General features: G+C 39.5%; 4 protein-coding genes across 7 annotated transcripts; 3 read left to right on the top strand and 1 right to left on the bottom strand.

The window, feature by feature from the left end:
- Positions 1 to 64,937: 64,937 nt before the first annotated feature.
- btg4 (B-cell translocation gene 4) lies at positions 64,938 to 66,354 on the bottom strand. Its single transcript, XM_067407426.1, has 4 exons — positions 66,017 to 66,354; positions 65,790 to 65,927; positions 65,413 to 65,674; positions 64,938 to 65,304 (listed from the first exon to the last, which is right to left on the bottom strand). Exons 1-4 carry the CDS (start codon positions 66,187 to 66,189, stop codon positions 65,101 to 65,103), a joined length of 777 nt encoding a protein of 258 aa, XP_067263527.1. The 5' UTR covers positions 66,190 to 66,354; the 3' UTR covers positions 64,938 to 65,100.
- Positions 66,355 to 69,776: 3,422 nt separating this feature from the next.
- Positions 69,777 to 83,877, top strand: hoatz (HOATZ cilia and flagella associated protein). Its single transcript, XM_067408430.1, has 6 exons — positions 69,777 to 69,993; positions 71,083 to 71,118; positions 71,209 to 71,282; positions 77,318 to 77,377; positions 82,638 to 82,693; positions 83,722 to 83,877. The coding sequence occupies exons 1-6, from the start codon at positions 69,792 to 69,794 to the stop codon at positions 83,786 to 83,788; spliced, it is 495 nt and encodes a 164-aa protein (XP_067264531.1). The 5' UTR covers positions 69,777 to 69,791; the 3' UTR covers positions 83,789 to 83,877.
- A 228-nt stretch (positions 83,878 to 84,105) lies between these two features.
- layna (layilin a) lies at positions 84,106 to 93,485 on the top strand. Its single transcript, XM_067407323.1, has 8 exons — positions 84,106 to 84,309; positions 84,677 to 84,694; positions 87,196 to 87,493; positions 87,572 to 87,729; positions 88,343 to 88,387; positions 89,113 to 89,199; positions 92,789 to 92,891; positions 92,970 to 93,485. The coding sequence occupies exons 1-8, from the start codon at positions 84,234 to 84,236 to the stop codon at positions 93,319 to 93,321; spliced, it is 1,137 nt and encodes a 378-aa protein (XP_067263424.1). The 5' UTR covers positions 84,106 to 84,233; the 3' UTR covers positions 93,322 to 93,485.
- Positions 93,486 to 97,889: 4,404 nt separating this feature from the next.
- On the top strand, positions 97,890 to 143,949 carry sik2a (salt-inducible kinase 2a). Of its 4 annotated transcripts, none has more exons than XM_067408019.1 (15): positions 97,890 to 98,231; positions 100,022 to 100,138; positions 103,607 to 103,670; positions 110,595 to 110,756; positions 122,618 to 122,742; positions 123,654 to 123,777; positions 124,058 to 124,248; positions 126,373 to 126,525; positions 126,848 to 127,006; positions 135,403 to 135,619; positions 136,926 to 137,189; positions 138,301 to 138,446; positions 139,058 to 139,177; positions 140,191 to 140,285; positions 140,374 to 143,949. In XM_067408019.1, exons 1-15 carry the CDS (start codon positions 98,094 to 98,096, stop codon positions 140,807 to 140,809), a joined length of 2,511 nt encoding a protein of 836 aa, XP_067264120.1. In that variant the 5' UTR covers positions 97,890 to 98,093; the 3' UTR covers positions 140,810 to 143,949. The 4 variants fall into 4 exon arrangements, with proteins under 4 accessions (XP_067264120.1, XP_067264119.1, XP_067264121.1 ...); XM_067408018.1 differs by having other exon boundaries at positions 124,022 to 124,248; XM_067408020.1 differs by lacking the exon at positions 103,607 to 103,670 and having other exon boundaries at positions 98,214 to 98,231; positions 124,022 to 124,248.
- Positions 143,950 to 144,179: the final 230 nt, after the last annotated feature.

Genomic DNA, 144,179 nt, shown 5'->3' with positions numbered 1-144,179 from the left:
GGAAGCAGCCCTTTTAGGTGGTAACTTGCAACAAATTACACTCTAAAAAAATATTTTAAATATTTATAAAACACATATTATTTGAGTATATTTTACAAGATAATACTAGTCTCTCTACTTCAAAATGTCAGGTTTAATCAAATGTCTTACTTGTGTTTCTTTGTAATTATTTGTGAAATTTACTAGTGATTTCTGAGTGGAAATTGTTTCAAAATTAATCCAACACCATGTTTTCTTCAGTGTATTTACATTCCTCTTGTATTTTCTGTTGCTCTCAATCATCTAAATATAGTTAAACAAAAACAAACACTGAGGCTCCTCCACCATGCTACTGGCAGTTGGCTGTGGCCAGTACAGATCAAACCTGATAGTCCAAGGGTTTGCAAGATTGACTGAAATCTAAACATGCTGCATTCATGTAAAACATGAAAACTAAAGCCTGGTATATGTTCTTATATTCATTTAGAAGTGTTCATTATAAATTAAAATGAATCCTTCTACTTTGGTGCAAGATGGAAAAATATCTGCCATTTTTCTACATTCTACTGCCTATTTTGAGGCAGACATTTTCTATGCAGTTCTGTCAATGCAAAACAAGTCTACTCTTGTCATTTCGTCATGGCTAAAGCATGTAATACAACACTGCCAGAACACCACACAATGGGGAACTGTGGAAAGTGTGATCCCCCTGCCCTCACCATAATTCATTTCCCAACAATACTATCTTTCACATGCTGAGTGATATTTAGCTTTAAGATGATAAAGATGATGATAAAGCCAGTACAACTCACTGAATTGTGAAAGCATAGAGTGAATAAGAAAGATCATTAAAAGAACTAGAATTCAATGCATTTTTTAAATGAATTCACCATTTTCAATGCAAAGGTCAAAATTATATATGTGGGTAATGTATGGTTGTTCTGGTTTCCCCACAATCCAAAAACATGTAGTATAGGTGAATTGGAAATGCTAAATTGTCTATAGGTGTGAATGCATGTGTGTGTGAGTCCCAAGCATTGTAATGGGAAGGGTTGGGGAAAGACCAGGGGCCTCATTTATAAAAAAGCACATAGAATCCCTACTAAAAGTGAACGTAAGCCAGAAAGCAGAGAATGGCTTTTGTAAATATTGAGATCTATAAAACTTTGCGTATGCACACAATTTACCCTTTATAAATCACAGTCTACCTGAGAATTTGTGCATGTAGAAAAGTCTCACATACAGCCCTTTACATGCCCACATTCAACCATAATTAGCCAATGCAAATCACATTATGAATGGCCATGCATATTAAAACACTCAATCATGGCAGCAATGGAGAGCAAGGCAAAGAAACACAATTTATCCGAAACAGAAATTGAGGTTCTTGTGGCAGAAAAAGACATGAGGGGTTTCGCACCGAATAGTTCTAGTACATGATCAACGTACACTAACGTCACTGATAGTTCCTATAGTTCCTACTCTGAAGTAAGGGCTAATTTAGTTCCCCCAAAAGGAGTTCCTAGAATTACAATCGTTCTTAGTTCTTGCGGTGGGAACACGGCAAAATCCGGGTATCTTCAGCCAATAGTTCTAGGAACTATGAAAAAGTTCTTCTGGTGCAAAAGCACCTATAGTGGAGACACGGGAACCAGATAAATCACTTTATTGCATGTGTGCAAAGTTAAAACAATAGGGCATTGTTGTGCACTCTATTACACGGAACGTGAAAATGGATTATTATTCACGTCGGCACTAATGATGTTCGACTTCGCCAGTCGGATATCACTAAAATTAACATTAAAGAGGTGTGTGAACTCCCAAGTACGATGTAAGAAAAAGTAATTTGCTCTGGTCCCATTCCTGTTTGTCGGAGTGATGAGATAGTTAGTAGATTATCATCACTCAATGGCTGGCTGTCTAAGTGGTGTCCGCAGAATAATATAGGTTTCACTGACATCTGGAAAACTTTTTGGGGCAGACCTGACCTGTTGAAAAAAGATGGTATTCATCCCTCCTGGGATGGTGCTGCTCTTCTCTCTAGTAATATGGCACATAGTCTTAGAACTGAAACATGACAAACTGGGGCCCAGGTCAGGAAGCAGATATACTGGCTAAACCGACCATCTGCTAGCAGTCTCACGTCACAGAAGTCAGATAAATCCCAACACATAGAAACTCTTTCACCTAGATATTATCACATAGAGACTGTGTCTGTACCCCGAATTAGTAAATACAAAAGACTTCCAAACCCATTTAAGGGAAAAAATTTTATTGATGTTCAACAAATAAAAAACAGAGATAATACTGATAAACAAATAATAAAGCTTGGGTTGCTGAATATTAGATCCCTTTCTTCAAAAGCACTTATTGTAAATGATTTTATCATAGGCAATAATCTAGATTTGCTGTGTTTGGCAGAAACCTGGCTAAAACCAGATGATTACATTACTTTAAATGAGTCTAGCCTTCAAGGTTACGATTATCGACACAATCCTCATCAGAAAGACAAAGGGGGAGGTGTTGCTGTAATTTATAGTAATATCTTCAGTATTACTCAAAAGTCATTAAAATATAATTCCTTCGAAGTGATGGTGCTTTATGTAACGTTATGTAAGTTTACATTTGTGCTTGCTACTGTATACAGGCAACCAGGGCACCATACAGACTTTATCAGAGAATTTGCTGATTTTCTATCAGAGTTAGTACTGGCTGCAGATAAAATCCTTGTTGTTGGTGATTTTAATATCCATGTAGATAATGATAAAGATGCATTGGGATTGGCATTTATAGACATTCTAAACTTTATTGGAGTTAGACAACACGTGTCAGGACCCACTCATTGTCGTAATCATACTTTAGATCTAATATTGTCACATGGAATCGATATTGGTGCCGTTGAAATTCTGCAGCAGAGCAATGACATCTCAGATCATCATTTATTTTCATGTATATTACATTTAGCCAAGGCTGCAAAACCACCACCCAGCCATAAATATGGTAGAACCATCACTTCTACCATTAAAGATTTCTGATCTTCCTGATCAGTTTCATTGCCTAAGCATACCAGACAGCTTAGAAGATCTCGATGTTGCAACAGAAACTATTGACTCTGTCTTTTCCAGCACATTAGATGCAGTTGCTCCTCTGCGCTTAAAGAAGCTTAAGGACACTAATCCAAGGCCATGGTACAACGAGCACACTCAGGCTCTTAAGAGAGCTGCCAGAAAAATGGAGCGCAGCTGGAAGAAAACAAAACTAGAAGTTTTTCGCATTTCGTGGAGAGAGAGAATGATTGAGTACAGAAAGGTCTACTACAGTATCCCTGTAGTGTCCCTGAGGAAAAATTTCATTCAATCGTTGCTATAGGAGAGGAAGAATTCTCTAAACTTATTACATCATCAAAATCAACAATATGTTTGTTAGACCCTATGTTGACTAAGCTATTGAAAGAGATGCTTCCAGAGGTCATAGATCCTCTTCCTAATATCATTAATTCATCTTTATCACTAGGATACGTACCGAAAACTTTTAAGCTGGCTATTATTGAACCTCTTATTAAAAAACCACAACTTGATCCTAGAGAATTAGTCAATCACAGGCCGATCACGAATCTACCTTTTCTGCCAAAAATACTAGAAAAGGCAGTTTCATCACAACTATGTTCCTTTTTAGAAAGAAATGGTATCTGTGAGGATTTCCAGTCAGGATTTAGACCGTACCATAGTACTGAGACTGCTCTCATTAGAGTTACAAATGATTTGCTCTTATCATCAGATCGTGGTTGTATCTCTCTATTAGTGATATTAGATCTCAGTGCTGCTTTTGACACTATTGACCACAATATTCTTTGAATAGACTTGAAAATTATGTTGGCATTAGTGGAATTGCATTGGCATGGTTCACACCTTACTCATCTGACCGTTATCAGTTTGTAGTAGTAAACGAAGAGATGTCATACCTGTCACGATCACAGTCTGTTCCTGTTCACTCCGGACTCCATTTCCCATAATCCTCCCTGTCAATCACATGCACTCACTCCACCAATCACCTGTTGCCACATACAGTCATGCACACTCCACACTATCACCACACCCAGCTGATATGCATTACCTGGACTATAAAGGACTCACACACACACCACCTCACCGCAAAGTCTTGATTACCATTGTGTCATTTCTGAGCGTTTCTATCCTGTCTGCCTGCTTGTTATCGGTCCTGCCTGTTTCTTGTTTTTGACCCGTTGTTGCCTGTCCTGATCTTTGCCTGTCCCTTTACTATAAATCTGCCTGCTCCTCACTGTTCCTGTTTGTTCCTGTTTTGACCCTGCCTGTACGACCACTCTCATTTGTAAATAAATGCTGCACTTGGATCCCTGCCTGTGAGTCTCCCTGTGTTACAGAAGACTTCGCCACACCAAGATCCAGCAGCTACCATGAGTGTTTCTGTCACCTCTAATATGAACCCATCGGCTCAGCTAATAGGTCTCCGTCAGGGAGACAGATCCATAGAGGAATATGTCATGGACTTTATTGAACTAGCACCGTTAACTTGTTTTAATGAGGAGTGCCTCATGATATTTTTTCGCAGTGGACTATCTGATCTGCTCAGTTCCGTCATGCCATTACATCAGCCTGACGGACATTGGAATGTTATATTGATCTGGCATTGCAGCTGAGCGGCTCTCCCTTTTCTGTGGGTGCCGCGGAGGAATGCGACACTTCGCCGAATCATGTAATGGCCGCCGCGCCAAAGGACATTCACAAGATGGCGGCTACCATCATAACACCAAGTCACATCTCTGCTGATCGCCCTGCGCAATGCCACGTCTCCGCTGATCGCCCAGATCCACGTCATGTCTCCGCTGATCACCTAGAGCCTCGTTACGTCTTCATTGATCGTGCAGAGCCAAGTCAAGTCCCCACTGAACGTCCGGAATCACGTCACGTCACTGGTTCTGTCTGAGAGCGGAGAGGATTGCGTTCCAGCATGAATGATCCTCCACTGACTTCAGCTCGACCGGCTGGTGTTCCGAAGCTTCGCGCTCAAGCCCGCCGGCCGCTACGCGCTCAAATTCGTCAGTTTCTACGCTCTCAAGTTCGTCAGTTTCTACACTCTCAAGTTCAACTCTTGCAACGCTCTCAAGATTGCCGGTTGCTATGAACTCAAGCGCCCTGGACGCGATGGACAAGATGGCTGCCTTGCAAGTGCCCACGGGCAAGATGGCCTCCCCTGCGGTGCTCAAGGATGCAGGGGTTGTTCCAGCCATTGAGTCCGCTCCAGAACCCGCTCCAGCCAGTGAGTCCGCTCCAGCACAGCCTGCTCTCCTGGTCTGTCCTGTCTTGGCCCAGAGGGCTGTGCTCACTTTTTATGTCTTGGCTGTCCTGCGTGCGTTGAGGAACTCGAGCTCTATTGACGTTGGAGCAGTCTACCAGCCCGCTGCAGTCCCGGAGCAGCCCGAGCCCGCTGCAGTCCCGGAGCAGCCCGAGCCTGCTGCAGTCCCGGAGCAGCCCGAGCCCGCTACAGTCCCGGAGCTGTCTGCTCTCCCTGATACGGCCATGGAGGCCATCACCGAACTGCCCGCTCTCCTTGATACGGCCACAGAGCAGCCTTGGTCGGCCCTGCCACCACCGCCTGGACCATTTGCTCTGCCGCTCAGGCCATCTGCCCTGCTGGCGCCACCCGAGCTCCTTGCCCATGAACCCGCCAATGCCTCCCTTGATTTCCCCAAGAACTTTTTGGGGGGGGGCTATACCTAGGGGTGGGGAGCTGGGGGGTGGGGACCCTGCCCAGCCACTGCTGTCATGGCCATTCATGGACTATAGGTCACTAGGGCCATGTATGGACTCTGACCCGCTGGGGTCACCCATGGACTCTGACCTGCCGTGGCTGCCCAAGCCGCCTGACCTGCCGTGGCTGTCCGAGCCGCCTGACCTGCTGTGGCTGCCCGAGCCGCCTGACCTGCCGTGGTTGCCTAAACCACCCGACCTGCCGTGGCCACCCGAGCCACCTGACCCACCGTGGCTGCTTGAGTCCCTGGGGCTGCATTGGAGATCCCGTTCCCGGCTGCTGTTAGATCTCCAATGCACCCACCCCCACCCCCCCTCCCTAGCTGTTCCTTTACGTCGCGAGGACGCGCCTTCTGGGAAGGGGGCATTATGTCACCATCACAGTCTGTTCCTGTTCACTCCGGACTCCATTTCCCATAATCCTCCCTGTCAATCACATGCACTCACTCCACCAATCACCTGTTGCCACATACAGTCATGCACACTCCACACTATCACCACACCCAGCTGATATGCATTACCTGGACTATAAAGGACTCACACACACACCACCTCACCGCGAAGTCTTGACTACCATTGTGTCATTTCTGAGCGTTTCTATCCTATCTGCCTGCTTGTTATCGGTCTTGCCTGTTTCTTGTTTTTGACCCGTTGCTGCCTGTCCTGTTCTTTGCCTGTCCCTTGACTATAAATCTGCCTGTTCCTCACTGTTCCTGTTTGTTCCTGTTTTGACCCTGCCTGTACGACCACTCTCATTTGTAAATAAATGCTGCACTTGGATCCCTGCCTGTGAGTCTCCCTGTGTTACAATACCGATCACAAGTTCAATATGGAGTACCACAAGGCTCAGTACTAGGACTGTTGCTTTTCACTCTGTACATGCTACCCTTGGGAGACCTCATTAGGAAGCATGGCATTAGTTTTCACTGTTAGGCTGATGATACTTAGCTCTATATTTCCTCGCACCCTGACGAAACTTACCAATTCACAAAATTAACGGAATGTATAGCTGACATAACAAATTGAATGACCAGTGATTTCTTACTACTAAATTCAGAAAAAACAGATTATAATTTTTGGACCAAAAACTTCTTCACGTAATAACCTAGAATATTGTCTAACACTTGATGGCTGCTCTGTTAAATCTTTGTCGTCAGTTAGGAACCTGGGTGTGCTCTTTGATACCAATCTTTCATTTAAAAGCCATGTTTCTAGCGGTTTTCAGTAGGAAAGGTGTCATTTAAGCGGCACCTAAAGTAATAATTAACAATTTTTACAATGGAAGTGATTCAATTAAAAACCAACTTTAGCTCGATAAGAATTTTCCTATTGTCACTGTGAAGCTGCTTTGAAACAATATGTATTGTGAAAAACATTATATAAATGAAGATGACTTGACTTGTCCCTTCACAAATGTCCCATTACTTCCTCATGGAGCCTTGTTCCCTGTTGATGGCCTTCATGTTCAGGAAGGGTTTTTGATTCAGGCTCCTCATGCTGGTGGTAGTGGAGGTCAGGGGGAGAGGGACCACCCGAAGCATCAAGGCAATGCCATCTAAACTTGAGGAGGCTGATGGATCGCTCAACTACTGAGCGTGCATGAGCTTGGGCCTCATTGTAGCACATTTCCGCTCTTAGGGTTTGGCAACTGGGTGAGGAGCCAACATCTGAGGGGGTAACCACTGTCACCTGCACAGTGTAACAGATTAATTGTACACTAGGCTTGAATTGTTAGAAAATAGACCAATATATGTAGTTTTAACTTACCTAGAAGCCAGCCATCGCACACAGTGCGTGCCTCAAGTCTATTCCCTACACTTCTGTGAGCTAGAATAAACGAGTCATGTCTTGAACTAGGCCATCGTGCCACAACAATTGTCAAATAAAATTGGGCTCACATATAACTTGCACATTTATTGAATGCAAATGTTTTTGATTAGAATAAATGAATTTGTTCTCATGTGGAGCCCTTATAGCAATATGAGTGTAGTCAATTGCTGTGAAATCTCAGACCTATGACAAATTAATAGAATGATACAATTCCAAAAGGAGCTTTGCGCAGAAACAAATTGCATCATTTTACGACTAACATGATGCAATTTGGATCCAAGTCCTTTCGGTTTAAGGGTTTCTAGCAACTGGGTGTTCGATAGTTAAAATTCCCATTGGTAACACCCAGTTGCCAGAAACCCTTAAACCGAAAGGTACTGGGATGGCGCAGTTCCGTGTAGTTGGCCTTTGTATTGTTGGGCCTAGTTCAGTACACAGATTCAAGAGCACAGATCTAGGGAATCTGAATCAGGTTATTAGCCAACCATCATTGTGGGCTAGGAAATCTTCATGGTCCCTGAATACCCTTTCCCTCCTAAGTCTGCCATTGGCATTGAAGCATCTGGACAAGAATCAGACACACACAAATTATTCATTATATTTAATGAATAATCCAGCAAACTCACTCTCCCAACAAAGGTCTGTGAACCATCCCCATCTGCAACTAACACACAGGCAGAATCAGGTGTCTGGTTACAGGTCACAATAAAACTAATAAGACTTTTTCCGACCTGAAGAAATTTGCAGAAAATCTTCACTGTCACTTAATTCTTGTTTAAAAGGACAAAGTGAACCTTTTCATCCTATATATTCTATATATATAACCACTTGAGAAATGTATAAACATATCCAATTTTCCCATCTCATTTCCTTTCATAGGGATGGCCTATGTATTAATTCTCTCTTTTGAACTCTTTTATATTAATGTTTCAGAGTTGCATACTATGGTTAACTAAAATCACATCGGCATCATGTTTGGTCTCTATGAACTCCAATCTTCATTCTCGATTTGTTAATTTACATTACATTTAGCTAACTCTGTGACACATTAGTATTATAAGAATCTAGAAGGTTCTTCTCTCAAACACCCAATCCAATGTCTTATACTACAAAGAGTCATAAAAAGCTAAGCTGAGGCCTTTTCTTTCCATTCACCAAAGATCCTATAACTCCCAACTGGTTCTCTCTCATCAAGACAACATCAGCAAAGATCAATGGTAGCCTTCACAAATTGCATCAGGACAGTTTAATTCAAATGGGCGAAACATACAAGTATCAAACAAGTCTCATTAAAGAAGGGTGTGTTGGAACTAAATTGATGGTTTGCTCAAGGCTGTTGATCTGCTGAATTTCAAACAATGCTATAACTTCTTGCTCTCCTGTATTGTGCTTTAGCTCTCTCTTTCCCTTTGTAAACTGTATGCATGTTTGTGTGTGAATGTTAGAGTAGATAAGCATTTAGTCTAGTTAATAAAGTCTTGTTCATGTCACATGTAAAGTTGCCTGTGTTTTATGCTCATATACTGGAGTCCCTAATCATGCAGGTTTTGACTACATGCTCTAAGTAGTACTGTACAGTAAGAATATTATTTCCCATAACCCAGAAATTAACATTTCTTAGAATTAAAGGATTAGTCCACTTTTAAATAAACTTTTCCTGATAATTTACTCATCCCCATGTAATCCAAGATGTCCTTGTATTTCTTTCTTTAGTCGAAAAGAAATTAAAAGTTTTTGATAAAAACATTACAGGATTATTGTCCTTATAGTAGACTTCAATGGGTACCAAACAGTTGAAGGTCAAAATTAGTTTCCCTGCAGCTTCAAATTGTTCAACACGATCCCAGAAGAGAAATAAGGGTCTTGTCCCTTATAGTGAAACCATCGCTCATTTTCTGAAAAAAAAATTGAAAATTATATAAGTTTTAGCCATAAATGCTCATCTTGAACTAGCTCTCTTCTTCTTATCTATTAGAATTCCGGCAGTGTAGACATTGCTAAGTGTATTACTGCCCTCCACAGGTCAAAGTTTGAACTAATTGTTATATACTATTGAACTAACATATTGAATATAAAAATTAGTTCAAAACTTTGACCTGTGGAGGGCAGTAATACGCTTAGCAGTGTCTATACTGCCAGAATTCTAATAGAGGAGAAGAAGAAGAGAGCTAGTTCAAGATGAGCATTTATGGCTAAAACTTATATAATTTTCAATTTTTTTTTTTTTTAAGTCATTCCCTCCCAGGAACTGTTGAACATTTAGATATGAATTTGCAAACTCATAACCTAATTTATAGTCACAAAATGGTTGGTTGTGCATTGGCAAATCTCACTGTGAATTGATGTTTTGCAAATATATAAACTTTTTTTGTGAATATGAATTAGCTTGCACATTTGTGTTTATCATATTTAGTAAAAAAATTAATTTAAGACTGTTTTAGTTCTATGTTAGCCTACTTTTTATCATTTTTGAGCTTGACAGCTTTAGTGACACAATGACTATCTTTATATCATAAGCAAGTCTGTTAAAAGTTTAAAATAAATTATGAAAATCCCTGGTTGTAGTGTTTTACTCTTATATAAATTATAAATTGTAAGTATAATATTGAGCCTAAAGCAGGGGTTCTCAACTCTGGCCTTCAAGGTTCACTTTCCTGCAGAGTTTAGCTCCAACCTTGATCTGTCACCTGCCTATAACTTTCTAGTAATCCTGAAGGCCTACAGTAGATTAGCTTATTTAGGTGAGTTTGTTTAGGGTCGGAGCTAAACTCTGCAGGAAAGTGACTGAAAAATTTCAAACAATATATGAACTATATTTTTACATTTTCTGAAAGAAATGTGGGTAGTGGTAAGATATCCTAAATGCAACTTTTTTTAAGCAAAATGCAACCTTACATAATAAATATAAACTGTTCTGATAAGCTGTGAAATTCTCTTATGGATAGAATAATTTCCTATCGGATCATTTTCTTATGGGTCTGTTCCTCACACAAAGCTATCATGTAGCTGAAGAAGACTTGGAAAAGAGCATCCAGTACAGTTATTACATTTTTCCTTAACCCCCACCCACCATCATCAAGCCCCCCACACTACCCCCTCACCCAACCCCCCATCACTCCCTCTATTACCCGCACCACACCCATGTCTAGTGCTATCCTGAAATGAAAGTCTGGAACCCTAAAAGTCAAGACTAAATCTCCTTTAAGTCTTCAGATGTTAGTTTAAATGTCTATGTATTCATATAATATTCATATATAATGCCATACTAACTAGTCTGAACAAGACATTTTCACTCTCCTCATACATACAGCAACTTATTTCTTTAAAAACAACAAAACACCCACAAGAGTCTTTTTGTAATAGTTAGCAAACGCACAATAAATATGTATTCGACAACTTCAACAGCTGCATTTCCAAAATTTCCTTTTTGCCTATGCAACGGCTTAATGAGTAACCTGGTAACTTCCATGAGAAAACAAAGATTTTTTTTTTTTTTTTTTTTGAGATGTACACCCTCCCTTCTCCTGGCTTTTTCCTTCTGTTTCTCTGACAACAGCCCACCCTATTTAAACCAGCGCCTTGACCCACCCTGCACAGACTCTGAACCTAAACCTGAAGCTTGGTCAATATGGAAACAAAATCAATGGAGCTTGGAAAAATGGATACATCCCAAAGGATTGAGCCCACTTATCTTGCCTGGTCCATCTTCAACACTTTTTTCTGCTGTTTGCCACTTGGAATTGCAGCAATCTTCTACTCATGCAGAGTAAGTCACATACAATTTGTTTAAAAAACAGCTATCAATAACTAAAAATCACACATTCATTTTCTGCATGTATTAATATTTTTGTTATTGTAGGTAGACAATGCTAATACCCTTGGAGATGCTGGAAAAGCTCAAGAGTCCTCCAGGACAGCAAAGAACCTGAATATTGCTTCACTGGTGCTGGGGCTCATTGTTTTAATTTTGGTGATTGTAATGTTAGTGATTTAAAAAATGTAAGCAAGTTTTTTTTTTTGTTGTTTTTTTTTATTCACTTCAGAGATGATGAAGCTGTGGCTTCAAAATTAAATAAGCAATGGGCACACAATGTTCCTTATATTTTGGGGTTTATGCTACAGAAATATAAATTTGATTAGTTAAAAAAATGTCTCTAAAAGTTTAAAACTAAATCTGTTTAAAAATACAAAAAAAAACTTGTATTATCCTTTTTTGTTTGTTCCTTTTCATTATATTTTGCATTGTTCATACACATGAATGATATTTTATGACAGATAATGTAATGAAATCTCATTCAAATGAATGAAATCTTCATTTTAATTAGTCTAGTCATTATACAATGAAGTACATTTATGATAATGTACCTTGCGATGTATTCAAAGTACCGTAATCACATAAATATGTTAAACATTTACATGTATAAATATAAAATATAAATGGTAAATGGCATATGTAATGGTTTTCTCCATTTATGTTCTATCTATAATTTTATACACAAGTATTTTTTACATACTTAATAAGGCATAAAAATGTACCAACTTGGTTCTCATGGTTCTCTTTATGCTTTTGTCAAGTAACTTCTCTATTATATACGTAAAATATTGCCATGCACTCAAGTATGTACTTTTTCTTACATCACTACTACATCAATGTCTATTAAAATTTATTTCATCCATCTACTTTGTCTTAAATTTTCCATCAAAGTCTGCAGAAGTCAGGTCATAGATATTTCTGTGATATGAGATCACAGGTCAGATACTTGTGTATTTTGGCAACAAATTAATTTCTTGACATCCAGAATTGCGACAGCAGTGGAAAGGCATTTCTATACGTAAACGGATATTCCATATCTGTTTTCACTCTGCTACTGACAAAGCATGATACATTTTATTCTCTGGTCTATGGTAAGTTTTACTAATAGCTTAATAATAGGCCACAGTTCTATATCAAAGCACAGCTTCACATAAAATCTTCTTGATACATCCATTTAAAAGTCAGTCTCTTAACACTCTCGTTGTTCATTTTATCAGTTATCAGAGATCAGTAAGTTAAAATTACATAACCTCAGTTTGCAAAATAACCTCCCACATATCTGTTATATAACCAAATTTTAATGAGAATGGGAAGTGTGTCCTCCTTTAGGACTGTAACTGAGTTCCTTATAATCCTAAAACTGTTCCTGATGTATACTATATGTCAATACTGCATTACTGCACTTCCCCTGCACTACTTCTGAGGACCATTCATATCCTTAGGAGCACATTTAATTGTTTTCTTAATTATTACATAAACCAGTGGAATTTGTCAAGGCCCACCCCCACCCCACCCGACCAGTACATGAGTGAAGCAGAACATGTTAACTGCTACTATTGAAAAAAAAAAAACATTTTTTTCGATAAAAAGTTTATTGAAAACGTTTTTCAAGGATTGTAGATTGTTTTTTAAAAAATATTTCATATTATTCTTTTTAATAAAGTTATCACAAATCTGGGGCCATATTCACAAAACATCTTAATGTTTTTAAAAGAAACTCTTAAAAATAATGGCCATGTCAGTCCTAAATTTAGGATGCTCTAAGAGTATTTCGCAAAGCATTTTAGTGCTAAAACGAGCTCCTAAATTCATCTGCGATGTTATAACATAAAGGTTAATTGATGTACTGGTAAAATGTATTGAATGATGGAGAATAAAACATTGTGGTCAAGTTGAAAATAATATCCTATCGTCAGTGCCGAAAGCCTTGTGGGCAGCTCGGGTGACCCGAGTTCGAATTCTGGCTCATTGACCTTTCTTGATTACCTCGTTCTACAATATTTTTATGAATAAATCACTGACAGAGAGGGCCATGTACATCACTCCTGCTATGTGAGTAACCACTCGGATGCCTACGGGTTTGTGCAAGATGTTCTTTGTCTCTTCTTGCTTGAGGTACTGAGGAAGTAAATCCTGTATACTCCATCAATCTATTTAAACAAATTTTATGTATTTAGCATGACCATCTCTTTTATTTTACCTGTGATCTACCTAACAACATTCAGGTCATTATTTTCATTTTTAGCATCATGTAGATCTCTCTTTTCTTTAGCAGGCTCATGATAAAATATATTTTCAAATCTAAACTCTGTGGCTGCATTCAAAAATACTAATGTTACTTTAAATAAAGTACATTTTTTGTTTTTACTTCTATGGGATGCAAGTGTAGCCTGACAAATTTTGTGGAATTAATGATGTATGTGAAACAAAATGCAGTGTTATGACCGGGTGTGCCTCGTATGTCCTGAAAAGTGAAGCTGCGGGCTCTTTGATCGCCCCCTGGAGGCTGGGTAATAGTACATTATTTATTTATTAAAGATTTATTTTTGGCATTTTATTGTATTCAAATTTATAAATCAAAACATGTATTGCATTTATGAAGAAAATGTTCAGCACCTAAGGCTCTATCGCTATTGCCTCAATGGTGTGCAGTATCTTTGGGTGGATTAGGATTATTTGTGATTTGGTTTTAGTGACTTAGGAGTCCTCTTGACTACTCCTTTCACAGATTTAGGAGCTAGTTTTAGTGCTAAAATGCTTTGTGAAATACTCTTAGAGCAAAAATTTAGGAGTCCTAAATTTAGGACTGACACACACACCCATTATTTTTAAGAGTTTCTCCTAAATCTGTAAGTTAGGAGTTACTTTTAGCCTTAAGGTATTTTGTGAATACAGCCCTGCACAATGGCCTTTTTTTTTTTTAGAAACAAGTTAACTTCCAATAAACCCATTCTAAGAAATATTCACAGGAGTAAAAAAGTGTGACAGCTAACTTCCCCACAGTTAAATCATCTCTACTTGGAGTACATAAGAGCTGTGTCCCAATTCAGTGGCTGCATCTTCCGGAGGTCGCATTTGAAGGCTGTATACATCATCGAGTCGGTCTCATTTAAGAAAAGTAACTGTAATAAAATTGGCTATTATTCCTTGTGAGGTGTAAAATACTGTAATTTTTTTATTACTTTGCAATCTGACGGTTACTTTTCTTAAATGAGACCGACTCAATGACGTATGCAGCCATCCGATGTGACCTCTGGAGGATGCAGCCCCTGAATTGGGACACAGCTATGGTCCCACTCTACAGAGTGTTAAAGTAACACTGAAGTAGTGTTAAAGTTAATGAGGTAATTAGGCGATTAGTTTAGTGATGATTTAGCATTACTGATGAACAAGCAAAATCACTGAAGAAAATAGAAACACAGTGGCTGCATTCTAAACCACAAACAAAAAAGCAGTAGGCAAACTAATAAGTTTGTCCTAAGTGTGTCCAAATCCTTAGTATTCATAAAAGAGTAGGCAAGAAATACCTGGGTGGTGTCCTAATTCTCGCAAGATTTGGACATGCATATACTAATGTTAAATTCAAATATGCCTACTTACAATAGTAGGAGAAAACAGTACATCAAAAAGAGTAGTATGTCCAAAACCTCAGTATTCATTAAACAGCAGGCAAGAATCCTCCAATGGCCTACTGTTTCCGCCCAGATTCTGATGTGTTCATAGATTGATACTTTTCTATCTCAGCCTTCCCAGGAGGCCACAGGAGAGGATACATCATAATCAAACATGGAGGAGAAAAGCAAAGCAGGTGTTTTGAAATGTAAGTGTAACAAACCAAAAACAAGCATCCTTGTGTTAAAACTGCATTTGTTGATCTAATGTAGAGTAAACTATTGAATTGTTGAAGGTGTAAAGATGCTAAACAGTATAGTATATTTGTGATTTTGCTGTAAAAATATGTTTTATTATGTATATGTATATTTATTATGTGCAGCCTGCAAAAAGGCACTGTTACTGCATTGTTTGGGAGCCGAGGGTCAGCGTGTGCTGGAAACACTCGAGTCGGGCACCACAAGCAATTATGACACAGCCATAGAACTACTGTCCGCACACTTTGCGGCCCCACGGTGTGCGCTTTTGCGCCGTTTTCTGTTCTGCCAAAGATGCCAGCTGCCCGGTGAGTCTGTGCAACAACACGTAGCAAACTTGCGGGGATTGGCCAGCACACGCAAGTTCGGTGTGTTGCAGGAAGAAATTATTCGTGACCAGTTAATTGAACATACAAACAACGCTAAAGTGCGTGAAACTGTGCTATTAGAACCGGATGATTTATCACTGTCTCGAGCAATCACGATTGCATTACAAATAGACAGCGCAGCTGCTTGTGCGTCGGCTCTGACTAAACAGCAAACATTTACGGACTGCCCAGCCCCCTCTCCGATGCCCCCGTCAATTCTACATCCCAGCCAGAACGACACATCGGCGGCAGCAGACTCCTCTGCAGTTATGCTACTGAGGCGCCAGCAGCGGTCTCGGCCACGCCCACAAACACAAGCATCACATCCCTGTGATTACTGTGGATCTTCAGCTCATCCGTCTATAGCACAGAACTGCCCAGCACGTGGACAAACATGCCACAACTGTGGTAAACGCAATCATTTTGCTTCAGTCTGCCGCTCTGCTCCAGCTGAGTCAGCCCAAGCACCCACTATCATTCACAATGTCTCCTCTGGACCAGTCTCATTTAAAACGTGTTCAGTGCGCCTAAATGATGTTTGTATCCCTCTGCTTTTGGACACTGGTGGCAGTGTGTCTCTTCTGAACATGCACACATACAGTATTTTTTTCAAAGCGCTGCCACTCTCTGCACCCTCTGCTTCACTCTGTAGCTATGGCGACTCAAAGATTGACTTAGTGGGTTCCCTACAAGTGACTGTTGGGTATGGCAACAAGATGGTACCCAGCTTCACCTTCCATGTTGCCCGTCGTGGGGCCAACCTGATGGGTCTGGATTTGTTCTCAGCTCTGGGATTCTCCCTAGTGGAAACGAAGGGAGCTGCAATACTAACAATCTCCACACCTTTGCAGCAAAAGTGGCCATCCCTGTTTGAAGGCTTGGGTTGCCTTACTGCTTTTGCCCACCAACCTCTCCTGGACCCCGCCGTTAAGCCAGTCATCCAACCACTTTGCCGCATCCCCCTGGCTTTCTGTGATGGTGTCTCAGCTGAACTTAAGCAGCTGCTGGACACTGGCATTATCGAACCAGTGGATGCATCACCCTGGGTCTCGAACCTGGTGGTGGCTCAGAAAGAAATCAGGGGGCTTACGGGTGTGTGTCGAGCTGTGAGCAGTGAATAAGGCAGTGATCCTGGACAGGTTCTCATTGCCTACCTCAGAGGAGCTTATTGCTCAGTTCCATGGCTCGACCGTGTTCTCTAAACTGGATCTCAAACAGGGCTACCTACAAGTGCCTCTGCACCCCAGCAGCAGAAACCTCACGGCCTTCGTGACCCATGCAAGTGTGTTTCGTTACACACGTATGCCATTTGGACTTAGCTTCGCCCCCAGCTGTTTCCAAAAAATCATGGTGTCGGTGTTGGTGTTACAGTAGACGGACAGCAGACACAGGTATTACTTTTCACAGTCTTTATTTTGACCACAGGAGAGCAGGGAGAATCAAACAGGTGAGATAACTTGCAATGGAATAACTTTGAACTGATGATCCTGGGAATAGTTACTGTCCTAATCCTTGCAGGGAGTGAACACTGGAGATCGCTGGAGCACTTGGAAGCAAAAGGGAAACACACTCACGAGGAAGACGAGGAACACACTGGGAATCGACACAATGGAGACAGGTAGGTATTCGAAGAGGAGTCCTTGAGGTAAGCATAGACTTGAAAGGGTATGCAAACGAGATCGGACGTGGAGTGCTGTGAGTGTGAGTGTTTTGTAGTGCTGCTGATGAGGGGAGTGATGAGGTGCAGGTGGCGGTGATCAGTATTCTGGAGATGGTGCGCGCTGTGATTGTGTGACGTTGGAACCTGACGTGTCTGTGACATTACAACCCCCCCCCCCCCCCCCCACCCTCCACGGCCCGCTCCAGAGGGCCGAGAACCCCGACGCCGTGGTGGTCGTCCTCTTCCCCGCGGTGCCGGTTTCTCAGGGTGACTGTCATGGAAGGTTTGGAGTAAACTGGGGTCTAAGATGTCGTCCCTTGGGACCCAGGAGCGTTCTTCGGGACCATATCCTTCCCAATCCACCAGGTATTCAAGCTGACCACCACGACGCCGGGAGTTCAAGATGCTCGTTGGGGGGCTCGTTGCAACTGGTGGTGTGCTGAGTCCCAGACCCTCTCGCTCTCTCGGAACCAGTAATCCACTGCAGGAACGTTGGAGGGTTCCCCATCCCAGGGGAACAGTGGGGGTTGGTAACCGAGTACGCATTGAAACGGTGTAAGCCCAGTAGTTGACTGTCGGAGAGAGTTTTGAGCGTACTCGGCCCAACCCAGGAACTGGTTCCAAGAGTCCTGGTGGTCATGACAGAAGGTACAGAGGAAGCGGCCAATCTCCTGAACCTTCCTTTCCGTCTGCCCATTCGACTGGGGATGATATCCAGATGGGAGGCTGACGGCCACACCTAGGAGTGAGTAGAAGGACTTCCATACACGGGATATGAATTGAGGCCCACGGTCGGAGACGATATCTTCTGGAATTCCGAAGTATCTGAAGACTTGGTTGAAGAGTATTTCGGCGGTTTCCATTGCAGTAGGTAATCCAGGAAGTGGAATCAAACGACATGACTTTGAGAACCGGTCCACAACAACTAGGATGGTGGTGTATCCGTCTGAGACAGGGAGATCAGATATGAAGTCCACTCCTAGGTGTGACCAGGGGCGATCTGGAACGGGCAGCGGAAGGAGTTTCCCAGCTGGCAGATGACGAGGAGACTTGGAGATGGCACACTCCCTACAGCCCTGCACGTACCTTCTGACATGTTATGGGACTCACGATGAGGGAGCTAGGAATGATGGGTTCTGGTTCCCTGTCTCCGATGGAATAGTTTACTTCCGCGGGGCTGAGCTTGCAGGAGAAGAAGGCGCATGGATGGAGTCTACTTGGGGTCCCCTGCTGCTGCGATAATACCGCTCCCACTCCGGTGGTAGATGCGTCCACTTCAACAATGAATTGCTTCTCTGGATCAGGGTGTACGAGTAAGGGAGCAGTAGTAAAGGCTTCTTTGAGCTGGTTGAAGGCGTTGGTGGCTGCCGGGGTCCAGGACAGAGACTTGGGCTGGTTGCGGAGTAAGCTGGTGAGTGGATGGGCGATAGAGCTGTAACCTTTGATGAATCTTCTGTAGAAATTGGAGAAGCCGAGGAATCGCTGGAGTTCTTTAATGGTGGTGGGTTCTGGCCAGTTGGTAATGGATTCCACCTTCCTCTCGTCCATCCGGATGCCACTGTGGTCGATGTTATATCCTAGGAATGAGACGGAGGGTTGATGGAATGTGCATTTCTCAGCCTTGAGGAACAGATGGTATTGGCGAAGGCGGGTGAGGACCTCCGCAACGTGTTGGCGATGTTCGGCCTGGCTCCGGGAGTAGATGAGAATGTCGTCTATGTAGACCAGGACAAACCGATGGAGAAACTCCCGGAGCACCTCATGAATGAAGTCCTGGAATACGGAGGGGGCGTTGACCAGTCCATACGGCATGACCAAGTACTTGTAGTGGCCAGTAGGGGTGATGAAGGCGGTCTTCCACTCGTCCCCCTCACATATCCGGATGAGGTTATATGCGCTGCGGAGGTACAGCTTCGTGAACACAGTGGCACCACGGAGATGTTCTAGGGCAGCTGGGACGAGAGGAAGGGGATAACGGAACTTTACTGTTATCTTGTTGAGTGCACGGTAGTCAATACAAGGCCGCAAGCCTCCGTCCTTTTTAGCCACAAAGAAGAAGCTGGAAGCAGCAGGGGAAGTAGACGGCCTGATGTAACTTTGGGCGAGGGCTTCCTTGATGTAATCCTCCATGGCCTTCTCGTCCGGGATGGAAAGCGGGAGGATCTTTCCTTTGGGCACTGGTTCACCCGGAAGCAGGTCAATGGCACAGTCCCATGGCCGGTGTGGAGGCAGCTTGGAAGCCCGCTGAGGGCAGAATACGTCGCTGAAGGGGGCGTAACACTCTGGGATTTCCACAGAACGCTGTTCAACAGGACTTTCGATAGACATAGCGCAGAGAGAGAGATCAGGTGAGGTGTTCGTTGGAACTGGCAGATCCGTCAAACAGTGCTTGAAGCAAGTGTCGCCCCACTTCAAGACTTTGCCCGTTTTCCACGAGATGGTCGGATTGTGCTGCTCCAACCAGTGCCATGGAGCGGACGCACTTACGGCTCAGGGGTCGGCCGGTTATGGAGCGGATCTTGTAGATAGTCGTAGTCGGGGAGGTCTTGATGCGGAGTTGACGACAGAGGGCACCAGAGATGAAGTTGCCGGCGGACCCCGAGTCGATGAGCGCGACCACTGTAAGTGAAACATTGGCGGCAGTAAGATTGACGGCAGTAGTGAGTGGTTTCATCTTATGATTAGCAGGAATAATGGCACTCACCAGGGGTCGCGGCGGTCGTGTGGGGCATGCAGCAATCACATGCCCCGGTTCACCACAATAGAGGCAGAGACGAAGGGTGAGGCGACGGCGGCGTTCTTCATAGGATAGACGAGAGTTTTCAACCTCCATGGATTCGTGAGCTTGTTCTGGGGTGCTGACGGATTGGCAGAGCGGCACAGTGAAGAAGAACTGGTCCTGGTGCTCTTGGAGAAACGCCTGCATGCGAGTGGCGCAGCGGATGGAGAGCTGGATGAACTTTTCTAGGCCGATGTTGTCCTCGCATGCAGCGAGTTGCAGCCGCACCCGAGGTTCCAATCCTTGCCGGTAGTTCGTTATCAGGGCTTGTTCGTTCCATCCGCTGAGGGCTGCAAGCGTTCTGAACTGCAAAGCATACTCATAAACTGACAGGGAGCCTTGTCTCAAATTATAGAGTTTCTCACCAGCTGAAGAGTCTGTGATGGGTTTTCCGAACACCTCCCAGAAGTGGGAAACAAACGACGAGTCGGACTGGGTTACAGCGCCCTGCTGGGACCAGATGGAATCGGCCCATTTTAATGCTTTGCCGCTGAGCTGAGAGATAATGAACGCTATTTTGGCGGTGTCACTCGGGTACAGGTGCGGCTGCATCTCCAGGACCAGTGTGCATTGCAGCAGGAATCCGCTGCAATCCTCCGCCGATCCTGAGTAGGGTGCCGGCTTGGCCATGGGACTGGCGTACGGCGGCAGTGAAGGAAGTATGTTGACGTGCTCAGTGGGGCTAGCTGGTGCTGGTGCAGGTGATGATGGAGGAACTGGAGATGGTGGCGATGGATGAATGGTGAGTGTGCGCCGAAGCGCGTCCACCAAATCCTGAAAGGGGTCGGGTTGGCTCATCCTGGGTCAGCGGTGTTGGTCCGGTCTTCTGTTACAGTAGACGGACAGCAGACACAGGTATTACTTTTCAAAGTGTTTATTTTGACCACAGGAGAGCAGGGAGAATCAAACAGGTGAGATAACTTGCAATGGAATAACTTTGAACGGATGATACTGGGAATAGTTACTGTCCTTATCCTTGCAGGGAGTGAACACTGGAGAACTGGAGATCGCTGGAGCACTTGGAAGCAGATGGGAAACACACTCACGAGGAAGACGAGGAACACACTGGGAATCGACACAATGGAGACAGGTAGGTATTCGAAGAGGAGTCTTTGAGGTAAGCATAGACTTGTAAGGGTCTGCAAACGAGACCGGACGTGGAGTGCTGTGAGTGTGAGTGTTTTGTAGTGCTGCTGATGAGGGGAGTGATGAGGTGCAGGTGGCGGTGATCAGTATTCTGGAGATGGTGCGCGCTGTGATTGGGTGACGTTGGAACCTGACGTGTCTGTGACAGTTGGCTGGTATACCTGGGGTGGCCATTTACCTGGATGATGTGGTTATCCATGGGCCCACCACAGAGAGCCACAATGGACGCCTCAGCAGAGTCTTTGCAGCCCTGGCTGAACACAAACTAACCGTCAATGCTAGAAAATGTGTTTTTTCTGCATCGACCATTGAGTACATGGGTTTCCGGCTGTCGGCGGATGGCGTCACACCACTTCACTCAAATGTAGATGCCATACTGGCAATTCCTGAACCTGGCTCAGCTGCACAAGTGGCATCATTCTTGGGCATGACAGCCTACTATCTGAAGTTCCTCCCACATTATTCTTCTACCACTGCTCCACTACGGCGTCTTCTACATAAGGACGAGCCATGGGTGTGGTCACAGGCGTGCTCTGATGCCGTGCATGCACTCAAGCTGCAGCTCACCACAGCTCCATAGTTGGCTCACTTTGATATCTCCAGCCCCTGGTGACCTGCGATGCGTCAGCTACAGCCATAGGAGCAGTGTTGTCACAGACTCAGCGGGGCGTGGAGAAGCCTGTTGCCTTTGCGTCACGGGCCCTCAATCAGACGGAGCAGCGGTACTCGGTGGGGGAACGTGAAGCACTAGCCCGCATCTGGGCCTGCGAGAGGTGGCACTTGTACAGGTATCTCTATGGCCGTGCCTTCACCCTAAGGATGGATCACCAGGCCCTGACTGCACTGCTTTCCACATCGGGGACAGGCCACAGACCACTGAGGCTACATTGCTGGTCTGACCGTCTTCGCCAATATAACTTTGACCTAAAGTTCACCCTGGCAGAGACAATGTTGTGGCAGATTTACTGTCCAGGTCTGCTCCATCCCACCTTGTCACACATACCCACACCGACACGGACCGTGTGGAACAGGACATTGTCCAGATGTTACACACACCCCTCCAGGCCGCCGTATCACTACAAGAACTGAGGGAGGCGTCGGAACAGGACCCAGTCCTTTCTCATCTGAATGGCTGGCCTTGGGAGGTACCGGAAGGGCTGGCAGCATTTTCAAGAATAAGGCAGGAGCTGTCCTGCTGGAACGACACCTGTGTGGCACGTGGCCTCTGCACAGTCATCCCCAGCAACTTACGTGCACATGTCTTGGCAATGGCTCACAAGGGCCACCTGGGAAATGTGAAATTGAAGCAGCGCTGCAGAGACTGAGTGTGGTGGCCAGGGAAAGATAAAGACATCGAGGCCCTGGTGAAAGACTGTGCCGCCTGTCTCTTAAGCGGTAAGACTGGTCACCAGGCCCCCCCACCCTTACAACCTCTTGCTTGGCCATGGCAGCCCTGGGACCACCTGCAGCTGGACATATGTGGTGAGATACAGGGAGTTCCTCATCACCAACGCTTCCTAGTGGTTGTCTATGACCTACACTCAAAATGGCCTGAGCTCATTGCCACCGGTTCTGTGACCTCTAAGGTCATAATTGACTTTCTGGACTCTCTGTTTTCCCGCTGGGGTCTTCCAAACACTATCACTACTGACAATGGCCCGCAGTTGATCTCGGCTGAGTTCACCACATACCTCAAAAACAAGGGTATTCACCACATTCGCACGGCATACTATCACCCCCAAGCTAACAGTGGCGTAGAACGCTTCCACCAGTCACTGAAAAACAGTCTCAGGGCGCACTTGTTTGAGGATGGACCTTCTCACAGGCCATTCGTCACACACTGCTGCACTACAGGGCCACCCAACACTCTACGACAGGGGTCTCTCCAGCTTTCCTCATGCTTGGTTGTGAGCTCCACCTTCCCCTCGACAGGCTCAGCCCCACACTGCCTCAGGGACCACTACCGGGGGTCAGGGCCTCTGTTGCTCACCAGCAGAGGCGGATGAAGCAGAACTTTGATCTCTCAGCACGCGCTAAGGTCCCTGACATACAGGCTGCAGATTGGGTCAGGGTTTGCAGGCCCCACAGGGACCACAAACTTGCTTCATATTGGTCCTCCCCTCTCCAAGTTACTCACCAGCTGAGACCAGTTACCTTCTTGCTCAGTGACGGCACACAGTGGCATGCAAGTTGTCTTCGCAAAGTGCCGCCTCCGGCACATACAACAGGTGTGACGCCTCCAGACACACCCCCTGCTTGGTAGGACACTCCAGCTCTTCAGCTGACACCTCAGATAGTAGGGATGTCCCGATCACGTTTTTTTGCCCTCAAGTCCGAGTCCGAGTCATTTGATTTTGAGTATCTGCCGATACCGAGTCCCGATCCGATACTTAATAGCCTACGTAAAAAAGAATAAAGAAGAGCGAAAAACAGATCCAGGAACAGTGCTTTTCAGGTTTTTCAGGTATCTAACAGTTTTCAAATAGTAATCAAATATAAAATATCACTGCATATTATCTTTACTGTATAAAATAAATAAAGATTCATCATTATTGAAGTTACAAAAACTATTCAGTCAAGAGCAGTGAGTAATTTCTTTGTTATTTGTTGTTTGATTTAACATTAAATACAGGCAGCAGGAATAGTTGTTTTCCCTTTAAGACATGCACGATCCAGTACATATACTGTTCCACATGCGCTGTCTTTCTCGACTAATATACGTTCACTTAAGACATAACCGACTATGTTTGCTAGGATACTCGCTAGGACGGGCATGTTGACATAATTTTTATGAATGTTGCCGCCGAAGCGCAAGACTTGAAAGAGAATGAGCTAGTTTAAAAACAGACAGCAACGTGTGCTGTTCAGGTCTCACCTGCGCTTGCGCGCTATCAACACCCGGGTGATGACGGCGTAAATGACTGGACATTAGAGCAGACGGCACTCGCAGTTAACAGTTTACAAAGGGTGACTGTTTTGTCCACGCTTTCTGATTATCGTTGTTGTAACGTTTTGTGCATCCATCGACTGAAACATACATTATCTGAACTCTGTCTGTTTTCCACGTTGCTATTTTAAACAAACCATATTCACCAACAGATGCGTCGTCATTCGAGATGGACTGCATTGCAAGTGCGGTCCGTAAGTGGAGAACCGTGTGGTTCGATTTTTTTACCGAGAACCGTTGCACCCCTAATACATATATATCCGAGCCCTGATCGGGAGGTAATGTCCGATTCCGATCGAGTCTGAAACCACATGATCGGGCCCGATTTCCGATCACGTGATCGGATCTGGACATCCCTATCAGATAGCTCCCGCATGGGCTCCAGACATGCCTATCAATCTGCCGGCTGAAATTTGTGCCTGTCCATCACAGGCTGCCCTGCCCCATTCCCATGTTTCTCCGCGGCCTGTTCATACTCGTTCATGCCCGGGGCACTTACAGGACTTTGTGTCAACATTTCATGTTTGAAAACCCGTAGGGGGGGGTGGGGGGGGTTATGTTCTCTCACAAGTGTTGTTTTGGTAATGCATGGAGTTAGTGTTCAGTGACGCATATAGTTTGATTGTAAAAAGATATGATAAGTTGACGCAACTGCTTGTGTTGGTGTGATCCTTACCAAATTAACATTAACATCAGCAACTACCTCAACAATTTAAATGTAGTATTGATGACCTTAATCTCAAAGGTAACTTGAATCTTGTCTGAATGTTACAGGGATGTGTATGTTTATGCATATTTATGCATGTTTATCCAGTGGAGAGAGGCTAATGAAGGAATGCTGCCATCAAAGGCTTTGAGTGGGTATACTACAGAAATTAATAATAATAAAAAAATATATATTTAAATCTTAAATTGTAGTTTATTTCACTTTTCAGAGTCATTACAGCAATTTTCTTATTCTTGATTTCTGTGCATTTGCTGCAGAACGTTTGTGTTGAAGCAGTGCCTGCAAGGCAAGGAAACAGTGGCATTTGTGGAAAAAAAGGGAAAACCTGAAACAAAATAAAATAAAGGCAATTTTGTTAGTTTCTAATACAGAAATTAAATGATATTGTGCTGTTAAAATGACTGCTTTTGTATTATGTTTGTAATTTTGGTCAAGTTTGTGATTTTGGTCAAGCTTGATCTGCTGGTTTCTATTCATACAATGAAGCACGACTTTCAGTAATCATCAAATAATGTCATGAAGCTTCTGGAAGTCAGGTTCCATTGACTGATATTGCATGAACAGAAACCAGCAAGACAAATTTGACCAAAATTATCTTTTAGGTTCTGAAAAAAAAAAAAAAAAACAGGGATTGAAGCATGAAGGCGAGTAAATAATGACTGAATTTATATGTTTAGGTGAACTAACCCTTTAAGACTCCCAAATAGAAATTGTATGAAATGTACTGTATGTATGCAATTATATTATAGTAGTAGCTAGAAGAAATAAACTTTAAGAAATATACAGCTTTTCAAAAAAAGGATTTACAAAAATCTCATTCAAATTTATTTATATTTACATTTATGCATTTGGCAGATGCTTTTATCCAAAGTGACTTACAGTGCCCTTACAACAGGAACAATCCCCCTGGAGCAACCTGGAGTAAAGTGCTTCAAAAGCATCATCAAATAATGTCATGAAGCTTCTGGAAGTCAGGATCCATTGACTGATATTGCATGAACAGAAACCAGCAAGACAAACTTGACCAAAATTATCTTTTATGTTCTGAAAAAAAAACAAAAAAAACAGGGATTGAAGCGTGAAGGCGAGTAAATAATGACTGAATTTATATGTTTAGGTGAACTAACCCTTTAAGACCCCCAAATAGAAATTGTATGAAATGTATGTATGCATTTATATTATAGTAGTAGCTAGAAGAAATAAACTTTAAGAAATAAACAGATTTTGAAAAAAAGGATTTACAAAAATCTCATTTAAATTTATTTATATTTAAATTTGTGCCTGCCCACCACAGGCTGCCCTGCCCCATTCCCATGTTTCTCCACGGCCTGTTCATACTCGTTCATGCCCGGGTCACTTACAGGACTTTGTGTCAACATTTCATGTTTGAAAACCCGTAGGGGGGGGGGGGGGGTTATGTTCTCTCACAAGTGTTGTTTTTCGTAATGCATGGAGTTAGTGTTCAGTGACGCATATAGTTTGATTGTAAAAAGATATAAGTTGACGCAACTGCTTGTGTTGGTGTGATCCTTACCAAATTAACATTAACATCAGCAACTACCTCAACAATTTAAATGTAGTATTGATGACCTTAATCTCAAAGGTAACTTGAATCTTGTCTGAATGTTACAGGGATGTGTATGTTTATGCATATTTATGCGTGTTTATCCAGTGGAGAGAAGCTAATGAAGGAATGCTGCCATCAAAGGCTTTGAGTGGGTATACTACAGAAATTAATAATAATAAAAAAATATATATTTAAATCTTAAATTGTAGTTTATTTTACTTTTCAGAGTCATTACAGCAATTTTCTTATTCTTGATTTCTGTGCATTTGCTGCAGAACGTTTGTGGTGGAGCAGTGCCTGCAAGGCAAGGAAACAGTGGCATTTGTGGAAAAAAAAGGGAAAACCTGAAACAAAATAAAATAAAGGTAATTTTGTTAGTTCTAATACAGAAATTAAATGACATTGTGCTGTTAAAATGACTGCTTTTGTATTATGTTTGTAATTTTGGTCAAGTTTGTGATTTTGGTCAAGCTTGATCTGCTGGTTTCTATTCATACAATGAAGCACGACTTTCAGTAATAATCAAATAATGTTATGAAGCTTCTGGAAGTCAGGTTCCATTGACTGATATTGCATGAACAGAAACCACCAAGACAAATTTGACCAAAATTATCTTTTGTGTTCTGAAAAAAAAAATAAAAAAAAAAAAAACAGGGATTGAAGCATGAAGGCGAGTAAATAATGACTGAATTTATATGTTTAGGTGAACTAACCCTTTAAGACTCCCAAATAGAAATTGTATGAAATGTACTGTATGTATGCAATTATATTATAGTAGTAGCTAGAAGAAATAAACTTTAAGAAATAAACAGCTTTTCAAAAAAAGGATTTACAAAAATCTCATTTAAATTTATTTATATTTACATTTATGCATTTGGCAGATGCTTTTATCCAAAGTGACTTACAGTGCACTTATTACAGGAACAATCCCCCTGGAGCAACCTGGAGTAAAGTGCTTCAAAAGCATCATCAAATAATGTCATGAAGCTTCTGGAAGTCAGGTTCCATTGACTGATATTGCATGAACAGAAACCAGCAAGACAAATTTGACCAAAATTATCTTTTGTGTTCTGAAAAAAAACAAAAACAAAAAAAAAACAGGGATTGAAGCATGAAGGCGAGTAAATAATGACTGAATTTATATGTTTAGGTGAACTAACCCTTTAAGACTCCCAAATAGAAATTGTATGAAATGTACTGTATGTATGCAATTATATTATAGTAGTAGCTAGTAGAAATAAACTTTAAGAAATAAACAGCTTTTCAAAAAAAAGTATTTACAAAAATCTCATTTAAATTTATTTATATTTACATTTATGCATTTGGCAGATGCTTTTATCCAAAGTGACTTACAGTGCACTTATTACAGGAACAATCCCCCTGGAGCAACCTGGAGTAAAGTGCTTCAAAAGCATCATCAAATAATGTCATGAAGCTTCTGGAAGTCAGGTTCCATTGACTGATATTGCATGAACAGAAACCAGCAAGACAAATTTGACCAAAATTATCTTTTATGTTCTGAAAAGAAAAAAAAAACAAAAACAGAGATTGAAGCGTGAAGGCGAGTAAATAATGACTGAATTTATATGTTTAGGTGAACTAACCCTTTAAGACCCCCAAATAGAAATTGTATGAAATGTATGTATGCATTTATATTATAGTAGTAGCTAGAAGAAATAAACTTTAAGAAATAAACAGCTTTTCAAAAAGGATTTACAAAAATCTAATTTAAATTTATTTATATTTACATTTATGCATTTGGCAGATGCTTTTATCCAAATTGACTTACAGGGCCCTTATTACAGGAACAATCCCCCTGGAGCAACCTGGAGTAAAGTGCCTTGCTCAAGGACACACTGGTGGTGACCGCTGCAGAGATCGAACTAGCAACTTTACTAATACTCTTGCTTCAAAGTTGAGTTCAAGGGGATCGTTCATCATGGTCTTCCTCATCTTCTGGATCAACTTCATGTCCCCATTGAGAAGTGCAGCAGAGAGGGACATGATAAATGGCAAAGACAGGCGAACGTCGGCACGGTGGTCAGATGCAAAATTGGCACAGCTGTGTTGAGATGGCAGTAGGATGTGGTGTTCACCACCTGTAAATACATGATTGTTAGAACTGTAAATTTGAATAAAGCTTTGTTTTATATGTTGTTGACTTGTACAGTATATGTATTTATTTATTGTGATGGTTACTTGTATTCATTCTTTTACTCATTTAATCATGTTTCCTATTGTTGTCAGTAAATAAAATATAATTATTTCATTAATTTATTAATTAATTCATTGTTTGACTGAAAATGTATATGTATTCTCCTTGGCTGCATTTGTCTAGTGTGTGTTCATGCATAGTTCTGTCATATGACAAAACAAATTGCATTTTGCTTGTTTTACTAAAACATACCATTTTCAGCATAAAAAAGTAATGTAATTAAGTATTGGTCAGCATTTATCATTATTATTGTGCTTAAGTGTTGGGCTGGACTGCAATGCAGTTCATTCTGGAGTAATCTTAATTTTTAAGTAGTAACACTTACATTTTTTTAATATAAAATCAGTCTTCTCTCTTCTCCAAAGGCGAGACATTTCCTTTGTGCAGACATTGCAAACATTGCAAAGCTGAGGAAAACCATACTAGGTAGGGTTGACGAGTTACTGGTGCTATGAAGTGTTAGTGCACCTGTTGCTCATATCTTTTTTTGTTGTTGTTTGTTTGTTTGTTTCGTTTTTTTGTTTGTTTTTTTATTGCAGAAAGATCAGGGAAAGATACCATGATTGTATCTTTAACAATGAACAATCATAATGACGATGGGCTGGAACAATCACACTTGGAGATGGGCTGGATTGGATGTCCACCGCAGGCTGCAACTATTTGCTTCTCGCAGAATCAGTACATCCATAAAAACAACAAATAGCATTCACTCAGCCAGTACTGTAAGTACATAACTCACTCATCTATACTCATTAATCAACCTACTATTCAGTTCCCATTCAGTCGGTCACGTTCGACGTACGTCGGACAGACCGACGAATAGGAATCTCGCTAGAGAGGCCAATCTACTTCGAGTGTAACTAAAACGAGCCAATGCACATTGGCATGCAATCATATGCATCAGCTGCTCGCCTCGCAGCGCGGGTATATAATGAGCAGCAGGTGCGTTGCATCTTCAGCTTTTCGCTTCGGAGCCGAACGGTGTTTGTTCCTGTTCTCTGCAAGCGAGTGTCTGCTAGAAGACGAGTCAAGCTTTTTGGTTGAACTTCTCTTTTTTTCCGAGTGCGGGCGAACAGCACAGCAGCGGGGTCGAAGTCCTCTCTTTTTCTGTTTTTGTTTCGTTTGCCGTTTTTGAGCAAATAGCTGTTTGACAGCGTCAGAAGGCTGTTCTCACGGCCGGTACGGTGCGCTTTTGAGCGCTGAAAAGCCATTTTTACGGCTGGTAAGAGTGAGCGCCTTCAAAGAGAGAGAAAGCACATGACAGGCTGCACACAATCCCTGTCTGTGTTGCGGTGGCCGTTCCCCTGCGTGCTTCAGCACTTCTAAAAGAGTAAAGTCCCTGAAAGAGCTTACACAAGTAGATTCGCGTCTTTTTAAAGACGACATCCTACTTGTGTTTCTGGATGCGATCGTTCCTGTCCTCACTGACGGCCACGATCACCGTTTCGCATGTCTGGGCGCGTGCTGAAATGATGTTCGTGGGTGTTCATGTTTTCATATGAGAACATGATCACGTCGACACGCCGGTCGTGACTCTTCTTTCTCCGGGAAGCTTGAGTCCCCTCTGTTGTTGGCCAGCTGTCGCTTGTGTGTAAAAGCACAGCCGCGGGTCTGCCCGACACTCTGGGAGACCGTGGAGATCAACGAGAGCAAACCTCTCGCTCCTCTGCGTGTCGTGTGCCGTCGAGCTGCAGGGCTGCAGCGCGGGTTGTCACGGCAACCCAGCGCTCGCTCTGCGCTCTAGATGCGCGGTTCCCTTGCGTAATCTCCATTGTAGCGCCCTCTCTGGTGCACCAGAAGAGGTCTACTTTGCTGATATGGCTTGGGTGACATGAGGTTGAGGGGTTCCTTCGGGGAACCAACCCCCTAGGGCCCCTCCCTCTCTAGTGCATTGCAAGCTGTGCAGTTTCTGGATTGGATTGCTGGTCCTTTTCATAGGGGAACCTAGCATTTCATTCAGAGCTCCAGCTGAGGGACAGACATCGATTGCAGCATCGGAGAGAGTGCTGTTATGCTCTGGAAATGAGGGTGACGCTGCCCACTGTAATGGTGTGTGCTTATACTGACTCAGATTCTGAGTTTACAGCCATGCTTTCCTGGGTCTTCCAGATGTGCATGGAAAACTTGGCAGTATGGGGGTATATTGGTGCCATAAATATGGAATGCCAAAGGTGCCAATCTGCATAAGTTTTTCCTCTCTCACTACCCTCTTGGATGGGGTGGCTGTACACAGACCACACCCACCCTGCATGTGAGGCCAAGGCACTCTTTTTGCATGAGGGTAGTTCTGTGCTGGGGTTGAGCTGCGCTTGTTGACTAACCGTGATCAAAGTCACGGCGCAGGCCCTCAGCCAGACGATGTCCACCTCCGTGGTCCAGAAGTGCCCCCTGGCTTACCTTGTGAGGTGTGAGAGGTTGTCAAGCTAAATGCTTTCTCAATGCTCCCATCTTACGAGGTGGCCTTTCGGTGACACTGTCGAGGACTGAGCCCAGCGGTTCTCCTCAGTTAGTAGCGGATCGGGAAGCTTCCCATGACAAACCATTGAGTTCGTCTTGGGCCGCCCCTCAGTCTGCTCGTCGCCAAGGGTGTCGTCCCCTGCAAGAAACTCCGGCCCAGCAGGCTCTGCTGTATCCATTGCGGGGAGATGACGCCTCCCGTCTCTGCAGCTGTTTAACTGGTTGGTGAGAATCACCCCTGAGACGGGCGACCCAGAGATGGGTGGGGCTGCTCTTCCACCCCTGGAGGAGGGCCAGATGGTAAATCCTTTATTTTATCCTTTATTATTATATGTTTCTGTTCCGCCACTGACCCAAGAGGCAGCGGTACCCAAATTTTAAAGAGCAGTTCCTCCATTTCCAGGTCTGAAGAGGGTTTGGAGAGCAGTGGGAGGAGAAAAACCTCACCACTCTCATCCCCCCTTCTGTTGCCAGCGGACAGCAGCGGGCAGCCAAAGACTCGACTGCTCCCTCTGTCCATCCGTGGAGCCAGGTAAGTGTTGCCTAGCACACTGTGACGCCGCTTCGGGCCGCCTCACAAAGAGAGCCCCCCGAGCCGCGTCCCTGTGTTCCACCTCGCTGCCCTGCTGCGGGTACACCGGTGGTCCCTTTGGTCCTGCTTGTACGGTCTCTGCGAGCCGGGTTAGCGCTCCCCAGTCCGTCTCGCTGGCTCCTTCGGACCATCAGGGTCGGCTTTGCGATTCAGTTCGCCCGGCTCCCCCCCCCCAAGTTCAGGGACGTCCTCTTCACTACAGTGAAAGATGCCGATGCCCCTGTCCTGCGTGCGGAGATCGCAGTCCTACTGGCGAAGGACGCGATAGAGCCGGTCCCTCCAGCCGATTTGAGGTCGGGGTTCTACAGCCCCTACTTCATTGTACCCAAGAAAAGCGGCGGGTTACGACCGATCTTGGACCTGCAAGTTTTGAATCGGAGCCTCCACAAGCTACCATTCAAAATGCTCACGCAGAAACGCATTTTCGAGTGCATCCGTCCCCGAGATTGGTTTGCAGCGATTGACCTGAAGGACGCGTACTTCCATGTTTCAATTCTTCCGCGACACAGGCCATTCCTGAGATTCGCGTTCGAAGGTCGAGCATATCAGTACAGAGTCCTACCCTTCGGGCTGGCCCTGTCTCCCCGCGTCTTCACGAAAGTTGTGGAGGGAGCCCTTGATCCCATGAGAGAACAGGGTGTTCGCATTCTCAACTATCTCGACGACTGGCTCATTCTAGCACAGTCCCAGGATCAGTTGTGCAAACACAGGGATTTGGTGCTCAGACACCTCAGCCAGTTGGGGCTTCAGGTCAACTGGGAAAAGAGCAAACTCGCCCCGGTGCAGAGGATCTCTTTTCTCGGTATGGAGTTGGATTCGGTCGAGCAGATAGCACGCCTCACAGAGGAACGTCCTCGGTCAGTGTTGAACTGCCTGAATACATTAAATGGCAGGACAGCGGTCCCACTGAAGTTCTTTCAGAGGCTCCTGGGGCATATGGCGGCTGCTGCGGCTGTAACACCGCTCGGTCTGCTTCATATGAGACCGCTTCAGCACTGGCTTCACGGCCGAGTCCCGAGATGGGCGTGGCAGCGCGGCACATTCCGGGTGCCAATAACTCAGGAGTGCCGCCGAACCTTCAGTCCGTGGTCGGACCCCTTGTTTCTTCGGGCAGGAGTGCCCCTAGAACAGGTGTCCCGGCATGCTGTGGAGTTCACAGATGCTTCTGCCACCGGCTGGGGTGCCACGTAATACGGGCATGCAGTCTCAGGGGTTTGGACGGGACCCCATCTGCATTGGCACATCAATTGCCTCAAGTTGCTGGCAGTACGCCTTGCTCTGAGCCGCCTCAAAGGCCTGCTTCAGGGCAAGCATGTACTGGTCCATATGGACAACACTGCGACCGTTGCATACATCAACCGTCAAGGTGGTCTACGCTCCCGTCGCATGTCGCAACTCGCCCGCCATCTCCTCCTGTGGAGTCGGAAGCATCTGAGGTCACTTCGCACCATTCATGTCTCCGGTGTGCTCAACCGTGTGGCCGACGAGCTATCATGAGCTGCGCTGCCAGGAGAGTGGCGACTCCACCCCCAGGTGGTTCAGCTGATCTGGAGAGAATTCGGAGAGGCTCAGGTAGACCTGTTTGCCTCACCAGAAACCTCCCACTGCCAGTTGTTTTACTCTCTGACCGAGGGAACACTCGGGACAGATGCACTGGCTCACAGCTGGCCCCGGGGCCTGCGCAAATATGCGTTTCCCCCAGTGAGCCTACTTGCACAGACCCTGTGCAAAGTTAGGGAGGACGAGGAGCAGGTCTTGTTAGTTGCGCCTTACTGGCCCAACCGGACCTGGTTCCCAGAACTCTCACTCCTCGCGACAGCCCCTCCCTGGCCCATCCCTCTGAGGAAAGACCTTCTTTCTCAGAGACGGGGCACTCTTTGGCACCCGCGTCCAGACCTCTGGAAACTCCATGTCTGGTCCCTTGGACGGGATGCGGAGGTTCTAGGTGACTTATCCCCTGAGGTACTTAACACCATCACTTCGGCACGTGCACTGTCTATGAGACGTGCTTACGCCTCAAAGTGGAACCTGTTCGTCGAGTGGTGCTCTTCTCGCCGGGAAGACCCCCGAAGATGCCATTGGCCTCCATCAAGAGGGTAGGGGACCTGCAGTCATTTTCGGTCGACGAATCGTGCCTGGAGTTCGGGCCGGGTGATAGCCACGTGGTACTAAGACCCCGGCCTGGCTATGTACGCAAGGTTCCTACCATTCCCTTCAGGGACCAGGTGGTGAGCCTGCAAGCGCTGCCCTCGGAGGAGGCAGACCCAGCCCTGGCTTTACTCTGTCCAGTCCGCGCTTTGCGACTGTACATAGACAGAACCTAAAGCCTCAGGACCTCAGACCAGCTCTTGTCTGTTATGGAGGCCAGCAGAAGGGAAAGGCTGTCTCCAAGCAGAGGATGGCCCACTGGATAGTGGATGCCATCGCCCTGGCTTACCAAGCTCAGGGCGTGCCCTGCCCGCTCAGGTTGCATGCTCACTCCACGAGAGGTGTCGCATCCTCCTGGGCGCTGGCTCGTGGCGCCTCGCTGACAGACATTTGTAGAGCTGCGGGCTGGGCGACACCTAACACGTTCGCTAGATACTATAGCCTTCGTGTCGAGCCGGTCTCCTCCCATGTTCTCGCCACAGGTCAGAGGCACGGAGAGGCCCCGGCTTAGTGTCGGCTTGCTCCGCTACATGCGCTTCTTTTCTCCAGAGAGTCCCTACAAGGCAGACCCTGTCGAGTCCTCCGATATCCCTTCGGCAGCCGACGTGGCGGAGCGTTTGGCGCCAGGCCTATACTCCGTTGTATCCTTGAGAACCGGGTTTAGGCGGGGTTCCATATGTGTGACCCTACGGGGATCCCATATGGTTGGTTCCACGGTTGCTCCTAAACGAAGCCTGTGTCTTTCCCTCTGGGAGAACCTACCCTTCATCGGGTTGGAGTCACCCCAGCTCTTCCAGATGTAGCACAGCCCTACAGGGTTAGTCCATATGTACTTCTCCACATAACTCCTTCGGGGAAGGATGTGGCTTCCGCAGCGTTCCTTTCCCAGCGAAGGGTACGCTTTCCCAGCGTTATCCAATAGTCTCACTTTATGGGTTTTGGGGAACAGCAGTGATCGACTCTCTCTGTGTTAGCCCTGTCCCACCATCCTCAGGCAAGGGGGTTCAGGTGGCTTACAACAGAGCGCTGGAAGGGGGCAGCTCCTGTGGCGCTTTGGTAGGGATTCCTATTCGTCGGTCTGTCCGACGTACGTCGAACGTGACCGACTGAATGGGAACGTCTCGGTTACAAAGGTAACCCTCGTTCTCTGAAGGAGGGAACGGAGACGTACGTCCCGTCGCCACAGTCGCTGTACCCCGCTGATGCTGCCGCCTATCCGGTTCGGCTCCTCAGCGAAAACCTGAAGATGCAACGCACCTGCTGCTCATTATATACCCGCGCTGCGAGGCGAGCAGCTGATGCATATGATTGCATGCCAATGTGCATTGGCTCGTTTTAGTTACACTCGAAGTAGATTGGCCTCTCTAGCGAGATTCCTATTCGTCGGTCTGTCCGACGTACGTCTCCGTTCCCTCCTTCAGGGAACGAGGGTTACCTTTGTAACCGAGATGTTACTAAATGTGGTGTCAGATGCAGTTGTGGCCTCCATCAATGCATTCCACATCTGTGGGACTTGATAGCATCTGACACAATTCTACAGTGGGTACAGTGGGTACAGTTGATACAGTGCGTTTCTAAACACACAATTGCACAATAACCTTGAAGGGCACCGTGTGAATCAATTCAGCACAGATTAAAGATGAAACATCAAAGTTCATTTTACGTTCATTGAAAGACGAGAAGCTGTTTAACGTTAAAGAAAGTGGGTGAAGTGAAATTTTTACCAATAAAAATAGAGTTTTTGATATCTTTGTGTAACACTTTTTTCAATAATCCACATTCTACTAACTACAACTGCATGTCAACTACCAGTCAGTCATTAGAATATTAGTAGACTGTCTGTGTTATCTGCTTACACTTTATTTTGATGGTCCCCCAACAGACATTCTACTGACTGTAAAATGTAAAAATCTACTCAATAAAATTGTGGCAACAGATGACAAGCAATATTATTAATTAAATTCAACATGTAAGAATTGAGTTAGAATCAAAATTAGAATGTAAAATTGGCAAACACCATTACAAAAACCACAAACTGACATAAAAGGGAAAGAGTCAAACTGCCCAACTAAATGAAACAATAATCACCATAATAATGACCAAACATTTTCAATAAAATAAACATCAACATCTAGACCTCTTTTAATTCTTGTGTTTCTCCTTCCTTTAGTGATTTTGCTTGTTATCATTGTTGGCAATAAAAAATAAAGAGTTCTTAATTCATCTTTGACGTCTGTCTGTTATTCAGATGTTTTTGTTTAAATTTTACAAATTTTAAATGGTTGTCATTTAAGGAATTAATTTGATTAATTCTAACTCAATTCTGTTTGTTGAATTTAATTAATAATATTGCTTGTAATCTGTTGCCAAAATTTTGTGGAGTAGATATAGTGTATTACTTTTTACAGTGTATAAGTAACTTTGCAAGTACACGTCAATGTATACTATTAAACATAACCTAAAAGCCTACTAATACTCTAGTGAAAGTGTCACGTGCAAAGATGAGATGAGTAGGATCTAATTGCTGATAGTAATGATTTATTAAACTTTAAACTAACATACAAAACCAAACCATGAACAGAACAACTGGCAAAATATGACGAGAACAGGCAACGAACTAGCTTTGGTATTTGGTTTAAATACCAAAGCAAACTAATCAAAGAAATGTACAACAGGTGCAAATCATAATCAAATCAATGAGAAACCATGGAAATGAACACAAACATATGAAACAGAACTAAAACACATGCAAACCCACCCACAACAAACACAAGAACAGAATCCATCGTAACAAAGAGTTGACATTCAGTTGCAAATTAATGCCGGGTACACACTGTGCGATTTATAGTAGTACTTTAGGATTGTTGCTTGTCAGACTGTACGTTCATGATTCTCATGTCACACTGTGAGATCTCAGTCGTAATTTATGTCAGACTTTACGACAGTCAAGACGCATTAAAAACGGACGCACGCATGAAAACTCGTCCAGAGTTTTACATCATCAACTCACACACGTTCCGTGACTGTGAGCTGCATTATACCAAAGTCCCTTTAAGACAAGTCATTTCACTCGGCGGCCATCTTTGAAACACCTCTCGGGCATCCTGGGCATCATGCAATCTCTTTGAATGGGGAAACATCAAATTCTCCAAAACTGTTCACCAACCTTATGATTAAATTTCATATTTGAAATCACCTATGAAATCTAACAACAACCGGCTCATAAATGTAGTTTCTAAATGCTCGAATCATGACCAAAAAAAAAAAAGTATTTTTCAAGCTGGATCAAGCTACTGCGCATGCGCAGACCTAAATACGCATGGAGGCGCGAGTCTGACTGTTTCTATAGAAACCGGTGATTCTAACGGCCGCTGAAATGCACGCGATGACTTTATACCAATCGGCGATTGGCTCTTATTTAGAAGGCGGGACTTCCGCCATATTGCGCGTTACACTTTCGGGTATGCACGTTACGTCACCGTCGACCGTTAGGACTGCGGTCACTCACGCTGAGTGGCAAAAGACTGAACAGCATCATTGGTTTTCAGCGTGAATGTCGCGAACACCACACAAAACACATTCAAAACAGGAAAGAGCTTTGCGGCTGACTGTACAAATAGATTTGACACAACCCCTGAGGTATATATTTAAAAACTAGAGAAAGCAACAGAAAAAGAAGCAAATGGATCACTGCAATTCACAGAAACAACTGGACTCCAGCAGAGAAACATGGATTTGCAGTTATCATTTTGTGTCGAATTGTTGGATTTTGAGGTAAAATCATACCTTATATATTGTATTGTTATATATTATGTTGACAACTCATGAATTAAATATTTTCCATCTTATATTATGCACAATTGGGTGTTTTTAAATAAACAACACTGTCAAAAACTATACTATAAAACTATATATGTTTTAGGGGTGGGACAATATGACATTATAACATTGATATAAGTGATTAAGCAGATTTAAACCTACCGATATTGTAGTTATATAAAATATTCACAGCCAGATTTGCTTTATGTATTTCCCCAGCGGCAAATCAGGCACATATAAATGTCAGGAAACACGACTCCTGGCTGCATGTCAATATCCATGGATTAGGTTTATTTGACAAGTTTAAGAAACACTTTCGAGTCCAACCTTTAGGGTAATTCGTTAGTTTTACTCGCGTTTTCGCCGTTTCTCCTATTAATCCAGTTACGCAGCAGGTTCTTTTGCCACTCAGTCCAGCTGACGGAGCGCGTTTTCGGCGGGAAAGTGACGTCGATGCATACCCTCTATACGAGTGACGCGTCTTGCGTTATTCGTCTTTGATTATACACGGGAATGAAATGGTGGCTAACAAAGACATCTCTAGCATTAATTTTGATCTTGAAAAACGAAAACAATTTGACGTTCGTCGTAGGAGAAGTCACACTGCAGGACTGTGTGCCAAATCTACTGACACTGCCAGAATTTTGTCAGAGGTAAAATTTGATTGCAACAGTCAATCGGCTGTCTGTGAACATGTTAAACTAGCAATCAAAGACTAACGTTACAGATTTTAGCCTAGGATTATAGGAATGTTTTAGGATTCTCAAAATTTGTCGCAGACGACCAAATCGTGGCCAAAATCGCACATTGTTAATCCGGCTTTAGTTAACATGTAGTTGCAAAGTTACTTATAGTTATTAGGATGTCTAAAGTGGACCATCGAAATAAAGTGTAAAACCAAACGTTAAGGTTTGAGTTCCAAGAAAAGAAAAAGATAGAAAGAAAATCCAGCATCAGGTAACTTTTCTCACTCCCTGATTATCCACTAAACAGGAGAAAACTCTACATTACCCATAAACTTTCAACTAAACAGATTTCTTCAACAGAAAAATGCACATTGTGCCACATACATTGTAACCCAACACACTAACAAGGATCGCTAAATTGTCTGAGACTGGAGGGTGGAAAACCTCAAATGCTGTGTGGTCTTGCCTTCTCCAGTGCTCTCTGCATCATTATCTTGAGGTCCCTGGGGCATGCACCAATCAGTGCGCGGACAGGGCCCGCATAGATGATTGGAAACAGGTGATCACTGTTATTGTATCAGGGAAGCAAGCACAGGGAGTGGTACACAGATTCCAGTAACACTTCTCACATGAATAACAACAAAAACAAATTATTACTATGTCCTTGGACATAACACTGAATAAAATTTCTAAAAACAAAAATAAAGTGACACCAAACTTTTGAACAGAAGTGTATGTAGGGAAGAGCGGGGCACAACCTCATGCTTTTTGACTTTCTCAGTTTGTGTAAATGTACTTAGGGTTCAGAGAATTTTTTTTTTTTTCCACATTAATTTCACATGTGTCTGGTACAAATATGTGGCTTTGTTTCATTAATACAGTGTATACTTTTTTCTTTATTTACCCCGAAAGAAGGGAAAGGAAATGTGACAACATGCCCCATAGGTGGGGCACATTGTAACATGACCATATGACAACTAAAAATTTTATTTGATTTATTAAAAAATATATATACATGACAATCTAAAATATTTTGTCAATAATTACATTTTTTTTTCATATAAAATAATGGCATTTTTTTTAGAAATTCAAATTTAAATAATTTTGTGTTTTGACAGTGAACACTCTCACAGAACACGAGATAAATAGATGAGACAGTACAAATGCTGTACATTTCTTGAAATAATATTTTCTGAATGTTCAAGTTCTTCCTCTCAGTATTTATTCACCTTTTTCCCATGGTTTCTTAACAGTCATTCATAAAAGTTGATTATGCTAGTTGTATCGTAACTGTATAGAATAGTATAGTTCTAATAGTGGGGCACATTGTGGGGCACAGAACCCTATCTGTGCAACTGGACTTTAAACCTGGTTAGTGTCTTCTGCTAGTTAGAGAAGCATTAAAGAACTACCCAAACTGCTAAACAACAGATTGGAGTTTAAAATAATATCAGATTTGTCTAATTTTAAATAAACACACAAAATATAGATGAAAAATTAGCTTAAGTTAGTGATATATTCCAAATATTTCAGAATTTTGGCACAAGTTTTTTCTCCATATATTGTCGATATGGCAACTAGTAAATATGTTAAAGGGGTGGTTCAATGGTTTTTTTCTAGGCTTGATTGTGTTTTTGGGGCGCAATTATCATGTTTTAATGCTTCGGGGTTTTTTTTATTTTTCATATATTTTAGCTTTATTCTACACCTCTGTTTCCACTGTCATATGAACGGCTCATTTGACTTCCTGCTTGAAGCCACTCTCTCCGAAATACGCAATGTGCTCAGATTGGTTAGCGGGCCCAGTGTAATCCAGAGCCATCGCAATTCGCTGAAGCGCCCGGAAACGCCATGCCCCTTACCATTTGATACCAGTTACGTGGGCTTCGGTTATATTATGCTCAATTTGATCATATTGCTGTATCAAATTGAGCCCGAATCAGATCCAGATGAACAGCAATCGCGGCTTTTAAAGGAAGTTTAAGAATGGTATTTCATTTAGTATTTGTGTCAAAGTGTTTAGATTACTGTAGCCGAATACATGACTGAGTATTCACATTTTTGTAAAGATAGCGTTTAATTTTTAACATGAACAACTCTTTGTCTATGAACATAGAAGTTTGTTGGTGTTTGTTGGAGAAGTATGCACTAGAATTTAGCTAACTGGCTAGCGAAGCAAAAACTAGTTGCTCTTTGTATATGTCCTTGATGCAACCAAAAAATAGCAACTATACATTTAAAAGACATGTACAAACAATAAAAAGTACTTTCAGTTTAAAGCCAATAAACAACAGCTTCTGCTTTTAAATTGGGAACTGCTCCATCTTTCAGTAAAAGCCTTTGTGCAAATCCAGCATTGAACTTGTGTAGATTCTGGAAGCTGTCTTCAGCATTGCATCCAGTGTAGAAAATATCAAAGATTAGGTGTACACAACTCTTCCGCTTTCTTTATGCTGCATGACATGGCCTCGCCCACTTTGTTGCGTGTTCCTAGGGGCGTGTTTTGCAGGGTTTATGATGTCACCAACCCGGGAAGAAGCTCGTTGTAGTCCAAACCTGTTGTTTTTGTAGGCAATAAACTGCCATAACTTTAAAAGACAATATCTCCGTTTGCATTGAACTTTCAGCGCTGTAACTTTGCAGATACTGTTTATGCTCAAGCAATATTACACACTAACTGAAGTTAAAAAAGTGAAATTGCATTGAACCACCCCTTTTAAGTTTCTTCATGCTAGCATGTGTGGAAGTATTTAAACTATGCGTTTTACAACTAACCCTGCATTAGTTTGTGCCCCGCGCTCCCCTATTATATCCCCATCAGGTTTTGAAAGAATGACTAGCTGTGTTACAAGTGTGATCAGTTTATATTTTTGTACTATTTGTACTATTTTTGTGGCTTTGAAAATGTACACCTTGTAAAAATAGTACCAAAGTGAATTAAAAAAAAAAAAAAACTGTAAACAAAGTGTAGCGTATGCACACGTATCAGGATAATCAATAAACTTTGGAATGTTCAGAACGCTTTTAGCATGCTGGACTGGGTTGTAAAACCCCCCCAGAGACTGACCAGATCCACATTCCAACACCCCACACACACAGGGACACACAAAAACACACACACAGACAGACACAGAAACACACAATCATACATTTTCAACTGTATTTGTAAACTACCACTATGCTGAAATATATATTTCATATATTTTTAGGGCCTATGCATGTTTCCTAGTGTTTAAATGAGTGTATTTGTGCTAGTGTGCATTTTAACGATATAATTTTGTCTGTAAACCATAACTTCTCTCCTATGCCTTTCTGACCTATCGAGTTTGGTCTCTCCGTAAAGCTCCGGACACGAGCTATTCACTGAGATATGTCACACCGCTGATAAATGCATTTTTCTATGTGTTTAATGATACTGTGAAGAACGCACTCCATTTGGAGATCTGATCTGAGAGTCATAAATCATGCAGATTAAGTCGTGAGGCCAAACAAAGGAAAAGCTTTCCCGCCAACTTTGCACCCATGTTATTGGCTACCCCACCTCAAGGAGGTGTGTCGGCTTATCTGTCATAAAAGCAAAGACGCACAATTTCGTGTGTGTTCTCTCCCGATTGTCTCACGAGCATCTCGTGCACGTTTTTCCCGGACCCCTCCGGTGACCACGCGCTGTCATCGCGCTCAGCTTCGGGATCGCCATCTTCCAGCGAAACTCACTCTCGTCCTCAGTTCAAACCTTCCCGCTGAACGGAGGAAGCCAACGAACTGCACCAGCGCTAACCTGAAATTCGACACACGCAACCAATGCAAGTATACTGCCGTTTCTCAATCTTAGATGATGAAACTGATTTCCGTGCTGGCTTAGGACTGGTTGTGAGTTTGCTACTTGCCTTCTCTCTCTTTCCTTCTCTACTTCTATTCTTGTACATAGGTGTGTATTTTCTTGTATATATATTTAGATGTATAACCTCTGTATTCGTAGTTTGCATATATTAAAACGTTATTCATGCTCGATTGTTCTGTTTGTTCTTTCAGCGGAAAACCCAAGTCACTTTAACGTTTTTTCGATCGCTTTATGCTTTAGTTATTTTCATGGCCAGAGAATAACTCCGTTTATAATATTCTGTGAGGGACTTAGTTTGCTGGACAAACGAGCAGTTTCTCTAAATAATTATTAAACCAGAACTAATCATATATGTAATTGATTATAATTCGTTGTAATTGATTCACAATATATGTTTAATTCCCCATTGGGTCGATATATGAATCATAATTTATTCATAACCTTATGAATTATTATATTCATATTTCATCCATAAATTGATTAATAACCGCTACATTTCGTTACATATATTATTTGGTGGAGGATTCGCGAGCAACGTTTTAAACTTGGTTTTCGGTAAAAGAGCAATGTAGAATAATTTGTGTATGATTTAACTTACATGCGCGCTTTATTCAGTGAGAAGACGCACGAGTCCTCTCTACGCACCGTTAACAAGCTGCTGTTTGTGTCTAAAAACACTGCAGGCCTAGCCTTGGTTGACCGTGAAATACACTGCAGTCTATTGATATTTCAAGCTCGTATCTGTGAAGGACGACAATCTTTGCAGTAAGTTACAGTTTTGAATATTAATTTCCGCTTGAATTAACGAATTGAATCGTATTCAACGCGTTTTGAAACGAGTATAGTGGCGAATATTCCCACTAAATCTCTTTTAAAGGCCTTTATATTTACCCGCTATTAAATCTGAATTTCTTGTGTCGTCCAAAAATTCACAATAGCCGGTTTGCTCCTGGGTTACGTCGTTTGGACTAGCTACCCAAAACCACGTGATCCCCGTTACAGATCTAATCGGAAAAGCAGTCCGTCTGGTTTATCGATTGATGTGTAATAATTTGGAGCTCGTATCAGCATTCTGATCCAATGTTGATTAGTAACAGCGGCGAAGCAATCCCGCAAAAGTTACATATTCGCGTGCATTAAAGTTTGCACCAAAGGGACTGATTCCCAGAGTTGTGTACCCGTGAGTAAAACGTTACACATATATTTATGAAAGAATCCGCTGAGGTTCTATAGTTGTAATCGTGACCGTGCAGTTAAAACAGCGTAAGGGTCAGAAACCCACAAGCGCGCTCGTTTTTGTATCACGAATTAAGGAAGGGGGATGCAGTAACTCTGACCAGACGCCAGAGGGCAGTCTACTCAGGTGTGGCACCCCTCCCTACTTATTGGTTGTGTGGACTCATTGACGCCACCGCGTGGACGTTATGAGTCAAAGCCGCTCCATACTTTGAACTGAAATTATCTCCAAGTTATCTTTTGCTTCTCTATACTGCGGGGAGTTGTAAAAGTAATTTGCTTTTGGTGGTTAGCTTTCCAATCATTGTTGGAATGTGGTTTACTGATTTAAATTTAATTTAAACACGTTTAAATTTTTAATTTAAATTGTTTCCCTTCCAACAAGGGAATTCACTTTCTGAGAGTGCGCCCTGGTGGACACTGTCAGATAAGTCAATTCTCTTTTCCCTTGTATTCTTTTTCCTGTATTCACAGATCTACTTTATTTTATTTTATTTCAGTTTATTTATTTTATTTTTATTCCACTTTGTGTTATTTCATCCATTCCCTTTTTGTCTTTTCTCTCTCTCAAGTTATTTCTTTAGTTTACTTTGGAAATTCATTCCCTTTATTACTTAATGTTTTATTTTATTCACTCTTAGTTCTGGGTCCTGTGTGTTATTGGCTGGCAATAATATTCACGCACACCCAAGCCTCCCTTATTTCATACACTTATTTTTGAATTTAATTAAATAACATTTAATTCAATTTTAAAATTAAGTAGTGTCAATCAGTTGGCATTTTGCTATCAACAAGCAATTCTCTTTAGGAAAAATCTGCAAATAGGGAAGGCTTTCTCTTTTCTTTCTCCCATTCTGTTATTCTATGCACTCATTTAAATTTAATTGAACAAGTTTAATTCAAATTTGAATCAAGTGCCTCTGAATTATCCTCTTTTCGCTTTTTCCCATCCTGTTATTCTATGCACTCATTTAAATTGAATTGAACAGAGTTTAATTCAAATTTGAATCAAGTGCATCTGATTTGTGTTTGTTTTCTGTTATTTTTACTTTTGTTCTGCTTCTAGCTAGTTCATTTTAGACCCCTACTCTTTTATCCTACACACTTAATTAGTTAAATTCTATTTAAACAAGATTTAAATTGAGTTTTAAATTTACAATTAAGTCGTGTTTACCTGATTGTTTGTGCACTTGCAGATAAGGCCCTTTAGCGCCCTGGGGTGAGCTGACGGTTGCTCCAGTGAGTTCCAGTGAGTGGAGCTACCTGGCCTGGCGCTTCTTACACTAACCGTGTGTGAATCGTGGACATTCTGACCCCGTATCACGGGCAACACGCAAGGACATCAGCGAGTTGTGTATCAGGTACAGGGAGGCAACGAGACCCGGGGTGACAACAAGCGGCAATTTTGTTTAATTTCCCTGCTCAGGCTTCTGCACGACAGAACCGCCCGTTTGGAGTAACTGCCCGTAAAGGGGACAGACTCTGAGTTCAGGGAAAACTCAATCTTGACTGGTCACTCGGGCCGTTGGCGCAAATACCTTACCGAAGTGCGCAATTGTACTGGTGTTCCCTGTTTGAGAGGTTGCACCGTGGTACAAAGGGGACAGGTGGCCACGGACACCGCAGTAGAGTGTTTGAACGTCGAGGAAAGGTTGCCTGCCATTGAGTTCTTATCTGAGCACCCACAATTCACCCAGGCCTAAATTAGTGACATACAGTCATTTCACCTAATTGAAAGCCACAGAATATTACATATTCTTCAATTACTCAGGTGCGGGCCAACCCTTATGCTCTCGATCCATACCATCCCTCTAGGTTTTATGACGCAACAGTGCACTCGCCGGACACCGTCATAAACCCAGCTGGAATAGGAAGTTTAAGTTTCACTTCTCCCCTCTAGCCCTTCTGTTTTAGTTTATTGCGATTCTATTTTTATTCCTTTCTATTTGTTTACTGCTATATTTCTCATTTAATTGCATCCACCCTGTTCTGTTTTGCTTCTCTACTGTGTTTGTTTCTTTCAGTTCATGTAAAAGCAGAGCCTGTGAGAGCCATCACGGAAAACTGAGTAATAGATAGACGACCGAGCAGCGAGAGTCATCAAAGGACTCTTAGGGCTACCGCCTGTCAAAATCTTTATTCAAATCCGGCACTCACCCACACAAATTGACCCGCGTGGTCCTTTTGGCTATCGACAATTAAGTGTCTAGCCTACATTCCACTAACTGTCTGCACCAGTTAACTGGAACCAAACCAAAGAATTATATAATCATGCATTATTATAAGTCGTTAGCCCTGCGCGTGCTTGCATTGGTTCTGTTTGTGCTGTCTTTCTCTCGCCAACAGCAAGCTAACGTGTTCAGAGCAGCCAGCCCCAGCACCCATGGGGACGGACTCAAGACCGGGTTGGGCTCCCTGACCAGCACGATCCTGCCCAACGACGCTGTGGATCCCCAGCACCTAAGCAACGAGCAGCTGGACGACAACCTGAATCGACTAATGGCCCACGATCCAATGCGACTTGTCGAGACCCAGAACCAGCGTTGGACAGCGGACGAATCCAAACCCGAGCTGCAGGAGGAGCTGCAAAGACTTCAAAAAGCCCTTGCAGAGCTCCACCTGGAGGTGGAGCGTAGAAAACTGACTGGAAAACTCCAACACAGCGAAGCTCCCCTAGCCAAAGCAGAGACTACGCTGAAAGACAGACACACTAAAGCCCTGACCTGTGAAAATCATCTCAAACAGGCCCAGAAAGGAGTTATGGCTCCGAAACAACAAAGAGACTATGTGAATGAACTTGACACTGGTTACAGAGTACTGAAAAGTGGCATGGGAGGGGAAACACACATCACCGAGTTTCCCCTAACCAGTCAAGAAGCCCTAATTCCAAATGGGGTTAAAAGTCCACTGCCCAAAACGTCCAACGGCCAAGAACCTTCGCCAGCAGCTGTCACATCCAACTGCCAGCACCTGCGACAGGTTCTGATCCAAAAGCTTTCTGACCCTGCATCAGATCAAGGGCTCCCTGCTGCCATGGACCTAAAACGGGGCAGACTGAATAACCCATACACTTTCTACAGCCGAATGCAAAGAGGGTACTACGGAGCACGTAACCAGCCAGCAACGGAGGAAGATTTCATCTTCAACCCTCTGCTTCTCCGAGAGCTGCACCCTGCGGTGAGTGATCATCTGGCAGCCTTGGCCTGCTCAAGCAGCATGTCTATTCAGCAGCCGCGAGACTTGGTCGACGAAGCTCAAGCCAAGCAGAGAACTGCGTCTAAAAAGACTGTAGAAATTCCAACCAGTTACCCAGACTCCGATCACTGTCCAGAAACCTGTCCTTACCTTTTTGAAAGACTGAGAAATGAAGCTGAAAGACAAACTCAGACTCTCAAGTCACAAAGATGTGAGCTGAATGTGCAGTCGCACAGTCCAAATGAGGTCCACCTTGAACACACAGCTCCCACACACCACACCATTGGTCGAGTGAGCCTGGTACCTCCTGTGTGCGTAGCGCAAATGGACACATTTCTCTGTTCCACTCACAAAGACCTGCTAGACTGTTTTGAGCCCTTATTGAACGCCAGACCACTGAAAATCTGGGCTCAAGTGTGTGAACTTCTGCCTTCCCAGTCACCCAGGCCACCTGAGCCAGACGGTCAGGTCACAGAGGTCGCGGGAAATCTCCCAGCTAACCGCGGGAACCCGGTCTTAGAGCACAGTTCAAGTTCGCTACCCGGCACACTTCAACCCACCATAGACTGTAGCTCCCTCTGCTCCAAGGTCATGACAGACTCACAGCTGAATGATGTAACTACAACAGACATTATTCTCACACTGTGGGCAGACAACTCAGCCTTCAGCCACACGCTGTTAAGTGCCCTCATTGAAGGAACACCGGACCTCCCATTTGTCAACATGCAAATACGCTTCCCATTGGACTTTCGTCTGTCAACCATGATGACCGTCAAGGACATCTGCGTTGTGAACTTCAAATGGAACAACCGGCATTTAACCCATCACTTCCTGGTCCTTCCAGACATCCTGATGCACTCTAGTGCTCATACGGACAGTGCAAATGAGTTGTTGTGGGCCCCAATGACTGTACAGCTTCCTGTTGTTCCTGTCAACACTGCCAACTTCCTGTCAGGCCAGACTATCCAACAGGTCTGCATCCTGATCAACATACAGGAACCCGTAGTACCACCTTACACCAAAGGGGGTGCTGTTTGGATCAACATACAGGAAATTGTAGTACCACCTTACACCAAAGGGGGTGCTGTTTGGCTCAACAGGCCATGTGGTCAAACCCTAAGCCACATGCTGGGCTCCTTCACACTGTCACCTGAAGGCGTGGAACTTGGACTTGCTCTAAAAGCCACACCGCTAACTGAAGTGTCACCCTACGTAGTTCACAGCTGGCTCAACGAATGCATGGTCACAGACATCAGCATTCCCAAAGCCCACCATCTAGAATGGATAATGGACCACGGCCCCTATGACTTTGAACGCAAGTTAACAGTCATTAACTTAATACCAGCTGCCATGGTCCCAGAAGGAAGCTTAAGCAACACAAGTTTCACAGCATCCTTCAAGAGCATCTCCATCACTTCCATCAAACTGGTACCCACAGAACAGGTGCACAGAACGGAGCTGATGGAGGACAAACACCTTGCAGTACCCACAGTCGCTAACCAGCCTGCCTGTGAAACTCAGGAAAGCGCTGCACCTCGGACAGCCAACCTGACAGCTTACACTACAACAGAGGAGCCCTTCCCAAGGTTTGAGCCTAAAGGCCAACAGATCCAGAAAGATGCAAGTGCGCTAAAGAATGATGCAGACTGTCGAAGACTCAGAAACGTCTTGCACAAATTCAAAGTGACATTTGACAAAGACCTTTTATGCTGTGGTCTCACTAAACTTCACACAGTGCATAGTGCAACACACCCAAATGCTCCTCCCACCTTAATCAGGCAGTACGAAGGTCACATCGCCCCACATGAACCAGCACAGGAGGTTGTTCATTCAACAGAAGGAAAAGGTGTTATCTGCCCATGCAACAGCACCTATTCAGTCCCTACCTGGTCCATTGTCAAACCAGACAGCAAGTGGCGACCCACCAGCGACTTCAGGAGGCTGAACCAGCAGGTGCCACTGCCACAACGTGCCAGAAAGCACAAGTCTGCACGGAGCGGAGATTCAGCTGCCTATCAAAACTGCTATAACAGCACACCAGCGTTGACACTTGAGATACTGGTACCCCAACAACAGCGACCAGCCTGTCACAGATACCTCAAAGAGAATGCGTGCCAAGGAATGCCCACGGCCTATGTCGATGGACGTTCCTACAACCATGAGGGCATCCCACAGGCAAATGCAGGGGTACGATGGTTAAGAAACCAACCCTGCCAACCACAGAACAGCAGGTGGGGTCCCCAGTCATGTCAATATGGTGAAGCAGCAGCTACCCTCAAAACCCTTCACGTCTCCTCAGCTCATAACATCAGGGAACTCATGTGCACAGACTCACACTTTGCCAGACCTTGTTTCACATGCCATCTTCTGGGCTGGAAACAAACTGGTTTCAAGACTGAATGCAACAAGCAGGTGAAACATCAACACATGTTCCAGACACATGATCACCTCACCCAAGCACACGACATGATCGTTTACTGGGAAAAGGTGAAAAGATGCTTAAAGCAACCAGGGCGTGACAAAGGCGTGAACGACCAAATTAATGCCCTTGCCAAGACTGGCACCCTGCATGACAAGCTATGGTCACACCCACCCCATTCACCCACCCTTAGTGTGGCAACAAAAACCCGCAGCCAGCGGACTGTTCCTGCAACATTTCCCGCCTCACTGCCACTGCCACTAACAACCAAACTTTCCAACATTTCCATTCGAAATGTTTTGTACCACCACTCAGACCCCTCCAACCTCCCGTTCCCGGCATCTGGTCCCACGGCGGCCCCTAGCAACAAACGACTGCACGAGACCGACCACATGCTGCGTGTGGGAATAAACTTTCTAAAGTATGTCCCTGATGTCTTCACAGCGCCAAAGCTTGTACTGCCACAGGGCCAAAAGGGGGGTGAACTGATATACACCCACGACACACCATGTGCCAAACACCATGGCACCAGAACTACGGACGAGACATTAAAACAAGTGGCGCACTGGCCCAGCATGCAGCAAGATGTGGCAGAGCACGCCAGAGGATGTCAAGTTTACCGTCATGTCCAGACTGCAAACGCAAAGCACCGAGCTTCACTGCAAAACCGAGGAATCACATTTCCACGGTCAGTCGACCAGAAAGACTGGACGGTAAAACCTCCTCTGATGCTCATGGCCATCACAGACACCGTACAGGAGTCAACTCAGGTGTTCCCCACAGAACTACTGATGGCACGGCAGGTGCCACTGCCGTTGCATCTGTACCAACCAGGAGACTTGAGTCTCATCACAGCCTGCTCCCCTCATCAGCAGCACAACAAGCTCCGCCTACAACTGAGAAAGCAACTCGCAACACAGAGCCAAACCCTGCAAACCACCTGCAAATCCTGGAAAGGTATTGCGGTGGTTCTCCGCACTCACAGTTTCCTGCTGATCCAAACTGCGAACTCAAGGAAGCAACTGTTTACAGTCCTCCAGAATGACTTTGCCCAAAATCAGCTGGTTATAGCTCTGTTGACAGACCTGCTGCGAGAAATTAGCTTCTCTATGGACAGAGTGGCTATGAATAGGAGTCCTCAGTATCCTACACAAACTGTGCTGGACTTTGCTACTGGCAGACCCAAAGACATGGTCAATGTCAGGTGGCGGCAACGTAACACCCATGCCAAGAAACACACCTCAGTTGCGGTAGCCTACCACAACAGCAACCCACGGCTGTGCCCGGCTCCCCACTTTCGCAGGTGTAGTTTCACCAAAGACTTTCAGTACTTCTGCCCAAACCAGCTCTTCCTCAGAAACCACACTGAAGGAATGGGCCGGTTGCAGCCCATGACCAGCGACACACGCTGCCCGGCCAAGCCTCGCACCCCAGTTATCGGAACACAAGCCGAGACTGTGGGTGATCGACTGCTCATCCACACCCCCACTCATGCTGCCATCGTAATCTACAATCAGCACAACACCGCCACTCATGTCAGCCTGCCCAATCCAAGTAAGAGGATCCAGGTACCCCTGAGTTCCATCCTTTATCACAGCCATCTGGCAGTGCACTGTCTCTCAAGCAAAGAGGACCAGTCAGAACTGGAAATCCCATCTTCCCCCAGGGATCACCATCACACCTTAGATCCAGGAATGGAACCGAGGATTGACAAAGGGGGTCCCAGCTAAGTGACAGTACTCCCACTGATGCAGCCCTCCAAGCACTCTCACGACTGCCTGTCCTGACCAGCTCACCTAGAGCCCGAGCTTGGACTGCTGCCAACACAATCCGTTGCCTCTCCATGGCAATCAAGTACGCACTCGCCCTGGGCCTGGCCTTCATCCTATCCCAAGGGATAAAAGGGATGCAAGAATCCACGGACAGGTGCTTATCTGCTCTCCCTCAAGGACCAGTAGGAACCACCTGCTGCGTGACCATCCGGATCCATGTGCCATCGAACTTGGTTACCGTCCAACGAAGTCCGCACAGGAAATTCGTTGGCCGAAAGGGGGAATCTGTAGCGTATGCACACGTATCAGGATAATCAATAAACTTTGGAATGTTCAGAACGCTTTTAGCATGCTGGACTGGGTTGTAAAACCCCCCCAGAGACTGACCAGATCCACATTCCAACACCCCACACACACAGGGACACACAAAAACACACACACAGACAGACACAGAAACACACAATCATACATTTTCAACTGTATTTGTAAACTACCACTATGCTGAAATATATATTTCATATATTTTTAGGGCCTATGCATGTTTCCTAGTGTTTAAATGAGTGTATTTGTGCTAGTGTGCATTTTAACGATATAATTTTGTCTGTAAACCATAACTTCTCTCCTATGCCTTTCTGACCTATCGAGTTTGGTCTCTCCGTAAAGCTCCGGACACGAGCTATTCACTGAGATATGTCACACCGCTGATAAATGCATTTTTCTATGTGTTTAATGATACTGTGAAGAACGCACTCCATTTGGAGATCTGATCTGAGAGTCATAAATCATGCAGATTAAGTCGTGAGGCCAAACAAAGGAAAAGCTTTCCCGCCAACTTTGCACCCATGTTATTGGCTACCCCACCTCAAGGAGGTGTGTCGGCTTATCTGTCATAAAAGCAAAGACGCACAATTTCGTGTGTGTTCTCTCCCGATTGTCTCACGGGCATTTCGTGCACGTTTTTCCCGGACCCCTCCGGTGACCACGCGCTGTCATCGCGCTCAGCTTCGGGATCGCCATCTTCCAGCGAAACTCACTCTCGTCCTCAGTACAAACCTTCCCGCTGAACGGAGGAAGCCAACGAACTGCACCAGCGCTAACCTGAAATTCGACACACGCAACCAATGCAAGTATACTGCCGTTTCTCAATCTTAGATGATGAAACTGATTTCCGTGCTGGCTTAGGACTGGTTGTGAGTTTGCTACTTGCCTTCTCTCTCTTTCCTTCTCTACTTCTATTCTTGTACATAGGTGTGTATTTTCTTGTATATATATTTAGATGTATAACCTCTGTATTCGTAGTTTGCATATATTAAAACGTTATTCATGCTCGATTGTTCTGTTTGTTCTTTCAGCGGAAAACCCAAGTCACTTTAACGTTTTTTCGATCGCTTTATGCTTTAGTTATTTTCATGGCCAGAGAATAACTCCGTTTATAGTATTCTGTGAGGGACTTAGTTTGCTGGACAAACGAGCAGTTTCTCTAAATAATTATTAAACCAGAACTAATCATATATGTAATTGATTATAATTCGTTGTAATTGATTCACAATATATGTTTAATTCCCCATTGGGTCGATATATGAATCATAATTTATTCATAACCTTATGAATTATTATATTCATATTTCATCCATAAATTGATTAATAACCGCTACATTTCGTTACAAAAGCAAGTTACTTTCTTTCTTTGAAATCTGGACTGGAATGTTCTGTATATTAATTACAAGCAGAGAACCCTCGCAGCTGTCTGTTTTGGGGCCCCCTTGGTTGATATTCCTGCCTGTGTCCCTCCCTCTTTCTGAGTCAATGGAACAGTGTTACAGCGGCTCTGATTTTGAACACTCCTTTCTTCTGAATGATACGCCACTTAACAATCCACCATCACCAGGCTCAGAAATATCAGCCCCCAAAAGACTGTCTGATTACTAAACTGAAGACAATGCAATGTTAATTTCCACTTGTGCAGGAGGATAATATTTTCACTGTTGCTCAATGATGTCTGCACTGTTCTACAATGTTCATTTTCACATCTCTGCAATTCAAACTTTTTTCATACTTTTTTTCCCCCAATCTATTGCTTTAGTTATAATTGTTTTATTACTATGTATTTGTCTAATATTTAACATGGGAGAAAACAAATCCTGGTTACCAAATTTAGGCTTAGGATCCCACACATAAGCATATGCATGTCTGAAACGGAGCTTGTTTTGCAAAATGTATTACAGGAAAAATGATAAATAAGTACATTTAGTATTATTATCTGCTCAGTAAACCAAGGCCAATTGATTTAAAATTTAAAATTAAAAAGTACAAAGTACAAGTACAGCTGAATGTGTCAGAGAATGTGTGATAAACTGTCATGTTCCAGCTCTCATTTCAGCTCAATGTGACTATTGTTTTAAATAAATCATGTACTAAGTGCATCAATGTATTGGATGGATTTTGAATGCTGTTTTTGGGTGAATCTGAATAAATTTGTTTTTAAATGCATTTACTTTTGCTTTATACGCTTGTTATTTGGATAGATGTATGGGTTTTTGTTCTTATAGTTTTTCAACAATGAGGCCCATTTCAGAAAATGCGAGTCATATTTCCGAGCAGGATTTGGCACAGCGCCAGTGTGTGTGAAGTGATTTTTTTTTTTTTTTTTTTTTTTCTGTTACAAGCAATGTGAATTATAATGGAGAAAGCATGATTTTGAGTATTTTATTTTTTTGTTTAATTTAAATGTATGATGACAGCAATGAAGATTGGGTCACTTGAAAATTCTAAACAAAAAACTCTGCGAGAAAGTTAATTACACAGTAAATAACTCGTTAGACACTAGCACTAGTCTATTTTTAAATAAAAAAATAGATATAGGACAGAAAAAAAATTATTTGTTTAGTTTGTTTTTACAAGTCTTGAAAACATATTTCTTATATTCTACTCTAGTAAACATATGTAAGACAAGTTAAAATAGTCTCAAAACAGAAGTTAACATGTTAAATTAAAAAATTATGTCTTTAAGGTTAAACCATCACTGAACTTAATAATGATTGTCACTGGAAAGCTCTTGTTATACCATGACAATGATACAGAAAGTTAATCTAAAACCATGTTGGATGTGTTACATAATCTTTAGATTTAGGACCTTACACTACTTGATTTTTTAGCCTCTTTCTTATTGCCAAAGATAGCGAGAGAGTAGACTGGAAGGGATGGGGGGAGGTGGATGATGAGGGAGATGTAGGATTGGGAAATGACTCCAGTAGATTTGACCTCAGGTCACCACATAAACATGCAATGCAGCACATACTTTTTACCAGGCTAAATCTGCAGCCTCCACCTATATGTATGTGCAGAAAGCAAGACCACATATTGCAAGCATGCCTGATAAATGTGAAGCAGAGAAATGAAAAAAACAATGACCGTTTGTCCTGCTTTGGATAGACTGAAAGCTCTTTCTGGCAAGTTCCGCCCCAAGTCACGCCATTGGTTGAGTCGATGTTACAATGTTTGGCCACAACAAGGGGTCAAAATTTGTTTTTTTGGTTTAGTGTATAGTTAATTCCCAGCAAGTAGATGCCAAAAGGCCATCCAAAAATCTTTCTTCACTTACAGCAATTCAAATACATCCATGTATTTTATATTCCGGTGAAATATAATTTTTGCAAGCAACATATAAATTGAAAGTATTTCATTATATTTTCATTATATTCCCTATCAATATCCAGTGACTACTGAATTGTCTCTAGTAGTAATTTTAATCAAACTTTTAAATATATTTATATGTAACCACTAATGTTGTCATTTTGGCCACATCTGAAATGGGTCATACCATGTTTCCATCCACTTATTGTTATACAAATTTTGGGATATCACATAAGAAATGCTGGATGAAAATATGTGCATAAATTTAAAAAATGTGCATAGAATCATATGTGCTAAACTGAGACAGAAGAAGACATGCACATAATCTACAATGGAAACACATTTACCAAATAATGGTTTATAATTAAACTCAGAAGTCAGATGTCGGAGCTGGGAGTTGCGTTCCAGTATGATGGACTCATTCAGGTTTGTTCAAACTTGATTTGTTTTTTTGTTTTTTCATTTATAAATTGATTACTTTTAACAAGTTTAAGTAAACAAAACATTTTTAGCAATTTTTTTTTTACTTTGATCCAACAACAATTTTTTCAGCGTAAAACCCGGAACACACCATGCCGATAGTCAGCTGTTGAGCAGTTTTCTTTTCAGTTTGTTCTGCACCGTCGGCTAAAGTTGGTCCTCATCTGCTTTTTTTTGGCCGATTCAACGTTTGAGATGTGTTGTCTATGTGAACAAACAGATTATGGCCTCTTAGGTCTCTTAGGAAGTGCTTCACTGCCATGAAGACAGCCATCATCTCCAAGCAATTTAGGCGCTACGAAATATGATGACTCCTCCACAGACCCTTACCTAAGTGGCCAACCATTACCGCTCCCCATCCCGTAAGGGAACCCTCTGTCGTGAGAAAGACATGATTACAAATAAGCTCCTAACACAGGACCCTGGGACAAGAACCAAGGTTTCCACCACATAATCAAGGCGCATGATCTTGATCATACCAAGTGGATTGTCCCTCAAGGAAAACCCCTTGGTCTTGAGCCACCACTGAAAGTGTCTCATGTACAGCAGGCCAAAAAGTATCACATTGGACGCAGCTGCCATCCGACCCAACAGTCTCTGAAACTGTTTCACAGTGAGTGACTGGCCTAGCTTTGTCTCTTATGACTGTGATGATTGCAGCTACACGAGCAGGCAAAAGGACAGCCTGAATAGTCAATGAATTCCACACCACACCGAGAAAAGTGGTCCTCTGAATTGGAGAAAGTACACTCTTCTTGGCTTTCAGTCTCAACCCCAGCTTTTTTACATTAGCGAGAACGACATCTCAATGCCAAAATGCCATCTGCTTCAACTCTGCTAGATTAAGCCAGTCATCTCTGTAGTTCAGAATATGAATTCCTTGCAGTCTGAGCGGCATCTCTGTCAGGTGGAGGAACCCATTCTATAGCTACTTTTGCTAACAGGTACTTTACTTCTTGTTCCATAACCAGAGCTTATTCGGGATATACTACCATGTGTAGCACCCCATTGAATCGTGGTGGATGAGAACCAAACGGGATTCTGTAACCTTTTTCTATAATATGCAGGACCCATCGAGATACATTTGGAACTCATTATGGAGAACTGGGAAGAAAGGAAGGCCCCGTGGTGGGTGTAGTGCTTGATGACAAAAAGCGCTTGTCCAATTTGCTTTTCAGACGAGCGCCTTGTTTCTCGGTTGGCCAATCAATGTTTAACTTTGACACAGCATGAGAAATAACCTCCACCAGGTCCTCACACGCTGAGGGAGGAGGTGGCATTTCCTCCTTGATGCTCAGCACATCCATCTCCTCAGAGCCGGATAAATGAAGCACCTGGCTTTCCCCCTGGGCAAAAGAAACCTCAGAGCGGGCTTCCGATCCCAGCCAGATAGCGCTGGATTCCCCTGGCTAAAGCAGAGAAAGAGTGGTGCCTGTGTCTAACCCCTCTGAGAGATCCATCTGCCAACCCCATGATCTCAGTTTCCATGTTGCCTCAGCAGCAGTGGAGCCGGAACCATGAGGAACATAGTGAAGTTCCGCCTGTGAAGTTCCGTCTCGCCATTGGACTAGTTGACATGTGCTTCAGACTCAATCAAGCAAAGGCATCCTCAAAGTGTCATTGACATGGCTTAGATCATATCACCTCTCATCTGTCTGGTCCTTGCATATAATCAATAGCCGCTTTTCCACTGTCTGGCCAGTACGAGCCAGGGCTAACAGCATGCTGGGCTGGGCCTATGGCCACAGACCTTAGGCACCGAGGCCAAAATCAAGTTGCGTTTCCACTGTCGGTCCGCTAGCTCCGCAGCGCTGATCTAAAAACTACCCTTAAACACACCTCCCTTGATCAAACGTCACACAACCCAACCCATTTCAGCGTGTAGACCATTACCTGACTACGATTAGCTCCGCCTTTCACCTCAACCACGGCTCAAGCCCCAGCTGGCCCGCTTTGGAACAAGGTTTTCGGCAGGCCGAAGAACCCATGCCTTTGGCACAGAGGAAGCACCAAAGAGGCACAATCAAGCCCCGGAAGTGACAGTGGAAACGCGACCGGCCCTGGCACACACTACCATGCCTGCCTTTGGCCCGGCAGTGGAAACGCGGCTATTGAGTATATTATTCGACCCTAGAAGGGGAGCCTATAGCCAGATTAACCACGCTTTAAGATCCAAAAACTGAGGAAGATGACTGGTGAGAGAATGGGTGCAACCCCCTACATCTCCATCTGTCAGGCTCTATACTCATAGTCATGTGTGCCAGGGAGGAAATCACTGATTTAACCCCCCACTTAATGAACTGGGGAGATTGACAGACCTTATCTGTCAATCTCAACCTTGCAGACATTCATAAGGAGCATAGCTCTGCTTCAGTACCCAATTCAATGGACTGGGGAGAACAACAGATGAGAGAGAGGGCTGCTTCTTGCGACTTAGTACACTTCAGTTCTCATGCGCCAAGTTCTACTCAAAAAAGGAATATATCTAATCTACCCTGAAAAGGGGAGCTTACCCCCTTGTTTTAAGGTGCAGTCTAATTATCGGGGAAACAACCAGTGAGAGTGAGAGCCGGGATAAACCAGCTCTCACCCCCTTAAGGTCTTATATACTCATAACGATATCTGTACAGGTACTGCTTTAAACCCCCCTGCAGCTAATAACTGGGGGGAACTTAAAATTAACCATATTGATATGCATGTTTAAAGCTACAATAAACCCAGAGAGGGCAACAACTGAGAGCAGGTCCTAGTCCAGCTCAATCTTTATTGATGCTCCCATAGGAGAGAGTTAGGGAAGTCTGCCTAGACTGTATGTTCAACTATCGCAATCAAATAACAATTATAAGCGATAAACTTACAAGCATAGCTTCTCAGGGGACTTTACACAACAAACTGGAAACAGATGCAATTGGATCATGCAATCTCTCTGCTGTGCAGAATGGGAACATGGCTGTTGTGCTTTGCGTGCTTGATGCTATGAAGCATAACAAATAAAGTTTTTTTGAAGGTAGTTTAACTCAACCTATGGCGAACAGCGCCATCTAGTGGGAGGGAAGGAGTCACGTTAGACATGGCATTACAGGTATGCTAGGCATGCATTTATCCACTTCTCCAAAAAGTCTTGTAAGTAAGTGGCTGAAGAACTACACTGTAAAAAAAAATCCTGTAAAAAAACGGTAAAAAGTCTGGCAGCAGAGTTTCCAGACGGATTCCGTTAAATTACAGCAAATAACCATTTCACAAAATTACATACAAAAACTGTAAAAATACAGAACAGACTTTACAGTCAAAATTCATTAAATTACAGTATATTACTGTTGATAATTTAAATCTAGATTAAAGACGCATCTCTTTAGCCAAGCATTCACATAACGCATCTCATACCAGATCAACTGCACATGACTATCTTTGCTTAAAGTTATGAACAGCAGCTACGCTAATTGTTCTCCTTTTGCTTTTCTGTTTTACCTCGGGACACCCGCCCTGAGGTGACTAGAGAGTACATCAGCTTCAGTTTGGATCCAGCCTCTTAAGAAGACCTCAGATGACCATCACCTGTGAAGAGACGGCGCCAGCTCCTGCGAGGACTTCAGGAGACGCAATCATCTAGATCAACATTCACATTGCACAATCTCTATATCCTAATTTATTGTTAATGTAATTCATTTTCCTGGAGCTCATTACTTCTACCTTCAGTTAAACTGCTAATAGTGATTGTAATTACCTAAAGTATATTATTTGCTAACTACATTCTTTAAATTGTAATGTTGACATCCATTTTCTGTAAAGCTGCTTTGAAATGATATGTATCGTGAAAAGCGCTATACAAATAAATTTGAATTGAATTGAATAATAATTTATTAAACCGTGAAAAAAATGATAAATTATGTCAGATTACATAGAAAATTACTAACTTTCAGGTTAATCTCTGCAAATTTAAGGTTTTTATGGGTTATTTTATCAAGCTGCTCTGTCCATCTACAGTTATTTACTTTTAAAATATAGATTTTCCATGTACAATAACTAAGAAATTATTTATAAAAATGGCACTTAGCACATAAATTCAAAAACAAATGTTTGCATTTTACAGTATTAATCTTTATTTTTACAGAACCACTCACAACTACAATCAATATATAAATTAATTACTTAGAAATGCATAAAATTAAAAACCAATTTGTTAAATTAACAAAATATAGTACCAAATACATTTAATCAAAGGAACATGCACATGTACGGTATTAGTCATTGTACATAAGACATTGTATGTCAAGTTACTTAAATTATAGGAAATTCAAGCTTAGTATATAGAACATATACATTAAAAGACAATTTCTGTATACTTTTATACTGTAATATTGCTGTTACATTTTATCCAAAGTGACTACAAGGAGTACAACCCAGGTGGAAAAAAAAAGTACATTTCTATAATATACTTAAAGTGCTCTATTTTAGTGCACTAAATTTGTACTTAATATACTAAAAATTTATCTTTAGTACTTCTTAAGATCATCTTAAGAACATCTAAGTGTACTCAATTGTGCTATTTTGAGACACCATACATTTGAACTAAAATGTGCTTTTAATATACTATCTCTGTATTTAAAAAAAAATTTATTTAGATACCACTTATAGTACATTTGAATCCATAGTGTACTACAAGTGGTAATTAAATATATTTTTTAAAAACAGAGATAGTATATTAAAAGCACATTTTAGTTCATATTTCATGCTGTCTCAAAATAGCACAGTTGAGTACACCTAGATGTTCTCAAGATGATCTTAAGAAGTACTAAAGAAGAAGAATTTTTAGTATATTAAGTACAAAATTAGTGCACGAAAATAGAGCACTTTAAGTAGATTATAGAAATGTACTTTTTTTTCACCTGGGAATGGATGCAACAATAAGTACAATGACAATTTCCAGTTAGTCTAGCACAGTATGCATAGAAATTATTTTTTTCAGTTAATCAGATAGTATCATCAGGACAATTGTTCACACACAAAAAAATGCATCTTTAGCAGTCTCTTGAAAATGGTTTGAGTTAGTCAGGTTATTCCACCAGCATGGGACAGTCCAGGTAAAGGTCAGTTAAAGTGAGTTTGTGCCCCTTTGGGATGGCACCACAAGATGCTGTTCACTTTCAGAGCGCAAGCTTCTGGAGGGCGTATAGGTACAGGCATGCAGAGCCAGTTGTTGTTCTGTTGTGTAGCATTTTCCGATAGGAATGGCCTGGTCTTCCCTATGTTGTACTGGGCAAATCTTCAAGATAAGGCAGTTCCAGCACTGTAGTCTGTGAAGTTTAACTGATTGATTATAACACAAAGGATGGGTGGCTGAAACCACGAGAACTTCTGTCTTGGCAAGGTGGAGTTGAAGGTAAATGTCATCCAGGTGAAAGTCGGAAATTTCCATCAAGCAGGCTGAGATGCGAGCAGCTACTGGTTGATCATCTGGCTGGAATGAAAAGTAGAGATGTGTGTGAGGATAGCAGTGATAGGAAAAGCCATGTTTCTGAATGATTCTAGTTACAATTACAACAAAAAATACTGTAGAGAACAGCAGCATGAAAAGATGTAAACAAAGAATTTGATGTATAAGAATAGTACTTTCCACACCTGGACTGCAATGCTGCTGTAGATCTTTCCACATGACCTGAAATCATAAAGAAATAAAAATTAGTTGGCTATTACATTAATTCAAACATTCCTAAGACAATGCAAATCCTCAACCTTCTTTGATCTGGAATTTTTATATCCAACTATCCAATGTATCTAATGATTCAGTATTGACAATTTACTCAGGTCATGTAATTTTTTTTTCTATTATTAGTATTTATTATAACACTAATATATGCATACTACTCGTGTTTGCAAGCAGACTCGCTCAGAATATTTAATGTATAATGTTGTTCATATTGTACTCTCATCTGCTTTCATGTAACGTATAACTTAGACCTAACGTAACGTTATAGTATGAGCTGTACAGGCTGCAGAGTGGCAGTTAGCCACATTAATCGTTCAGTGTATCAAACGAGATTGAAAAAATGGCGGTACTATCACATCTAAACGAAGATATTTAACACTTGAATGGACTTTATAAATAACTAATCTTTCTTGGTTTAAAACAGATGGAAAATTGAAAGATACCTGCTGCAGTTTTGCTTTCAACGGCATTTACCACGTTATGTGTCTGAACACCGTTTAGAAATACTAACATTAGCTTTTTCAAAACTATAAACAATATAAATGTGTAGCCACACGATATAAAATATCACACATGTAGAATTTAACTCTTACCTCAGCCAGTGATCGGTTGGTATGATGTCCGCTGTGGTCTTCTCGCTGAAAGGACGTGTTAGTTTTTCGTTTTTCCTCACACTGTTCCGAAGAATGGACAGACGGATGTGTTCAAATAAATTCTCCTGCCCACGACAACTGCTCTTTACGATTGCTTTGCACTACTGTTAGTCTCACGACCCACAAGCATAGCCTGCCCTGAAATAAATTCAAATTACCCGCGGCGCTCGCCCTTCCATCACTGTACACCTCTGACCGGGAACTGTTGTGGGCGGGACTAACGGAAAAGTAATCGGCGGCAAATTTGAATCTGCGTCGCGCGCGCACACACACACACACACACACACACACACACACACACACACACACACAAAGCTACGCATTTAGAGCTCGATTTGGAAAAACATAAAATGTACATATCAATTATAGATGTGTTCTGGAAATTTAGAGTAGAATAAGTCGAGGCCAATCAGCAGTTTCAAAATAAGCATGTGCAAGTTGAGGTAAAAATATTAGTAAAACAAACAATGCATAATATATAGAAGGCCTACACACCGTATGTACCAATACTATAATTGAACCTTAAAAAACTAACTTTCACCAACGCATTATCTTAAATGGAAGAGGAAAAAACATGTTGAATGGCTGTGGATTTCTGTAGTTCTACATTTCTATTTTTACAGAAAAAATCTGTAAAATATTAATCAACATTTTATGTAAATTTACAAATTTTTCTGTAAAAATACAGAACATTTCTTTTAAAAAACAGAAATTTAATGTAATACTAAAATACGTGCAATTGCCTGTAAATAGTGGAAAATTAAATTAAAGCAAATATCATAATCTGTAAAACAACATGCATTTCAGTGTATAATGACAAAACGGGAAAAATCTGTAAAAAAATACAGACCATTACCTGTAAATTTACATTTATTTTTAACAGTGTAGGAAAAGAATTGAGTAAACTTTATAATTACATGCACAGTGTGTAGCTAATATAAAACACATTGCAAAATTATAGCTATTTGAAAAGATTAACATTGCCACTTAGACATCATGTGTGTATTTTACAAAATTATTATTTTTTTTTTGCTAGTACTATGTGTATTTAAATATCAGAAAAATAAAATAATTATATGGTTGAAAACTGAACAGATGTGGATCTTTGGTTGTGATTCATGACAGGTGAGCACGTCCACCCCTGGCTCAGTGCCAGCCAAAGAGCGAACGCATATTTGAATTTAGCATTTGATGACATGCTGCACTGAATGTTCTTGTCACACCTGTGTTATCATATCAAATGTACAAAAAAATGATTAATTTTTGTCTTTTGGAAACTCCATTTGGCTCAAAAGTCTGAGTGGGCTCTTCAGGGGACAATCCCTTACCTTGATCCAGGTTATTAAAGAGGTTGGTCATGCTGTGCAGGGCACCGCCAGCCTTATCTGCCACATATGCTTTGCCCACCAGCCTCTATGTTGTTTGGCATTGTTTTGATGGCAAAAAGGGAGCCTTCAATGAGGAAGACGACCCCAAGGAGTGATATCTTGCCAGATTATCCTTTACCGGGGACATCTTCCCATATCCCTGCTCACATAGCCCCTCCACATTCACGTAACTCGAATTAGAGAGAATTATGTGGGATGAATACAGATTCCTCCACAAGCCTGACACCTCAGTGTGCAGTTTCAGGAGAAAAGAAAGGCTCACTGGAGTTGGGTGCTTATGATCCAGCAGGAATCCCTCATCTAGAGTGACTTCCCGTCTTGGGCTAGACCTGTCTGGCCATAGCACAAGTCCTTGACTGCATCCGAAAACTGAAAAATGCTGCCTTCCGAGGACACATTTCAAGGTAAGAAGGCATCAAGGCACGTCCGAATCCAATGTTAGCTTCACTTCCTCTCTCATGAGATACCTTCCTCAGATCGATTTTTGAAGGAAGCATAGATGTATCCTTAGCTGCCTTAGAATGGAAAGCACAGGATTGTGGGATATCTGTGATAGTTGAGCTAGAAAAATAAAGATGGCATCCGAAGGTTGCGTTTGCTGCTCAGTTTGTGTATAAATGTACAATTTTGATCAACATATTTCAATTTTGATATCATTTCTATCGAGAAATTACTACTGTAGTAATTAAATATTTGTTTAGTTCTCACCAAAGCTTGCGCTATATTGCTGTAGATCATTAAACTGTTACACTGCCTCAGAAGTCTGTCCGAAATCAGTTTCGTGAGGTACCTTCATGCACAAACGCTGCCATACAAGTAATTCTCTTATAAGATCGCGAGGCAGCAAGACAGCTACCTAGGTTTTCGGATGCAGCCATAAGCTACACAAGCTCATCATATGTGGGGCAATGATTGGAGGAGGAACTAGAGGTGAGCAAAATGGACTCAGTCAATCCTGAAGAAGCTGCCGTGCAGGCTTCTGGATCAGCCATAAGAGCTAGCGAGAGAAGCGAGGGAAACCCCTAGCTCCTCCAATTAATACATCTGCAAACGCAGCCAATCACAATGAATCAACAGATGTGGGGCCGGAACTGCAAGGCACAGAGGCTTGATTCCCATCTCTCACGAAGAGAGCCAAGCACCACTCACAAACACACAAAGATTGTGTACATCACCAGGCGTTATAAAACACGAGCATGGTGGAGCACACTTTCTACATTATTTTGTTTGCTCGCCAATGTCTTTCATTTCTTTTGTGGATTTTATATAGCCTGCTGTTGAACAGCTGTTACAACAAATTGTCAATGATTAAAGAGATGAGATCAAATTTAAGTGCAACAACTTATGTCTAACTTCTATAGTTAAGTACAGTGTTTACAGTGTAGTAAATGTGACAACTAAAAAATAGCTATGACAGCAACCTTTGATTACATTTAATCGGTCACCCCTGATGTGCAGTTAAAAGAGTCTAACAAACCATGTTTACATGCAGATGCAATAAATCAAGTAATGCCCACACGTACTACTTTTAGTAAGTTTTCCGCTTGGTGGCAGTTAATAGAGATTGAAGACAAAAGCCCAAAATCTAAAGGCAAATCAGTGCTTGTTCATATGAGCAATGAAGGCACAGTCTGAGAGACAGAGTTTCTACACAATACTTTGAATCCGTTCTAGTGAAAACATTTCATGCTACAGGATTTGGATTGTAGACAAGTCTAAATATTTAATCTCTCAGGCATCAGGAATTCATTAGGGCTTTTAGAGAAGTCTTGAAAACAGGCTAAAGGGGGACTGAAACTAGTAGGCTACCACACCCAATTTTCCTTTTCAAAAAGGACTACTGCGAATGCAAGTGAAGTTTGGACTAAACATACACCCAGGAGAAAGATATTAGCAAAATATTTCCCACCTTACATTGTACCGATTTGACATACAATACAAAATTCACTTAGATATTGGAGAGACTCAGTACACAATGTAGTCAAATCTGAAGAGAAAAGAACTTTAGGTTTTTAAACCAGAGTAACAAGCCATCTCATTTAGCATTAGTCAACACCAATGATCATGAACAAAAGAGTTGAATTGAACAAGAAATTCTGCTTTGCCAAAAGGTATGGTGTATATTTGCCACCATCTAGTGGCATCAGCATAAACTTCAAGCACTTCCACAAGCAAGTTTTATTAAAAGAGATTTTTATTTAGAAAGTCTTTTCCACTCCACAAAAACCATTTAATAAAATTACTTTAAAGTGCATTCATGGCATTGCCACATGACTCCATAAATTATTTATTAAATCATTACATTTAAGTTATTCAATAACACTCACATATGCCTGCATAGCTGAACAAAACAAAGAGATACACTTTGGTTTTAAAATGAAAGTCTATGAGCGGTTCTTGCTGACCCAGTGATATCGATCAACCCTTGGGCCAGAGAAAGCATAGGAGGGCCTGTAGCCCTTAAAACTCTTATGAGGTGGGTATGGTCCTCCTGAAGAATGCTGCTGGTAGCCCTCAGCAACATATGGTTTTCTTTTAGGGTATGTCCCCCAGTTTTGCATGGGAGGGAGCTGCCCAAACTCACTGAACTATAGATGGAAAACAGCAGCAATTAAAGCAGTGCAAGTTTAAGAGCACAACTAGTAGTGTTAAAGACATTCTAAGGGACTGACAAGTGGTTATTAGGACTTTGTTACCTGGTATACACTGTTTGGATTGGAGACAGTCGGAATGCATTTGGGCTCTGGAACGGAAAGACTGCTGCTATTGCTGCTACTCACGGTGCTGCTCATGGTGCTGCTCATGCTGGTGTTTCCTCCCTCCTCATCAGAGGAGGTTCCAGAGTGGTAATCCGATGAAGCCCTTTCCACAGCATTATTTATCCTACGGGAGAACTCCCCATCTCTCTTTTGACCCTCGAACTGAGTAACACAAAATGGGGTTGACTTTTCACCATACCTTTAAGAGAATGAACAACATTTTCACTTTTGGAAGTACTGCGGTGGTACAATCAAGTCATCAAAACGACTCTAGATTATGCACTTCAGTGACAGGCCAGCAAATTTAGCACTACCGGCATGACACCTCTCCTGGATCAACCCAAATGGTCATTTCCTTTGGTAATCCAAGATCTTCATAAACAATGTCACTCTGGCAACAAGCACGTTCAATAACTGGGTCTCTCATTTGAGCTTTGTTCATCCTTAAACACCTAAGAAAACAACAAATCCTTTAATTACTCCAAACACTTAATGTCCACTACTTAATTTTCATAAGTTAAGTTAAAATTAGGTTACTCACCTAAAAGCTTGTCCTTTGGTTGGTTTTTCTGGGTACCAATGACTTTTGTAGCTCTCAAAGAGCACTGAAGTTAGTTCCACAGCAAATTTCTCCCTCCGAACACGATCCAGTTTACCATGTTTCTTTGCTAGTCTTGCAATAAAAAACACTGTTGCTGCAATCTCTTCCTTCATGTTCAAATCTTGAGATGGTGAATCAATAAGACAAACTTGGTTTCGATTATTTTTAAAAGTCTTAAAAGTATACTATTATAAAAAAAATTCAAGCAAACAAACTTGCTTTATATTATACACAATTCATAAGTGGGTCACACTGGTGTTTTGCTTCAGCTATGCAAAGTCATATTAGACTCCACAATTTAGAATTTCAAACGCTTTCAACATCAGTCAGCTTTTTAATGTCTCAGGATGTGCTGATCTGTAATTAGATTGAACAGGTGTATCAAATTGTGGGAGGAACTAATAATGTTCAAAATGAATTCTTTACTAATCACTAGTCTTAATTTCAACAAAGAGGAACTTTTCCTAATCATTGTGTGAACTACCAACAAAATTAAACTTATATGTCACCTAAATTTAATGCCATGTTGAACCAGTATACAAATAGGTAGCCTATTGTAAATGTGTGTGAATCTATTTTTGCCTGTGCTCCCATTTATTACCATGATAATGGGTTGTTTTTAGACAGACCCATTCTTAATTTAGTAGGATGTTGATCATATAAAGAACATACACAGTAGAGATTTGATTAGCTTCACAGAACAGTTGAGCAAACTTGTTCCTTAGAAACAGGTTGGGCCTGCAAGGACGTGGTGATATATTTATTTTTTATTTTTTTTAACTTAGTCCCTGTGGGCAAGCCTAGACCTGTTTTCACATGGACTAAATGGTCTCTCTGGTAACCTAGTCCAGAGAGCCATTGTCCACTAAACACTGTGTATAGCATTGCCTCACAACCGCTAACAACATAGCTAGTTTTCAGTGTTTACATAGATATGAGCCTCAGAGGCAGTTTGTTGTCTCCAAGCCTCGTTACGCTTGCCTTTTGTTCTTTCAACCTAAGGAATGATAACAGGTAACGACTGAGCAATGTATACTTATATTACTGTGGATAATAAACTGATCATTCAGACTCTACAATATGATTGCATGAGCTTTGAAGCCGTTAAAAAATACAGATGAACGCACATGTTGCTATTACTTGGAAACAATCAAACAGCCTAAGGCTATCGACCTAGGCAATATTAGGCTAGTTGGTGGGAGAATTTATTATTATTATTATTATTGTTATTGTTTTTATTATTATTATTATTACTAAATTATAAGAATGATATGCTGTGACGAGATATCCTAGTCGGCCAGTCTGGCTGTCGATCACTACATCTTAAAAAAAAAAAAAAAAAAAAAAGACTAATATTGGACCTTAATATTTTACAGCCTACAGTGAACGGTATGTTTATCTGTGAAACATTGTTTTAATTCACTGAAAATTACAAAGACTAGGCCTATGCTGTCGATCTGAATAGCTAAGTTAGATTAATACAAATTACAGTTCACGTCAGGGTTTGGGGAGTGCGCAATCAATCAACTGAAAACATGTTTTATTATATTGTTTATATTTAGTGAAAATTATTTAAGAGCTCATTAGTTTAAGTTAATTAAGTACATTCCACTGGTTTTGTTCGGCGCGCATCTCTGTATTTGACTGGGAGAACGGGCGCCAGTATCCGCAGCGGTGAGCGCCGTAGTTCGCGCTCAAGCGGCTCCCGCCTCGGAGGGCGCTGAATTTGAACACACAATATCAGCTCTGGCTATAAATACAGACGGCGTGTGCTGGAATCCAAAGCAGGGGCACTTTGAAAGATGATAACACAGAGAGAGAGAGAGAGAGAGAGAGAGAGAGAGAGAGAGAGAGAGAGAGAGAGAGAGAGAGAGAGAGTTCCTGGTGAGATTCCTCAGGTAAGACTGACTCACTTTAAATGTTCGTTTTGTGTAGCTAGTTATAAATCAATTTATTTGCCAGGTAAAGTTACCTATAATTTAAAATGAGATATTCACTTTGAACCCCACCTGGAGATGTGACGTCAGCAGGGTCGTAACAACAGCAGATGAACACAAACTTGAGTGCAGAAGCATTCCGTCAGGTGACTTCTCACTGAAAGACTAATATTTGTTATATCTTACTAATCAGTGGATATTATTTGTTTCTTCGCTTTTGGGTATGTAGCATATATTATAGTTTTAGCCTACAGGCCTATTCAATTCATTATTTGTTTTATTGACTTTGCTGTTTTTTTTCCCTTTAGGTTTACATGCAGTAGCCTACAAACAGATTAATGTGCTGATATATTAACCTGTTGGGGTTGGTTTGTAGGCAGTGTTGTTAGCTGATTGTTTTATATAATCTACAATCACTAACCATACTGCCAACACAACAACCTACAAGGAAACCCAGAGCTGATAGAATTATTTGACAGTGTTTATGTATCATATTGGTCTATTTGTAATTTAAAGTACAGCTTTTGTGAGATGCAGGTCTGCATGACTCTGGTGGATTCGTGTAGGTTCTGAAGGAGACATTAGGATAAAACAGTGATGGAAATGGACCCTGCCAGAGATACTGTGTGGTCATCAGGCAGTGTAGTTAGTTGATTACAATCCTTATAGCTAGTAATCACTAACCTCACTACCAGGTGAAGACCAGTTGTAAAACAACATTTTTTTTTTTTGCTGTGTTTTTATATGTGTTCTTTGCAGTGACATTCATCTGAAAATAAAGTGAAACATATCACACTTTGTTCTAATTTGTCTATTGATTAGATTAGAGTTAGCGGTAGGCTATTGCTTTGTTTTTCTATAAATATTTTTTTCAGTAACATTTGAATTTGTCAGCTGACAACTTTTGAGTTCAGAAAAATCTCCTTCTGCAATAATAATAATAATAATAATTTTAAAATTACAGATAATTTTAAATTTACATTTAAGAAATTCCAGTGATGGGCAGATATTTACTGTAAAAAAAATGTTTTTTTTTTTGGTGCCTGCATTTACATTTAACTGTATATATCATATTGATTTAATATAGCCTACCAATCTTTATACTGCTTACATATTGTTTGTACCTTAAAATTTAATATAACCTTGGCTTGTACAGGATAATAAAAGTACAGGTGGTACAGGCCTATATGATATTTCAAAATTGCTTTCTATGAACTGTGGGTTATAAACATGTAGGCTAGACTGTGCACACTTACATAAAGAAAAAACACTATCAAGATAACAAACATAGATTACAATAATAAGAAGATTACTGTTTTTCATCTTATATTATAATTCAATTCTTACAAAAACATTCTTACAACAACTATTGTCTTGTTGGGTATAATACAGATTTGCAAATTTATTCTTATTAATTTTCTTATTATTCTTAAAATTATTTTTTGCAAAATCATTGCAAATTATTTGATCATTCATACGTTTTACTCAAAACAAATTGTACATCAAGTTCTAGCTACATTCTGCAATTAATAACTTGAAAACAGTATTGTCTGTTAAATTGTCTCGCCTAACTTACTGTTAAAAGAGAACGTTTTCTTTAATAGGCTATATATATTTTTTATTTTATTACTTTTAAAACTGAATATTTTGCAGCGTTGCCTGTCTTCTTTCCTTACTATAATTCACGCACTTCCGTTTAGTGAGCGTTTAGTCACCACGGCAACCGTAACACATCCTCACTTGGCTGGTTACCTATGGCTAGAACAGAAAGCTCGCTAATGCCTGAAGAACTTGACAAAGAGGTTTTAGACAGTCTTGCAGAAATCGAAAAACTTTATACAGTGTTTGATGGAGCGTCGCAAGAAGATGTGTCATATGCGAAGGTTTTCTGGAGCTCCCTTTCCTTACAGCCTCCAATAGAGTCTCGTCTCGTTTCTGCTGACATCAGGCAGCGGTTAAAAGTTGCGAAGACGCCGCACTGTAAGTGTAACGTTCATTAAATGTATTTTATACGTGCCAATTGTCTTTAAGTGCATTGCAAACGTGTATGAATGAGATGTGAAACGCATAAAAACCTTTAATGTTGTGCTTACAGTGCTTTTTCTAATTGGACCATTAGAGGCAATGTGCTTAAAAGTAGCCTATATTTTGTCGTAAATTGTATTCAATTCCTGGAGGGCCACAGCTCTAAAGAGTTTAGCTCCAACCAGCTCCAACTCACACCTGCTTGGAAGTTTCTAGTTATCCTGAAGACCTTGATTAGATGGATCAGGTGTTTGATTAGGGTTGGAGCAAAACTGTGCAGAGCTGGGTTAAAGGAGTAGTTTCGAGTTGACAACACCAAACTACTCCAATCCGGCTTTGTTGGTACCATGATGCTGATCATCAACTTTCTCTGTGAACTCAGGCTTTGATCCTCAGTCCATAGAGCGTGTACACATGAATGAGTAACATCAGTGGCAAACAGCCAATCACGTGCCTTGCAACAAAGAGAAACTCTTATTCACTTCTCGCCAGAGAGTGATTCAAAACTCTATTGCTGAAGGTTAAGAGATTGAAGAAAATGAAGAATTTAAACTCATTTACACTGATGAAAATAAAATAAATTATCTTGCTCTATCAGTGCAAGTGAAACTTGTGTAGTTAGTTTATTTAGTTGATAATATATAGTGATAGAGACATGTAAGTTCACATGTAGTCATATTTAAAGTTTATTTACATCTTATTTATATTACATATGATCAGTATATATTAATATTCATTTAAACTAAATAATTAATAATAACTGTTAAACTAAAATCGCTTGTGTAATGTATTAATAATACTATATAATAATATATACATGAACACAGCTAAAAGTCAAGTTACTTTCATGGTACCTAAAACCCAGGATTGGCACGAACTAATCTGAAACTTACCTGGCTAGCCAGCGAATCCGGCTTCATGGTACAGGCCCCAGGAATTGAGTTTGAGACCACTGCTCTAAATATTGTTCCAAATTTGTGTTGGAGCATGAAAGGAATTTAAAATAAGATAAAGATGAATAATCTTCTGTTATTTTAATTGTAGCCACATATGCTGCCTCAAAGCAAGAGTCATGGTCAAGTAAGTATAGTAGCCTATATTAATCATAAGTGTATTGTATTGTGTTATTATTAAATGTAATCTGTTTTGGCCTGTTTGTTTTCTTGGTAGAGAGGGATGATGAAATCCAGCAGGATGTTTATATGAAGCAAAAGCAAGAGGAGAGACAGAAATACATGGAGATGGTGAGGCCTCAGTGGCACTGCTCATGAGTTTCATGTTAACAAACCAGCTTCATTAAACTGTTTTGAATAAAAATGCTGTGTTTTATTCTGCTGAATTCTACCATACAACCCTTTTTACCCTCAGCAGAAATATACACGCATAGATAGTGATTCTATGTAAATGTATTCTATGTAAACAATATATATTGAACCCCACAAGAACAAAATCTTTTATATGAGACTAAATGTTCACTCAATTTACTATCGTCATTCCCTACACTATACCTAAACCTACCTGTCACAGGAACCTAATTTTAACTTTCTTATATATAACATTATATATATATATATATATATATATATATATATATATATATACAGTCATGTACAAAATTGTTGGCACCCTTGATAAATATGATCATAGATGAGTGAGAAAAATAAATCTGCATTGTTTATCCTTTTGATCTTTAATTTATAAAATTAGCAAAAATCGAACCTTTCATTGAAGGAAAATAATTGAAAGTGGGGGGGAAATAACATTATGAAATAAATGTTCTTCTTCTATAATGCTTGATGAGTTTGAAGAACACCTGACAAGAGATCAGAGATCATTCCTTCATGCAGAATCTCTCCAGATCCTTCAGATTCCCAGCTCCATGTTGGTGCTTCTTCTCTTCAGTTCACTCCACTCATTTTCTTTAGGGATCAGGTCAGAGGACTGGGATGGCCATTGCAGAAGCTTCATTTTGTGCTCAGTGACACATTTTTGTGTTGGTTTTGATGTTTGTTTTGGATCATTGTCCCGATGGATGATTCAACCACAGCCCATTATAATATTTCTAGCAGAAGCAGTCAGGTTTTGTTTTTTATCTGTTGGTATTTGATAGAATCCATGATTCCATGTATCTGAACAAGATGTCCAGGACCTCCAGCACAAAAATAGGCCCACAACATTAAAGATCCAGCAGAATATTTAACTGTGGGCATGGGGTACTTTTTATCCATGTGTGCACCAAACCCATCTGGTGGGTTTGCTGCCAAAAAGCTCTTTTTTTTAGTTTCATCTGACCATAGAAGCTGGTCCCGTTTGAAGTTCCAGTCTTGTCTGACAACTGAATATGCTGGAGATTGTTTCTGGATGAGAGCTGATTTTTCTTGAAACCCTCCCGAACAACTTTGTGGGGATGTAGGTCCTTTTCTTTTAGGCTTTCTGAGAGTCAAGACTCAACTAATCTCTGCAATTCTCAAGCTGTGATCCTTGGAGAGTCTTTGGCCACTCAAACTCTCCACTTCACATTAGGACGATTTAGACCCTTCCAGGCAGATTTGTGACATTTTTAGTTGATTGGAACTTCTTAATTATTGCCCTGATAGTGGAAATGGGGATTTTCAATGCTTTAGGTATTTTCTTACAGCCACTTTCTATTTTATGAAGCGCAACAATCTTTTTCTGCACATCAGAACTATATTCTTTGTTTTTTCTCATTGTGATGAATGATTAAGAGAATTTGGCCTTTGTGTTTCCTCATGTTTATACTCCTGTGGAACAGGAAGTCATGGCTGGACAATTTCATGTTCATGATCACCCTGGTGAGCTAAAAAAAAATGTAAATATGAATGGAAATATACTTCAGAGATATTTTACTCATAACAAATTCTAGGGGTGCCAATAATTGTGGCCAACGTGTTTTGTAAAAAAAAAAACATTTATTTCATGTGATTGTTTTCCATTTTTCACTTTCAATTCTTTTCCTTCAATGAAAGGTTAGATTTTTGCTTATTTAATGAATTAAAGATCAAAAGGATAAACAATGCAGTTTTATGTTTAGAGTCATCTTTAATCATATTTATCAAGGGTGCCAACAATTTTGTCCATGACTGTATATATATATATATATATATAATGTTAAAATTACATTAGGTTACTGTAGGTTTAGGGATAGTGGAGGGAAAGGCCATACTATAGTGACTTTTAAGATTTTGTCAAACATTCTTATATATGATTTATAAACAAGGGTGTGTGTGTGTGTGTGTGTGTGTGTGTGTGTGTGTGTGTGTGTGTGTGTGTGTGTGTGTGTGTGTGTGTGTGTGTGTGTGTGTATTTGCCCAACACTAGAATAGATTGTAAAATGTAAAAATATACAGGGTAACTTGATTTCAATCAGTAAAATTAGGAATTTTTTTCTTTCTTTTTTTTCATGAAGACAGTGGCACTTGCTGTACATGTTGATAACACATGTGCTGACCATTGCACCACAGCTCCAATATGACATTTCCTTAAGGTAGTTGCAACACAGATGTGAGGGGCAGGTCCACAAGCTCAGTACACTACACATATCCACCTTATTTTTCAATGCGGAAGAAGGGTGTTTTCTGTGAATGTGTGAGACTTCCAATTTATTAGCTGCTATAGGGAAATAACAAGAAGAATATCAAAGTGTAAAACTGTTTGCACTACAAACCAGCGTGTCAAAATGACACAGTAAGCAAGACACATTAAATTTACAAATGGCCGTGCCCACTCTTACATGAAAAATAAGGTGAATATACTGTAAAAAGTCTACAGACCCCTGTTAAAAATTACAACCTTTGCAATACCACTGAAAACCAAAGTGACACATTTCGGAGAGAAAAAAAAGATAAAAATAAGAATCTTGGAATAGCTCTCTGCATAAGTGTGCACACCCCTGAACTAATAGAGTTGAAGCACCCTTTGGTTTTATTTCAGCACTCAGACTTTTTTCAATTTTTACATCACAAAAAAACAGCTGTTTTAACAGGGGTCTGCATGTAGTATTATTCAGTTTGTTGAAAATACACATGTGATCAGGTGTGTGGACTAGTTTCCCCCAGCTTGTCTTGATTCTCCCTTTGCTGTGATCTTTAATTCTAGACAGTGCATTGCTGCATAAAAAGCTAATGAGCCAGCCTGTGGAGGGCAGTTATAGATCTCTGATGAAAGATGATTTGAGATCAGCAGGGTTTCTAAGTGTGGATCTGGCAGGTTTTGCAGTTTTAAAGTAGTGCTCAGCACTCCGCATTAGCAGAACGAGTAGTCTATCTGAGGAGCATCACAGATAATTTAAGATAAAAACATAAAATAGAACTTTAAAAGTAGAGATTTTAATGGTGCTACAGCAAGCTTCACTATTACCAGGGCTGATACTTTAATGCTAGGAATTTGAACACACCCATAACCTTACATTTTGATGTGTACAGTAATGCATCCTTGCACCATTTATGCTGTTGAAGCACCTGATATGTTGTGCTTCGTATTACCAGGCGGTTATTATGCTGATTGATTGTACTCTTTTCTGTGCTTTCAAACAGAGGTATCCAATAAGTTTGCAGATTTAATTTAAAGGTTCCATCGCTGTCTGACTCGTGTAAATTTTCTTGCAGAGGAGTCAGTTGTAATGCTATCCAGCAGGCAGAATCCTTAAGAGCCTGCTTAGACGCTCTTAAGCCCTACATTTGTGCAGTGATGAATCTCTCCACATAGCTGCTTTCTCTCCCAACACTGCACTAACCACATCTACTAATCGGATTAGCAGGAAATCATTGGTCTTGCAGATCAATTCAACTGCGTACAAGAATAAGGAAGCATTGATTTGTCCCTTTTGGGGGGCAATGCTGGGACAAGAAACTTGTTTTGCTTTACAGACTAAGGAAACCGCACTTGCCACAGAACCTGATGAGCATTGAGTTTTTTTTTTAAACTTTGGTCATATTATGTGTAAATACAAAAACGTGAATTTGTGCAAACTGAGACATCATGCGCATGTGTATTGTGTGTTCAGTCTATAGGTGTGTAGTTTTTCTTTACAAAGTGACATCGCCAACTACTGGCCTGGCAGCATAATACAGCATTTTTAATCATTTTTGCGGATCCGTGTGAACAGGGATCATTTTGACAATGTTGTCGTCTGTCCGCGAAAAAATCAAAGTAAAAACTTTATTTGTTTTTAGTACATCATTGTTGTGTAAACGTACCCTTATTTTTTATGTCCTCCCTAATGAAAGCAGCACTCAAGCTGCCAACACAATCTCATGGCAATTCATAATTTTTTTTTTTTTTTTTTTTTTTTTTATGTTTTGGTGAATTGGTGGCTAATTCATATGAATTCATCTCTTTCATACATTTTCATATGATCTGCTTATGTGGTAGTGTAGATGTTCATGCTTACTTTCTGTCTAAAAATCAAACGTTTTACTACAATTCACATTGTACAATTTTATACAAAACTGACAACTCGCAAAATAGTTATGTTCAACAAGAATCGGTGTGCATTAACTCCAAAATTTTGCTTAAAACTTGATGATCATGTTTTCCAGCATGATCTTAAGCTTCAGTGTAACGTCTGAGTAAGTAATTACGTGTGACTGTCTGTATAAAGGAATCATTTGTAACAACTCTACCATGTGCTGTATACTCTAGCCTTCCATATTCTATAGAAACTGGTGTTTAATGTGTTCTTCACAATTTGGTCTGTCATTCATCTCCTTGCATCTAAAGATAGCATGTGGAGCAGTTCAGTGGGCAGTGCCCTTTCTGTAATGTCTGCATTCACTCTGTGAGTAATCAACCTGGGAACCCCAAGATGGATGGCCCTCTGGAGGACAGATCCATTTTATGAGACTGCTCTTAGCTAATCAACCTTATTCCCATCACTCATCAAAGGGTTATACATTGGAGGTTTTCGTAAAATCTGGCTTTGCACTGTCATAGAAGCATTTGAGGCTGAATTAAAAAATTCTGTAACTCCTTAACTGTCACACTGTCCCGCTAGCAGAACGTTTGCAATTATATACTTAAAACAATAATATCTTAGTCTAAACCTAAAATAATATTGACAAACTATACACTATTGTCTGATTTCCAAGACAAATGACAGAGGAACAATAATTTATTGATTTGCAACAATATTTTCAGACACATAAGTCATGTTCAGACATTTATTTTCAAATAGCAATGACAATGAAAAATCTTGTTCTTTTTGCATGTCTTTTATGTTTGTTAAAGGTTAAATTCAAACCAAATACTGCCATTCTGCCCATACTACATCTGAATAGGATGTTAGTTTCATCAATTGTATGAACATTATGGAAATAAATGGTTCAGGTCGCTCAAACCATAGGCTATATCGAAATGGAAGAGTCCTTATGTTATGTTCACTTCTAAAATAATCTACCAAGTGTCCCCTTTAAAAGGAGACCAAACGTAAGTCTGTGCTCAAGTATTCAAGATTTAAAACAATTTAAGTTGGGGTCCATTCCCCAAAAATGGGAGTGACAGTTAAGGGGTTACAGAAATATTATATATAATATATATATATATATATATATATATATATATATATATATATATATATATATATACACACACACACACACACACACTACTGTGCAAATGTCTTAGGCATGTCAGTATTTCCACCCACCACCCTAATAGACCTGCTACCAAATTATGAGATAATATTAAAAATTTCTTTATGGCAGTTTTTCCCCATGTATTGGTCAAAATTGTGGCAAGTGAAAATACTGAGTGGCTAGTAACTTTGGAAAACCACTAGCCACAGTGGCTGGTGAGCAATTGGAAAATTATGTTTTAGCAGATTGCAATATGACAGATGTTTACATTGGCTGATAATAATCAACAAAGACATTACATTACATTACTATAACTGACTAACCTGCCATAAAGTGACACTGGCTTGAAAAATAGTTACAGAGTACAAGCATGTAATGGATTTAATGACATTAAAGTGCAGCCAGAAACTATGGGCATTAAATCAAAATTATGAGGCTTGTTTAGTAAGTGCAGCTGTCGGCTGGAATATATTCAGACAGCTGCTGCATATTCAGCAGTGCTGTTATACTTGACACAATTACATGTATCATGATGGGCATCAATGTAGGTGTTGATAAATAACTGCAGTAACTGTTATGCAGTGTACAATGGAAGCTTCTTCTGCCACCAAGACATTGTGTGTGCATGTTTGTGTGTGTAAACATGCTTGGCAATAAATCTCATTTGTATTTCATATTTGTGTTAGGCCAAGAAACGAGACCAGATTATTGCCCTTCTGAAAAAGCAGAGGAATGAGCGAATTAAGGTAAGAATAATAAAGTGCTTGGCCCCATTAAATTAAAGCATCCCCTCAGGTCTCTGAGTTCAGTTTGTATCAGCCTTAACCTCATCTCGGGTTCCCTGCTAACACAGCCATTGCATATTTGGATGCTGCAGGACAGGGTTCCTCAGACAGCCAAGTGTTTTATTTCTCTCCCATTCATTAGAGTGCTCTCTCTCCCTTCCTCAGCACTTTTTCCCTAGAGCCTCAGCATTTCTTAGGGCATCCTCCCCTATAGAGGAGGAGAGTAAAGGAGGGGGTGGGCTTCCTCAAGACTTTGATGTCTCTCTGGGGAGCAGCCTGATGATTATGGGGTAGTGGTGCTTTATCCAGCCCCTGCTGAGTACTTTACAAACCTAGTTTGCTAATACAGTGTAAGTTGAACTAAAGTCAGTTGTTTTTAGAATGGCCATAGTCTATGTATGTACAATGGGTTGGAAAAATGAAACTGAAACACTAGCCAATAGTGTTGAAGGTTTCATGCCTATACAGTATCTCACAGAAGTGAGTACACCCCTCACATTTTTGTAAATTTTATATTTTATTATATCTTTTCATGTGACAACACTGAAGAAATGACACTTTGCTACAGTGAAAAGTAGTGAGTGTACAGCTTGTATAACAGTGTAAATTTGCTGTCCCCTCAAAATAACTCAACACACAGCCATTTATGTCTAAACCGCTGGCCACAAAAGTGAGTACACCCTTAAGTGAAAATGTCCAAATTGTTCCCAAAGTGTCAATATTTTGTGTGGCCACCATTATTTTCCAGCATTGCCTTAACCCTCTTGGGCATTGAGTTCACCAGAGCTTCACAGGTTGCCACTGGAGTCCTCTTCCACTCCTCCATGACGACATCATGGAGCTGGTGGATGTTAGAGACCTTGCGCTCCTCCACCTTCCGTTTGAGGATGCCCCACAGATGCTCAATAGGGTTTTGATACCCCCAGCTTCTTTAGCAAGGCAGTGGTCTTCTTGGAGGTGTGTTTGGGGTTGTTATCATGTTGGAATACTGCCCTGCGGCCCAGTCTCCGAAGGGAGGGGATCATGCTCTGCTTCAGTATGCCACAGTACATGTTGTCATTCATGGTTCCCTCAATGAACTGTAGCTCCCCAGTGCAGGCAGCACTCATGCAGCCCCAGACCATGACCTGGTTGCCGCCACACACGCTTCACACAATCTGAACCAAATAAGTTTATCTTGGTCTCATCAGACCACAGGACATGGTTCCAGTAATCCATGTCCTTAGTCTGCTTGTCTTCAGTAAACTCTTTGTTCTTGTGCATCATCTTTAGAAGAGGACCTTCTTCTGGGATGACAGCCATGCAGACCAATTTGATGCAGTGTGCGGCATATGGTCTGAGCACTAATAGGCTGACCCCCCACTCCTTCAACCTCTGCAGCAATGCTGGCAGCACTCATACGTCTATTTCCCAAACACAACCTCTGGATATGACGCTGAACATGTGCACTGAACTTCTTTGATCGACCATGGCGAGGCCTGTTCTGAGTGGAACCTGTCCTGTTAAACCGCTGTATGGTCTTGGCCACCATGCTGCAGCTCAGTTTCAGGGTCTTGGTAATCTTCTTATAGCCTACGCCATCTTTATGTAGAGCAACAGTTCTTTTTTTCAGATCCTCAGAGAGTTCTTTGCCATGAGGGGCCATGTTGTACTTCCAGTGACAAGTATGAGAGAGTGATAACACCTAATTTAACACACCTGCCCATTCACACCTGAGACCTTGTAACACTAACGAGTCACATGACACCGGGGAGAGAAAATGGCTAATTGGGCCCAATTTGGACATTTTCACTTTGGGGTGTACTCACTTCTGTAAGATACTGTATATGCATAGCCTAGTGGCCAATTAGTCAGAGTGTGAAGCAGCAGAGCGATGGTATAGTACATAAAATATTGCAATCCACACAAAATAATGGGCAACATATCAGAGTTCAAAAGAGGACAAATTGTTGCTGCATGTCTTGCTGGCTCATCTGTGACCAGGACAGCAAGTGTTTGTGGTGTATGAAGAGTGATGGTATCCAGGGCAATGTTTGCATACCACCACGTTGGACAAACCACATTCAACCGGAGTAACTGTCGACACAAGGGGAAGCTGTCTGAAAGGGATGTCTACTGTAGGTTCTAACCCAAATTGTATCCAAAAAATAAATAAAACCACAGCTGCCCAAATCACTGCAGAATTAAATGTGCAGCTCGACAGCTTCTGTTTCCACCAAAACTGTTCGTCGAGAGCTCCACAGAATAAATATTCATGGTTGGGCTGCTATAGCCAAACCTTCGGCCACTCATGCCAATGCAAAATGTTGGTTTCATTAGTGCCAACAGGGCAAATCTTAGGCTGTGGACAATGTGAAGCATATATTGTTCTCCCATGAGTCCACCGTCACTGTCTTTCCCACATCCATGGGAGTTACGGTGTGGAGAAGCCCCAAAGAGGCTTAACACCCAGAATGTTGTGTGCCCAGAGTGAAGCACAGGGGTGGATTAGTGATGGTTGGGCTGCATATCATGGCATTCTCTACTGTGCTCGATGGGTGTGTCACTGCTAAGGACTACCGAATCATTCTGGAGGACCATTTGCACCTAATGATTCAAACATTGTACTCTAAAGGCGATGCCGTTTATCAGCATGATAAAGCACCAATACAAACAGCAAGACTTGTGACAGAACAGTTTGATTAACTTGAAAGTGAAGTTGAACATCTCCCATGACCTGCACAATCACCAGATCTAAATACTTTGGAGACACTTTGGGGTATTTTGAGCAAGTAAGAAAACGTTCTCCTCCACCAGCATCACATAGCATATACTGCTTGCCGACCAGATTCTATTCACCAGACCACATCACCATCTACCTGTGTTAATGAGCTAAAGGCCTAGCTAAATTCCAATTTTTTGAGCAAAACAGAAACTTTAATTACTGGCCCCCCATCACAAACAAAAAATATAGTTAATGTTCCCAGTTTCAACCTTGATGCTACAACTCTGCTATTGTCAGAAATGTAGGCATTACTCTGGATCCTTCACTGACTCTGGATGTTTAAATTAGTAAACTTTCCAAAGATGCATTTTTCCAGCTTCGCCATTTAGCTCAACTTCGTTCTTATTGTTCCCCAAAAGATGCTGAATCATTTGTGCATACTTTTTTTACATCACGCCTCGACTACTGTAATGCTCTTTTTGCCTGATTATCATTGCACTCTATCTCTTGTTTACAATGTAACATGATTAAAATAAAATGAAGGAATAAGACAGGGTCAGCTTTGACTGAGACTGGTTTTTATTTCCAATAAACAATAATCCAAAACAGAACATAAATCTGCGCTATTTGCGCTGTCAAACTCAGTCCTTTGAAATCAAATGTCCCGCTGACACAGGTGTTTGTCATTTGTACTTGACCCTCTTATACTCACCACTTGTCTACTGACTGTCCAGTCACAGACCTCACTGAACCACGCCCCCCTTGCCACACAATACATCCAAAACTCTGCTGCACCCTAATGCTGCGTTCCAGGCAACCCGTAACATTTGTTTTTCCAACCTTCTACCCGTGAAAGTGCACTGGAACAGCACTCAAACCCGTGACTTCCCACCCGTGAACTCGTACTAGATCGATGTACTCCCAGTTACGGGTTCTGACGTCACATAGCCCGCAAAACAACAATGGCAGCCCCTACGGATGCGGTGTTTAAGCAAGTGCATGGTAAAATAACGTAGAATAAAAGGAATAACAGCTTCTCTTGCCTTATGTGCCATTTTCCTCCTCTGTTTCCCTCAAATAAGCAAGGAGTAAGCACCTTTGGCGATATAAATAATTGTTAATGAGCATAAGCCCCGTACAGTCCGCCATGCTGGTTTGTTTACATTTATGCAGTTTGGCATGACTTTCTTGGAATGCTACAAAGTCGTGAGTCATGATTTGAAGTTGTGACTTACGGGTTCAAAAACCTGCCTGGAACGCAGCATAACCCACACTAAATGATCTGCTCATATTTCCCTCATCTTATTTAACCTCCATTGGCTACCTGTGTCATCTCGCTTTACTTTTGAAATTCTTCTGCTTACCTTTAAATCACTCAATGGCCTTGCTCCTCCTTATCTCTCTGATCTACTGTCTCCTTACATTCCACCTTGACCACTTAGATTTTCACGGAGTGAACTTCTTACTCTTCCTAGATTTCATCCATCTTAAATGGGCGGCAGGTCCTTTTCCATCATTGCACCCAAAATTATGGAACTCTCTACCACTGGCACTATAAGGACAATAACCTCACTCTCTGTATTTAAATCGCAACTCAAAACCTTCTTGTTTACCCAATACTATCAGTCATAACATGTTCTTAGACACTATCCTAATCCTATACAACCAGCTGTAATTCTCTGAGTATTTTTGTTCTGTATATTTGTTGCATCTACTATTCTTTGTTTGTTACTTATTGACACTATCCTTTTTCTGTTGTTACTTAATACTATGTTATGTATCTCTGTTTTCTATATGTAATTGTACCATGATATGCAACTGCAATCATTTCTATCTCTGGACTGGGCAAATGTCTACTGTACACTTAACTGATTAATTGATTATATGAAATGACTGTTTATGATTATGTGAATCAACTGTCTATTATGTTACTGCTTTTGTAACGTGTCTTTGAGCTTGGGAAAGGCGCTATATAAATTAAACATTATTATTATTATTATTATCATTATTAATAATAATAATATTCCCTGGCCACTGTTCTGGAAGAGGAATGGCTCTTAACTTTCTAACTTGAAAACTATACATTATACATCTAAAACTGAGATTGGTAACATCACATCCCAGTCCCCCAAAATGAATGAACATTACTACTAGTACTGTTCATTAAGACTTTTATTCAGCAATGATGAATTAAATAGATCAAAACCGATAATTTTTTTATTGTATTTTTTTGATCAAACAAACGTTGACATCAGGGGGACAACATTTTGGTCTCTGTGAGGAAAAAAGTTTATAAATCATATTAAATTATTATAATATATATATATATATATATATATATATATATATATATATATATATATATATATATATATATAATTTTTTTTTTTTTTTTTTAAATATAAAAACGTGTTCAATGTTTTCTGGAGACTCATCAAGTGTGTGTGAGTATCATTTCGAAGTGCCTTGTTTTTAATGTCATCCAGAATTAATACAGGTTTGCTGTATATTCAACAGAAGGAGATGATTTCCTACCAACACAAACAAAGAAAAGGCAACCCAGTAGAAAAAAGGTATACCTCTAAAAAATGTTATCTTTTCTCTGTCAGAGATTAACATACTGAACCTGATTATAATTTCATCTAGCAAATTATTTTTCACTGTATCTATCACTGTAACATCGGGATACCAGCACAATAAACATTTTATAATTAAAGGTGATTGTGCAGTGCAATGTATTACTGCATTCAATAGAGTAATCGTGTGCTTAATAGTAATTTACTGCTGCGGACAGCATACGAGGAGCTGTTTCACTGCTGCTGATGCTGCTGCTGTAGATCACATCCAATTATAAAAGAGAAACCACATAGGGCCTCACCCCCAAGAATTATTTAAACATGTAAACTGGTAAGGGGGAAAATGGTATTGTCAGCTTGAGAGACAGAGGGGAATTACTGACAGTTTCGAACATTTTCATTATTATATGGATTCTTAGCCTACTAAAATTGATTTCCAGACCCAGTGATGAAGGGTTATTGGAAAACCAACTTAAGCTTATATTGAGGCTTAGATATTGATCTGAAATCTGTCTGATCTTTTCTACTCTGCTCTGTAGACAGCACAAACCGACATTGATTACCTGTCCTATTATCCAAAACAATTCCTTTTCTGATAAATACATCATTGCAAAATCCTTTACTTAATGTCATGTAGGAAGACTTTCATTAGCCTGTGTGGCAGATTGGAAGTTAAATGTGCAGCATGACAATAATAATGCTGAGATGAACTTGTTTGCTGCATCAATGCATTAGATATTTTGTATAAAATAATATCAAATAATGTTTTAATATAATAAACTAAGGTTACATTTTATTTTAAAGCATGCTACAGTGTAATTATACATTTAATTACTGAGTAATATTAATTAACAACATGTACTTTAGGGTGAGGAATAGGGTTTGTTTTAGGGTCAGTTTGTAATTATGCATAATGTTTTACTATAGTAAGTGCATTTAACATGCAAGGGCACTGTAAAATAAAGTGTTGCCTAAACCAATTTCAGTTTTGAAAAACTTGAAATCATTTGTGTGTTTTTTTTAAGATTGGCTCCAAAGACACTTTCATCACCAGCGGATGAGGACCAGAAAGAAGTTCAGAAGCTCCAATAAACATATTGATGAAAATAAACACTAGTCCATGGACAACATAATGTGTCTTTTTACCATAGTAGACAAAATGTTCAACAAGTTTATTTAAAATGCACCTGGAGCATATGTGTAGGCTATATCATATAAAATGTTTTGTTTAGGCTACTTGTAAACTGTTATGTAATTTGTTCATATCTATACAAATAAAAGCCCACGGAGTGTTGGTTACTGTCAGTTGATGACGTGTTATGATCGTCTGTGTGTGTGTTCGTTCAGTCACGCGCCCTCGTCTCACTGTGAACCGCCTCTCTGGATGTTCACAAAGATTTCAGCGGATAACGGAACAGGTGATTAGTTTTCTACTGTATGAAGCCGTGTTGGATGCTTATTTTTTATTTTATTGGAATTCCATCGCTTTTGTGAAATTACTTTTAATACCCATGGAAGTTCGATCAAAGGTGATAAAATGGATCTGATGAGAAAATGTGGCTGCGTGTTGCTTTTATTCAGCGTCTCCGCGTGCGCGTCAAAGCTTTTGGGCGGTGAGTTACACATTAAAGAACGAAAATGTTGCCTATTTTTAAATATTAAAGTCAATATGTAATATTTGGAGGAAACGCTTGATAAATTGAATAAGTAACAATTTGAGATATTACTTAGTATGTGCCATTTTACAACCTTTAGAAAAATAGAAACTGTTTTATATTTTAAAAGGCTTGTCATGAACTTTGTTTTTGTTGTTTTCGCTCACTTAACTATCAGACTCGTTCGTTTCCTGTTTAATTCATTTTAATTAGATGCTTGAATATAGGGAGTGAGTGACTTCTTTAGATGATGCTTTAACAGTGGCTGTTTTCTCTGTTCACCACTTGTAAACCCGATGTGTTGTCCATTCTCCCTGCGGCGCAGACATTTACGAGCCCAGAGGTATGTTCTGCCGCAGACACTAATGGCTTTCTCTAAATTAAATGATAGCTCCATCTCAGCTCATTTCTGTATATTTATATGCCATCCATAGAGCGAGATGTAATCATAACAGAAACATAATTATATTTCATTTTTATTTTTAGCCATGGAAAAGGTACTTGTACTTTATCTGGAAAAAAAAAAAATCTTAGTTTCAATCGAGCAATTCGATCTGCTACAGGATGTTAAGGTTTTAATGAAAGGGATTTATTTATTTTTATTCTTTCTTTTCCTTTTTTACATTGGGAATCTAATGAAACTAATGAAAATGCTTTTTAGAAAAATAACCAAACACGTAGCCTAACTGAAAATGTGTGTTCTGGTGAAAAAAAAGCCATTTTGACATCTGCCTGACATTTTGTACAGACAGTGCACTCGGAGTACAGTCTCACTTTTCAGTGCTTCAAAATGTGGCTTGTTTTTCTTTATTGTTATTATAAATTAAATCAAGTGACACAAACAGTTTTTATATAGCCTACTTTTCTATAATTATGTAAATAAAACAGGAAGCCAATGTAACATGTAAAGATATTAATCAAAATATCATAATTCTATTCTTTTTAAAAAATGATTTACACCTAGCCGAAGGTTTTGCTGTTGTAACTTTAAAAAAAAGCATTACACCATGGGTTTGCCCCTGTGGCTTCATGTACAGTAGCCTAAATCTTTACATGAGTACAGTAATGTACATCTCTTAAGGTTTAGATTAACATAAAAGTATTGCATGTACTTTCTGAGATATGGTGTGCATCTCAATCAGCTCCCTAAACTTCCTAGGTTGTGAATCATATATGGTGTACATGAATTCAGGCACTGATATCTTTCCGACATTATTTTTTAATGCTATTTAAAGTACATTATGATACTTTGCTTGTTACATATACATGCAACATTTCAGCCATAAATAAATTATAAATGTTATGTTTAATTACTGCTTAGCAATGTATGTTTGTGCTGAAATATAATTAAATAAAGGTTTGTATTTTAAAAAACATCTATCACAGACATTATGTGTGCACTGTAAACCCTAATGCTCAAAATACTTAATTCGTTTCAGTAGGACAAACTTAAATTAAACAAATTAGTTCAGTTAAATTAACAGTTATGAGTATTTAAAACTTTCTTTTACTTTTGAGTTCACAGCACTGACATATTTCAAGTAAACTAAATTGTTTTAGTTGCAGCAGATTTCTAATTCCCAGCATGCTTTGCATCAGACTGTCTAAATGTTGAAATAAAGTGTTATTTTGTGTGTTTTTGCATAAGATTAACATAGGGAGACATAAGTTAGTGTTTAATGTTGTGTTATGTTGGGATTGACAGGGGGTTCTGTTATGTTAGTTTTGTAGGGTTACCATTCTAGTGAAGAGTAGACCGTGTGGTTAGGTTGAGGATGAGCTGCAAAACTTTTAAGACCACATATACTGTATGTTGTTTGATTATATACATGCAAGTATATATTGATAGTCTCTTTGATAATTATAATAGCATGTGTTTTTTGCTAACTAACATTTAACCAAGAATTGAATGTGATGTTTATGTAAATTAACTATATGTACTTGAGTAGGGCGAGGCTGAGAACTGTGGGAGTGAAAGAATGCCAGTGATGTGATTGTTAATGAGAGACACCTGTGCACCACATTAGCATTGCTCCACTTCCATGGCTCTCGGCCCCGCCCCACTTGTCACAAAAAAATTAAGTTCAACTAACTTAAAAAAAATAAGTTAGTTAACTTAAATGTTTTGAGGTAATAAGTTTCCTCAAATGTTTTGAGTATTCTGAACTTATTGAGTTTTACAGTGTGGTAAGTTGTCTCACGTGATTTGTTTTGCACTTTAAGAACTATAAGAGCATCAATGCTCCCTGGTTTTCACAGTGAATTGTGGGACTTTTTAGGGAGCAAACGTTTGAGTGCACTGGTTGGATTTTGCAAATGAGACAGCCTTCAAAATGGCCAACTCCCTGATCAGGGCCTTGACTACTGAACTAGGGAGCTGACTGTTTTTGTTTAATTTTCTAAATAAAAAATTGTTTATCTTAAAGGGATGGTTCACCCAATAATGAAAATTGTCATAATTTACTCACCCTCAACCTGTATGGATTTCTTTCTTCTGCTAAACACAACAGAAGATATTTTGAAGAATGTTACATAACAGTTGATGGACCCCAATGATTTCCATAGGTTTTTTTGTTTGTTTGTTTGTTTGTTTTTTCATACAATGGAAGTCAATGGGGCCCATCAACTGTTTGGTTATTAACATTCTTCAAAATATCTTCTGTTGTGTTCAGCAGAAGAAAGAAATTCATGCAGGAACAACTTGAGGGTGAGTAAATGATGATAGAATTAGCATTTTTGGGTCAACTATCCCTTTAAGTGTTCTAAATAAAAGTACACAGGATGAATCAATATATTTAAATATATTTACATTCCTTTTCTAAAATCTATAATGTGTCTCTCAAGGCCAACAGATATGCAAGCGTGGCACTGAGAAGCCTTGCTATAAAATCGCCTACTTTCAGGACAGCCGACGTAAACTCAACTTTGAAGATGCGAGTCGAGCCTGCAGGAGTGATGGTGGAGACCTTCTCAGCATTGAGTCAAAGACTGAGCAAAAACTGATTGAAAATTTCATTGATGAACTGAAAGCATCGGATGGAGACTTTTGGATCGGGCTTCGTAGGGATCAAGAATATGAGGAGTTAAATGGAGACTGCCCATCTCAATACTACTGGCTGGATGGAAGCCAAGCAACCTTCAGGTGTGACGAGAGCTGCATTTGATGGTTTTCTTACACGTTCCCTATAGGTCCTTTTGCTCATTGTTTTGTGTGTGACAGGAATTGGCACTGGGATGAGCCTTCTTGTGGGTTTGAGGTGTGTGTAGTGATGTATCATCAGCCCTCTGCTCCTCCGGGTCAGGGTGGTCCTTACATGTTTCAGTGGAATGACGACAATTGCGAAACCAAAAACAACTTTATCTGCAAGTACACCAAAGGTTGGGGAGTATTTTATTCAATTTTTTCAATTGGGCGTATTTTATTCAATTGATTTCTCAGTCAATTAATTTTACTAATGATATTGCTCATAGAGTACTTCGGTTTGGTGATTTGAACAGACACCTAACACTAAGCATTAAACTTGCACGTAACTCATCCAGAACTGTTTATGCTACAGACATGAATGACACACTGAATACAGTGCAGCTTTGTAAAGAGAGACATGCTATTGTCCAAAACAAACAGGCTTATGATTTCCATCTGGTGAACAATAAGAAAACGTAAAAATCCCATTCGCTTACACTGAAGAGGAGTCCACATATCTGGAGAACAGAATATCCTAGATGTCCTTTGTCCTATTTACCATTCTTCAGAAAATGTAGAAATGTATTTTAAAGTTAATATTCGTAGCATTATTTTCAGATCTAGTAGCAATTTTTGATTAGAGCTAGAACAAGAAGAACTGTGCGTTTCCCAAAAGCATCATTAGCCAACTATGGTCGCAAGTTTCGTTAAACTCTGTTGGTAGCAACAGAACTTGTGACAATAGTTGCTTTGGGAAACTTACCCCTGTTCAGTATGTGATAACATGGTCATCATGTGATGTTTCAGATAAACCTCCAGCACCAGTCCCTGCAGAAAATGAAACATTTAAAGGTAAGCTTGAGATATTTATTAAAAATGTATTAATTTGTATATTAATATAGAGCTTCTGCATAATTAGTACAATTTATTTATTTATTTATTTATTTATTTTTCTAAAATAAAGATGGCTGATGTAGTGGTTATCAACCAGTAGGGGGCCTCAATAAGTCTTAACATTATTTAAATTTAGTTATGTTAACATACCCTTGTGAAAAAGAACTCCTCTTAATTGTATCAAATATCACTTGTTGTGTACTTCAAATTTTAAGAGTATATTTTAAAACAAAACTAATTGTAGATTTACATTACATTCGGTATGCAGTTAAAGGAATAGTTCACCCAAAAATGAAAATTCTGCCATCAATTATTCACCCTCAAGTTGTTCCAAACCTTTATACATTTCTTTGTTCTGCTGAACACAAAGGAATATATTTTGAAAAATGTTTGTAACCAAACAGTTGTGGGGCACCATTGACTTGCATAGTATGGGGAAAAAAATACATATCAGCTTAGATAGGAATTATGTTGTCAATACAAAGAGGGACCTTGGAGTCAAAAAGTTTAAGAACCACTGGCCTAAATGTTGGATGGATTGATTTTAATACACCATTTGTGAAATATGAGAAAGTCTGCAATTATTGGTTTATTTGTATGTTTGTTCTTTGTTTTTAACTTTTTTCTGCTTAATGTGTCTTACACCAGATAATACACAAAAACCTAATTCTCGTATATTACAGATGCTCTTCCGACACCCAGAATACCCAGAGACCCTTCTGTCACAGAGAAGGATGATGGCATGAGGGTGGTCGTATCTCAACCTCCAGGTGAATCTTTTTCTCACAGACATGGTTGAAGATGTAGATACCTAAATACAGTGGGTCCAAAAGACTGGGATTTTTTCAGTTAAACATGGTATAAACATAGTTGTATGGTTTCGAAAGTCAAATATGGTCAATGAAAGTTCAGATATACTTGCATGAGGCACAAGAACTTTGGTTTGTTTTTGCTCATCAAGACTCCGTGTTTATGAGTGTGATATTGCGCTTATACAACAGTTCGACGGCACGAGTGTGTAAATAAATAAGAAGAACAACGGAGTGTCTTTAAAACCTTCTTTTGTGCAGCACTACTTCCTTGCCACGGATTCAAATCTCAAGTTGACAGTTGGACCAAGCCTCCGTTACTAATTCTAAAACGTCACTTTAGAACTAGTAACGAAGGAACGTTGAGTTGCTTCATTGAAACTCATTGCATTTTGTACAGTATTAGAGAGAGAGAGAGAGAGAGAGATCGCCTAAGAGTAGGCTATTACCTGTCTGATATATTGCATAACATTCATTCTTCAAGTCGACGTCCATACTATTATATCCATTATAAAAATCCGAATGTCCTGAGGAAAGCGATCTTGTATTTGTCATTTGTCCATTTGACCACAGCGCTAAAACAACTTGCTTTGCAAAAGTTCCTTTCAATTTAAAAGTCTCTTGTGCCTCACTGACTCATTCACCTGTAAAGTTTTGCCGCCGTGTAATGGCGTATTAATGTAACTTTCATTCAATCCATATCATGCACTAATTGACATATTTATATAAAATAATATTTATTGAACAACAAATAAACACAATTGTTCAGTCAAACATAAAGCACTACTGTGCCCGTGACGGTTGTCAAGTGTGCCGTGGATAATTACTAAAATGGCAAAAAAATAAATAAATAAATAAATAAATGCTACACCTTGTAGCCTATCTATTTCCTAATTTTTGTTTTAATATTTAAAAAAAACAAAAAACAATGATAGGCTATAGGTCACCCTTTACGCTTGTATGTGGGTTTTTACAAATATTTAACAAATGGAAAGGATGCAATGCAAAGGTAAATAAAGATCTGATGTTTGAAAAAAAATTGTAAAGCGTTTTCTTTACTCAAAACAACACTATGTCTATAAAGGGTATGTATTTAAATGGAGCAAGAAGAGGAAGTGAAGAGTCTTCGTCTGATATGTCCCGTCTAGTTGTAGTCAATATGCTATATGCTATATAAATGACAAGGTAATTATTATCAAATTAAACATAGCACAATTTGACTTGCTCTGGAACAAATAATAGATTAATAAGACCAAAGATTGCCCATTCTATGTACTCAAATTGAATTATGTCTCGTGTTTAACCACTATAAGAGCCAGCGGTAAGTCCCTGAAGCACTGGCCGAGATTAAGCTGTTCTCGGCGCGTGCACAAGCACTGAACGGCCACTGACGCTCTGGAGCTCGCATCTCCGAAACCGTCAAAACAAATTGTAAAATAGGCTCTATTATTAAATATAAGTCACATAATTCAGGTCTAAACAACTACATTCTCACCTAAAAAACTATTAAAACTACAGTTCGTGGTACGACAAGTAGTATTTGTAAAAATTACGGTTGATTTAATCGGCCGCCATGATGGTCATTTCAAGCGGAGTGATACAAACGGACGGTGAAAAGGCAGTAGGAGTGCTGTTATCACTGAAATATCGCACGGCTATCAGCCAATCAGATTCGAGAACCAGACAGAACTGTTGTATAAATATATATATACACAAACCCGATTCCAAAAAACACTGTACAAATTAAATAAAAACAGAATGCAATGATGTGGAAGTTTCAAATTTCAATATTTTATTCAGAATACAACATAAATGACATATCAAATGTTTAAACTGAGAAAATGTATCATTTTAAGGGAAAAAATAAGTCAATTTTAAATTTCATGGCATCAACACATCTCAAAAAAGTTGGGACAAGGCCATGTTTACCACTGTGTGGCATCCCCTCTTCTTTTTATTACAGTCTGCAAACGTCTGGGGACTGAGGAGACAAGTTGCTCAAGTTTAGGAATAGGAATGTTGTCCCATTCTTTTCTAATACAGGCTTCTAGTTGCTCAACTGTCTTAGGTCTTCTTTGTCGCATCTTCCTCTTTATGATACGCCAAATGTTTTCTATGGGTGAAAGATCTGGACTGCAGGCTGGCCTCTTCAGTACCCGGATCCTTCTTCTACGCAGCCATGATGTTGTAATTGATGCAGTATGTGGTCTGACATTGTCATGTTGGAAAATGCAAGATCTTCCCTGAAAGAGATGACGTCTGGATGGGAGCATATGTTGTTCTAGAACTTGGATATACCTTTCAGCATTGACGATGCCTTTCCAGATGTGTAAGCTGCCCATGCCACACGCACCCATGCAACCCCATACAATCAGAGATGCAGGCTTCTGAACTGAGCGCTGATAACAACTTGGGTTGTCCTTGTCCTCTTTAGTCCGGATTACATGGCGTCCCAGTTTTCTAAAAAGAACTTCACATTTTCATTCGTCTGACCACAGAACAGTTTTCCAATTTGCAACAATCCATTTTAAATGAGCCTTGGCCCAAAGAAAATGCCTGTGTTTCTGGATCATGTTTAGATATGGCTTCTTTTTTGACCTATAGAGATTTAGCCGGCAACTGCGAATGGCACGTTGGATTGTGTTCACCAACAATGTATTCCTGAGCCCATGTTGTGATTTCCATTACAGTAACATTCCTGTATGTCATGCAGTGCCGTCTAAGGGCCCGAAGATCATGGGCATCCAGTATGGTTTTCCGACCTTGACCCTTACGCACAGAGATTGTTCCAGATTCTCTGAATCTTTGGATGATATTATGCACTGTAGATGATGATAACTTCAAACTCTTTGCAATTTTTCTTTGAGAAACTCCTTTCTGATATTGCTCCACTATTTTTCAGCGCAGCATTGGGGGAATTGGTGATCTTGACTTCTGAGAGACACTGCCACTCTGAGAGGCTCTTTTTATACCCAATCATGTTGCCAGTTGACCTAATAAGTTGCAAATTGGTCCTCCAGCTGTTCCTTATATGCACATTTGACTTTTCCGTCCTCTTATTGCTACCTGTTCCAACTTTTTTGGAATGTGTAGCTCTCATGAAATCCAAAATGAGCCAATATTTGGCATGACATTTCAAAATGTCTCACTTTCAACATTTGATATGTTATCTATGTTCTATTGTGAATAAAATAAGTTTATGAGATTTGTAAATTATTGCATTCCTTTTTTATTCACAATTTGTACCGTGTCCCAACTTTTTTGGAATTGGGTTTGTATATATACACACACACACACACACACTGTAACTCTAAATCATTTCCTTTAACCCTAAAACACAGCGCAATGAAATGCAAAATTCTAAATACAGGTAAAACACCTATAAAAAATAAATACTGAAAATTATGTTAAATGAATACAGTACATTGTACCTTATTTTTACAGATTTTTTGAGTGATAGCATAAGAGGAGACTTCTCTCTTGAATAGTAGTGTATATAGGCTGTATACTTTTCATATTAACCAATATCCTGTTGTTGCATGTCTTTCAGACAATGCTCTCAATATCGCTTACATTGTGCTGCCAACCATACCACTTCTACTGCTGCTGATTGTGACAACGGGAGTTTTCTGCTTTAAGCTGTTCACAAAGAGGTGCGTTGTTTCACCACTCACTACACTGATGAAAGCCATTTTAAATTTGATAGCAAATAACATAATCTATACATGCAGGAAGAAAGAACAGACTGAAACCCCTCCAAAGGATCCAGGATACTGGGCCGCTGGAGAAAGATGCAACAGCCCGAGCCCTGACGTCTATAACGTCATCCGAAGGCAGCATGAATCAGACCTGGCCGGCACACGGCCTGACATCAAGAACACTTCCTTCCTGGGTTCTTCTCCAGACACTCCACCTGGAGATTATGACAACCTGGCAGGCAGGGACACTGAAAGTGGTTTTGTGACACTGGCCAGCACTGAGAGCGGCTTTGTGACCAACGATATGTATGACACGCTTCAAGGCCGTGGAAGCGGGAGATACTACAGAGACCAGGGTTGGATGGATGAGTTATATGGCTACTGATATAAAAAAAAGATGAACATTAGCATTTAACTCTGTATTCTCTTGTTAAGAATGATAATAGCTGCTGATGTCTTTCCCAAGTATTTCCTTTGTGCCAGATATCCAATATTATCGACATTCAAGTATTTTAACGTAAGAATGAGTGTGGTCATTTGTAACTTGAATGTGCAGGGCTTCCGGTGTCATTCGCTTCCAGTAATTTCACCTCTACAAAAACTTCAAGTTTGCTTTTCACAATACACTTTTTTTTCAAAACAGCTTTATAGAAAGTGCTTGTTTCAGTGTTGCTATTTAGAAAGTTTTCTGTTATCAGCCAGAGATGAGTGTATCAGTATGGCAATATATACAGCTATAAAATAGACTACATGTGGTTTGTTAAAGGGTTAGTTCATCCAAAAATGAAAATAATGTCATTAATTTCTCACCCTCATGTCGTTCCACACCCGTAAGACCTTCGTTCATCTTTGGAACACAAATTAAGATATTTTGATTAAATCCGATGGCTCAGTGAGAACTCTATAGACAATGCCATTGTAAATCTCAAGGTCCATAAAGGTACTAAAAACATATTTAAAACAGTTCATTTGAGTTCAGTGGTTCTACTTCAATATTATAAAGCGAAGAAAATACTTTTCGTGCGCCAAAAAAAACTTTTCAACAATATAGTGATGGGCCGATTTCAAAACACTGCTTCGGAGCTTTACGAATCGAATCACGGGATTCGCTTTTTTTGGCACACACAGTAACGTTATTCTCGTCGAGTTACAATGGCATTGCTGTCTATAGAGGCCTCACTGAGCCATCGGATTTAATCAAAATATCTTAATTTGTGTTCCAAAGGTGAAAGAAGGTCTTACGGGTGGAGATCGACATGAGGGTGAGTAATAAATGACATTATTTTCATTTTTGGGTGAACTAACCCTTTAACATCATGTATCCAGTTAAATGTGTTAGTCTAAAACTTGTGCTCGTAATGATTACAATATAAGGATAATAATACGATATACGGATAATGTTTTATAGTTATCATATAATCATAAACACATGGTTTGTAGCTCAAACAGTTTTACCGTTTACTGCACTTTGTTATTTATCCAGTTAACCGGAAGTCTCGTACATTTAAAAAAATATCCTACTTCCACGTTGCAAAAAAATGGATAGGTAATCAAATCAGGTTTTGCGCTAGAGCTCAAAAGGAGCTTGGATATGTGTGGACTCACTGGACTGTGTCAGTATCATGTTTTAAATTTCCAAAATGTATTGAATGAATGAGATAAACGAATTCACAGAAATCTGCAGATTTAGGCTAGGCTAAAAGTTTCAGTGCAAGAACATCTGAAGTTTACGGGTCATGATTATCAGACGTACAGTACTGTGCAAAAGTCTTAGGCACGTCAGTATTTTCACCCCCCAAAAAAGGTTTTAAGCCAGTTATTTATAACTTTTGCTGTAGCGTGTCAATGGGAAATATCTGTTCACATTTCCAAACATTCATTTTGCCATTAATTGTAATAATCCAGTGAGATTTTTGAATACACAATAAGACTGATAACAGCTGGTGCTCCACATGGAGATCAGAGGTCACCATCATCAAATCCGTCTGTGATTACATGAAGAAACATATGAAACTGAGACAAACCAAATCCAGAAGAACTGTGGCCATGTCTCCAAGATATTTTAAGAAACCTCACTGGATTATTACAATTAATGAATGTTCGGAAATGTGAACGGATATTTTTCTATTGACACACTACAGCAAAAGATATAAATAACTGGCTTAAAACCTTTTATGGGGGGTGAAAATACTGACGTGCCTAAAGACTTTTGCACAGTACTGTAGTTTACCTTTTTCTCTTGTTTATTCATATTATTCTAGTTTTCATAAGCTCCTATGACACATGCGAAAATAACACTTTTTGTGTACTTTTAATGCATCTTTAAAGCCAAACTCTGACGGATGAACACTAAGGTGGTACAAACAAGCTGCTCAACAAATCAGACAGAGATGGCTTGGATATGCAATAGCTTGTTTGCTCCCACTGATTGATTCGCATGACCATGTTATGCTGCTTTTCCTGGATGTGCTGTATCGGGCTCAGTAATTAATTACACTGTGACAATCTTTTGCAGACTGTCTTTTCCTGTGAAATAATGAATGATCAAACAGCCTTCAAGTTTCTTATATGCAAATATTGGAATGTGTATATGCAGTGATGTTAATGAAGCCTTAATAAACAAAAACAAATGAATGAAATTGAAATTAAATATATTTACTTTCACATTTCGGCAAATTTATCACCAGTCATAGTTACATGTGTAGTAATAAGAGAACATACAGGTGTATCTCAATAAATTAGAATGTCGTGGAAAAGTTCATTTATTTCAGTAATTCAACTCAAATTGTGGAACTTGTGTATTAAATAAATTCAGTGCACACAGACTGAAGTACTTTAAGTCTTTGGTTCTTTTAATTGTGATGATTTTGGCTCACATTTAACAAAAACTCACCAATTCACTATTTTTAAAAATTAGAATCCTTCATAAGATCAATTAAAAAAAGGATACTTTAAACAGAAATGTCAGGCATCTGAAAAGTATGTTCATTTCTATGCACTCAATACTTGGTTGGGTCTCCTTTTGCCTGAATTACTGCATCAATGCGGTGTGGCATGGAGGCGATCAGCCTGTGGCACTTCTCAGGTGTAATGGAAGCCCAGGTTGCTTTGATAGCCGCCTTCAGGTCATCTGCATTGTTGGGTCTGGTGTCTCTCATCTTCCTCTTGACAATACCCCATAGATTCTTCATAGGTCAGCACAGTCAATCAAGCACAGTAACACCACGGTCATTGAACCAGCTTTTGGTACCTTTGGCAGTGTGGGCAGGTGCCAAATCCCGCTGGAAAATGAAATCAGCATCTCCATAAAGCTTGTCAGCAGAAGGAAGCATGAAGTGCTCTAAAATTTCCTGGTAGATCGCTGCGTTGACTGTGGACTTCAGAAAACACAGTGGACCAACACCAGCAGATGACATGGCAGCCCAAATCATCACTGACTGTGGAAACTTCACACTTCAAGCAACATGGTTTCTGTGCCTCTCCACTCTTCCTCCAGACTCTGGGACCCTGATTTCCAAATGAAATGCAAATTTTACTTTCATATGAAAAGAGGACTTTGGACCACTGAGCAACAGTCTAGTTCTTTTTCTCCTTAGCCCAGGTAAGACGCTTCTGATGTTTTCTTTGGTTCAGAAGTGGAATGTGACAGTCGGAAGACGTCTGTGTGTGGTGGCTCTTGATGCACTGACTCCAGCTTCAGTCCACTCCTTTTGAAGCTCTCCTTAGTTCTTAAATCGGCTTCTCCTGACAATCTTCTCAAGCCTGTGGTCATTCCTTTCACTTGTACACCTTTTCCTATCACACTTTTTTCTTCCAGTCAACTTTCCTGCTTTGGCAAAGCACCCTGTGAACAGCCAGCTCTTTCAGCAGTGACCCTCTGTGACTTACCCTCATTGTAGAGGGTCTTTGGGATCTTCTTCTGGACAACTGTCAAGTCAGCAGACTTCCCCATGACTGCTGTTAGATTACTGACCTAAACCCAGTATTTATACCCTGAGAATGGTAATTTAATACAACTTGAAATTAAATATTCTAATAATTTGAGATACTGTTTTTTTTTTTTTTTTTTTTTTTGATGAGCAGCAAGCTGTAATCATCAAAATGAAAACAAAGAAGTCTAATAAATCTAGAATACACTTAAGTTTCACTTTTTGAATTAAATTACAGAAAGAAAGAAAAAAAAAAACTTTTTCATGATATTCCAATTTATTGAGATGCACCTGTAATAGCAGAAACCGTTTTTTGACAGCAGGGGTCGCTCTCTGACAACATGCTCAGAGTCCTAGCAGCACATATCTACAGATGTTTTAAAAAATGTACAAACATATTTATTTAAATTAAATACTAATACTATATATATATATATATATATATATATATATATATATATATATATATATATATATATATATATATATATATACGACATCTTTGTGTTGAACAACACAAACTCTAAATATGAAGCAATATATAATGATGTCAGCTGCATTTCAAGCACACATATAGAGAGAGAGAGCTCTCTATCCCTGTGAAATTTATTTATTTATTTATTTATTTATATTTATGACAGTTATTTTTGCACGTATTGAGCAAAATCAGTCCTCTATGAAAAACGTATGCAGCACAAATGAATTAAAATGCGTAGCCTACTCTTCGGCGCAACTGTTTGAAGAAGTGTGCAGGATCATTTTAATAAATATATGCTAAACAATAAAATGCATTTAAATAATTTTTGAAGGTCAAATGTACGAGACTGAGTTGAAGTGTTTGTAGAGATTGCAATAGCCGCTGATTGACGTATACACAGTGGATAAGGTTGTCTTGGTGACATGCTGGTCGCGGACATTGAAGCCGCTTTGTGAGATCCGCCCCTTTATAAAATCCCTTCAGCACTGACGTCAATGCATGTCGAGCGCCAGAACATCATTCCTCATGCCGAGCATCAGAGTGGAATGCGCTCTCATTTCAGTCATGTAGAGCCCTTATCTGGCAACGAAGAAATGTGCAGGAGCCTTTGGCACCCATATGCCCCATTTGCATTTTAGCTTTGGCATTAGAAGCATAATCATACCCGCACACTTCAATTGATTTGTAAGAGCAGGTGAAGGTGGCCAAATCATCCACACACCTCTTTATCCAGTAGTTCACTAGAAAACTATGGTCATGGCCGCCCAGGACCAAAAGCCGTCGCAGCGGGCTCCGGTTCGCGTGGGATTTTATGATATTGAGCGCACGCTGGGAAAAGGCAATTTTGCAGTTGTGAAGCTGGCGAGACATCGCATCACAAAATCTGAGGTGAGTAGCCTAATATACGCACACACACTAGGGTTTCAGTGTACTTGCGCTTTCTGCGCAATCGAAACAACTTGCATGTTCACTTTTATCATTCATGAAAGAAAGGGAAAGAGTAGTCTGTAATTGTTGAACCTAAATATTTGGTGAGCTGTGTTTGGGTCTGTGACATGGGATCTGCGAGATGAAAAATAAAGACATTTTTTTTTAAATGCTGTTTTTGTCAAACATGTGCCAAGTGCTAATATGTTGATACTCGTGTTGGTTTCATACAGTTTTGAACTACGTTTATACCATGTTGTACAAAATAAAAATGTAATGACTTCTACCATGTCAAGTGGTGTAACCAAAAACTAAAATAATTGGGTAACACTTTATTTTACTGTCTTTGTTACATACCTTACCATATACAGCAATTTATGCATACTTACATGCAACTAACCCTCAACTAAATGTAATCCTACCCTAACCCTATAGTAAGTACATGTTGTTAATTATATAATATATATATATATATATATATATATATATATATATATATATATATATATATATAATATAATATATAATTGCACTGTAACAATGACACCTTAAAATAAAGTGTAACCAACATTTGACGAGGTGTGTGTGTGTGTTTGTGTGAATAATACATATCCAGAACTTTTCTTTGGGTAAAAAAAAAAAAAAAAATATATATATATATATATATATATATATATATATATATATATATATATATATATATATATATATATATATATATATATAAAGGCTCTAAAAGAGTCCTCCGATTTTTGTCACATAACAGTATGGCTTCCTGCATATTGGTTACACCACACTGACTGATTATTACAAATATTAATATTTCAAAACTACATTTCTTCACTACCAAACTACTTTTAATAATATTTCAAGAATTGAAACCTTTTAATGACTATTAAATTAAACAGTTACTGTACATCACCTAGACCTTTTGACTTTAAAATAAATCAATTAAAAAATCATATAAAAAGCATGTTCATCACAGAAAACGTGTATTTAAGTGATGTTTTATTTTAATTACATTTTAAAATATATTTTTGAATAACTTAATAGATTAAAAACAACAACAACAACAACTGTGACCTTTGATATCTAGGGCATAGTAGCAAATCATAAGTATCAAAACATATTTTGCATGTTCAGGTTGTTGTTTACCTGGATAAAGTACTTTAAATAAATGAAATTGTGCATTGCTTAATGTGTATTTTCTGTAAATAACTGGATCTGCCCTTATGTGTCTGTTATCAGTTTACGTTAGTATTACATTGTTGCTGTGCCAGGGTCAGTTTACTCTGAACTTGAGTTTAGGAGTGACAGTCAAGATCAGTTCAGATAAAACCAAACAAGTCATGCAGCTTCCCACCATTTCTCCCATAGAAGCAAAAGAGGAAACAGCTGTATATCCAGTTGCAGTTGCATAATTTTTTTAAAGGTGCTGTAAAGACACGAGACAGAAAGCAATCTGTGAGCGAAATTATTTTATGTTAGATTGAAATCTGCCAAAAGAAAAAACTTTATTACAGTTATAAAGTCATATACATGAATGGCATACTGTATGCCTTAGGGGTCTTTTGATTTTTTAGAAATCTATAGGTCTAAAATTGGTACTGTTTCATTGTATTGTTGTTTATTATTGCAGTGCAGCTCAGTGAATAATCCTTTATTTTTCTAGAAACCATAAATAATTCATGCGTCAGTGGCGTCAAAATAAAAGCCCACTATACATAACATTTACATTTGCTGAATTGCAGGTGGCCATTAAGATTATAGACAAGACCCAGCTAGATGCAGTGAACCTAGAGAAGATCTACAGGGAAGTGGAAATCATGAAGCTGCTGGACCATCCTCACATCATCAAGCTGTACCAGGTACTGCATGATCATTCGTCTGCATATTTGTGATAACCCATCAGCTGCCCAGCGATTTTTGTTTCTTACTTGTATTAGCATTTGTTCCATGAGACTGCTGTTTTTCTAGAGAATAAGGCCTGTTGAATCCAGTGGTTTCGGCTGGGAGCTTTATAGGGTTAGTCTTCTTGTTATGTTATGTAAGATTTTTAGGTCACTCTGAGCCTGGATGCTGATGCAGTATCAACAGCTGCCTGTGCTGTTACACAACACAAATACAGCAGCCCAATCTAGGAGCAGTGGTCATATTGTGATTTGTCTGTCTGGTATTGTACATAGAGCTTTCTAAAAAAATTCACTGTTCACTGCTCACTGTTCCTTTGGCAGACGCAATTGGGAATATCAGTAACCTATAGAAATCTACCAAATACCCACATGGTCATTAGTCCAACACTAGACCTCACAACCAGGCAAAAAAGTGCTAAGAAACATTCCCTTTATATATATATATATATATATATATACATACAGTCAAACCAAAATGTATTCATCTTGAACTTTTCATTCATTATTACAGTTTATTCACTATAGTTTAAAAAAAATGGTAATAAAATATAACAATATCTCAGAGTTAAACTGTGTCAGAAAAATTAATCTTAATTATGTCAGATAACACTTAAGCAAAACATGGTCAGGTCAAAGTGTCTGAATAATTTTTGGTTCCAAATTTTTATCAGTTTTCCAGGTAGTCCACTGTATGAAGAAATTTTGGGTATAATATGTCACAGCTTACTTTAATTCACTATCTTCACTTACATAAATGAACTATAGTGTCCTGCACCCACTAGAAAATATATCAAAAATATCAAAAATGTTTGAATACTTTTTGGTTTGACTATATATATAATTAATATCATTATTATTATTACAAACCCAATTCCAAAAAAGTTGGGACACTGTAAAAATTGTGAATAAAAACAGAATGCAATGACATGGAAGTTTCAAATTTCAATATTTTATTCAGAATACAACCTAGATGGCATATCAAATGTTTAAACTGAGAAAATGTATCATTTTAAGGGAAAAATAAGTTGATTTTAATTTCATGGCATCAACACATCTCAAAAAATTGGGACAAGGCCATGTTTACCACTGTGTGGCATCCCCTCTTCTTTTTATAACAGTCTGCAAACGTCTGGGGACTGAGGAGACAAGTTGCTCAAGTTTAGGAATAGGAATGTTGTCCCATTCTTTTCTAATACAGGCTTCTAGTTGCTCAACTGTCTTAGGTCTTCTTTGTCGCATCTTCCTCTTTATGATGCGCCAAATGTTTTCTATGGGTGAAAGATCTGGACTGCAGGCTGGCCATTTCAGTACCCGGATCTTTCTTCTACGCAGCCATGATGTTGTAATTGATGCAGTATGTGGTCTGGCATTGTCATGAAAATGGAAGGTCTTCCCTGAAAGAGACGACGTCTGGATGGGAGCATATGTTGTTCTAGAACTTGGATATACCTTTCAGCATTGATGGTGCCTTTCCAGATGTGTAAGCTGCCCATGCCACACGCACTCATGCAACCCCATACCATCAGAGATGCAGGCTTCTGAACTGAGCGCTGATAACAACTTGGGTTGTTCTTGTCCTCTTTAGTCCGGATGACATGGCGTCCCAGTTTTCCAAAAAGAACTTCAAATTTTGATTCGTCTGACCACAGAACAGTGTTCCACTTTGCCACAGTTTTGACCTATCGAGTTTTAGCCGGCAACGGCGAATGGCACGGTGGATTGTGTTCACCGACAATGTTTTCTGGGCCCATGTTGTGATTTCCATTACAGTAGCATTCCTGTATGTGATGCAGTGCCGTCTAAGGGCCCGAAAATCACGGGCATCCAGTATGGTTTTCCGGCCTTGACCCTTACGCACAGAGATTGTTCCAGATTCTCTGAATCTTTGGATGATATTATGCACTATATATGATGATAACTCTTTGCAATTTTTCACAACAGCATCGGGGGAATTGGTGATCCTCTGCCCATCTTGACTTCTGAGAGACACTGCCACTCTGAGAGGCTCTTTTTATACCCAATCATGTTGCCAGTTGACCTAATAAGTTGCAAATTGGTCCTCCAGCTGTTCCTTATGTGAACATTTAACTTTTCCGGCCTCTTATTGCTACCTGTCCCAACTTTTTTGGAATGTGTAGCTCTCATGAAATCCAAAATGAGCCAATATTTGGCATGACATTTCAAAATGTCTCACTTTCAACATTTGATATGTTATCTATATTCTATTGTGAATAAAATATAAGTTTATGAGATTTGTAAATTATTGCATTCCTTTTTTATTCACAATTTGTACAGTGTCCCAACTTTTTTGGAATCGGGTTTGTATTATTATTATTATTATTATTTACTGGTTTTATTTTTATAGTGTTGACATTATTATTTTATTAAGTATTATTATGTGTTATTATTTTTTATTTAATAATAATTATTATTGTAATATATTTTTGAAATACATTACTATTCAATGTTTTGGACACAATTACTTATTCTTAGTATTTCTAGTACCAATAATAATAATAATATAATTATTATATATATTATTATTATTTACTGGTGTTATTTTTACGTGTTGTTGACATTATTATTTATTTAATTATTTAATTGTTTAATTAATTGTGTTTATTAAAATATTATAGAGTATTTTTTTTACATTTTTTATTAATGATAATATTAAATAAAAATAATTTAAAAATAGTAATAATCTATAAAATAAATAACATCAACAAAACTATAAAACACCCCAGTGGATAATAATAATAATCATCATCATTATTAATATTATTATTATTATTATTATTATTATTAATAAATACAAATATATCAATAATAATAATAATCTATCAGATTATTTAATTTACACAACTTTTACATTTTAAGATTTTACAAAAATATAAAAATTTTACATTATATTATTTATAGTATTATTTGTTATTGTATATATTGTATTTGTCTTGAACATTTAATTATTTTTATTTATTTTTAACCTCATCATGAACATAATTGTTTAAAACTTCTTGACAATATTTACATGGTACTCCAATTATCATGGCACTGCCATGGTTTATGTCCAAAAGCAATGTTAATGCTGTGATACTAGTGCTCTCAGTAATGTAGAGAAAGATGGCTTACTTGAATATTACACCTATGTATCCAAAATAATAGCCATAACATATTATTGACTAAGTGTGAATCACTTGTCACCATCATGACGTTTGTTTCTTCTCCTTTGCATCACACACAAAAAAAGGATGTAGAATTGTTTTCTCACTTGAAGCCAAGTGTGAACACTAGTGACAGGTGAAAATGCTGTCCGTCTCCTGTTCTCTTGTGATTTCAGGGTTTTTTTGTGATATTAATATTGCATTGCCTTAACATTCCACATTCATGCAATGGATAAGAATCACGTCTCTTCTCTTTCATTAGGTCATGGAGACCAAAAACATGCTCTATCTAGTCACAGAATATGCCAGAAATGGAGAGATATTTGGTGAGTGCGTCCGTTTCATTGTATGTGCAGACAAACGTTATTTCATTGTGATCCATATATTCACCCCACACTGTTAAGTATTGCATGTGCAGTGAATGCTTGCCTGCAGTGGATTGAGATGGTCAAACCACATTTCTGCATATTTCATGCATCTATACACTGATTCACTCACTTAAAGCTAATGGATGAGCTGAGCTGAAGCTATTTTTTGTCCTGTGATGATTAGCAGTGTCACCTGTAATGGAAAAAGGTCCTGGTGTTTTAGATGAGAGCTACGTGACCAAAGAAACAATCATCTCACCCATAACAGCCCCATGCAGTAACGCTACAGTCATACTTGAAAGACAGTGAATGAGATTTATAGCCTCATTAAGGGTAAAAGGTTGCGTTTGACAAAGCAAAAGAGAGAATATGATATGACAGCTGCTGCCAAAAAAGAGGAATAAGATAATAATTTACAGACACATCCTTGTGACTTTGTCAGCACGTCTTCAGTTTTTGTGTTAATATAGCCTGCTTCTTGTATTTGACGGCATGCGTACTTTGTTCTTAGCGCAGATACCGTGAGAGTCAGCAGTAAAACTGTGCAGTGACTATGTTTACAATAGCATACTCTTTCTGCAGTGTACAGTATGTACATTTTCTATGTGGATTACAATAGAATATTACATTTGCCAAAATGTGCAGTATGCTAATGTGACAGATCACGCATTTGAATTCATAAGCGCACCATTGCATTGAAAAAGACAGTAATCTTGAAAAACACCAAGTGTAATTGATTGTATGGAGCGTGGGCACCCACCGGGAGAAACATAATTTGGTGCCTGTGGTGTGGAATACTGTTTCCCAGTGGTTAATCACCGTGAATCGTCAGGATAGCAAAATAAGTAGCTCCCCACCCTATATATTTTGATCCAAGAACATGTCTTACTTGGTAATATCGTGACCATTTACAGATATAGGTAGAAACTCACTCATAACTTATATTTTTATATGCAACCAAAAGCATTACACTCTAAAAAATAAAACATTGGTTAAAAAAAATAAATAAATAAATAAAAAAATATATATATATGTTAACGTTTTCCACTAGAATTTTTAACTTAAGCCAATTGGGATAATTACATTAATTCAAAGCAATATGTTGAGTTTTTGAGTTTTTTTGCCACAATAAAAACACATTTCTAAGTAACATGAACTTAATAATTGTCAACATGAATGCAACTATTTAAGTTGATCCAACATAATGTTTTAAGTAAGGTGAAGACGTTTTTTTGCCACAATAAAATGCATTTCTAAGTAACATGAACTTACCAAGCACCGCTTGTCACCATGATGGTAAATCTCCAAAAACCCACATAAACAGAAACTCTTCTAAATTAGCATAACAAAACACTAATTACTGCTAAATCTCCCTTACCATTAATCTTGTGCAAAAAATATTATATAACACTTAATTTTAGCATTTACTCTCCCTTTCAAGTGCCATGGGCAAAGCATGATGGGAAATATAAATCCCAGCCCCAGTTTTACTTAACTTAAGTTCGTCTATATTAAAAGAATTAAACTTATTGTTGACCCAAAAATGAAAATTCTGTCGTCATTTACTCACCCTCAAGTTGTTCCAAACCTGTATGAATTTCTTTCTTCAGCTGAACACAAAAGAAGAATATGGGTAATCAAACAGTTGATGGGACCCCATTGACTTCCATTGTATTTTTTTTTCCATACTATGGAAATCCATGTGGTCCCATCAGCTTTAGTAATCAGAGTACATACATAATGTATTACAGGCAGTGTGTGAATCACATTCACAAAATGAATTGAACCAATGATGAGTCTGGAAGAAAACGAGAACAGGAATCTACTGTTGCTAAAGTAACGAACACAAATTTCACACGGATTTGTTTGACTGATAAACCTTGCACTCTTTTTTCAGTGTTGTTTTTAATATTGTGGATATTTCAGTTAACAGTTTGCTTCATACATTCAGTTTAACAACATTAAGTTAAAGTTGCAGTAAGCTTAACCTATAAAAATATATCAATATTTAACAAGTAAAATATCTAGCTTCCGCCAGACCGCCCTCCGTATTCAACTTACGAAGAAAGTGTAAGTGAAAGCGCAATGTCCTATGCCTTCCGTATTCACCTTATGAAAAAAAACGCAATGTCAGTTACGTTTTTTTTGTAAGTTGAATATGGAAGGCAGTCTAACGGAAACTAGATATTTTACTTCATAATTTGTTAAAGCTGCTGTCCGCAACTTTTTTTGTGTTCAAAATTTACAAAAAATTATATAATGAGAATGTACAACATGAATACATTTTCCAAACTGTGTTTTTGTCTTACCCTGAATCATTATGGTACACTTATAATAAGTGTTTATATTCAGACTATTTCAGACCGGACTGGTAGGACCCGCCGCAGAGTATCACAGTAACTGCGTGACTCCCCATAGACATACACGGAGAAAAGTAGCTCCGGCTACAATGTTCTTCTGCAAGACGCGTGCAGTTCTGTTAATTAACCACTAGAGGGCCAAAAATCGTGGACTGCAGCTTTAAATATATTATATATATAGACAGGGACGTGCACAGGGGGGTTGCTCAGGTTGCCCGGGCAACTGCCCATATGCCCTTCTCGACTTACGTTGCCCTTCCGAGGTGGAAAAAAATAAAAAAAATCGTACAATGGATGCAGAATTTCACGTAGGCCTAGATAAAAAATAAAAAATCGCAAAGCCTCATTCACTTCCATATTCGGGCACCCGTCCGAAAGTGAAAGTCAGTAGGGGAAGGGCAAACTCTGTTTACTTGGCTGCAGCGCTGCACGCGACCGGCACCTGAGCTGAGCCTGCATGAGCGGCACTAGAAGGAGATTGTCGCGGTTGTCGGGTGAGACGACTTAACGTTGTCGGAAAGGTGAGTAAGGTTATAATCGTTAACGAAAACGAACGAAAACTAGGTGGGAAAAAACATCGTCGTTAACTGAAATAAAAATAAAAACGAGGCATTACAAAAAAACGATAACTAACCAAAACTGTAATGTGTGTTTGGCAAAACTAACTAAAATAAAATAAAATTATAGATTAAATGTCCTTAGTTTTCATCTTTGTCAATGTCTTTCATAGAGCAAACGTTCAGCTGCATTTCATTTCCCTGCGTCTCTCACTCACGCGTCTCTCTCACATACTCGCGCGCGCACAGCCCCACCCCTCCGTGCACACCGCGCCTCCATGAGAACGAGTGTTGGAAGCAAGTTCGCGAAAGGTTGGTATCTCGTGAAAACCTTTACACAATCACACATTGCCCTTTTTTTTAGGTCAGAGCAACTGCCCCTCAAAATTCCTGTGCACGTCCCTGTATATAGATATTTTTCTTACACAAACACATTGCTTCGAAGGCCTTTATTATCACCCTGGAGCTGTGTGGAGTATGTTTATGACAAATGAATGCACTTTCTTGAGCTTCAATCTCATTGGCCCCATTCACAGCCATTATAAAGCTTGGATGCGTCAGGATATTTATTAATATAACTCAGATTGTGTTCATCAGAAAGAAGAAATACATATACACCTAGGCTTGAGAATGAGTAAATCTTGGGGTAATTTGTAATAAAGTGAACTAATCCTTAAAATCTCTTTCTTGACTTGTTATTTCAGACTGCCACAAGATAATTTTATGTAACATTAGATTAAAAATACAAAAAGACTAGAAAAATAACAAGCTAAATTAAACGTGCACAGAGCGACAATGCAACTTTGCACTTTATATAAGCGTTTGCCCATATGAATTAGCATGAATGCTGTGGTCAAACATTGTGTTGTCCATTAAAGGTGTAATGCAAGTTGATATGAATGCTAAATATTTAGTCACTTATTTATGATTTAGATCAAAGGTCACTAGGACTGCTCTCCAGTTCTTAACACAAGATTATCTCCACCCCGACCATGAATAGTTTATCATAAATTAATACAATTACAAACATGTTCTTTTTCTCCACATGGAGAAATGGGGGATTTGAAGCAACATACATTATATACTATACAAAGAAAATGTGCATTTTACAATATAAATTTGGAATCTTTAAGAGACTGTCTAGGATTTATTGTTTGTTTTTTGTTCTTATTGCTGCCAACCTGAACATTTACAGTGACTGCACAAGTCTTAATTAATTTCATAATTTGGACATTTGATTGTTTGGGCTTTTGCTTGAATGTATATTTAGAGCCTGGACCTCATGAAACTTGAATACCCCTGTATTTTTTGACTTTCTCAGGATGTCACCCTGCATGTTATTTGGTATTGAAGGGTATTAGTCTTGATTAGGCTGTAATTTTCATTGTAATTGTAGAGATATTTTTATATCTGCTGTTTTTGAGGGTTTTGTACCTGAGAGGAGGTTAATGACCATCAAGTTGCTCTTTATCACTATTCTCTTTACATAAAATTCTGCAGAAATGTAGTGATTACCATAACTGATTCATGCAATGAAGTGAATTTTCTAAGTGAACTTTTGCCAGCTGTTTGCTCGCCTCCTTTTCACTTGAATCATATCTATATATTTCACTTTATCTTAGCTTTTTAATGTTTGATCTGCTCACCAGTCATTTTCTTTCATATTTCCCTCCATTCTGGATGTTGGAAGGGAGTTCCATTTTTGTTGCAAGAAGGGTTTAAATATCATGTGTGGGCATGATATAGATTAGATGTTCAATTTCCTTATCCTACCTGTTGAGTGCAAATTACACGTTGTCATATAGTCAATCCATAGGGATGTGAAGCCATCTGTCAACTCAGTATCGTACCATCCCACTCATACTGCACACTGCCTCGCATTCACATGCACAGCGCACCCTTTGAAGTCTCCTACATGTCCCTAACACATGAGCCGTATGACGCACGCATGCATACGCATGCAACTGGCATCTCCATGCCCTTGTCGACTGATTAACTCAGAGGACTGCTGTTTTATCAGCGCTCGGCTCGCATCTGAAGCAGGCATTGCTGACAGTCAGGTCCTGTTTTGAAAGTGTGGTCGGCTGTGGATGACAGGCTGGCCTTTCATTTTAGAAGGGAATGAATATATGCTGCTTGCTTCAGGTTGTTTTCGTTGGATTTGAAATTCATGAAAAGCTGGTTGCATATTCACGTCACTCTGACATGGCAAAAGGTATTATTACACAAACACCTGTGATGCATGAAAGAGGACATGAGATAATAACATGTTATTAAAGGGTTTTTTTTTTGCATGAGGAATTCAATTTCCCTTAATCTTTCGAGAAAAAATACTCAATATACTATGAAAACATAATGTAACTTTCAGAAACATATCTGAACCTGTTTTTATTAACTGTTCAAAATGGTTTGCATTAATTGAAATTAAAGGTAAATAGAAAAAAAAATAATAAAAAAAAGCACATAGTTATTAAAATTACTAACAATTAATCTAAAATTATATTCTGTATTATTATTATTTTCAAAAATATGTGACTCGTGTTGGCAAAATGAGCCACAATGAGCCAGTTGTCACAAATGAGTTATTGTTATTTTCACATTCTCCATTAAAACACTTTCAAAATGATATATGATTTGTTGGAATCTGACAAAACATGTCTGTGTATATCGGCATCACGCGCTGTCTGAGACGTCTTTGTTTGCGCGCTTCGGATCTGCCAGTCAGCGCGAGTAAGATCTCATGCCATCTAGAATTCCCCAGCTAACATAGGATATAGCCTACAGCGAAACATAAAATAAAAGCATTCATGACGTTTTGCACTCAGTATCATTAAAAACATATACTATGCTAGCGTAACATTTTGCTAGCATACATTTCAGACGATTAAAGATACCATAAGATACCATATAATCACAGAGGTATAAATATTAACAAAAGTACTTAGACTGTAAGTAATGTTACTTAACCAATCTGACGCAGTTGTTGAACTTTGTTGCTATAACTGATGAGAAACACAGAGAAATGTCGACGCTGTCCTTCCCGATGTTTTAGTTACGTTGTCAGTTAGTAAGTCATGAAATTACCAAAAAGTACGAATACAGTTACTAACTAACTTTTCTGGTTGCCACAACGTAACTAGTTACGTCGCCGCGGCAAAAGTTTGGTCACCAAATTACGTTGAAGTTACGTAACAGTCATTTATTTTGGTTAGCTGGGTCGCTATGATGAATATTCACAAAGTTGGAATGGTGCGCTTTACAACGATACCAAACTTCTACAGTAGTCGAGAAGCGAGCAGAGAAAAACTGCATTTTTCATAGTCAAAGGAAAGGTACTCCTCTCAGAAAACGTACAAATAAAGATACTTTTAGATGTTTAATTGCTATTTGGAGCATTGGGATCACTAGATGAGGGCTTGATTAACTTATTTTTGTGGAAACCTCAATTTTGACCAATATTGAGATTTTTCACTTGTTTTGCCTGTAGCTCGAAATTAGCCTGTGCGTGTTTCGACTCATTTTGCCAGCGTGGGTCACATATATTAAAAATGCAATTCAGATATACACTGACTTAAATACACTTATGTATTGAGCATGTTTTTAATTTTCTGATTTTTTTTTAAACAAACTTTACTAAGATTATAAGCAGATCTCAAGGTGAAATACTAATAATTTAATTTTGAAGTAAACTACTTTTACATTTCAATTGATTTCAAATGAGTGTGATGAGCCCCAGCTGTTCAGCTTCAAACAGAGTTTGTTTGCTGCTGTCTTTTTGTCAAGTTCAATACAGCATTTAATCAGGACTACTATGACCAGTACAGTTAAACAGATGTTTCCCTGCCCTTTCCCTGCTCATTGTCACAATCTGCATACCATTTTCATGAAAAATTCATGACTGTGACATGTTGCCTGGATGTGCAGATGACGACCCAATAACACCTGATCCCTGTCTGGCAACACAGACTACCTGGCCAGCCGCGGGCGGCTCAGCGAGATGGATGCGAGGAGGAAGTTCTGGCAGATCCTTTCAGCGGTGGAGTACTGCCACGAACGCAATATTGTTCACAGAGACCTGAAGGCTGAGAACTTGTTACTGGATGCTCACATGAATATGAAGATAGCAGGTAAGAGATCTACCTTTCCTTGTGTTGCGATAGGTGTCAGTGATACTAACAGACTTTAAAGGTGCAGTAAGGGATTTCTGAGAAATACTGTTGATGTCTGAAATCAACCCAAACAAACACACCCCTCCCATCAATGATCTGCCCTCAAAATGCACAAACACGCAATGCAAGAGTGGATGTCTCTTTATCATAGCTAAGACAAGGAAGAACAATACATGACAAACAGTACACAAGAGTATATACAAGCAAGCATTTGTTGTTATTCGCCAGCAGCACACCAGCTCCAGACGAACAATGTCACTCAAAACTGTCCTGTTACTATAGCTAACATTACAACAACAGCACATCTTTGTTCTGTGAAACATAGCAAAATGTTAGTCATGTATGGAGCAGAAACAACACAGCCTCTGTGTCTGTTTTCAGGCCTTCCCGCTTGGGTCTCTCCAGCGCTGGAAAGCTTTTCTAATGTTAACGCCGATCCTAAAGCTCTTGTCTGATCATAACCCTCTTTTTCTAGTGATATTCCTCTGACCATTTCTCTTTTGTAATGTCTCTCATCATCACTCTTTCTACAGTCTTTCTTCAAATCTTCCTCTCCTCCCCTAGATTGAGTGTATACGCCCCCTACTGCTGATTGGCAACAAGTGTGTGGAGGTTCTCGGTCCGATACACTTTCAACAACATTTCTCAGAAGTCTCTTACTGCACTTTTAAACGTTTCTTGATGTTGAAATTTGTTCCTCTATCCCTGTTTAATATGCTGAAGCAAGTAATTTGTTGACTTCTGTGAAGAGTGTAAGCTCTGTCTCTGTCAAAACATTGCTCTGTTTGTTTGAGCAGTCCGAAATGTCAACTTCTGGCTCAACCAATAGCGTTAGTTTGGGGCAGGACTATCTGTAATAAGCTGTTTAGTGGCTGTGGGGGCGGTTGGAGTGTTTTGGATAGGAAATCCGTTCGGTGTAGGTAGTGGCGCAGAAATGGCACTTTTCAAGTTTTACCTTGAATTTCAAGAGAAAACATTAGCAATGATTAAGCACATGTTGTGCAAGATGAGAAAGTTAGATTGGGCAAAAAGAATGATGTGTGAATGAACGTTAAATAATATGCTATTCATGTCAAGTAATTCATATATACTATACCCTGTCATATATGTGATACTATTATTGTTTTTATTTTAGCATTATTTTTGTGTGTTTTGTCATTTATATTACAATAAGGTTCAATTTGTTAGTTAACATAATCTTAACATTAATCTTAGTTAATCATAGTTTTTATTAATTTTTATTTCAGTTTTAGTTGTAGTTATTTTAGTACATCAAGTTAAACTAAATGAGCATGAGAAATGTTTCCTTGGCAACTAGCTAAAATAAAATAATTTAAAGGTTTTTCAATATTTTATTTCATTTCTGTTAATGTTTATTTTAAGTAACGGTTTTAGTTCATTAAGTACTTAGAAGTAAGTAATGAGACATTACATTTTTTATGCTTTTACATTTATTTCATTTGTGCTTAAAACTGAATACAGCTACTTCAATTTCCTGAAGATTTTCTGCTTTATCTAAGAATAAAAAGGTGTAATTGCCTGTTCCTCACTGGCTTTTGTGCATTCCACAAGTCAAATCAGATCTTTTTCTCAAAGTACACAAACACACACACACACACACACACACACACACACACACACACACACACACACACACACACACACACACACACACACACATAATGCCAGCCAAAGTCTATCAGAGGATCACATATTTACTCAGTGACATCAGTTCAAACTGAATTTAGTTCATTCCTCAAACACAGACGTACACCGTTAGAATGACCACAACTCTTGCAGTTCATCCAGTACACTGTTCACATAACCCTGTTTGTACACTGCAAAGCTATGGTGAACTTGCCCTTATATTACATAATATAACAGTTTTTGTGAATACTATTAGATGTTTGGAGTATCTGAGGAAGTGTGATGCATACTAGTGGGAGATATATCGACCAGAATATTAAATGGCCAATAGTTAGTCATTTTGATTCATTAAAGATTTTTGCAGTAAAATATCCAAAAACCACTAGGCCAGTGTTATATATTTTGTTCACTTGAGTACTTACAATATCCCAAATGTTTCCAACTATTTGTAAATTGTGAGAAAATTGCAGTTTTAACCAAGGCTCCGGGACGTGTGAGGAGTCGCCTGTCAATTGAGTCATACCCGCGTTACCCTCAGTTTCCGGTTTTATTTTGTAGAAACCATGGAAACACCAAAGACGCTTTAATATATTACACATTTTAATAGACAAGGGAACATCTGTTTTTATTTATAGACAGACAACTAATTGTTGTTATATAGCTCAGCACATTTAGTCTTATTGTTTAAATCTAATTTTCTTGATTTTTTGCAATACTATGCCTCAGAGAAAAACACCATTTTGTCAAATAGTACATAGCATAATCAGAAGCAGCATTATTTTTAGTAACATTAATACAAAATTTTCTCTATCATACAATATGTTTTAAAATGAATTGCATGCCATTTATCAACACAAGCCATCCAGCATTTAATATGATATTCTAAAATCGATCTAGCTTACTGCAGTGTGTCTCAAACAAGTGTCTCACAGCAGCCACCGAGCGAACGCACAGAGTAATGTTATAACATAATTTTCAACACTTTCAAATGTATCTAATATGATAAACAGAGCTGTGTTACGTCATACTCATCACTGGAAAAGCGGAAGCGGCGCCAGCGACTGTGTCATAATAAAAGTTCTGACGCTTATGAGGTGTGTGTTGCGCAATCGCTCCACCGGCCTCGTTCAGCTCCCACAACACTCGGTCCTGCTCTGCTTCATACTACAGTAACATTAATAATCGCATCCATGAACATGATTTCTTCCCGAGTCCTATCCCTATTCTTTTGCACCGTACGATGAGATGGAGACCACATGTCCCAAGATTCCGCTCTCAAACTTGGCGTCATCAAGCTACGCCTTTGTTTTGAATAGGCTTCTAGTGACCTCTAGCAGACAGAATTCTTACATACTGCATCTTTAACTGTGAATTATTGACTTGTTGACAAAAGTGTCATTTTTTTAGTCAATTTTGTGCAAAATATGAATTAAGTTTCAACAATGTTGTATATATTGCATGTGCATTCATATATGCACTGATGACCCAAAAACATTATGACCAACTGCCTATTGTGCTGTTGGTCCTCCATGTGCTGCCAAAACAGCGTCGAACCGCCAAGGCATGGATTCTACAAGACCCCTGAGGCATCAATACATTAGCCGCAGATCCTTCAAGTCCTCTAGGTGTGCCACATTTACGACCTAGCAGAACATTGCCCAGAGCATCACACTACCTCCACCGGCTCGTCGTCATCCCACAGTGCATGACGCCACCACTTCAACAGGTAAACGGTGCACACGTACATGGCCATCCACGTAATGTAAAAGAAAATAGGACTCATCGGACCAGGTGACCTTCTTCCACCACCTCAAGGTCCAGTTATGATGCTTCTGTGCCCATTGTAGGCGCTTTTAATGACTGACAAGGGTCATGATAGGCACTGATTGGTCTGCGGCTACGCGATGCATTGTCTGTTGTGACATTCCTCCCATAACCATCATTAAAATTTTGTTTGACTTGTGCCACAGTAGACCATTGTTGTCCTTGTGCATCAATGATCCTTGGGCTTCCAACACCCCATTGCCCGTTTGTGGTTTGTCCCTCCTCGGACCACAGTTGGTAAATTCTCACAACTGTTGACCGGGATAAACCCACAAGCCTTGCCGTTTCAGAGTTAAACCCTTGGTATACTGCACGGTCGAACACACAGCCTTGGAAAGTATACTTCATTTGACTACACAGGCAGTCAACACATGCGCAGTTTTGAGCAATCTCTCACCATGAGTTGCAACCCATGTAAACATCTTTGTATTCTTTCATGCTAGTGTTGTACAAATGAGGGTACTTTCTAACCTCTTTCCACAATCTCAATGTCTATGTAGGCCTCCATTGTCGCTGTAGATTGCATGTGTTCCTGTCTGTTGTTTATGCAGTTTTTCTTTGACTACCTTGTGAATCGACGCCCCCAGGGCACAGTTGCCACCTTGTGGATAAACTAATTACTGCAAAAAAAAGAAATGCGTATGTGTACTTGTACAATGTACAAATACACGCAGTTACAAAAATCCAGCGGTGCGCGTACAGTACGTGCATACGCTTCTGATGAGGAAATTCACATCACACGCACTGTAAGTGAACTATACTTTGGTCTGACATCATGCATTTGCAATGGAAACAGTCAACTTTTGTTTTGTCCTTTTCAAGCATGCAGTCGTAGTGTTGAGATGTAAAGTAATGACTGCGGTACAAAGATGCTGGTGGGGTGGAGGATGACAGAGAGGCTTCCAACATGCTGTGCTCCATAAGTACCAGTCACTGCAGAGAATGGATCTTTGTGCCAGATCGTTTGTCTGTATTTATGTCATACCAAGCTAAGAGAGAGACAGAAAATGCATTATAGGGCGTTGCCATTGTGTCACTCATGCACTTAGATAACAGAAGTGAAGTGCTTCTCATAACAACTGAGGCTTTTTAAAACACACCTCCATTCTTCAAAATAATTTTTAAAAGGATTGTTTTTATTTGCTGGAGTTCACAGTTATGTTTCAATGGCATATAAACTTTTTCTCTGATGTCCCTCCAAAATTTTCTTCGAAACTGAGACAATCATTAACACAGTAAGAGCAGAGAAATAAAATGAATTTGAACAGCATAGCTCAGATAATTTGGTCTGGGAAGAAGTTATAGGAAATATTTGAGTTCATAATATTAAAACCCAACTTTTCATTGAAGACTGATATCTTGGCATAGCTGAGCACAGTTTTAGATACCGTTGATATCTCTTCTAAAACCTTACTTGTAGAAACATTGTGTGTAGGTCAGTGGAGACAGCTTGAAAATACAGTTTTTAGATCACTTTGAGCTAAAATGGAAACAAAAATGCTGCAATGATTTATTAGATTTTATTGCTAATGTTATTGATATGTAATCTCAACAAATAGTTTTGAAGATTTCACAATATGCGATAGCCGCTTTCAAAACTTGTGAAGCTTTTAAACCTTTGTGAATATATTTTAAATCAGTGGTTCAAAACATGTATCAAGCATACAAAGTCACATGATTTTAGTAAAAAAGGCTTCATTGCATTATATCTGTGCTAAAGCATTTTCAAAATTTCAGTAGTTTGCAGACAGTGTGAACTCAATTAAACCATTAACCAGTCTCTATATGGTTTTTACTTCATCTTGGATCAGCTATATAATTTAAAACATTTTAATTGCAAATTTGTATAATAATTTGCCGAGCCCGCGAGCTCAGTGGCAGAGTTCTACCCGGCAGTCAAAGGCCCGGTCCCAAATGGCACCCTAAACCCTCACGGTCTTCCTCTGAGTCCGCACTTTCATGACATAAGGTCGCTTTGACTGCTGGGTAAAGTACTCTGCGTAGCTCACATGAAGTGCGTAAAGGGCCGTAAAGGGGGCGCTCGCGAGCACCCTTCTGAAACATAAAATGATGAATAGGACACCCTACGGTCTTGTGGACTTAACAGACACAGGTACGCAGCAGCCATTGTAAGTCCACAAGACCAAAAGTGCAAAGTGTGGACTCAGAGGAAGATTGCGAGGGCGTAGGTTTCCTTCTGAGACAATGGCCTTTACCTACAAAGAAAATGGCTGCCTGGGGGCATTACCAAGATGGCCGGTGAGTGAACTGATTTGCCTTATAGGAACTGTAACATTTTGCTGGAGATGACGAGCGGAATTTAGGCAAGGCGAAATCTTGCCTAAATTACAATCTACAGTGTTATGCAAAAGTTTGGAAACACCTTGTAGAATCCACCTTGAAAATGTGAAAAATTTTAACAGAATAAGAGAGATCATACAAAATGCATGTTATTTTTTATTTAGTACTGTCCTGAGTGAGATATTTTACATAAAAGATGTTTACATATAGTCCACAAGAAAAAAGAAATAGCTGAATTTATTAAAATGACCCCGTTCAAATGTATGTGAACCATTGGTTCTTAATACTGTGTGTGGTTATCTATGACTTTTTTTTTGTTGTTTTGTGGTGGTTGTTCATGAGTCCCTTATTTGTTCTGAGCAGTTAAACTGAACTCTGTTCTTCAGAAAAATCCTCCAGATCCTGCAGATTCTTCAGTTTTCAAGCATTTTTTGCATATTTGAATCCTTTCTAGGATTTTGAGATCCATCTTTTCACACTGTGGACAATAGAGCGACTCAAACACAACTATTAAAAAAGGGTCAAACATTCACTGATGCATTAAGATCTGGGGGGTGAAAACTTTTGAACAGGATGAAGATGTCCACGTTTTTCTTTTTTGTTGAAATATCTTTTTTTTTTCATTTAGTACTGCCCTTCAGAAGCAACATAAGACACTTAAATGTTTGCCGGAAGACAAATTAAGTACAATATTCCTTGATCTTCAAATTCAAAAAGTTTTCAACCCCTGGATCTTAATGCATCAGTTGAGCAACAAGATCACAGCACATCTCAGTTCTGTATCCTCGCGTCCGTAAGAGTTTGCTCTTTTAAGGTTGCCTGGCAAGACTGGTCTCCACAAGAACGCAAGCCTGTTCTTTGTGTTCTTTGAATTAAGAAACAGCCAGGGTCTATTTAGGGCAGGGATGGGCAAACTCAGTCCTGAAGGGCCACAGTTTAGCTCCAACCCTTAAAAAAACTCACCTGACTGTAGCCTTCTTGTAATCCTAAAGACATTGATCAGCTGGTTCAGGTGTGCTTGATTAGGGTTGAAGCAAAACTCTGCGGGACAGTGGCCCTCCAGGACCGAGTTTGCCCATCCCTGACTTAGGGCAAACAGGAACTAGACAAAACTACAAACTAAAAGTCCACATTACATTATTTTCTGAAACAGTCTCAAACTAATCAACGGTTTTTGTCTTCTTTACTTTTAGAATTTGATTTCTATATTGTGTGTTAAATATCCTGTTTTATGTCCGCCCTCAGAGTTCATTCTTCCCGCCCACATGCAATCATTACTCTACGTCAATCAGCGGTGACGTACATCAATTAATCTTTAAATTATATAGATTACATTACACAATTGAACCTGTCCATTATCTGCTGGGAGTAAAGATCAGGGGAAATGCGTCACGCTGGTAGTCTGTGAGTAGACACAGACCCTAACCGAGCTGACACACAGCCAGGAATCTCTTCAGCCATCTGGACAGTTTATATGTACAATTACTTGTGTCATATATTAGTTTGCACCAGTGACCAGATCTGTCAGATTAAATGTAGTTTCCATATTGGCTGCATAACACCATTGGTTGCTTAGCGCTAGGGATTTGAAGAAAACTTAAACCCCAAGTATCAAACTTTGTTGAATAGCTCATCCCAAACCAACCAGGCTCTTAACTTCCTTAATTTCTAGCTAAAAATGAGTATCGTGATCAGTGGTGTAATGTAACGAAGTAATAATAAGAAGAATCTGTACTTTACTTGAGTTTTTATATTTCTGTCAAGTTTTACTTTTACTCCACTACATTTCCTAAATAAATTATATACTTTTACTCCGATACATTTTCCCAAAGCATTTTCGTTACTTACAGACTGCAAGCAAGCATGTGCAAACAAGTGCGGTTGATTTCATTTTCCGGGTTGCGTCCATTGCTGGAGCGGCTGAGAAGAGTGCGCTGTCATTACGAGCATAGATTATGAGACATTACGAGAGCGGCCTCTAGAGGCGAAATAAAAACTATCACTGATGCCTCGTATGGTTTCTTTTGACACGTGATGTGAGGCTGCGCGCTGCACAGAGCGGGACACTTCAAAAACGGATTTAAAACGGACAACAAAACGGTATGTTATACAATGTACACTACAGTACATGTTTTCATATCACTATAAAGTAATTAGTTTGTTGACTAGATGCTGCATTAGTGGAGAACAGTATGTTTGTCGTCGAGGCTGACATTAGTAGTAACCTCAAGCGGTTAAAACAATGTGACAAAAAAAAAAAAACACCAACTGTTTAATGTCAAGATTGTTACCATTCATTTGCATTAGTTTATAACTATTTGTTCGCTGTTATGCATTCATTATCCGGCGAAGTTGCATATTTAAACTGTATTCTCATACAGCGACAGAAGCTTAACAAATCAGAAATGTAACGTTAGCCTATTCAATTTCAGTTTTTATCGGCACTGTAACACATATTTTGATAAGATAATCATCAATTTTTCTAAAAAAGAGCCAAATAATGTGTGAAAGTACACATATAATAGACCCATGCTATGCCTTTGTGTGTAAAGATGGAAATTTTTAAGCATGACTGTTTGGATTTATATGAAATAGTAACATTTTACAATAAGAGTACATTTGTAACATTAAATAAGGTTAATAAAAGTATTGTTCATTTTTAATTTCATCATTTACATTTTAACATTTTAAGGTTGTCTCTTGCATTAGTTATAATGCACTATAAATTAACATGAACGAATCATCAATGTATAATTAATATATTAGTATTTTTTATGTATAAAAATTACAATAAACCTTTAGCCAATTTAAAGAAACAAAATGTAAGAGAGTTAAAACTGAACACAATCTTGCTGCTCAAACTGTATAGAATTTTTTTAAATATTTTTTTGCTCCTTTTGTATTTTACATTTACTTGTACTTTTACTTTCAATACTTAAGTACATTTAATATAAAAAAAAAATACTTTTCATACCTAAGTACAAAAAATATCACATACTTTAAAACTTTTACTCAAGTAACATTTTAAAACTTTTACTCAAGTAACATTCTAAACAGCAACTTTAACTTCTACCAAAGTCATTTTCTGGCAAGATATCTATACTTTTACTCAAGTATGTTTTTCGAGTACTTTATACACCACTGATCGTGATGATTAAATATTTGCTTGGTTATCAAAAAGGCTCTCTCTATTTTGTTGTAGATCATTAGACCGATATTCTGCCTCAGAAACCTGAACTAAATCAGTTTTGTGAGGTACCTTCAAACGCAAATGTGCCTAAGAAGCCACTGGCTTATAAGGCAGTGTGGCAATGAGTCAGCTGCCTATAATCTTTGGTGTAAAGTGTAAAAAATATTTGGGGAAGCTTGACAAAGACGTGTAGTTTCATTGTGGCTTAGATAGAGTCTTAAACTATTTGTGCAGTTCAACAAGTCGAGTGACAGTTCTATGATTAAAAAAAAAAAAATGTATGCATTAATTTGACTATACATATTAAGGTGTGATCACATTTACTACTGTTCTGCGAACTTTCCTTGGTGAAATCCAGTCATTTCAATAGAAATCCATGCAACTGGGAATTTCACGTGAGGACAAAAGATTTCCCCAAATACAGTGCATGCATAATTATTATGCAAGTCGATATTCTGATCATATTTTTCTTCCAAGCACATTTTACCAATTCCAAACCAAAACAAACTAAATAACTACTATTAATTTTGTATATAATCAATTATAAGTGATATATAATTATTAACGAGGGCTGGAAGTGAAAAATGCTTTATATTAAGGTTTGTTTAAAGGGGTGGTTAATTGCGATTTCACTTTTTTAACTTAAGTTAGAGTGTAATGTTGCTGCTTGAGCATAAACAGTATCTGCAAAGTTACAGCCCTGAAAATTCAATGCAAACAGAGATATTTTCTTTTAAAGAATTGTTTAAAGGTGCCCTAGAATTAAATATTTGTATTATATTGGCATAGTTGAATAACAAGAGTTCAGTACATGGAAAACACATACACTGAGTTTCGAACTCCATTGTTTCCTCATTCTAATATAAATATCATTTGTTTAAAAGACCTCCAAGGAACAGGCGAATCTCAACATAACACAGACTGTTACGTAACAGTCGGGGTGTACGCCCCCAATATTTGCATATGCCAGCCCATGATCAAGCCATTAGACAAGGGCAGGAGGTCTGGATGTGCACAGCTGAATCATCAGACTAGGTAAGCAAGCAAGGACAATAGCGAAAAATGGCAGATGGAGCATGTTAACTGACATGATCCATGATAACATGATATTTTTAGTGATATTTGTGAATTGTCTTTCTAAATGTTTTGTTAACATGTTGCTAATGTACTGTTAAATGTGGTTAAATTTACCATAGTTTCTTACTATATTCACGGAGACAAGAGCCGTCGCTATTTTCATTATTAAACACTTGCAGTCTGTATAATTCATAAACACAACTTCATTCTTTATAAATCTCTCCAACAGTGTGTAATGTTAGCTTTAGCCACGCAGCATAGCCTCAAACTCATTCAGAATCAAATGTAATACATCCAAATAAATAATATACTTACATGATCCGATGTATGCAAGCAGCATGCATGACGAACATCTTGTAAAGATCCATTTTGAGGGTTATATTAGCTGTGTAAACTGTGTTTATGCTGTTCAAGGCAAGGGCGGGGGAGCGGGAGATTTAAAGGGGCCGCAACCTATATATCGGTGCATAGTTAATGATGCCCCAAAATAGGCAGTTAAAAAAATGAATTAAAATAAAATCTATGGGGTATTTTGAGCTGAAACTTCACAGACACATTCAGGGGACACCTTAGACTTATATTACATTTTTTTAAAAGAAGTTCTAGGGCACCTTTAAGGACTACAACAAGCCTCTTCCCGGGTTGGTGACATCACTAACCCTAGAATTTACATAAACCCTTTTCAGTGAGTCTGCATGAGGTAATGTGAGGTGCTGCTAAGTGCTAACACGAGCTCCTGAAACTCCACCCCCTTTTGAGAGCAGCAACTCATATGCATTTAAAGGGACACATTAAAAAAAGTGTTTTTGCTCAATGGGCCAAAAAATGAAATTTTACTCACACTGAAAAGTAATTATGAAACACCCAAAATTATTAAATGGCCATGATGAGGATGCAGTGTTACAGAAATAGCAAAATAAAGGTATTGTGACCATTGGATGAGACATCAATGAGACAGCAGGGTCACAAAATGCAGGTTGAGAAGAAAAGATATTAACTGCATTAAGCAGATTTTGTTTCAGAGGTAAAAAAAAAAAAAAACAACGAAACATGTTGAGAATAAAAGATGCATAGTCATGTTTCATGATTCTTTACCTTAGCGTAGTCTATGAGAACATCTTGTTCTTATGGAGACTCCAAGTAGGTTGCAGTTCAAAATGGTGGCACTGGAGACTAAAGGCTTCCTGATGGTTTCACACCTAATTCTTCACCTTTAAGTATTTAATAATTATGCACATCTGAATATATATATATATATATATATATATATATATATATATATATATATATATATATATACAGCTATGGAAAAAATTAAGAGACCACTCCAAGTTCAGAAATCAATGTTAAGTGGTCTCTTAATTTTTTCCATAGCTGTATATATATATATTTTTTTTATTATTATTATTTTTACAACGATCCCCTTAATATATCACTTATAAATGATTATATACAAAATTTATAGTAGTTATATAGATTGATGTGGTTTGGAATTGGTCAAATGTGCTTGGAAAAAAAATTATCAGAATATTGACTTGCATAATAATTGCAACAGTTTCAAGTTGGTCATGCAGATTTGCAGTGCTGACCTATAGAAAACTGCTTGGTTTGGAATTGACTTCTGAGTTGTGCTCCGTACATCGCTACATTATTGACAATAGTCAACACACTTTTTTTTGCCTGTAAAATTTTGCTTATGTACCTTAAGTCTTCCAAGTAGAATGAATATACTAATCTGAGGGCTAGCATTGACCTTTTTTTTTCTCCAAATCTGCTACAGATTTTGGCTTTGGAAACTTCTTCCGTCCTGGGGAACCTCTGACCACTTGGTGTGGAAGCCCTCCATATGCGGCTCCAGAGGTGTTTGAGGGGCAACAGTATGAGGGTCCACAACTGGACATCTGGGTAAGAGCTTGGCAGTAGATTGACTGTATCAGATGGAAATACTATAGTAATTTGATATATCCCATAGTAATGGTATAGGATTGAGTACCATATTCATGTACCATGTTATTTACTTGGTTACAGTATAAACATGTAAAGCCCCTGCTGGGAAAAAAAACCTAAAACCAGGCTAAGCTGGTTGTCTGGTCTTAGCTGGTTTAAGATGGATGTAGCTGGTGTAAATCTGGTTTTAGCTGGTTGGTCAGCTACCAGCCTGACCATCTAAAGTGGTCAAAACCCCTCAAAACCAGCCTGCTAAACCAGTTATGACCAGGCTGGAAAAACAGCCAACAAGCTTAGGCTGTTTTGTTCGTCTGTTTGTTTTCAGCAGCAATGTATACTATATAGCAAATCTAAAAAACTGTTTTATTGCTTGTATTGCCGAAAAATGTAAATTATATTATCGCCCAGGTCTAATCTGCTGAATTTGACTTATAGGGCATGAAAATATTAAGATATTATAAACATTAACATCATGACTTTCTCTAAAGCTGCTTTGTGGTGTGTATTAATAAAAACACTATAAAAATCTTTGATTTAACTTGACATGGTTCTACAAAAAAATAGCATGGAATTATTATGATACATATGCACAAAACCATGGTATTACCTAATAGCATATTCAAAAAAGCTTGGTAATACCATAAAAGGGGGCAACTAATATGTAGACAGATGACAAAATTCTTGCCATTTGTTGATTTGTGTCCTCTCAGTCACTACAGAGAACTGCGTCAACAACTAATGGCAATTTAATTGATTGAAAACATAATTATTATTTCCTGTATTGTGTGTGGGTGGTCCTTTGTGCTAGATCCTAGACCTAGAGATTTATGTTTATTTATCGATTTTCTGTGTATGTGTGTGTCATGCAGAGTATGGGGGTGGTATTGTACGTGTTAGTGTGTGGCACTCTTCCATTTGACGGCCCTAGCCTTCCTGTCCTCAGACAGAGGGTCCTGGAGGGTCGTTTCCGCATCCCCTACTTCATGAGTGAGGGTGAGGAAGAAACAGTAACACAATCATATGACTGTTCTTGCATGCATAAGTTGGCATGGATACAGTAGGTATTTATTAACCATTTATCAAACAATGTCTATATTATCTGGAATCAATACTGAAAAACAGTGTTGGGGGTTACATGCTACGTAATCAGTTCATTGTTGCTTACACCAGAAGATAAAGTTTCAGAAGGCTGCAACATCTCTTTTGAGCTTATTGTATTTAATATATACTGTTTCAGACTGTGAGCACCTGATCAGGAAGATGTTGGTTCTAGATCCAGCCAGGCGTTTGTCCCTGAGTCAGATCAAAGAACATCGCTGGATGGTGCAGGAGGTCCCGTCCCAGCGGCCTGTGCTGTACAGACAGGGTTTGCTCTGCGAGAGCAAATCAGGCTTGGGTGAGCACAGTGAGCAGGTGCTCCGACTCATGCACAGCCTAGGCATCGACCAGCAGAAGACTATTGAGGTCAGTTGATCAGCTTTTACTTGGTCAGGGTTTGGAATGTGTTTAAATTCCTGTGCAATTCCTGAATTTAAACTGCTTTTGAATTAATGTGGCAAATGGGATGTAGAACCGTGATAAAAACATAAAAGTTTGCAAATACATATATTTTAAATTATATATATATATATATATATAGAGAGAGAGAGAGAGAGAGAGAGAGAGAGAGAGAGAGAGTTTGTGTATGTATATACACTATATTGCCAAAAGTATTGGGACACCCCTCCAAATCATTGAACTTAGGTATTCCAGTCACTTCCATGGCCACAGGTGTATAATCAAGCACCTAGGCATGCAGACTGCTTCTACAAACATTTGTGAGAGAATGGGTCGCTCTCAGGAGCTCAGTGAATTCAAGTGTGGTACTGTGATAGGTTGCCACCTGTGCAATAAGTCCATTCATGAAATTTCCTCATTACTAAATATTCCAGTGGTATCATAACAAAGTGGAAGCAATTGGGAACAACAGCAACTCAGCCATGAAGTAGTAGGCCATGTAAAATCACAGAGCGGGGTCAGTGCATGCTGAGGCACACAGTGTGCAGAAGTCGCCAACTTTCTGCAGAGTCAATATCTACAGACCTCCAAACTTCGTGTGGCCTTCAGTTTAGCTCAAGAACAGTGTGTAGAGAGCTTCATGGAATGGGTTTCCATGCGTTCTGAGCGTTGGACTCTAGAGTTCTAGAGTGTTCTCTGGAGTGACGAATCATGCTTCTCTGTCTGGCAATCCGATGGACGAGTCTGGGTTTGGTGGTGGCAAGGAGAACGGTACTTGCCTGACTGCATTGTGCCAAGTGTAAAGATTGGTGGAGGGGGATTATGGTGTGGGGTTGTTTTTCAGGGGTTGGGCTTGGCCCCTTATTTCCAGGAACTCTTAATGCTTCAGCATACCAAGACATTTTGGACATTTTCATGCTTGTGGGAGCAGTTTGGGGATGGTCCCTTCCTGTTCCAACATGACTGTGCACCAGTGAACAAAGCAAGGTCCATAAAGACATGGATGAGTGAGTTTGATGTGGAGGAACTTGACTGGCCTGCACAGAGTCCTGACCTCACCCCGAAAGAACACCTTTGGGATGAATTAGAGCGGAGACTGCAAGCCAGGCCTTCTCACCAACATCACTGCCATCACTACCTCACAAATGCACTTCTAGAAGAATGGTAAAAAATTCCGATAAACACACTCCTAAACTTTGTGGAAAGACTTCCCAGAAGAGTTGAAGCTGTTATAGCTGCAAAGGGTGGGCCAACTCCATATCAAACCCTACGGATTAAGAATGAGATGTCATTAAAGTTCATGTGCACATAAAGGCAGGCGTCCCGCTTTTGGCAATATAGTGTGTTTTATGTTAGATGTGAGTAATTGGTTTTACAACACTATTAAATAAAAAAAATCTAATTGAATTAGAATGAAATTCAAAGAATTTTCATGTGCAAATCATGTGGGCTATTTTCAGAAACATTAAATGATGTTTGAAATAGCCAGCTACAGAAATGTATTTATTTAATAAAATAAATTTCTCATTTTATGAGCCATTATAGAATATCACTATTTTCCCTAAATTCTCTGATTTGCTCAGTATATTCTATGATCATTAGATTAAAATTTCAATTTCAGTATTTATTTTTATTACATTTATGAAGACATGTAGTTGTTGCTGCATGTCAAAATTAAAATCTTAATTTTTAATTGTTATTTTTTACTGTATTACACATTTTGAAAAAAATTATTGTACTTAAAACATCCTTAATTAATCAAAAACAATGATATTATTCTTTATGTTTTGCCACAAAACTTGTGCTTAATTTTTTTTTATTCCAATTCAAATTCCTATGGGTGAGGCCAATTTAATTCAATCCACAATCCTGAGCCTATTCTTCAATTCTGAACTCTAGTAGTGTTTTTTTTTTATAATTTATTGTTTTCCTTTCTAAAAATAAATTCTCCTCTGAATTGCAAATTTGATTTCTCCAAAGAAGAGCATTTCAGAATATTTTCAAACCATACTGATAGAAATGTGACATTTCCAGTGTTCTTATTCCTTGTCTGTATTGCTCTTCAAAAAACTCTTGCCTTTCCTGTCACAGTCTCTCCAGAACAAAAGCTATAACCACTTTGCTGCTATCTACTACCTGCTTGTGGAGCGGTTGAAAGCGCATCGCAGCAGTTTCCCTGTGGAACAGCGTTTGCACGCCAGCCAGCGCCGCCCTAGCACCGTCGCAGAGCAGACTGTTGTCAAGGTAACCCCATCTGTGAAGTCTTCCCAGACATATTGAAATGGCGTTGGTATAAAAATGTAAATATTGGAATCACAAGAAACAAAATCTGTAATCCAGCCATCCCTTTTTCAGTTTAACCTCTGTGACCGTAAACCACAGAAACAAGCTTTTAAGGTTTAATGCGTTGCTTGTAAATGCTGAGACCTTTTAGCAGTGTTAGATGGTAATACCATGGTACTTAGACATATACAAAGTCTAAGACTACTTTGAAAAGTACATGTCCATGTAACAAAGGCAGAACCATCATAGTAACAATACCGTGATATTTATTGGTATTTTACAGACCATGGCGGTTCCCTCCCAAGCGTGCGTCCCTCCACAGGCAGCACGTCACCTGCGTTCACCTGTTCTGCTGCAGTCCACCACAGACACATTTACCTTCCCACAAACCCCTGCTTCCCCAGATCAGACGCTCATGGAGGAAGACGTGGCCACTCCCAAGGTCAGTTATGTTTCAACTGAAGTGAGCACCAAAACAAAGAGTGAAAAAGGGTTATTAAATGGATTCTTCTTGCACAGAGAGAAATCTCTCATCCTCCTTTCGAGCTTGAGGCTATATTTCGTAAGCTCTGCCTGCTTGTTTTAAATAGCAGCGTTACTCATTGACGCTGCTGTATGACGGCAATAAGAGCTTTTGTCTGCAGCGTGTGAAGTTCCTCTGCCTGCGTGTCAGCCTGATCTCTTCCTCATTACTCACCCGCAGTATCTGAGCAGCATTTCAGCCTTAAAATAACACCTGCGTATATATATTAAATAATAAAAAACGCTCTTTATGATTTCAGCAGCTGGTGTCACCACTGGGGCTTTGCGTCAGTGTAGGAATCTCAAGCACTCGTTGCTACTCGTTCATAAATTAATGACTCAGACAGAGGCAAGGGAATTTATATGATATCTGGGACTAGGCAATATGACAGTATGCACTTCGTGACACCTGGAATATGTCAATCGGCAGAGATTTTGCTGGACCATTTATACAGTGGTAGCAGGGCTGGGCGATATGACAATATACATTGTGGCAGCAATTTTGCTATATCGTTTATATTGCGGTATGTTAATATATTTGTGTAGCACAGTACAACTTAAAGTTATTGACACTTTAGGGCATATTCACACTTGGTTTGGTTTGGTTTGAATACAACGAACTCTGGTGTCATTGCTCTGTTACTGCAGTTCATGTTAATAAGTGTGAACGCCACCATCCCAACCCTAGGGCACACCAAATAAGCAGACCGAGACTGCTGAAAAGGTGAGTCTCAGTCTGCTTACAAACTAACTCTGGTGCAGTTCGACTGAAATATGAATGCAACACTGACCAAAGACATCTAAACCAGTGATGGGAATAACGGCATTATAAATAAACGGCGTTTTTAACTGCGTTACTTTTTCGGTAACGAGAAATCAAACAAATTACTTTTCCCCCCGTTACAACTGCGTTACCGCTACTGACAAAAAATGCCTCATTACTATAATTGAGCTCACTGAAGCGGTTTTCATCTGAGTAGCTGTGACCTACAAAGTTTTTTCTCTGGTGTGTGTGTTGGGGCGGGACACATGCTTACTGATGATGATTGGTGTGTGACTAGAGATGATAGACCTGAAAAGCGTTTTGTTGTAAAGAAATAGTACAGGTTAGTCATACACAAATATAATTTTAAACTGATAGCCTAATAATGTATGATGTTCTGTATGTGTGTGCGTCTGTGTCAGAGCATGCGAGCGGAGCGTGAGCTGAAACCAGAATATTCTTTGTGACATGCTGGATTAAAAATATGTGATAGAAGGTTGTTCTAGTCGACTAGTAGTTGTTCATTTAAGCCATTAGTTGACTAATCACATTTATATTAATTTAATTTCTTAAATACTGGAGAGAATAAACCAAAATAATGAGCATTTACATAATACAGGCTATATAGCACTCAAGCGTAAAGCTTTCCATAAAGAACCGGCAAAAGTAATGATTATGAATGTGACAAGAACAGCAAGGAGATATTTTAATTGTTTATTAATAAAGTAATGTTTTCTGAATCAGTGTCGGCTGCAAAGATGAAGTTGACATTGCTGACTCTTATCATCTCCGCATAGCAGACGCGCTTGGAGAGAATGCACATTTCATTTGGATTACATAATCAGAGTAGCTTATTTATTTTCGTTTTGAATTATTTTGTTTAAAAAGTGGACATTTCAAGCTTTCTATAGATATATTTCTCATGTCTGTGAGGGAAGCAGTCTCTGAGTTTCTGTTCATTTAATTATGAGATGCGCTCCAGTTCACGTGCAACTGATCGCGCCGGCGCCTCCATGTCATGAGTATATTGTCTGCTATATTTGCTTCTTATTTATCAAATCCAGGCAATTGGTTGATGAAACATTGATTAAAATTAAGATACAATTTTTAGAAAAGGAAATTCACTTCAAATTCAATTCAAGAAAGGCTTTCTACAAAACAGAACTTAATGAAGTGGTCAAAATCATGTCTGACACACTCTATGTCTCCCGATATATTGCGCATCTTATGATGTATTCCATCTTACTCATGTTTTTCTCTTTTCATAATCAAATAGATGAATTTAAAACATAACATAAAAAAAAAAAAAAAAAACAGGACGTGATGTCACAAGATGCGATTAAAAAGGACAGAATGCTTAAGCATACCTGGTTTTTCTTGTCATAGGAGCTACATTGCCCAGTGCTGTTCGGTACAGGTGTCGGAAATGCCATCTCCTTGCAGCAGATCTTTGTTTGTGTACAACGAAAGAATTCCCATCACTGTTTTGACTCTATACCTATTTTATAAGCTCTTTGTGAGTTCTCATCTGGTGAACCATCATATGTACAAACAAACGAGCGCATTTACCTCAGAACACAGCATTGTTTTGGATGTTTGATAAGTTCCATCGCTAATCATACATCAAAAAATGACATGTGAATGTTAAGCAAACCAGGAAGTGTATGTTCTTTTTTGGCCCAGCCCAAAAGAACCAAGAGAACCGAACTACAAGTGTGAACACCCTTAGAGTGATAAAGAAACATACATGAATGAGAAAATAAAGAGATGTGCATGATGTTATTATGTGCAATAAGCAGTGGAAAAAACGGTACTTGTGTTACTTGCTACTTGTGCATGCACAGAAAGCACCTCTCAGACTGCTGGGTGAAAACCAGATGTTTGTCAGTATATTTGATACGTGCATGAGGTCTTAAAGTGACAGCAGCCTAATATACCTGCTGCTGTCTGTAGCTGTGTTTAATTTCGAAGGCTGCGCCCTCCGGAGGTCGCATTTGAAGGCTGCATACGTTATGAGGCGGTCTCATTTAAGAAAATTAACCATTAGATTTCAAAGTAAGAAAGAAATTACAATATTTTACACCTCACAAAGAATAACAGTCAATTTTATTACGGTTAGTTTTCTTAAATAAGACATCCTTGATGACGTATGTGACCTCCGGAGGACACAGCCTCCGAAATGAGACGCAGATTGTGTCATTAATCAAAGAACAAAAGACCTGAAAATCACTCGGTGATCTTGACTGAATAACTTTTGTATATTTAATTTAAGATATATAAAAATAGATACTATAAAATATAATATAAAATAAGAATCAATTTATATTTAAGCTCTACAGTGTAGAATATGCAGCGTTTTATTTTTACATTTGATCGTTCGATTTCTGTAGTATTTGTTAAATAAACCTACTGTATCTTTGTTCTCTTGTATTTGTCCTATTGTTTGCTTCTTTGTCCTTATTTTAAATAACAAAAATATAATGAAGTAACAAAAATAACTATATGTCTCATATTGTGAAATTAGATTTTGGTCATTCCGCCCATCGATACATTATTGATTGCCTGGCAATCAGAGTGCACTTAGGTGCAATGGAGAAATGTGAAAATATAGAAAGGGATGTGTTCAAAACAATTCAAGACAAGAAACAATATGTTATTTAAAGGGTATTTTAAGACCACATGAAATGAATGAGTTTCAATCAATTAGTCCACGTCTTGTAGCTTTGAGTACTAGCAGTACTAGTGCACTGCTTAAAGTAATAGTTATAAACATATGCAGATATTTTTAAAATTCAGTTTCTCTTCTAGGAAAAAATAACAATATTTTTTGATTAACCATGTTGCACTACAGTTTTTTGTCCAATCAGATGCTCTCTAGAAAGAGAATGCCCCTCCCCCTGATCACCTGAGACAGAGTAGCAAGTCATGGTTTGTGGCTGTGATGCAACTAAGCCTATTGGCTTTTTTACTAATATTCTTTTATAATTATATTTTAATTAATTAATTTAGTTATTATTAATTTAATGTTGTATAATATAATATAAAAATTATAGGAAACACTTTAGTTTAGGGTCCAATTCTCACTATTAACTAGTTGCTTATTAGCATACATATTACTAGGATATTGGCTTTGTTAGTACATATAAAACAGATATTATTGCCTTATTCTGTATGGCCATATTCTACATCCCTTAATGCTACCCAATGCCTAAACTTAACAACCACTTTACTAACTATTAATAAGCAGTAATTAGGAGTTTACTGGGGTAAAAGTCACAGTTAATAGTTAGTTAATAGTGAGAATTAGACCCTAAACTAAAGTGTGAGCAAATTATATAATAATAAACTATTTTTTAATAAAATGAGATGAAGTACTTTTCTTTTTCAAAAACTTGAATTCACTGCATTGTCCAAAATTATGATTATTTAATACACAACTATTTCTAATAAAATGAGAGGAAGCACTTGTCTAAAAAAATCAAATATTAAATTCTTCCTATTATTATTAAATTGTAGTTATTATGATAATTTAAACTATTTTTAATCAAATGAGATGAAGCACTTGTCTTAAAAAAGTTGAATTTTCAAACATGTTAGTATTTAATTATTTTTTATGATTATTTAAAACATAAACCATTTTTCAATACATTTCCAGCAAAAATAACTTATGTAATCATACCATGATATAAGATTTTGATCATACTGCCCACCCTTATTGATCATGAGGAAACATATAGACTGCATTTCAGTTGCACATCCCTCTATTTGCAGCCTGCTGTTACACAACACCACAGCCCTGTTTTTGTTAATGCCCCTGATGTGCCAGTGATGGGCCACCCATGTGATCAGTGCTGGGTGCTCACTCCACTCGTGAGAAGCGTGACTACAACATTTGTCACCTTGGCTGTCGCAAGGCAATCTCCATAGCTACTGTTCCTTTAATTGACGTGCAGCGTTGACTCATCCTGTGGGGACTCTGCCATAAACATACCAATTTGGCCTCCAAAAGGTCTTCTTCTGTTTGCTCCTTTACCTCAACCAGTGCTTGCAATGCCAAGGTCAAGAGTTTAATTTCCAGGGAACAATCACACTTATAAAAGTAGTCCTTAAATGGACTGTGAGTTGTAGTTAAAGCAAATGCCAAATGAACAGATGTAAATGTTTGTTTATGAAGAAGAGGACGTGTGATAAGTCATTAATTTAGCCTCAGCACCTGTGGAGCTGAACAGATGGGAATCTAGGGATCTCTTCAAACATGTTGAGGTCATGCTCTCACAAACTCTTTTCAACTGGCTTATTGTAATTCAGGAACGCTGCTGGTTGCCTGTGGACATTTGACAGCAGCATTACATAATTTTGAAAAAATGAAACAGTGATGACACAGACATGGAGCTGCAGACATAGTCTAACACAGGGTTTAAAAAAGAGGCGTAACATGCATTTTGGTCCTACGTCTGACAGTGAGAGATTTTCAAAAATCGGCTGTTGTCACGGTCTTGCGACCAAAGATAGCCTGCGATACTTTTCTGACAGTGAAAATTTAGCATGATCATCTCACAGTGCGTTTGCTGCTACGACCTACATCTACTGACTAGCCAATAAAAATGCAACGTGAAATGGCATATTAATCAACGCGACATGGCGCTAAAACTTCTTACCTCAAGGTCCATTTGCAAAATTGGCAAGGCAAGATGGCCTCTTTTCCCTAGCCATGACCTTGTCCATATTTTCCTCTTTCACTTCATCTTTTTTTCAGCGCACATTAAAACCACAATTGCCAAAGTGTGATTCATCTTGCACTATTTGTTTACCACTAGTGAATGCTGATGGCGTTTTATTCTTCTATACTAACTTGCGTTGTAGCGTATACGATTCAATAGGTGTCATCATTTTACAGTCTATGTACATGTCGTACCCAAGTTTATTAGATCCATACCATACAGTGTGATTTGTAATGATCTTATATGATTGCTAAAATCACACCGTCTGTATCAGGCAAAAAAGAAACCCTTGGTCTCAGTGTTATGAGCAAAAGAGGAGGTAGAATAAAATAACTGATGTCTATCTGCTCTACAGATATATGGTAATTGTTGATATTTAAGGAAAAAAATAATATTAGACTGATTTTAAGCAATATCGGACAGTAATAGAAATACACTTTTGTACCTATTGTAATCGTTAGTGTTCTTATTATTATCCTTCTGCTTCTTCTTCTTCCACTTTTAAGTCTATGGCAGTCCATAGAAATGCTTACAGGAAAGTTATGAAATTTGGCACACTGATAGAGGAGAATCTGAACTTTAAACACAGCAATTTTGGAGTTTCTAACTCAATCCCTCTAGCGCCACCTACTGTCCAAATTTTCACTCATGTTTGCGCTAATAACCTTTGAACCATAAGGGCTAGAAACAAAGTTATTTTTTCCTCTGATTCCTTGGCTCAATTCGATTGCACTCTATGACATCATCTTTCATGAAAATTTATCCACCATTTTGAATTTTCTGAGAAACCTACTTTTTCGAACTCATTTTGTCTGATTTTCACCAAAATTGGCTCAGATCATCTTAACACTGCAACACTTTGCCAAATTGAAACCAAACTTTGTATGTGTCATTGTCTGTCATTGACTAAAATGATCTAAAAATGTCTTTAATTGTTGCAGTTGCCCTGAAGCTCCCAGCCATGCTTGCATCACCCCGATAATTGCTGCTTGCAGCTATATTTTTAATTGTTATTATTATTAAGTAATAGTTAACTCAATGGGCCCTATCATACACCCGGTGCAATGTGGCAACAGGCGCGACACAAGTGTTTTTTGCTAGTTTCAGCCTGACGCAGTTATCACTTTCACGTCCTGTGCCATATTGTTTAAATAGCAAATGCATTTGCACCCATTTGTGTGCCCATGGGCGTGCTGGTCTGAAAACGAGGTGTCTTCAGGCGCATTGTTGGCGTGTTACTATTTTGAGGCAACTGAAATAGACTGCACCTATGACCAATGGAAACCTGGTCTAAAGTCAATGCCGCAATTTTTTTGTTATTTAAAGAGCGTGCTAGTCATATGCACCTATAGGTGCACGTATGTTCTGCACGAGCAGATCAATTTCCTCACTAGAGAAGCGTTCAGTTTTTCTGCTTGCAAATTCCGCCATGTAAATAGCAAATCCACCATGGCGTAAGCGCAACTGTCTTGTAAAGGGAACTGGAGATGAGACAATCGGTTGATTGCATGTTACGCCCAAAACACACCCATTACTCATTAAGAGAATAGGGACAACTTTTTTAGACCATTTTTCCCATCCTTAAACTAGCAAAAGTGGATATGGACAAGCCCTAAGTGCACTTGTGCTATGTGCTTAAAGGCAGGAACACACCAAGCCTACGGTTGGCCGACTAAGTTTTCTCAGTGTGTTCCGCACCGTCGGCTGAAGTTGGTGCTCGTCGGTCCGTCTGATCATTCTGATTGGCTGTTCAGCTACTGCCACCTGCTGGTACGGAAAGGCATTTCATCTTACGGAGGCGCAGAATGAACGTGCTACTTGGCCGTCGGCTGTCGATCGTCGCTTTGGTGTGTCAGGGCAACTTTGGACCCACGTGAGCCAACCCCGCAGTCTGCTTTCGTCACCACTAGTTCGTTGGCGTCGGCTTGATGTGTTCCTACCTTTAGACCATGCGCTTAGATCATTGAAATAGGGCCCAATGACACTGGATGAAAATTAATAATGTTGTTTCAAACCTTTATTCTGTTTTGTCTTCCATAGAACACAAAAGTAGACTTTTGAATCATTATGATTCGCACCGCAGGAACTTAGAACAATTTTAGTTTTAGGAACACCTTTTGAGGGGACTAAATTAGCTCCTACTTCAGAGTCTAACCCAGCACAATAGGAATTACCAGTGATGTAAGTGTGCGTTGATTGGCCGAACACATGCCATACGACTAGTCTTTAGGAATCATATGGTAGCTTTGTGTGGAAAAAAAAAAAACATCTGAAACTTAAAGTTGAGATGTAAAGGAAGTAGTAACAGATCTTCTGTATTGTGACGTGCATCCAAATGAAAGGGATTATTGAAAAATAAATAAATGTAGGATGGGGACTTGATTGGATAGAGGCAGATGTGAATGTGACCTTACAGTTGATTGTAAGAAAGGGACGGGGTTTATGCAGACAAATAGACACTGGAGTAGTCCTGTATGCGTCACTAGAGAGAAGTCTGTCATTTCAGTGGACGATTATGACATTTTGATTAAAAATGACAAGGTCAAAAAAATGGAATCAATGAATTGATGTATTGTTCATAATAAGAGCTATAAAATGCATTTAGAAAATAGATTTCCATTTTAGTCAACTTTAAATTGTTATTCACAGATAAACTTCACTTCATATCAATTTATTTGCCTCTTGGAGTGCAGCTAGAAGTCACATCTATTGCGTTTCAGATTTGATTTCAGTTGTCAGATCTGAAAACAGCAAAGTGAAAATGTCCTAAAGAGTGCTGAGCTGTTTCAGCCAAAAATAGTTTTGCCCACGGTGTGTGTATTTATATCTCAGGTGGATGGCTGCTTACTGGACCCACTCCCTCCAGTTGTAGTCCGCAAAGTCAGCGGCTCGCTGCCTAGCAACGTCATGGAGACGTCCATTGATGAGGGCATTGAGGCAGAGGAGGAGAACGCTGTGCCCCTAGCTGCCTTTCATACAGCTCGTTTCAGTCAGCGCCGGCATACACTGTCTGAGGTCACCAACCAACCTGCTGTGCTGCCCATCACAGGTTAGCACTGCATTTTGTACTGTAAGTTGAGGTAATGCAATTATAGTCTAGACACATATATATTGATTTAGTGTCTTAAAGATATATAATACTGTTGAAATGTTTGGGGTCTGTTTTTATTTTCATTTGACTTTATTTCATCAAAAATACAGTAAAAATAGTAGTATTGTGAAAAATTATTACAATTTAAAATAACTGTTTTCTATTTTAATGTATTTTAAAATTTAATTATACATTACAGCATCATTACTCCAGTCTTCAGTGTCACATGATCCTTTAGAAATCATTCTGATATTCTGATTTGGTGTTCAAGAAACATTTATTATTATCAATACGTTTTTGTTTTTTTAGGATTCTATGACAATTAGAAAATTCAATAGAACAGCATTTTCTTGTTTGAAATAGTATTATTTTGTTACAATATAAAAGTCACATTTTTTAATTAAATTTGATGCATTTTAGTTTGTGGAATAACAAGTATTAATACACTCAACAAATAAAACCATTCAAAAAAACAGTATTTTATGCACTGATACTAAATTTCTCCGCCAATAACGATAGCCGATACCAATACCAACAGTTTGATTTTCTTAAGGAAAATTGTGGAAGAAAAGACTCGCGCTCTGCACTGCCGCTTGAACTGAGGCTCTACAGCGATCTGTCACATCACATTTAAGAGCATCAAAATGGCATTTATTGTTTGAATTTCATGAAGAAATGGCCAGAATTTGAAAGCTGAGACTTTGTTTCTCATCAAAAGCAGCAAAGCTCTTTGTGATTATTGTATGGGAGGCGTGCTAGAAATAATAATGTTTGGTGTAGGGAACAACCGAGGAACCTGCCGATAGTGATAGAGATGGACATTTTGATTTTGCTCCTTAATATTTACATCAGTGTTTATTTATAAAGCAAATATAAAGTGCTTTACAAAATAAAGAGTTATACAGATAAAAAGAAAGAATTAAAGCTTTAATATTGATTAAGACAAAAAGGATAAAGTATAACCAAAAGGACAAAATAAAAATGCAGTCTAGTCAGTAAGGTGAAGTGCATATTCAGAGAATTCACAGGTAAACAGATGTGTTTATGTTTATGTCTGGACTGGAATGTGGTCAGTGTGGCTTGGATTATTGTTTTTACATTGTAAAGTGAACCACGCATTATGTTGCAGTTCTCAAAGTTCTCTGTAACTAAGATTTATGTGCTCTTCAAAGTCACCTTCAACTTCCATTTTGAGTCTTGCCAATCATTTTAATAAGTACTGTTACATCCATATACTTGATTTAACTTCAGTTACTCTCCACAGGTCTAAACCCGTCGCTCGGCAGCATGGACTCAGAGTACAGCATGGGTTCAACACAAAGTGACTTCAGCTTGCCTGAAGAGAATCCAGCTCTAAAGGACGCATTAAGCACTACACCTGCCAGCTTCACAGCTCCGGTCTTCCTCGGCATGAAGCCCCCCGAACCCACCCTGCAGCCGCTCAACACAGAGGGGCGGGACGCTCATAATCACTCACTAGTCAGTTTCAGAGAGGGGCGAAGGGCTTCAGACACATCTCTCACACAAGGTCAGGATGATTTGTGTTCTCTTGCGCACATCATTTTCATTTCGCTTTTCATCCATCACCTTTCCCTCAAACTTTGCATCAAGGAGTGGGCACCCTACATTTCTGCTTGCGAAATTACTTTGGAGAACAGGACAGCATATGGGCAACAGGATATGAACTTAATACTATACAACTGTACTTAGACCTAATATATAATATTAATGAAATAAAAGGCCAATTAAGTATACTTAAAGAGCACACTATCATAACTCTTTCTCAACACACTTAAGTACGCTTAAGTAAACTCTGGTTTGTTATTCAATATTACCATTTAATATGGTTTTAATGTACTAAATTTGCATCCTCATGATGACAAATGTAAAATGAAAAATATATTTAAATACATGACACGTTTCAATAGAAATGACATTAAAGTATATTTTAGTTTACCACAAATGCTTGCCAGTACATTCAGCAGTACACTTTAACCATATTTTAATAGAAGTTCTACTTAAGTTGGTCAAAAAAGCACTCTTAAATTCAGCTAATTGCATTTAATAAAAATGTAAACTATAATACATTTTCATTTAATTGCAATTGAGTGTCAGAAAACATTACATTCCGTTAGTACGAAAGTATTCTTTTAAAGCATACTATTTTCGTAATAAGAACTAAAGTATGCACCTTTTTCACTAGGGTGAAAAAAAAAACGTGTCCTTCACATGTGATTTTCAGCCAAGAAGTTATCCCTTTATTGGTTAAATGTCTTTTCACTTTAGAACACAGCAAAACAGAGAAAAATCTGCTACTGTATTCATTCTTCTATGTGTGTGAATGAAGCACAAAATCTAGCATGCCCACCACTTTACTGTCTGTAGGCATGTATTTGTCATAATCAGTGTTTTGGAACATTTATTGTGAGTGGATAAAATAACCCTCATTCTGGATGATATCTGACCTTCTATGAATAATGACTACTTTTAAAAGCAGAAAATAATCTCAGTGATTCACTTCTGTACTAATTATAGCAGTAGTCAAGTCTATGAGTCAGACCACCCCTACAGCAGGAATATCTCCACCAGATCATCTGACTCTAAAGTCTGTTATATTTATTGAACCCATGGTTTAACAGGTTTAGTGGCATTCAGACAGCACCTTCAGAACCTGGCAAGGACCAAGGGCTTCCTGGAACTGAACAAAGCCCAGATAGTGTTAGGAGATGGTGGAGGCGGTGGTCAGCCCACCATCAGTCCACAGGACTATCCATTCAGCCACCAGGTCAGACAGTGCTGTTTTCAGTTTGTTTTCCATTTTTTTCCATTTTGGAAAAAAAAGGAACACTCCACATTTTTTTGAAAATATGTTCATTTTCCAACTCCCCTAGAGTTAAACAGTTGAGTTTTACCATTTTCGAATCCATTCAGCCGATCTCCGGGTCTGGCGGTACCACTTTTTGCATAGCTTAGCATAGTTCATTGAATCTGATGAGACCAATAGCATCTCGCTCAAAAAAAATGACCAAAGAGTTTCGATATTTTTCCTATTTAAAACTTGACACCTCTGTAGTTACATCGTGTACTAAGACCGACGGAAAATGAAAAGTTGCAATTTTCTAGGCCAATATGGCTAGGAACTATACTCTCATTCCGGCGTAATAATCAAGGAACTTTGCTGCCGTATCACTGCTGCAGCAGCAAAGTTCCTTGATTATTACGCTGGAATGAGAGTATAGTTCCACTATTTTCAAAAAAAAAAGTTTGAAAAGTGTTCCTTTTTAGTGTGGCAGAATACTGAAGTGTCTCTTGTTTTCATTTTTTATTGTTTGACTTGCAAGATGACAGTTCTCTGTGATTTATGCTGATATAAAACATATTCTTTAATAATTTCAGGGAGAAGGACGCCAGTGTCTAAGTGGAAAAGATACGTCAACATTCACTGGCAAAATGCACCCTTATTTGCTATCCAGGAGACAGAGTTTGGAGACGCAGTACCTCGCTCAGCGACTGCAGGTCGGTCAATTACATATAAGAGTGTCCGCAATAAACAAAAGGAAAAAATTTTAAAAATCTGGTTTAAATTACATGTGCCAAGCTTTTAGAAATGTAATCTTTGTGTTCATGTTGGTTTATTATGGTTTTGAAAAACTTATACCATTTTTAAGTAAAATGTAATAGCATATTTTCCATACATTATGAATATTTGTGAACATGCATATCTGAATTAATTTTTTTTAATTACATTTTTTAAGATAGTTTTTTTTTTTAATATTTATTAAGTTTATGGGAAGTTGCACCACATGACATTTTAATACCTGAACTAACCTTGCCTTGATTCTGCATGTTGGTTAGACCACATGACTTTGGTCATGCAGACAAACATTTTCCAAATATTAAAAAGGAATGAAGCAGTTTTGTTAAAATATCTTTTTCTAATAAATGCTAATGTCAAATTATTTGAGGTTTTCTTTTCAAGAATTTCATTCTTTTTAGGTTTTTTTTTTCTTCATTATGATTTTTTCAATTATGAATTTTTCAGAAATTAAAATGTGCTCATTATAGAAGAGGTTTATGTATGAATAACATCTTTAATGTATTATTGAATAAACTAATAGAAAGACAAAAAAATAAAACATGTCATTCAGTTTAGGGGCTATTGGTTTGCATGTAAATGTAACATTTTAGTTGTAATCAGCATACTAGTATACATGTAAATATTCATGCTAATGTGAGCATGTAAGATATGCTGCTGCTGCTGCATTAATAGGCATGGATAAATCCTGTAGCAGATCCAGACAGGTGGAGCTGGGGAAGGTGGAGGGATTCATAGGAACTCTAATAGCATGCTGCAAGACCAGATTACAGCAAACACTGAACCAGACTATTTAAATGTTGAGCAAGCAATCTCACTGGCTGCAGAATCAGCAAAGTCCAATGAAGCAATGTATTAACCTGTGCCATCTAGAGTTTCATGACTAAACTAGATGTTTAAAAAAATTATGTTTTGTTTTTGGGGTTTTTTCCAGAGGGCCAGTCAGTTGGCAAGTGGTCTTGGAAGTGGGCAGATGTTTTGTAAGGAGGCTGCACCACGCACTTTAGAGCAACAACTCCAGGAGCACAGGTGAGGAGCAACTGCATTCATAGATGTCCTGAAGTTGTCCTAAAGAATTTCAGTTATGACACGTTTCCATTTGTAATCATATGTGCAGACTGCAGCAGAAGAGGCTCTATCTCCAGAAGCAGTCTCAGGTACAGGCCTACTTCCACCAGATGCAGCTGGCAGAGGATGGTTACGCCCCTCCCCTGGACTGCAGAGACCCCCAGAACAGCAGCAGTCCCCTGTCCAGCCCTCCCTTCACACGGACCCAAACCCTAACCCCTTTTCTGGAGCCCGGCACCTCATCCCTGACGTACGGCGCCAAGTCAGCCCGCTTCCCAGACTGGCCTCCGGTGCCAGACAATCAAACAAACTACACCCCATCCCTCCCTACAGAGCCCCAGTATGCATGGAGTCCTGCCCAACCGCCTCTCCCTCCAGGCAAAGCAGAGAGCCCTTCGGTAAAACCCGCACCTGAAGCCCCTTTCCTGGACTGCGAGGTGATGGAGACCGTAGAGCCCCCACAAGGATGTGTACTCGTAAACTAAATGTGAAATAAAGCACTCTGAGGCTGGCTCTCAGACACAAGTGTGATAAAAGCGCCCTCAGGGACGAACAAGATCTTATAGATGCTACAGATGTGCACTTGATCCTGTGGTAGACCCTTACAGACCTACATTTTCAGTGTTTGTGAGATGCGCTAGTGTCCTGATTTTTTTTTTTTTTTCACCCTCTGGTAAGCACATATGAAATGTAGTGCAGCTACCATAGAGTTTAAAAATCAGTATTAAAGCAATATTCCTTTTCCTAAATAATACTCTAGAGTTTCAGTGTTTTTGTAAGTAGTTTGTTTCATCCTTAAATGAACAGTAGCTACTCAAGTTTTCACTAATAGTATTGAGTGATTTTTAAATAATAGATCATTAACAGAAAGGTGTAAATATTAGGATGTTTCTAAGGGAAAAAAAGAATTATTAGAAATAGAGTCAACATGAAACACCATTCAGAGCGTTATTTCCTAAGTAAAATTATGTAAATGTGAGTGAAACTGGTTTTTAATGAACAAGATACAGAGTGAGACCTGAGTACCAGTAAGAGGCCATTCACACAGAACACGTTTTTGTATTGAAAAATGTGAGACACGAGCAGTGGAAAGAACTTTTTCTAAATCGAGTGTGTCATGATGCTGCAAAGGATGTGAGTGCAATGGGCAAAGTCATCCGTCTAACCGGTGGTGGAAATGGCAGTGGAAGGCAAAAACGCATTCTGTGTGAACGGCCCCTAACACTTTAACTAATGTTTACAAATTGAATCTTATTGTAATTACATATAAATGAACAAACTATAATTTGCAGCATTTATTAATCTAGGTTAATGTTAATTTAAACATATAAAGCAGTTGAAAATGTATTATTTATATCCACATAAATTGACTTCATGAACTAACAAGAATTAAAGGTGCAATATGTAAGAATTTTGCAGTAAAATATCCAAAAACCACTAGGCCAGTGTTATATATTCTGTTCTGTTGAGTACTTACAACATCCCAAATGTTTGCAACTATTTGTAAATCATGAGGGACATGTGAGTCGCCGCCTGTCAATACGCGTCATACCCATGTTACCCTTGGTTTCCAGTTTTATTTTGTAGAAACCATGGAAACACCAAAGACGCTTTAATACATGTTTTAATAGACAAGGGAACATCTGTTTTGATATATTCATAGACAGAAAACTAATTGTTGTTATATAGCGTAACACTAATTTTCTTGATTTTTTACTCATGACCGGAAAAGTGGAAGCAGCGCCGGCGACTGTGTCATAATAAAAGTCCTGCTGCTTGTATGGCGTGTTGCACAATCGCTCCAGCGGCCTCATTCAGCTCCCACAACACTCGGTCCTGCTCTGCTTCATACTACAATAACGTTAACAATCGCATCCATGAACATGATTTCTTCCCGAATAATATCCCAATTCTTTTCCACCGGCTGTGAAGTGAAGACCACATGTCCCAAGTTCCGCGCTCAAACTTGGCATCATCAAGCTACGGCTTTGTTTGGAATAGGCCTCTAGCGACCTCTAGCGGACAGAAAATATTACATATTGCACCTTTAACAATACGCAAAAGTATATTTACAAAATTAACATTAACCAAGATTAATAAATGCTGTAAAATATTGTTAGTCACTTGTTAGTTCATGATACCTAAAGCAGTAATTAACGGTAACAAATTCAAACATTTCAAGTAGACATGCTGCGATAGTCGGTATTAACGGTGTTCAGCCTCAACACCTGTTACATCACTTGCTCATCGCTGCACCACAATTAGACACTACAATTAAAAACTGAACACATCTGCTCAATTCAGTCGCAGCACAGATAAGCAGCATGAGTCAGATTTTACCTTACTTTGCCCATTTTGCCTCACTCCTGACTGACAAGACGATGGCGGAAGATTTGGTTTCAAAGCGAAATGTAAACGTCAATTTAAGCGAGTTAGTCATTGTACTGTTTTTCATTAAGAATAATAATGAACCCACCATTCAAGCAATTGGCGCCCCTGAATTGCCACTAATTTGAAAGCGAAAGTAAAATGCGCACGGCCGTAATGACATTCATAATTGTCTCTCTTAGCATTTTCAGTTCATCTGAATAGAAGCTTAGGAATTAACTGAAAACGCTCTCTGCTCTGCGCCAGTGGACACGATTAACCGGTGGGAAATTTTCCTCACTGACACATCCCTAATTTCAAGTATTACCACATTGCCTGAACAGCTGTTTGACTGCTGCTTAAAATTAACCAATTAACATGCATGGCCTAGGTGACGTCAGCAGACAAATGTTGTTTCAGGGGCAGAGCAATGATAAAAGGCTGCAAAAACAAATCATCTGTGGAATAATATGTACTGATGCTTGTGCACAATACGACTAAATAACGTGTTAAAGTAAATAAGGTTCATTTTGATTTCATGTTGACTTTAAAATTACACTACCAATTTTAGACTCTTCGAAGTGGACTGGAGAAGTAGAAAATAACAAGGTTACAGTACACGGTTTTTCCACCAGTATGCTTTTAGAGTCATTGTAAACATTCAGGTTTGAGATACGAAGATTAAACCATAAATCAACATACAATGATCTCACACAGCGTGCACTGCTACTCAAACTGATTATTTTTTTAGAAACTTAAGTGTTGTGCCTTTCAATTCTTGTTGTTCCTTTTGAAGAATGTCTGTTTTTAGATTTAATTCTTCAAGTAAAGCTTCCTGTTTGGAAATGCAGTATAAAGTACCCTCTTTTGACAGATACCTTGAACCAAAGTCTCCATTTAGGTTCTATTTTGAATTCCACTATGTGGATTTTTTTGGAACCAGCTACATGAGATAGTTGTCGTGGTCCTGCAGTATATTAAAAAGTATAGCAATATCTAGAGAAATAGTTCTGATGTTCAAAATATGGGTGTTGGTAGTGAGTGTTGTCATTTTATGCCTTTTAAGGAAAAAGATCTTATCGTGACCATTTAGAATTTGTAGTCAGATTTTTGACTAGTGTTGATATTAATACTGACATTGAAAAGTGAACTGTTTTGTTATAGTTGTTTTTCAGTGATAAAATGTTTGACTATGTAATCACAATATGAATTTTGTTATATTCAGTTGAAAATGCTGAGTTCCTTGCACAAGGGGAAATAAAGGTCACACTCTCCTTGAGTGAAAACAAATGTACGAGTGACGTTTTTGTTCTTACCACGTCTCACATCACACTAGGGCCCAATCCCAATTCTACCCCTTCCCCTTCCCTTTGTTTCGCGCGTTCACGTGAAGGGGTCGGGGTGTCCCAATTCTCATTTGGTTGGAGGGGAAGGGGTAGGGGGAAGGACCAGGTAGCCCTTCAAACGAAGATTTTTCAGGACCACACT

Source organism: Chanodichthys erythropterus, chromosome 13 (genome assembly GCF_024489055.1).
Source record: "Chanodichthys erythropterus isolate Z2021 chromosome 13, ASM2448905v1, whole genome shotgun sequence".
Taxonomy (NCBI): domain Eukaryota; kingdom Metazoa; phylum Chordata; class Actinopteri; order Cypriniformes; family Xenocyprididae; genus Chanodichthys; species Chanodichthys erythropterus.
This window is presented reverse-complemented; position numbering and strand designations above follow the sequence as displayed.

Excerpts from the sequence above, each read along its gene's own strand:
- layna (XM_067407323.1), top strand. The coding sequence starts at position 84,234 with ATGGATCTGATGAGAAAATGTGGCTGCGTGTTGCTTTTATTCAGCGTC. Across the intron at positions 88,388-89,112 it reads AGAAAATGAAACATTTAAAG|ATGCTCTTCCGACACCCAGA; the intron begins GTAAGCTTGAGA and ends CGTATATTACAG. Across the intron at positions 89,200-92,788 it reads GGTCGTATCTCAACCTCCAG|ACAATGCTCTCAATATCGCT; the intron begins GTGAATCTTTTT and ends CATGTCTTTCAG.
- hoatz (XM_067408430.1), top strand. The coding sequence starts at position 69,792 with ATGCCTGAAGAACTTGACAAAGAGGTTTTAGACAGTCTTGCAGAAATC. Across the intron at positions 71,283-77,317 it reads GACAGAAATACATGGAGATG|GCCAAGAAACGAGACCAGAT; the intron begins GTGAGGCCTCAG and ends TATTTGTGTTAG. Across the intron at positions 77,378-82,637 it reads AGAGGAATGAGCGAATTAAG|AAGGAGATGATTTCCTACCA; the intron begins GTAAGAATAATA and ends TATATTCAACAG.
- sik2a (XM_067408018.1), top strand. The coding sequence starts at position 98,094 with ATGGTCATGGCCGCCCAGGACCAAAAGCCGTCGCAGCGGGCTCCGGTT. Across the intron at positions 103,671-110,594 it reads CAGAAATGGAGAGATATTTG|ACTACCTGGCCAGCCGCGGG; the intron begins GTGAGTGCGTCC and ends CTGGCAACACAG. Across the intron at positions 135,620-136,925 it reads TGCTGTGCTGCCCATCACAG|GTCTAAACCCGTCGCTCGGC; the intron begins GTTAGCACTGCA and ends TACTCTCCACAG.
- btg4 (XM_067407426.1), bottom strand. The coding sequence starts at position 66,189 with ATGAAGGAAGAGATTGCAGCAACAGTGTTTTTTATTGCAAGACTAGCA. Across the intron at positions 65,928-66,016 it reads ACCAAAGGACAAGCTTTTAG|GTGTTTAAGGATGAACAAAG; the intron begins GTGAGTAACCTA and ends TTGTTTTCTTAG. Across the intron at positions 65,675-65,789 it reads CCAGGAGAGGTGTCATGCCG|GTATGGTGAAAAGTCAACCC; the intron begins GTAGTGCTAAAT and ends ATTCTCTTAAAG.